Here is a 122334-nt window from a genome sequence, read left to right on the forward strand (position 1 = left end):
GTCATCCTGCAGAAGAAGATTATGGTAATTTTCCTCCCCCCTTATGCATAATTTTCAGACTCGGCTGCAGCAGAGGCTGTGTGGAGAGATTGGGTGATGGGAATGTCATCTGCGATTCGATTATCTCCTCCTGCCTTGCCTTTTCTCTTTTTTTTTTTCCTTGTGAAACCTTCATCAAAATACGTAGATCTAATTAGGACAATTACAGCGCGAGGACAGCTGAGAACCCACCCAGGCCCTCTCTGCACCAAGATGAGTGTTGGCTGCTTGGAAGCCAGCAGCTGGGGGGGTCCTGTGTGGCACTGCCTGGGGTTGGTGGTGATATTGGGGTCCCACTGCCAGGCAGGTGGCTTTGGGTTTGTTCTTACAGCTGTGCCATCAGCATCTGCTGGTGACAGATCTATGTCATGAGCTGCAGGGTCTCAGCACCTCACTGACACATTGCAGGGGGAGCTGCCCCCAGCTGCACATGGGGCAAAGTGTGCCCACCTCTGGGGGTGCTGCTCTATGAGGAGGGGTCGCCCATCAGCCTTCAGCTCCATGTCCCTCATTGTTATTCTGTCCCTGCTCGGTGGCAGCCGGCAGGATGGGAGCGGAGTGACAGCAGTGACAGGTAATGCCTGCCACAGGGATGGCAGTGGGATGGTGGGGAGGGGACACAGGACAGCACCCACAGGGCTCTGTGTGCCCATGATAGGACGTGTGAGAGCTCTGATGGTGATGTCTCCTGCTGTGACTGGAGCACACACCCCTTGTGCTGGGTGTGCATATCTCTGCACTGTGCCGTCAGCTCTGTGGCACTGGGAATGCTCAGCACACATCACCCCAAAGTGGACAGGAGGTTCCTCAACCAGGACTGCTCCCTTCTGTGCTGACCACGCACCACTTCTGGTGTGTAGGAGCACACAGGAGGTGCTCAGGTGCTTGCTTGTACAACCTTAGCCCCTGGACAGCAAGCAGATAGGTGTGGGTTGTGGCAGAGCACTCTGTTGCCCTGCCAGAGCACTGCTTGCCCTGCAGTCTGGTGGGGATGGGGGCTGGCGGTCAGACAGAGCTGCTGCACGGGCAATTAAGGGAAGTGCAAATTGTCAGACCCTGTGATTAACACTGCCTCCAAATCCGCATGAATATTAAAAGCCGACATTGCCCAGGCTCCCTGCACAATGAATTCTGTATGAATCTTAAGATAAATCGTTTGGATAACTTAGCGGCAGCTGTACTCCCTCGCCACCAACTGCCTCCAAAAATCATTTCAAGTCAGGCGAGAGGAGCGAGAACAGAGGCCAGATGAATGCGGGTAATTATGATTCCAGGCTCAGCAGTGCTGGGATCAAGGCTGGGCAGCACGGGGCGCCCAGGGCTCTCCGGAGGCGAAGGCAAAGGCTTCATGTGTTCAGTTTGTTCCCACGAATGCTGACAAGCCCCTCTGCTTGCTGTGCACTGTCGTACTTGGCCAGGGGGGACATTTCCTTTGCATCCATATAGCTGCAGCCTGGAGGGAAGGGAGTTGCCTTCTTTGGGACAGAGGGAACAACACAGTGGAGGGATGTGGCACAGCAGCTCCATCCCATCCCTGGCTGTGCAGTGCACATTCCCCAGTCTCAGAGCAGACCTTGTGAGCTCCTCGTTGGCATGCAGCTGCTGTGCTCCTGGTCACAATGCAGTGTAGGAGCCATGTTGTCATCCTTGGGGCAAAGGTCCCCATCGCTTCCTCTGTGGCCATAAATCAGCCTGGACACAGAGAGGCCATGGGGAGTGAGAAGGTCTGGCAGTGGTACAGCAGCTGGGGGACGAGCAGCTCTGTGTCACCGCTGTTAGAGGTGCTGTTTCCATCCCCATTGGAGACATTGCAAATATTCCTATGTCTCCATTCCACCAACCCCACCAAGCTGCACTCCCAGCATAATCCATGTTATGAATGAGAAAGCAATGCGAGCTGCCTGTGAGAGCATCAGCCAAGGTGTGCACTGTGTGCTGCTGCTTCCTCCTCACCCTCCTCCTTGGTCTGCCTGTGTGTGCTGTCCCCCACCTATGGCTCATTGCAATGCTGCCCTAAGAGCAGCCAACCCGACCCCGTGCTGCCAAAAGGCAGCAGGATAAATCAGCAAATCAGGTGCACGCGGCACGAGGATATTAAAGCGGAGAGGAGCAGATTGAATCATGGCCATTAGCAGATTAAATCATTACGCTGTATCAGATTAACACGCAAATAATATGACGCTAACGCGGATCAGAAACACCAGCTTCGTGTTCACAATTTATTGCTGCCAGGAGGTGACGGCTGGTGGCTGCCACCAGCAGAGTGGGGATAGGGATGGGGATGGGGATAGGGATGGGGATGGGGATGGGGATGGGGATGGGGGAATGGGGATGGGGGATGGGGATGGGATTGGGATGGGGATGGGGATGGGGATGGGGATGGCAATGGGGATGGGGATGGGGATGGGGATGGGGATGGCACCCTGCCCTCTCCTTGCAGCTTCCAGGCCCCAGCATGGCCCTTTGGAGGCTGTATCTCCCAACCACAGCACCTCATGCAGTGCTTCTTATTTGGTAACCTCAATTAGCAGAAGCACCTAACCTGGGAGGAGCCAGCTACCCACAGCAGCAGCACTGCCCTTTGCAGTCGTGTTTTCTCCTTGACTGCATTGTTTCTGCTCCTGAAGCAGGAGAGGAGCCCCATAACTCTGCCCAGCTCCAGAGCTCTCCATGGCCATGCAAGGCAGTGAAGATGTGACAAGAAATGGTTGCAAACAAAGGGAAAATACCTTTCTTCAACAGCACCTTCCCCCAGGGCCCTTGGAGCTGGCAGCAGGGCAGACCCAAAGGCTGTGAGCAGATCTGAGCCCTCCTCACCTGCACTCCCGATGGTCTCGAAGGGGTTAACCCACACCCTGCAGCCTTCATGCGCTCTTTCTGCCAGCAAAGCTTTTTCTTCCCTAAATTCCTGCTTGCCCAGGAAGGCAAGACGAAGCCTGAGCTGCTGCAACAACACCCGGGAACAAGTATTATTATGTGGTGTGACAATGTTTGATGAATTCATATGCGCCTAGGGGAAGGGACTAAGTAGGTGAATAAAGTGAGAATATTCTCTGTGACAATCAATACCCCTTCAATTGAACCGTCTCCACAGATGTGACATTTTGATTTTTCTTCTTTGGACGTACTAACTGGATTTATGTCCTCTTAAAGTGGAAACAGCGGGGAGTGAAGTGCCGGCAGCGGATGGTGCGGTGGGGGCAGAGCAGGGGATGGAGGTGGGGGATGGAATGGCATGGAATCACTGGGGGAATGGATCAGGGCAGTGGGGTCAGGGTGATGGGTTGGGTGCATGGAACTGGGTAGGTGGGCTGAGGTGATGGATCCAGGGCAGTGGGCTGGGTGATGGGTTGGGGTGATGAGTTATGTGGGTTGGGGTGATGGATTCAAGTTAACAAGTTGGGATGATGGGTTGGGAGGGTATTTTGGATGCGCTGGAATGATGGATCCAGAATGATGAGTTGGGGTGGTGAAGCAGGGGTAATGGACTTGGGCAATGTAGGTAGGGTGATGGGTTGGCATGGTTAGGTTGGCAGAGCCTGCCACAATGAGACCTGCAGACAAATCCATGCCAGGACTAGCAGGCACCTGGGGCACATCTGAGGGTTGTAGAAGGTGAAAGGGAGAGATGCAGTGGGGCAAAAGGATCAGCAGAGACCAGAAGTGGGGTACCATGGAGGCACCTTCTACCCCCATCCTGTGACTGCCCTCCCCATGGGTCCCCCCATCCTGCAGCTCATCCAACGTGCCCGAGCTGCAGCACCCACCGGTAGCACCTGCTTGGCTCCGGGATTCCCATCACATCCCTGGCCCCACAGCTAATGACTCATCCCCGGCACGGCCATTTGTTTGTGCTGGTTTCAGACAGACTAATGTTTTTAATGGCACATAATCATTTTTCAGAAGTCATTTGATGCTACTAATCATCACTGTGATATGCCACGACGGGATGCGTAATGACATGCTGAACAGGAAAAATGGCACTCGGATCTCTGGTTCTTCCCGGTGTAATCTATATTTTACCACATCTCTCTGCCTAATGATACTTAGAGCTGTTAATAAACGACTTCTTGGGCATTTTCTCTCTCTGTCTCCCTTTTTTTTTTCCCTTCTGTGGGTGATAAAATAGTTTTGGATTAAAAGGTAGGAATGGGAAAGGGAAGTGGCGGCTCATGGGTGTGGGCAGTGAGCGGTGCTGGGTTCACCATGCAGGGGGTTCACAGCACGTTGCTTTTCCTGCTTGTAACTTTTTTTCAGCCTCTTTGTTAAATGAACAAGTGTTAAAGGAAAAAAAGAGAGAGGGAAAAAAAAAAAAGAAGTTAAAACATTTTTAATGAAATTTGATCACCGCAGTAAGAGGATCCTCCTGGCCGCGTGCCCAACGTCTTCAGGATGAATTAACGCTCACTTCCTCCAATGCTCCGACTCATTTTATTGCTTAATTAAAGGGATGGTGGCAATTTTTGTAAAATATACTTTTTTTTCTTTAAACTTCTCCTTTCCTCGGGCTGCTAAAAGCTGAGGAAGGGAATGAGCTCATGCCCTCAGCTCCTGCACCTTGCTTTGCCTGCTCCCTTGACAGCAGGAGGACAGAACCCAGGCTTGAGGAGGAAGCAGAGTTTGGGGATGGAGATGTGCAGCCCCTGAGTCCTTTCCATGCAGCCTTGGGTGCATGGCTGTGGGTTGCAATCTGCATGCAGCCCCCAGACCTTTCCCCTCCATGGGCCAGCTGCAAACTTGGCTGTGCTATTCTTGTAAGCACCGGGTTGCACTCTTAGTCCAGATATGTGAGGAAAGAAAATGCTCTGGGTTTTACCTCTTTAATCTGTCTGCCATTACCTGCTGGGTTCCTTGAGAGAATGCTAACCAGCCATGCAGCCTCTTGCTGGGAGGGCCAGTGGTTGCACAGTATGGCATGGCACAATGTAGCACTGCACAGCATGGCACAACAAGGCACAGCATGGCATGGCGCAACACAGCAGCTCTGTATGCAAACACCCCTCCCATCACCTCCAAGCAGCAGCGGGTTTGAGAGTGTGGAACTGCATCTTGCAATGGGAGCCCAGTTCAGAAGGGTCTCATTAGTGCCTCTGTCATTAACCAATGCTCATGCAGGTGGTTTGCTTCTCTGGAAATTCAGAATTAAATGACTCATCATTATCTTATTAATGAAGGTGGGGGCTAGAGGTGAGATGGAGGCACAAGTGGAGACAAGCTGGAGGGACCAAGTACCATCCACACTCCCTCACCTCCCCACATTCCCAGGGATCAGCCCAGCAAAGATCTCAGTGCTGCCAACACTCCCACCATCATCGCTGTGCTCAGCCATCCCGTGCAGTGCTTCACTGGGGAAAGCTCTGTGCAAACTGAACTCTTTTAGTTTGGTTCCTGCATCTGAAGATAAAGGGATGTGGCTGATGCGAGGGGATGTCACCGTCACTGCATCATCTCAACACAGCAAAGCAAGGGGTGAGGAAAGTGTTCCATGCAATCATCTGCCGCTGCTGCCCCTTCCTTTTGTCCATCACCTTATCATCCTCTTTTCTGCATGGTGCTGCTTAATGCACGAATTGAGGTTTGCGAAGCTATTGTACACAATGACTTCTAATGTCTTGTGAAAGTAAATGGAGGACGAGACCCAGAGAAAGCTGCCAATTACTTAAAGAATATAGACACGGCAATGCCATTAATGTAATGGCAAAGAACAATTCCGGAGCTGCTCGTGCCGTGCTGCTCAATACCACAATTAATGTTGCAGAGTTGACTTGAGCTCCAGCCTCCTCGAGACAGGCTCGTGCCATTAACCTTCCCCGAGTCAAGGTGTTCCAGCTCTAATATTCAGCTTAATTAATCTCCAAGGTAATATGACAATAGCCACTTCCTGAGGCCAACGTGCCTCGGCGTGGAGCAGCGTGGAGAGGGGAGGAGAGTGGCTGGGAGAGAGTAGTGTGTGTGGGGGGGGTTTGCATGTGGCTGCACGTGTGTGCACGGGTATGCACATGGCTGCATGTGTGTGTGGGGGTTTGTATGTGGTCACACGCACGCATGCAAACACATGCAAATGTTTGCACACACCTTTGCAAGCTGGAGCGCAAGGAGGGATGACGCAGAGCCTCTGCAGAGGGACCTTTGCACGACGAGTCACGTCATCTCAGATCAGAGCAGTGCACAGGACTGAGTGGATAAAGGTGCTAATAAGACAAAGCACTAATTAATCGCAGTCCCACTCACAGAGGAGCCCTCGCCGAGTGCCGGCTGTCAGGCTGAGTGGCAGCAGTGATGCCGGCAGCTCTGCAGGTGCCGTGGCAGAGTGCAGCCTGCAAGGAGTCTGTACGTGAGCTCGCAAACAAAACCAGGGGCTGAGGCTGGCAAAGCCAAACCCCTCTGACCCAAAGCTGCAGCAGCTGCGCAGCCGTCCTGGTTGGGACCACTGTGCTCCTGGCATTGCTGCTGCAGCTGGAGCTGGGAGCATGCCCTGCACAGGGGAAGTGCAGAGCTGGGACGTCCTGTACTGCAAGTGGTGCAATGCTGAGATCCTTTTCTTCTTCTTTTTTGCCCCCTCTCCAAATCAGTAAATCAATTTGACAGTGGCAGGAGAACGGCCCTTTACAGCTCATGCGATCTGTGTGGAGTCAGACGGTCCCTTCTATCCATCACCCTTAATTAATTAGAATGTAATTACTTATGGATTCTTCTCCCATTATTCACAGCCCCCAGCACCAGAATAACGTTTTCCTGTCCCTCTGGAGCTCCTGCTCTGCAGCAGCTTGCTGTGGGGCACTGAGCTGTCCCCAGGGCACATCGATCCCTGCTCTGTGGATGGTGGAGCAGGTGGCAAACTCACAGCTCTGCTGCCATCACTGCTGCTGCACGGTGCTGGGGCTGTGCTTAGGTTGGTTTAGCTGGTGGGATGGGGGCGGGGATGGAGTGGGTATAGGATGGGAATGGGGTGGGGGATGGGGATAGGAATGGGGGTGGGAATGGGGATGGGATGGAGAGAGGGTGGGGATGTGGATGGGATGGAGATGGGGATGGGATGGGGGTAGGAATGGGGATGGGATGGAGATGAGGATGGGGATGGGATGGGGATGGGGATGGGATGGGAATGGGGATGGGATGGGGAGGGGGATGCAATTTGGTGAAAGTCCCCTGTGCCATCATCTTGCTTCTACCCACTTCTTCCTCCCTCATATGCAACTTGGCGACACAATTGTTGTCACTGGTAATTAGCTGTGTGTCCCCAGAGCCCCGCAGCAAAACAAACCCAGCCTGAAGCCCCAGCAGTGCCCAGCGTGCCAGGATTTTCCTGGAATCCAGGAGCTGAGATGAGAGCAGTGCCAGCTGCCAGCACCCCTCTCCCAGCTCCCACAGCTCGGGGCAGGGCGTGGCCTTTCTGCTGGCAGTGCCGGCTCAGCTTATGGCCACACGTCCTTCCAGTGGCCTCACCATCTGCTGCAAACGTGTGGGCACAGAGCGAGGGTCACTCGTGCTAATGCTGGAAGGAGGTGACAGCAGCTTTAATGTCATCTGAAGAGCTTTAGTGCAGGAGCGGGTGCTGCAGCTTTGCCCTCAGCATCACCGCAGTCACATAGGTAACAGGTGTGCAGGGCTGGCACCCCGCAGCATCCAACAGGATCTGCCTTCCCAACAAAGATGCTCTGAGTTGTGTTTTCCCTTTTATCCCATCTCCTGCTCCCAGCTCACCGTCCTGGGCTGCCCTGTGCAATGGGATGAGCACAGGAGCTGGGTGCTGCTCTTCTATGGTGGCTGTGCAGAAGGATGTAATCATGCCTCTGCAGCTCTGTGCCCACCTCTCCACAGGGAAAACACTGATTCTCCAGGCTTTGTTCAAAAATGTATTTCCCATTGTTAGAAATTTCGACATAGAATCTATTCAGTTCTGTTTTTCTTTTTGTAACTGTTTGTAGCTGTGTTGTGATTACCAGTACAGGAGATCTGTGCTCCCCTGGGGGAGAAGAGGCAGGAGGGGGTCCCTGAGCTACTGCAGGGATGGGGATGGGATGGGATTGGAGTGGGATGGAGATGGGGATGGGATGGGATGGGGGTGGGATGGAATGGGGATAGTGATGAGAATAGAATGGGGTTGGGATGGGTTTGGGGATGATATGAAAATAGAGATGGGGATGGGGATGACCACAGTCATGGGGATGGGGTTGGAGATGGGATGGGGAGTCAAATGAGAACAGGGATGGGGAGAGGGACAGGGATGGGGCTAAGGAGGACATGGATGGGGGACATAGTGCCCTCACCTCCTGCTGTGCTCCCATAGGAGCCTCCCCCTGGCACGAGTGACCTGAACTCAGCCTGGTGATGCAAAGGACGATGCAGTAACTCCAGTGAAAAGCCATAATAAATCATAGTGACACAATTACACAGGGCCATGCCACGTCTCAGCAGCCACCTAATTAAAAAGTGGACTAAAACAAGGGAAGAAAATAACTTAATTCGGGCTCTATTTGCCTTGCTAATGCGGTGGCAGTTTTCTGCGCTGGATGAGTGTTTATAAAATCTTAATTAGGTTCCATGTGTGGAAGAGAGAGTGATACAGGGCCGTATTAATGCACTGGATCCTGGTAGGATGCTGTGGCTCTACCCACATCCTGAGCTGGGTGTTGTTTGGTGGGGAGAGTGGAATAGGGAATGAGATGGGGAATAAGAATGGGAAATAACTGCAGGTGGATGGCTGCAAGCTTCCCATTGGCTCCCCCCCCTTCTTCTTCTTTTTTTTCCTCAGTTCTTTTTAATCAAAACTTCAAATTGGACTCAAAGCAGCTATTTATAAACCTGTCAGGGGAGGCTGGCATTTCACTATCAAATTTCAATTGAATGGTTGCTAACAGCTCTTTGAGACACAAAGTGAGTGGGAGGACTGGGGCTGCTGAATGCCCCCAGCCCCTTCCCATGGGCGCACACTTGACTCCATGCACATGAAGGGCTGTGAGACCCTCTGGGTTTGCCTGTTATCTCAGCCATTAATGGATGCCTCACTCAGGATTGGATCTGGTGGGCTGGAGGGACCTGACTCTTCCTCTCACTGAGGTTCATGGCTGGGATATATGGAAGGATAGACATGGGTCACCACTGAGGTGGGGAAGGGACCCTGACTCCCATCCCTGCTGGCCACCCCAAACAGCAGAGATGGCGGAGGTGTCCTGTCCAGCCCTACGTGAGGAAATGATTTAGACAGTTGTATTAAAATGCAAATTTCTGCCTGGCTTGCTAGTTTATCATCTGACTTGTTATACAATTTGCCAGTTATAGAAGAAAAATTACCATAATGGGCCCCTGGGGAATGGTTGTAAAAAGGATACCAAACATTACTTATCATCCCATTCCGCTACAATTATCTGATGCTTTTCTTCTTTCCCCCCCAACCCCAAGGAAAATTAAAGCATCAATAGGAGCTGGGAGATGCTGGGAGCCAATGCAGCGGTGTCGGTGTGCTGCCCTGGATGCCCCTCCTGGTATCTCACCGTGTGCCCAAATCAGGCTCCTTAATTGTGCAGGGAAATGGAGGTTAAATGCTTCCAGACCTTCTCAAAGGGTGATCGCAGGGAGCAGAGCAGGACAGAGGTGGGGGAGCTGGGCTGTGCTTCTTCAGCAGCAGAACAAGAAACTCTTTAATGTGGCTCTGTCTAAAGGGAATTAAAGACTCCTCGTTTGTTCCACTTTAGAGCTGGCCTCTGAACTCCATTTTGCTGGAAGTGCTTTGACATCTCTGGGGCACCTTTGGAAGGATGAGTGCTGGAGACAACAGCCTGTGCTGATGCTCCTGCTGCAGGGCTGGGCACCTCCCTGCATCACCCCATGGTGCTGCAGACAGCCCTGATACAACCAGCTATAGCCCCAAGTCTCCTCCAGCTCCCAGTTCAGTGCAATGTCAATGCCTGGTGCGGGCAGGTAGCTGCTTTTCAGATGGCTGCCCCTCCATGAGCAGCTCTTGGATTGATTTGTGCCAACCTCAGCCCTGTGCCATGAGCTCCTCTGAGCTCTCTGTGCCAGTTTAGGGATCCATGTTGTGTTGTGAGAATGAATTATGGTCTGTTCTCTGTAAAGGGAGGGGGGCAACACAGTGCCCATCATCTCCATGAAGCAATGAGTGGCAGGTGATGGGTGTCTGGTGATAGGTGACAGCTCTGTTATAAGCAAACTGTGCACCAACCTGGGCACCTCCCCAGCAAGACAACTGGATCAGACCCATTGCAGGGAGGAGGAGGAGTGTGGGGAGGAAGGGAAGATGAAACAAAAGGACATTGGGGCTGGAGGTTGCCCTGAGGGCTGCTCTTGGCTCAGTGCTGCTGTGCTCATGCCAGCACAGGGCTGTGAGTGACACTGCCCAGTGACACAATAAACACAGGCTAAACATCCTGGGAGTAATGAGCCTCTGAGTCCAAATTTTATAGACTAATTACATCTCTGTTTATTACACTTTTAAGTAGAAGTCTGTTGCAAGCTCTGGGGAGGCTCTGGCTTAAAAATAAATACTTTGTCTTCCCATAATTCACCTCTTACAATGGGGTCAGGCTGGATGTATTGCTCTGGACATTGGGGGCAGATGGGAGAGAGAGTGTCCCCATGCCAGGACCCAGCCCCAAACCATCATGGCCACATGTCACTGTCCTGGCATGACCTGGCCATGGTGGGACTCAGGGAGGCCACCAAACAGCATCCATAGCACTGCAGTGAGCAGAGGGCAAGGAGAGGTCACCACGTCCCTGGGTCTGTGGCTACCCCTGAGGAGCAGTTCTGCAGCCAGTGCCTTCCAGACACGGCTCCAAAGGAAAGGTCCGCGCAGGAGGAGTATTTTTAGCTTTCTCATTAACAGAGTGCTTTCAAATTAGCCTTCTATTAACCTCAAAGTAAAATGAAAGCACAAGAAAGAAAGCATCTTTTTATTTTTTTCCTTCTCTTTTCCCTTGCAGGGCTGAAGCCTCCTGCAGAATACCAAGGGTTTGGTGATGAACGTCACTGATGTTTTCCCTGCAGCCTTCACAAAGTGCAATGCTGAACTCCTGGGGAGCAGCGGGGCTGGCACTGGTGGCCCTTATGCTGCAACTTGGGGTGCATGGAGCCACAATCCCTTGTCTCCCAGCACGGGGCAGAAAGGGACACAACGGAGACATACAGTACTGGGGAGACCCATGTGGTTCTCCATCCCCAGCCCCATGCCAAGCTACCACCCATTAACGGGGCACAGCCATGTGTGCAGACCCCCCCAACACCCCTCCCACACACACACATAAGGGGGGATTGCCGAGAAAGCAGAAATCCTGACGACATCAAAGTGAAATGGCAAAGACTGAAGGAAAAATAATAGTCGGGGTGGAGGAGGAGGGATGGGGGAGAGGCAGGAGAAGAAAGGGAAATATCCGCGCACAGCCCTGCAGATGGGAAGCGCTGCTCCGAGGTGTCCGCGGGCGACCTGCCAAAGCAATTGATTTCATCTGCAGGCAGAGAGGCTCTTTCTTTCTTTCTTTCCTCTTTTTTTTTTTTTTTTTCATTTCACACCAATTTTCACGGCCGGTGTTAGATAAAAATGGCAGAGGTGCGGGGATGAGAGAGCGGCACGGAGCGGGGGGAGAGGGAGATGACAAAAAGAGATTGAATGGTGACGTTGGAGGGAAGGAGGAGGGGGGGGGTGTGGGGTTGGGGACGTGCCTGGGGACATGGCCATACCACCCATCACGACCCAATGGGTGGGTGATGAGCACCCAAAGCATGGGGCACATCGGGAACCCGCTCTCCACTCACCCAGGACATGAAAATGAGAGAAAGCCCCAGATTTGGGTGGTATTCAGGAGGTACAGCAGGGTCACCCCTCCTCTATGGGTACTGAGCCATAGAGCGGAGAAAAATAGCCGCTGACATCAAGGTTATGCAGTCCTGTGCTGCCAGGGTGGATTATTTCCTGCAATCCATCACCAGCCCGGATCCTATTGCATTTCTCCTTTTGCTCTTTTTCTTCCTTTCGTTCTTTCTTTGCTCTCTCTCTCTCTCTCTCTCCCCTACTCTTATTTATTTATTTATTTGTTTTTGAATGGAAAACGCTTTTAGCAACCTTAATAGCCGCCGAGAGCCGCTGTAAAGCTGGCACCGAAATCTATCATTTTTATTTGGCTGTGTCTGATAATAAGTAAGCTCGGGCCGTAAATCCCACGACCTTGAGAATTAAATAATAACACCAATAATAATAATAATAATAACGAAATCCCACGTAACTTCCCATCCAGAGCAGCTCCTTCTGCTCCAGCAGGTGGGAAGGGTTGTGCTGTTCTGGCAATGAGGGAACGCTCCCATGGAAACACTGCAGCCGATGGCCCCGCTGCTCCTCCTTGGGTCTATGGTGTGTCAGTACTGAGATGCTGCCACCCCACATCCCAATGGCCTCCGAGTGTGTGGGGTGGGGATGGCACTCCTAGACCCCAAGCTGGCCCCATAGAGGGCCGTCCCCATGAGCTGTCAGTGCAGGGACGCAGGTGCCACATCTGGGCGAGGATTTGCCGTCAGCCGTTGGCTGCTGAGACATTTCAATCTGGAATTGTTCTGCGTTGACATTTCCCAAAGAAAAATTTCTGACTTTCTGTCACACAATGGCATTTTTCTTTTACAGCCAATATATCAAAACGGTAACAAAAGCCCAGCATGGAAGTCAAAACATTTTCTTCTCGTGGAGTGAAATGCGTTGGGTTCGTTCCAAGACATGCCTCGTTTCTGCCCCAAATTCCCCTCCCTTCTCCTATGGCTCATGGCTCGTATTGTTCATGGCTGATGGTCCCTATGGCTCGTAGAGCTCATGGCTTGTGGTCCAGGGGCCATGCTGGCCATGCTGCTGTTTGGACAGACCCCATTTGCAGCCTCGTTGCACTCAGTAGGGAAATAGCTGGGCCAGCGGCTGGAGCCAAGCCTGACAGTGCGAATAATAAGGGGGAAAGTCAACCTCTCACTTTAACACAGGAATAATTCGGTTAGATCCAATCTAACCATCAGCAGATCTTATTAAATGCAGCAGCAGCTGCCGCTGGCCATCGGAGTGCCCACGCTGTGGCTGTGGCTGTGCACCTCCCTGGATGGAACCCAGGAGCAGCAGGGATATGTGTGCCCACCCCAGTATTTCTGCAGATGGGAGAGCAGCTGCTCTGGGCCTGAGCTCCCCCAGACCCAGAGTCTAGAACATGGAGGGGCACAGAGCCCACACCAATGCCTGACCCCCAACCCTGAGCACCTCATGGAACCATATGGGGCTGCCAGGCTCCAAAATCCCCCATCTCCCTGGTGTGTGTGTGTGGGAAGGGGTCTGAACACCTTGAAGAGCAGAAGGATTTGTGCAGGTTTGGGATCCCCCAGCAGAACCACCAGAAGTCTCCATTAATAATTCACAGCTTCTAACGAGCATCTCACACCCAAGGCATTGCAATTAGAACTCAGCCCTGGGATGGAGGCATCGTCCCCGCCGTGGCCCGGTGTCACCCCATTCACCCAGCCCGGCCGGGAGCACACATTGGCCTCTGCTGGGACCTCAGCTTAATTAATCTTCTGCTGAGCTCAGGAGTGGTAATGGTCCCAGAGGAAGCAGGCGAGATGATTGTGCTGGAGTGAGACAAAAGAGAACAGTTAGACTGTGACAGCTGATATTAAAATGACTACAACTCACTTCATACCCCGAGTCAATGCGTTCTACTCCTTATAAATAATGGGTTACTCCAGGTTAACTGTCTGTTGCTGCATTGCAATTGTTGATATTTAATTAGCTCTAAAATTAAAGCGTTCTTTTATTGCCCTGCCATTAGAACTAGTTTGTTTCTAATTGATTGAGATTAAAGTGTCTCCTCTGGATCCTGGCTGGGGAGGGCAGGGGATGGGGGAAGGTGGGGGCAGGGGATGGCAGCGGTGCAGGGCTGGGAGTGCTGGAGCTGTAGTGGGCTCTGAGGATCACAGCCCCTTCCCTACCTGTCCCCAGGTTCCTGGGGCTGGATCCTCTCTCTGTGCTTGTATAGAGCCCTCATTGCAATCAGCAGCTGATTCAGGAGCAGGGGCAGTTGGGTTGGCTGTGTGCTGGGACAGAACTGCTTCCCATCTCTCAGTAACTGTTAAAGGTATCACCCACCTGATCGCCCTGAGATGAATGTAATAGCCCAAGGTGGATGTCATGAGATGATAAAATAAAGCACATCTCACTCCGAGCTTAAACGGCTCTTTAAGAAGCTGATGCATAATTTAACCAGAGCAATTAACAGCTGATGGCTTGTAGGAGCGTAGAGCAGGCATAGAGGTGGAAGGGATTCACGGGTGGCCATGGGGTGTGCTTGTCCCCACTTCCATGGGGTGACTCCTGCTGTCCCCATGGCACCTCCCTCCCCACATCCCAGATCTCTCAGAGCACAGCTGGGAGCAGGCAAGGACTCAACTGTGCCTTCAGCCCATTCTGCCCGAGGGAGAAGTGACACGGCATCACACCCATGGGAGATTTAGTGCTGCTGTCAGCGGTGACATAGAACCCTACAGTGACACAGAGCCCCGCTGCCATCACTGCAAGAGTTGTGTGCAGCCCCACTACTGATTTGTGGCTGTCAGGAGCACATGATGGTGCTGAGGCTTTGGATAGGGCTAATGTGGGCCAGGAGGAGTGAGGAGCTGGGATGGGTGTTGCCCATACAGCTCCATGGTGAGAGCTGGCCATGCCTGAGGAGTGCACCTCTGGATGCCAGTGCTGTGGGTACCAATGTGAGCATCTAGGTAGGGATGTGCTGCCCTGTGCTGCCCTGTGCTGCTGTGGTTGTGGTGCCCAGCTCCTGCCCTGCAGAAATATACCCGGCTCAGCAGAAAAGTGGAGACTGCCTGGCAAAGGAAGCAAATGGGATGAAACCTGTGCAAAATGGGAAAGCTGCCGGATCCACTAAATGAATGAACTAATCAGAGGAATGCATTTGCATACATCTGAATAAATGACGACGTTAAGGCCAGGCCAGGTTCATAGCAACCTCCTCACCTCGAGAAATGTGAAGGGGAACAGACACGACAGAAGAGGAGATATTGCCTGGATCGGTGCTGCTTTGTTTCCATGGCCCACAGCTCAGGGGGCTGCACGTCGTGTGCATCCCAAAACGCCGTGCACTGGGATGCTGCCCCTTTGCAGAGCAGTGAGCAATCAGCGTGACATTTAGGTAAATGCTACAGCTATTTGTAAGTGCTCGTTTCCGTGGGTGCCCCATCCATTACATGACAGCTATTTGCTTAACATCCTGATGTGCATTCCTCGCTTTGCAGATAAGCACCGTTGCAGGGGGAGGATCGGGGCTGTGCTTGGCAGGGGATTGCAGAGTGGTGGCATGAGTTGCCCTGCTTACTCCAATGGGGTAAAACCCAGCAAGTGAAGACCTGGGTGTGAGACCTGGTGTGCAGAGAGGCATGAGATGCAGAGCTGCACTTTAATTTAGCTAAAAGACCTTTGGAAAGCCAAGTTCTGCCCATAGACACAGCCCCGTGAGAATTAATGATGCAATATACATAAGTTCTGGCTGTACCAGATGAGTACTTGGCTTTAATGTAATGGTGCCCTTGCCCCTCGCCCTTGGGGAGCTCTGTGTGTCCCTCAGCTTCCTGCTGCTGCTTCCACTATGTGCACCAGGACCAAGGCAAAACCCCACAGTGCTGTTTGTATGCCAGAGCACTCGGGGAGTTGGCGACAGGACAGCAGTGATTTACATACTGAATAATGGAGAAGAGCAGGAGAAATAACAAATCATACATTTACAGGCGTGATCCTGACTCTTTGGATGGTTCCCTGGGTACACCAGGCACATCCCCAGTGCTGCAATTCAGGGCAGTTCCCACAGCCAGAGGAGCTCTCTTGAGCTCCAAACCCCATGATATCCCTTTGGCCATGTGCACCAGTGGTGGGCACAAGAGCATTGCAGGACACTGCACAGCACACCATGCTCCTAAACACTGCAAATTACTGCTCCTGAATGGCTCTTGCTGTCAGAAAGCCTCTTGCTGAGGCATCTTTTCATGCTCCTTGCCTCCTAAACAACTTGATGGCGCTTGACTGTAATCCTAAAATGTTTTAATGATGGTTTATTTTCCAAGCAGGACATGCAGTAGTAAGGGCTGCTTTTCCTTGCCGTGATTGCCTGGCTCAGGCTCAGTGCAGGAGGAGACAGAGGGGTCCCTGGGGTGCAGGGAGGGTGTGGGGTCCCTTTGTTGGTGGTGCTGCCCACTTGCTCCCTGTGTAGCAGTGGGGCCCTGCAGGGACAGCAAGGTCTGTATGGGCACTGCATGCTTTGCACTCTGTCTTGCTGGGGATGGCTGAATCTGTGGGGTTTGGATTTGTGCTGTGACCCCACAGATGTCCTCACGGTACCTCCGGTGTTGGGTCCTGTGGTGCTGAGCGAAGCGATGCTGTCGGCTCTGCTGCTGGAAGCCCTGCGTGCCCTTCCCCGGAGCTGTGCTGTGTCATTAATATCTCTGTCACAGGGCAAGTTGCAGTCGAGATAATATTGATACAGCCATTAGAGTGCACGGAGAACAAGAGTAAGGCGTGCTGCGGGGGGTGCAGGGCTGGGAGCTGCTGGTGTGCAGCTGCCATCAATGACAACCGGACCAGGAGTGTCCTGCTGTCTGCCCCATGGACCCTGCAGCCATGTGCTCTCTCCCCTGGGACTGGCACACAGTGTTGATCCCCCATCTCCCACCTCAAAACAGAGGACGTGCCCCCCTGGCATCGCACCTCCCGCTACTGCTCCCGTGCTACCTGCACCACTGGGAGCCCTGAAAATAACACACAACTGCTTAAGGATGTGAGCTCCGTATTAAATCTCGGTGAAAAGGAGCAATTATGCTGTCAGAGGAGGTGATATAATTTGGGAGAGCTCGTTGCTCAGCTGTAATTTTTTCCCACTGTTGGCTGTGGCGTGCAAAGCTCTGGCACAGGCAGCTTCAGGGCACCCCAGGGCCAGCTCTGCCCCCAGGCAGGGCATGTTTCTGTCCATTGTGAGCACCTCATGCAAGCTGTGGGCTGCCCACTGCTGCTGGTGCTCCATACCTGGGGAGTTCAGTGCTGTACTGCAGCAGCATCCCAGTATGGTACTGGTGTGGGTACTGGTGCAGCTGTGGGTACCACAGTGGGGTACAGAGGGTTAATGCTTCCATTGCTGGGGAAGTGTAGTTAAATGCTAACTTGTCATTTTTTTTTAATGAAGTACCGGAGCCGCAGATTTATAATTGCTAATGAGCCAGAATAATAATTAGTTGTTTTTTAATAAGGCCGATGATCACTTGGAGGGAGAAGAAGAGCCGGGCACTGCTTTGGCCTAATTTTTCTTGCATTATGGTGCAGTGTATCCAACTCCCCATGCTGGCCTTGTCCTCACAGCTCAGCTCTGCGCCTGGACCTCTCCCCATTACCCTGGCTGGTGTCCCCCCTCATTGCCCTTTGAATGCCATGGTGGCTGCACAGGGAGGTGACAGTCCTTCTCCATCATGAATACTGGGGTGCTGAGGTCACCTCCTGATGGCACTGCTCAAGAACATGGTGGCATGTGGGGATGAGCCATGAGGCAGCTGCATGGGGGGCATGGGGAAGGCATGGCTGGGATTGATAATTAATTGGGATAGCTGATTAGGTAATTGCAGTTGATTAGCTTTGATTAGAATAAGCCCAGGCCAAGACTCAGGGAGCCAAGCTCCCCATCAACCCCACTGCAGAGCCCTGATGTGGCCCAGGACCCCCATCTGTCCCAACTTGACTGCATACATTTCTCATTGCTGCAGAAGGGGTGGGGGGGAAGAGCTGCCAGTGATGGCCTCCAAGGAGTCATCAAGCAGGCGGTGGGGAGCAGGAGAGCTCTGTGATATTGTTTCAAAGAATTTACCAAATAAATAAATAAATACATACAGCACGCACAGAAAGCGGAGATGGAAGCGACTAAACTCAGCAGGGTGTCTCCATGCCCTTGATTTTTCTATTGAACAAAGTCATTAAGGCATTGCAGGTAATCTTCAGCTCCCCGAGAGCATCCCCCTGTTCCAGCACGGCCCCAAAATGGTCTCGGTGGTGTTTCTGCCTCTGGGTGCTGCTGGATTTGCTGGGAGAAGTCAGTTCACTTCAGTAGGTGATGCTGCAAAATGCTTTTAGGATCGATGGAAATGGCTGCTCTCCTGCTGGGCTGTGTCACCCCACTGTCCCCTGAGCCACCCTCCACCTTGTCCCCTTATTTTGCTCTTTGCCATTTCACCCTGGGACCCACTGGGCACAAAAATGCTGTGGGGTCACCACCCCATCCACACACATCCCCGTCACCCATCCCAATAAGCAGCAACCCACCCCGCTCCAGACAGCCCCATTAAAACAGCATATGCTGTTATTTCTCAAAGGCATCATTAAATTTAATTGTCAGTGACTGAGCCAGAGGTGGTGGGGAATGGCACAAATGTTGTTGGGGTGAGAGGTGCTGGGGGCACAGCACTGAGACCCCTGTATCATCTCACCCTGTTTGTGGTCCTGCTGTGCTGCTGCTGTTCACGCTGCCCTGGTTTCTCCTACTTCACCAGAGCTGAAGCCTGACCTTTTTTAATATTCCAGGCTGCGATTTCGGGGCCGGGAGCAACTTGGGGAGGGAAAGGTAGGAAAGGGTGAGGTGGAGGGGAAAAAGCAGCACAGCCCCCCAGCAGCGCTGGGCCTTCAATAATCAATGAGGGCTGAGCAGGGGCACGGGGAGCTCTGGGATGTGGTCTGTGCTCAAGTGGGGGAGAACAGGGAACTGGCATCTGCAGCCCTTGGAAATCCAGGGTTTTCCTGCAGGAAAGAGCTTTGTGTGGTGCTGGATGGGCACAAGAAGCCAGGCCTGGAGCTGAAGGGCAGAGATGGGTGGCTGCCCATAGAAAAATAAATGTGAGCTGTCATGTGCTCAGTATTGGGAGTGAGAGCAGGGCCGGGCAGACTCAGCCTGGTTTGAAATTACAGCCCTGTGCCGCGCCACAGACGAGGTCCTGATAATTGCGCTTTCTTTTCTTCCTTTCTTTCCCTTTTCCCCTGCTGAGCTGCAATAATTGGGTGCTGTCGCCCGAGCTCATCCGCTGCCGGCTGCCTGAAAGGAGTTCTGCAATTAGCGAGTGTCACCCTGTAATAAAGGCTTTAATATCCCCCGTCACGGCTCACGCTGCAGCTGCTCAACCTTGTCCTGCACTGCAAAGCCTTGAGAAGCTCTTGCATGGCACATGCATCCCATCTTGTCCCACTCCATCCCATCCCATCCCATCCCATCCCAACCTGTCCCATTCAATCTGATCCATCCCATCCCCATCCCATCCATCCTATCTTATCCATCCCATCCCATCCCATCCCATCCCATCCCATCCCATCCCATCCCATCCCATCCCATCCCATCATCTTATCTCATTCCCATCCCATCCATCCATCCATCCATCCATCCATCCATCCATCCATCCATCCATCCATCCCATTTGTCTCATCCACTCATCCATCCCATCCCAACTGTTCTGCCCAGAGTTAACATAACAGCCCATGTAGATCTGGTACCTCCCTGGGAGAGAGAGCCCTATGGGTCCCATGCTGACCCACTTTCCCCAGTCTCCACCAGTGTTTCAAAGCCATTCCCCTCCTTGGAGCCCTGCATGGGGCTGGGGTTCCCAGGGTGCTTTAGAACAAATGCTCACAATAAGGTAATTATAGGGAAGATAATAAACGTGTCAGTCCTCCAAGAAGTATTTTTACCGGGAGCAAAGGGGGAGCCCTGCCGCTGCATTGCATTACCATACATATTAATTAACTGGGTGAAAAGCTCCCCAACTCTGTGCCACATGCATTATTTATGAGCATCTCGAGGTGCTGGTAACTTACAGGCTTTCCTTCTGCCCCTGCACAACCCCTCACTGCCCAAGCCCTTGGCTGAGGCTCATCACATCTTCCTGTTTATTTCTGATGAGAGCAATGACCGTGTCTGCACGGCACATCCCAGCCCTGCGTGCTCACAACCACATCCAGCTGGACCCAGCTGTCCCTCTAGGGGATGCCACGTATCCCCTCCAGCCATTGGAGTCCATTGGGATCCATTGGGGTCTGGTTTTCCGCCACCCTGGGTCTCCCCAGCACGATGGCTGTGCCCAGCCCCATTGGCTGTGTGACTCTTCTATGTGGAACGAGATTTAAAGCAGCGCAGCAAATAGGTGATAGAAAAACCAAACTCTATTAAAAACCCATTTTCTGCAGGTGAATGGGTCCCCAGCAGGGCAGGGGATGGGGAATTACCGTGGTGTGCAGGGAGTGTGCATCTCATTGCACTTGGAGTATGGGATGGGGGCTGAGGACAGGGCATTGACCCCAGGTTGGTTCCTTACCCCCCGCACCCTAATCCCCACCCTGGGCTCTGGGCACCTCCATGCATGGGGTGAGCTCAGCACACACAGCTCCAGCCCTGGTCCTGGCAGCTCAGAGCTATGCAGTGGGGAAGAGAAATTGGATGCCACTTTATAAATCACTGTCTCCCTTTAAAGATGGAGTTTTAACCTTCCCGGCTTCTGCCTGGGGATTTATTAGCAGTTTCATTTCCTGCAGTAATAACTCATTGCACTCACTGGAGTAGGCAACGGGGGGTGGGAGGGGAGGGAGGAGGGGGTCCTCTTCCAGCTGTGCCATGCCCAGGTCTGGCACTTCCCTGCTCGTGGGATGGGTTCCCTTGTCTGGGGTGCAGGGACCATGGGATGGACACCCTTAACCCCACTCTTGGGTGCTCCTCCCCAGGACCCCATCCTACAGTGATGATGGGGATAGGAATAGGGATGGGGATAGGAATGGGGATGGGAATAGGGTGGGAATAGAGATGGGGACGGAGTTAGGAATGGGGATGAAATAGGGATGGGGATGGAATGGAGATGGGAATGGAGATGGGTATGGTTATGGGTATGAAGATGGGGGTGGAAATGAGGTTGGGTTCAGGGACGGCAGTGGCTTTGCTCATTCAGACTGCGAAACTCCTCATGTCCCCAAGGTCCTTGGCACTGCCTGCTCTCCTTCCCACACAAACCTGACAACTGAGGGATTTTCATTCCCCAAAGGATTTCCTTAATTAGGAGCCTTCATAAATCACCATCTCACACACACTCACAGGCACTTATCGCCATCTCTTCAAAGGCTCTGCCCACCCACCCTGCCACGGCGTTGTGGGTGGGTGCAGGTGCTGTGGCAGCATGGGGGCACTTCAGTGGGGATGGGGCACATAGGCTTTGTCCATCCATTCCCAGGTGGGGGTCCCTCTCCTCTCCATGATGCTGAGCGAGATGAAGGAAGGCCAGGGTGTGTTTCTGCCCCCTCAAGTACTATTCCCCATAATTAGGTCTGCATTAAGACGATTAAGAAGAACTTCACTGATGAGTTTTATAATCCCTCCTGAAAGGGAAATGAGCCTCTGGTTCCCTCCTCACTGTCCTGCCCTGTCTCCCACGATGACCCTGCACCGCTGTTCTCCTGGCACCTCCAGGCTTTGCTCATTTCTCACTTGGCTCTGGAGCTGCTGTTGCACACAGAGGACAGCACCGGTGCTTCCTGAGGGCACAGAGGTTGCTCTGAGTGTTTCACAGCTGCCTCTGGGGTTGGGATGCTCTGGTGGCAGTGTCATCAGGCAGCATGGAGCTGCTGGATCCACAACAGCAGTGATCACAGCTCAGGCTTCCCAAAGCCTGTTGAGCGCATGGTTGGGAAGGAATTGATCCCTGCCGTTTCATTTATTAGATGGTGTAATGCCACGGAAACCGTTTCCACAATATCCCAAACTGAATCATTTATTCTTGACAAAAATCCAATAAAGAGCTCAGTCCTCCTCCATAGGCAGATAAAGCCCAGATTAACGGGGCTGCTTAGATCAGAAAAAAAAAAGAATAAGGAGGAAAAGCTGGGAAAATGAAGGTGGGATGTAGAGGAGACTTCCTCCTCATTCTCTCTTTCCCAAGGCTGCTGCAGCTCAGGATTTTATTACAAAAAGCCACCTAAATATTACAGGCTAATCCGTAAATCCCAGCCTAGTAAAATATGTGATGGATTCTGTAAATTGTGCCCTTTACAAATCTGATTGAACTCCTTTTTTTTTTCTTTCTGGTTTGCTTTTCTTCTCCTTCCTCTCTCTCCTCCTTTCCACAAGGAGCATGAAGCCTTTTGGTGCTATTGTCCTGGCTCTGCTGGGGTGAGATGGGGATGAGAAGGAGATGGGATGGAGATTGACTGGGGTGGATGGGATGGGATGGATGGGATGCAATGAGATGGATGGAGATTGAATGATATGGATGGAGATGGGATGGATGGGGATGGGATGAGATGAAATCGGATAGGATGGATTGAATGGGGTGCATGAAGATGGAATAAGATGGGATAGGATGGGATGAGGAGCTCTCCGACAGCCATGGGGCTGCAGCCAGCTGCCTGCATTGTAATTGCTGCTCTCCCCATCCTTCCTCTTAGGCTGCTGGCAACTGGCTGAGCAGAGAAAGGAAGGAGGCTGCAAGCACTGAGACACATAGTTGAGCCCCCCCTTCCTCAGCACAGTTTGATTTTAGGGCCTCCTGCCTTCCCTGAGCTGCCCTGGGTGTTTTGGGGTCTGTGGAACACAGAGATGTGTTGATGTGCCCATGGGGATGGGGGTCACCTGGGTTCTTCTGGGTGCAGCCCATCATCCCTCCTGCAGATCCTTCTCTAACAGAGCACATTTCTGTGCAGGAGGAGGACAAACTCAGGCACATCTTTCCTTCCTCCAGCATTATTTCCTGTTCTTTTATTAAAGCAAGATGTTGCTGGCAGATCTCATGCTCTCTTCCCTGTTTTTCCATCAAATAACTCTGCAGAGGGACATCTGGCAGCAGCTAATGAATGGGATATTCCTGCCTGTGGCAGCAGAGATACTGGTTTCCCTGCAGTGGTTGGGGGCAACCAGTAAATGCCACATGTCCCCATGGTGACTGTCACTCTGTGGTGACACAGACAGCAGTGAGGATGGGGTCCTGCTGGTGTTGCACCCTGCATAGCAAACCAGAGAAGGAAAGAGGAGGATCAGCTGCCACGTCTTCAATTGGATTTAGTTCCTCTCCAAGCTGCTTTTCCTTTTGGTTTACTCACAGCACTGCTGCTGGTGGGGAGCCAGGATCGGAACAGCGGCACTGAGCCCAGCTCAGGTCTCTGCCAAAGAGCTCAGACTCCGTAGAGGTGACCAAGCAGCCACAGTTTTAGGGGAAAGCCTTCCCCCAGAATTGTGCCTTGTCAATAAGCCAGTGGGATGAGCTCACTCTTCCAATCCAGGATGCTGTAACTGCCCTCAAAGGAATAAGGGCTGTACGAGTGGGCAAAGAAGGGCAGCTGAGCTCCTGATGATGGGGATGGTGGGCCAAGACTGTGTCTCAGCTTCCCCAGCACCCCCTGGCACTGTGACCAGGAGAGACATCCCAGCCCTTCCTTCCACCCCCTGCACCCAACCATGGGCTTTACTCATGCTTTGAGCCAGTGCTGGGGGATGCTCTGCTGGTAACTATGACAACTGCTAGTTTCCTCTCTCCGTGCCCTTGTCGGTCACCTTGAGGTGTCACCATGTCCTGGTCACCAGCTGGCTGCCCCACATGCCCCTGTGCAGCCGTGCAGGGCTGTGGCAGCCATGGGGCAGTGCCGGGACCACTGCTGGCCCCAAGCACATCCTGATGTGGGCAGCACCCGGACGGGGCTGGGAGTCTACAAGAGGAGCTGGAGCTTCACACCAGGCGCCCGCAGCCACATCTGCAAGCATTTAAGCAGGAAGCCCGGGCCAGGTCCTGCCAGAAATAGCTCTTGGTGTGAGCTCCTGTGCCAGCAAGTGATGTCATTTGCTTTTATTTCCCTCCCGTCTGCTCCTTCCCGTTGGAGACACGATACACTTGTCAGCCTCGTGCCGTGCCGGAGCCTTTGCTGCCTGTGCTGACGCAGCCTTGGATATGATGCTGGCACCTCAAGCAGACACGAGGCTGCTCATGTCTCTGCTCACTGCCAGGACCTGCCCTGCTCCTCCTGCAGCGTGGGTGAAATGGGGGAAATCCTGGCTGATGGCTGCTTATGGGCTATGGAGCCTCAGAGGGGAAATCCTGGGGTCCATTCACCCTGTATGGAGCCCTGTAGGAAGGGAACCCATGGGAAGGGGTCATGCACACAGCATGGGCACTGCAGGGCTTGTTCTGGGAGCAGCTGGGTGGATCATGGTGCCATCCTGCAGCCCTGCTGCTCTTTGCACTGGGTTGACTTGGCCACTGCTGTGCAAGCACTGACACAGCCTGGGCATGCAGCCGCTCACAGGCAGGATGCAGCCAGCTGGCTGCAGCCCCTCGGAGCACTCCAGAACAAGCACATGCCTCCAGAGCAATGTCTCCACGCAGCCTCTCAGGACTTATCCCCATCCGTGCTGTTGCATCCCCGCCAGCTGCAGGCTGCCAGCCAGGGCGTCCCATGGCCACAGACTGGCGTCTCCATCAGGCTGGGGGTCACAGGGCTGCGGATGTCCTGAGCAATCTCCTCTAGAAAACACAGCTTGTTGTGCTTTGTGCTTGGGGATGGGCCAAGCTCCATCGCAAACGATGAACATCCTCACTGTCAGCTGTTGCATCCATCCTGCTGCAGTAGTTTCACATGGCTACAGGTCATGGTTCCAGCTGGATGCCTCTGTCAATGTTTGCCACCAGTGCAGGGTGGGCAGGGCAGTGCAGGCAGCCATGGCAGGTCTGGCTGGCACAGCCCAAGCACGGTGCTGGTGTCTGCCTGCACAGCTGCTCCCGCTCAGAAACGATGCTCGGAGTGGAGATTTGCTGCCATTTCATGGAAAAAAAAGGGTGGAGCGAAATGAATCATGCCCGTACAGCTGAGCTGGGCAGAGCTGACTGTCTCTTCTTTTCCCAGATTCCTATTTCCACTGCTCAACGCTTCCAGCCCCGGCAGAGTGGAGCTGCCTGGAGGTGCTGCCCATCCATGCCTGCAGCAGCTCAGTGTCAGCCCTGTCCCCAAGCACAGGATGTCACAGAGGCCTCAGTGCCAACCTGACGGTGGGACACGGTCAGCCTCACACAGTGCTGTGTCAGAGGGGGGATCTCTGGGTGTCCAGTGTTAAACCTGAGGCATTCTGGCTGTGCATAGCTCTCCTCTCCATCCATTACAGGAACACACGGCACCGCATCCTGAAATAATTGCACAATTAAGGGCTAATTACTGCAATTAGATGATCAGTGCTCCCGCAAGCATGTGCCAGACCTGTGCCCAGAGCCACGTTCCCCCAGCTCTTGCTGTGCCTGGCATAGAGGGATGAGCTCAGCACCACAAAGTGCTCTCAGATCCATGGGGACTCCAAGAGGGGCACAGGGCTGGGCATGTGGGTCTGCTGACCCCTTGTAGCCAGCTTGGCCAATGCACCCCTCCTTTTCCCCACCCCTGTCCCTCTCTGTGTCCTGCAGGAGCTGCAGGTGGCTGTGGGATGGGTGCACACCAGCAGCACAGAGGATGTTCACTGTTCAGCCCTGGAAACAAGGCTATCCGTTTCAATTAGAGCAAGCAGGGAAGCTTCTATTAAGTGCTTAGTTATTATGGTAATGGATCTACTCTGCATGCATGGGGGAGGCTTCGCACCCTCCCGCCAGTGTCCAATTTTTTATCTCTAATTTCTCCCCTGGGTCTTCTCCCATCCGTGACATGAAAGATGAGGACCTTGGTGGCTCCAGCAGTGCAATGCCCCTCCCTCATCCAGGGATGGGCACCCATGCCCTAGGGCTGTACTCATGTAGGGGCTCTGCTCAGTGGGATGGGGACCCTCGGTGAGGATGCACCTTGCAGTGCAGGTCTGTTACATGGGCCCATGAGCTCCCCCATAGGCACCAGTGTCTGCCAACAGCGGGGTGCTGGGGGGAGGGTTGCCACAGAGCCGTGGAGTCCTTTCATCTGCTTCCACGTGCTGTCACGATGGGTGTTTAATTGGGATGTGTAGTGCAGTACTTGTGCTGCTGCGCTTTGTGGGGAAGCCGGACGGGTGACGGGATGTTTTCCCCATAATTGGCTTATTTGCTTTCCTTTGTAACTGTCTTGTTGATACAGGAATCGCTTATGATGACACGGCTGTGGGCGTGCAGCTGCATCAACCCCCCCACACACTTTGCCCATACCCAAATCTGCTGCACCTCCAGCACAGGGCATGGTGTGTTCAGACATCCCCAGTACAGGGCAGTGAGCTGCAGTGACAGTGATGCACGTGGAACCCATCCTCCACCACCACCATCCCCGTGCCACAATGGGAGCACTGGGGACAGCGTGTCCCGTGCTAGCAATCACGCTCAGCTCTGCTGTCATCGCTGCTGCCTGAGCCCCGGCAATGCTTATGAATAAGTGAAATGAGAGCAAAGCGTCTGCCTAATGGAATGATGACAAATGTGTACTGAAACCGAAGGGAAAAGGGAACAATTTGAGTAATTCAATTATTTAGCAGAAGCTTGTCAATGGTATGCACAATGGGGAGCAAAGCCAGTGCAGCACCAAGTGCCAAAGGGGAAGGTAATGTGGTATCCTGGGGCACCCCATGGGACACTGGGGACAGGAAGAAAGGGGATGCCCTGGGGTGGGGACATGCAGGATATCCATGGCTGCATGGGAACAGCAAGAGCAGCATGGGGACAGCACTGGGGACCATGCAGGGGGGCAGGAGGGATTCATTTGCACCTTGCCTGGGTTAGCATGGCCAGGGCAGCCTTACTAGGAAGGTGCAAATAGATTCAGCAGGAGTGCACTGTGTGCTGCAAAACCCCCTTTTTGCTCAGCAGAATTGCAGGTGGCTGAACGCAGCCAGGGGTCTGATCCTGCTACACCAGGCCCTGCACACTGCAGTGCTCATGGATGCTACTCCTGTGATGCAGAGAAATAGATACAGACCAGGTGAAGCAGGAGGTTGATGTCACACAGATCAGCACCAGAGTTTGGGGAGGGGGATGTGCACTGAAAAATGACTTCAGCTGGTCCACATCTTCAATACCCGATGACCTGTGTCCCCATGTCCAGGCTGCAGCCGCAGCACAGGGACAAGGGCTGCCTGGCCACTATAAGGACCACTTCTGAATGTAGCAGCAAGCTGAAGCTTGGATGGGTCCATTCCTCCCTTTAGGAAGTGCAGCAGTGATGGGACCCTCCATCTCCATCCCACACCGCATCCACAGCTCAGCTCCTGTCCCCTCCCTTGTGCACCCAGCAGTGACAAAAGCTGGCAGGGGACGAGAGCGTGTCATTGTGGGCAGGCAGCTGGCAAGGGACACAGCTCTGGCAGCCAGCTCTGTGCACGCCCGGCTGCTCGCTGTGCTGCCTGGGGACCGCTCGCTCCCTGCTCACATATGTTGTGAGGACACTGGGTTTGTTCCCCTCCAACCTCCCTTGGCCATGAGCCATTGGCACTCTTGGTTTTGAGTCATGGCACCGAGATACTCTGGCAGCACAGTGGAGGGGATATGCAACAGAGCATTCAGGGGACCCAAGGTGATCCCTATGTGGATACTGGGGGACATACCCCCCACCCTGACTGTACCAGCAGGCAATGAACTCTGAATGAAGACAGTGAATGTGAGCACTGCACAGGTGGCCAGGCAGCACATACTGTGACAGCCGGTCACCTTCACACAGGACAAGTAGTGCTGGAGAAACTGGGTCTCCATCCTCATGTTGTAAGGACTGAGAGAGAGGCTCCCAAGCATCCTCATCTCAGCTCATCAGAGGGCTGTGCTGTGGTGTTGTTTATGCCCAAGCAGCCCATAGCTCTTGTGGATGCACAGATTACGCAGCCGCTCACAGCCCCGGCCAGCAGCTGGGTTTCCTCTCCATGATTCAAGGCCCAGACTGCATGCAACTGCTTGCCAGAAAGGCAGAGCCCTGTTGTGGGCACCCATGCCAGCAGCCCCTGCCAAAGCAGCAGTGAGAATTCCCCGCTAATCTGTAGGGCCATGTTCAGCAGGAGCCATTTAGATGTTGGCATCTCCTGTGCCTGCTGCTTTCTGCTGCCTGTGCTGAGGGAGCTGCGCTTAGTGGAGCCTCCGAACAAGCTCTGTTAGTGCTGGTTTCTGGGGGAGCTTTTGTAAGGATGGAAGAAACAGAGCTGCCCTGTGGGTTGGGTACCAGCTCTGAGCCCCTCAGTGACACCTCACCCCTCCCTGTGTCCCCACACAGCTCGGCAGGTTGGGACCATTTGGAGAGCAGACAAACACCAGCATCAATCAGCGCCGGGAGCGGGCGCACAGCTGGATGATTTAAGTGACCGGTCACCGCTGTAACCGATGATGAGCTGCGAGTCGGGGAGAGAGAAATAAGGAAGCAACACAGCCTGGCGTCTGTTTGCATAAACTATCTTATCCACACAGAGGATACGGCACCGGGGGAGGTGATAAATCCCCCTCTCCGTGGCTGTGTGCGGAGATTAGATGGCTTTTGAAGAAAAGCAGTGCCTCAGCCATGAGTTACAGGCAGGGAGAGCTTGTGTAGACAGCAGGAGGGGGTCTGGGTGGCTGTGCTGGGGCTGTAGGACCCAAGGGATGTGGGGTCCTGTGTCTGTAACACTGCACAGAGCTGGTCAGGGTGGCACTGCCTGGCAGTCTGCAGCCCCTACCTGCACCTCCTTCCATCTTCCTTAGCTCACAATTGCGAGCAGGCTGCAGCCCAAGCTCAGGAATGAGAAGGAAAGATGAGCCAGCCTCCCCGAGCCTGGTGGAGCTGGGTATTTCATTACCTGCACACCTGTTCCTGAGTGCCATATGGGCAGAGGTAAATAGACGGTAATTGTTTATCCAGAAGCGATTCTGCGTTGCAGTGAGAGCCATCTCCAAAGAAGTCACCTTCCACAGCAATGCTGAGGCTGGAGCCCAGGTGTGGGCAATGGATGGGGTCCCCCCCTGCTTCCCCACCCCTCTCCTTCCTTCTGCATCTGGGTGACACCAGCACAGCCCCAGCTGTGCACCCTCCTGCAGTGCCACAGGGTGCATGCAGGGTGCCCCATCTCCATAACTGAATCACAGCAGAGCCATCTCCTCCCTGGGGGGAGGGTGTGCAGCAGCATCCATGTGCTCCCCATCGTGCCTGGGCCAGGCCTTGGTTTGCAAAGAGCAATTGCTCCAAGCCCAGTGTGGGGAGGAAGGGGAGTGTCCTAGCAGCAGGAGCCCCACACTCAGCTCCCAGCATGACAGGGAGGCTGTGGCATTTTCAGGGACAATTAATAGTTGGCAAAATAGAGGTGTTTGCTCGCACCCAAATGGTCTCCAGGCAGTCGGGGCCGCATGCTGCAGGGGGGTGCTGCGGGCTGCAGAGATGAATGGCTCTCCCCCACCGCTCTGAGTTTACATTTCTCTCCTCCGTTCTCCCTCAGTTGTATAAAATTTCCCCCTTTTCTCACTGAAGCGCGTGAGCTGCTCTCTGTCCCCGGGCCCTGATGCTCACGTAGCCGAGCACAGCGGATGATTTACACAGAGATGATGGACGACCTGCTCGCTCATCTGAGTTTGTGCCTAACACCGGAGCTGTGATTTCCCTGCAGGGAGAAACGATGGCTCTGAGGAGGGGAGCACCCTCCCAGCTGAGCGCTGCCTGTTTCATTGTGTTGCAGGAGGAGAGGCAGCAGCACGTCCTGGCACTGCTTGCATGCTGGATGTTCCTCTTCTCCCTTTAAATGAGGTTTTTAAACAGCTTCCTGAATCGATCCCCAGCCTCCCATTTCCTGCCTCTGCCTTGGGTTAATGGCAGTGAACGGGTCCCCAGGCCCTCAGCAGAGCACAGGCTTTGCCCTTAGTTGTGCCCCCATGTGAGTGTGTGGGGGGGCATAGTGTGTGTGTGTGTGAGTGTGAGCAGTGTGTGTGCACACAGAGCTCCTGCACACACGTGTGCCAGGCGCACAGTGCATGTGTCTGAGCATCCATATTTCGGAGCGTGCACGCTCGCTCCCTCTCTCTAGATGGGTGTGCATAGCTTTATGACATCCGAAATGGAAAAGACAATTGGATGTCAAAACCTATCTGAGGAGCCCATTTATACCCACCGACTTTTATGGGATTCCCGCTGATTGATGCAGGCCCCATAAAACTTCCCGCAGCAGCTCCCACCCCTCGCAGCCAGCTCTGCCTCCCCGTGCAGCATTGCGGGGATGGGATGGGGTGGGATGGGGAGCCCTCCCTGGCTGTGTGGCTGCTTCCCAGCTCCTGATAAGGGATGCGGCGCATGTGCGGCCGTGGCAGGGGCTCGCCCGCCGCCATCCATCATGCTGTCAAAGCATCAATCAGGCGGCGGCTAGCGCTGCATGCAGCCCCCTCCGCGGAGAGAACGGTGCTCAGTTCGGAGCCACTTTCGTCTCCTTGCAGAGGTGAATCTCACACAGCTGACACTCTCCAATTGACAACCCCACATGCTATCCAGGAGACCATGGAGCTCTTGCCCCATGCTTGTGCTGCAGGGTGAGGTCCCCATTCAATCCCCATGCCTCCACGCTGTGTGTTATGGGGTTGAAGCAATGGTGAGGCTGGTGGTGTGTGTGCGGGAGGGATGGGGAAGCTCTCGCCTAGGGCTTGCCAGCATCAATCACTGCAGCTGCTCTCGCGTAATGGGCACCAGGCAGATTGGGGAAGGCACTCCATCTCCATGTCGGCGCAGTTTGTCATCATCAAACTCCGGCAGCAGGGAGAGCAGCCTGGCCAGCGGGGAACAGGAGGGGAACGTGGAACTCTACATCCCTGCAGCACGGCTGGTCCACAGACTTTGTGTAGCACCGAGTTGTCCCCTCACCCTGGGACAGCTGAGAGACGTGGCACTCAGCCCCATTTGTGTGCAAGAGCATCTGGCAAGTTTCTTTTTAATAACCAGTGTGTGGCTGCAGAGATGCCCATTATCTGTGCACAGACACACAGCACACGGGATCGGTGTCTGTCCCTGGGGCAAGCACAGCCGTGGGGCTGATGCAGGTCTCCGTGTGCCACCAGGAATCATACACACTGTGCAACCCATGCATAAATTGGTGCAGAGCCCAGCACACTCTGCTATGGGGATGGGCCATGGAGCAGGGTGGTGACAGATATCCGTGGAGCCGCTGGCACTCATCAGAGCCACTGGGGCAGCTGCTGCCCGGCAGCTCTCCTTCCCATGGCTGAGCACGATGACCTTTCCCTGTGTTTCACGGCTCAGCCCCAGCCACTGTGCAGGGAGGGGCTGGAGGGGGATGCAGCCCAACTCCTTCTCTCCTGCCCTCCCAGCCCTGTGCTCCACAGCCCTCACCAGGCACCTATTAATATTTATACCTCCTGGTGTATGGCAAGAGCTTGGACACAATCAGGGCACTGTGATCACTGCACAGGGGCAGTCAGAGGGCGGCTGCTGGGACTCCAAGGAAGGACAGCAGCAGAGTGAAAGGCAGAGCCTGATCTTTGAGCTCCGCGGAGGGGATGGAGGACAGCATCAGCACTCCCGAGATTCGGGTTGAAGAGGCACAGTTCAGCCTTTCAGGAGCAAAGAAGGAGGTTACCCAACCACCCTGCGCAGCTCCTGCATTGCCAATGTACCGCCACCATGCTGCCATTGCATTGCTGTTGCATTGCTGTTGCAGCAAGTCCCCCAGCCCCCCCCCAACCATCCTTTGGAGCCCTGATGCCTGCAGAGCCCTTCAGCAAGTGCTGCAGGAAGGGCAGACGGTGGCATTGTCACCTCGCAGGGCAACGTGTTCCCACCCCCTTGTATAAAAAGCAACGCTCCTGTAATAAAGAATTTAATAACCTGCTGTGCCTGTGTGGATAGAAAACTCATTTGTTTAATAGGCAGCAGTTTGGCTTTGTCATGTTCATTTAGTTTTTAATGACGCACAGTTGTGCCAATATTGATTTTAGCTTATAGGGACTCCAAAAATTTACTATCTGGAATTATCTGAAATGTAGCCGTTGGAGCTGGCAGCCAACAAGACGGATCGCTCCCCCGCCTCACTGCCGGCACAGCTGCACCAGCAGCACATGATGGGCTCCTGTGAGCATCCCCCTGTTTAGCCCGCCGTGTTAAGGGATGTGGGGCAGCACTGGGCTGTAGCTCGTGGCCCCACGAGCCAGGAAACTGAAGCAGGGGATGCCCTGTGGGAAGCTATTTCTATTTCCTTTGCCCATTTTTAATGAGTCAGCAGTGGGTGCGCCAGCCCAGCCCTGCGCGGGTGACAATTGACAGCAAATTGTATCGACAGGCTCTCATTGAACGGAATTACTTGGCAGGAACCAGCTGGGATCTGTTTCCAGACTGTCTACGTGTATCTCCATGCCCGGCCCCAGGGGAATGGGGACAGTGCTCAGGGTGCAGCCCCCTGCAGACCCCCAGCCCCCACCCCACTCTATGGGGACAGGGCAGCACCCAGCCTGGAGCCTGCTGGGCACAGGGACAGGGCTGTGCAGAGACCCCCTGCCCTGTGGTGAGTGGAGAAATCCACTTTGAGGTTTTGCTGCTGCTAACGGGATTGATTGAGGGATGGATAGTTGTGTCTCCCTGAAATGCCTCTGGGGCTTTGTGGGCACGAAGCACAGGATGAATGGGCTGAGGTTTGGGGTGAGTTGGCTCTGGTAGAGCCACATAACTCCATCCTCACCTCCCACTTGTGCCCGCTGCCCTTTGCCGGTTCAGCAGTGCAGCGGCACCAGCGACTCGTGCTCAGCATTATTCATTATGCAAGCCTGTAAATATATTATTTACTATTCATACTATTATTATTCATTATTTATCACTTAATCCTGTAGTGCTGGAAATCAGTGCAGCACCTGAAGTGCCCAGAAAGCACTCAGAAGGCACACACCACACACCAGGTAATGGAGAGCCAGCAGCAGTGTGACCCACATTGCATCTGCACAGCACTGCCCTGATGGCCAAGGGGAGCAGCTGTCTGCTTTGGGGGGTTCCTCTGCTGTTCTTTAGCTCCACTCAGACACCCTTCATGCAGGGATAGCAGCACCCAGCAAACTCCAAACCCTTGTATACAGTCACACTGTGGGTCAGGTTCCCCCTCATAGCAACCAGGGCAGGTGTGTCACATCCACTGGATGATGAAAAAGAGCTAAATGAGACTGACCCAAGCCAGCTGAGTGAGGTGCATTGTGCTGCAGTGCTGTAGCTCTCTGAGATGTCTGTAGGGTTTAGGATTGTCAGCTCCATGGGGCTGGGAACCTGCAGAAAGCATGGGGAGCTGCTGGATCCTGCATGGATAGAGAGGAGCAGCTGAGCAAATCCCAGCAGGTAGGAATGGTATTGGTCTCTTTCTTTTCTGCTTACATTGCTTTTGTGGTTTGGAGCAACCAGAGCTGTGGTGGGTCTGTGCTCACCTCAGTGTGATGCAGCTGGAGCAAAGGCAAGGAAGGCTGTGAGAAGTTTGAGGGCTTTGATATGTGCTTTCCAAAGCAAACTGGTGTCCCACCAGGCTCTTTGCTTTTAGGTATAGAATGCCCAGTGCAGGTGTGGGGAACTGAGGTGTACAGTCACCTCTACAGCCTTAACTTTTGGATGCTGATAGTTGGAGGAGAGCACTGGGGCTGGCTTGCAGCACGTCCTGCTCTCTGTTATGGAGAAGGATTTGGGAAAGTGGCCTTTAAATGTTAAGCAACCACGTTAAAATGAGCCAAATCCCTGTTTTAAATCTTTAATGCTCTGCTATAAAAGTCAGCTGTGTGGTTGGGGCTGCTGGCAGCGCACGGTGCTGGGCGTTGTTTCCCCTGTACCTTCACCCTGTCTGCCCCACAGCCCATCCTGGCAGCTTCTCTTAATGTTCTGAAGGCTGCAGGAACAGCAGAGCTCAGCTTTGGGATGATGGAGGAGTGGTTGGTGTGTCCAACCTCAGCAGTAGCTTTGGGGTGGGGAGTCAGCCCCACACAGCCCATGTGCAGGGTGCTTGTTAGCGCTAATAGCAGGGTCTCGTAGCTGAGGCTTTGGGATGTTGGCATGAATGTATGTTTAGAAATGCTTCTGGTAGCTGCTCCAGAGGAGGAGCTGGAGAAGGGCTGAGCTACGTGGAGCTGCACGAGCAGCATTTCCCTGCTTCGCTCATGTCTTGCAGCAGCCCCAGCCACCAAGCTGTGCTCCTGGGCAGGCTGCTGCTCACATGTGGGCACAGGGGCTGGCTGGCACTGATGCCTCTGTTCTCATCTTCTGTGTGTTAAGGATGGATGGCATGAGCTAGATCCTGCTTGGGAGCAGAAGTCCTGTTGTCACTGCTGGGAAGATGCCCTTGCTTTGCCCTCTGCCCACACTGAGTGTGGGGATGCACGGATCAGTCTCACTTTAGGTCTGAAGGAAGATCTTAATTGGCTGAGATGCCCCAGGCAGCCGATGCTGGAGGAGAGCTCCTGGCTGGGTGGGGGAGCTTGCCGTTCCTTCTACCGGTGTTTTATTTTGAAGTCATCAAATATTAAAGACATTCCTGTTCCCAGCTGCTTTGGATGCCCCTTTCACAGCATCCAGGGACAGCGTGCAGCCCTGCTCGATGCCCTTGGATGCAAGGTAACAGGAGGCAGCTCCAGTCCTGCTGCAAGCAGAACATCTGCTGCATGCAGCCCCGTGCTGGGCCAGCAGTGCATCCTGCAGCATGGGGGGTGCCGGTTACCCACCCCATTGCCTGACTATCTGTGGGGCAAGGACCTGCCCCCAGCCTGTGGGCAGCATCACCTTGAAATGACCCTTCTAGGAGAGCAGATGCTTCTGGAAAACATTGGAATAAGGGGAGGAAAAAAAATAAAATGATACAACCAAAAGACAAATCCCAATTTGAATTACGAACAGAAAGGAATTGGGGAGCCTTGCTGCAGCCAGTCAGTTGTCCTTGCTGTGAAGTGCACACCTTATTGCTAGTCTGGCTATGTCTGGCTACAGCTTCTGCCAGTGGGAGCTTGTTATACCTCTATCTGCGAGACTGCAGAGCCTCCATTATCCAATTTCTGTTCACCGCGCCGGTGCCGACAGCCTGTGGTTACATCTGCTGCTCTCCCATCTAATGCAGAAAGGGGCTGAGGGGCTCCCAGCTCCTTCCCATGATGTGTGGGGATGGGGGGTGGCACAGAGCTCTCCCACTCAGGGAATGGTGGTGGGAGCCACAGCCTTGTGCAAGGAGACACCGAGGGGAGCTCTGGGCTGTTGTCCTGTAGCCTTTGGGTAGTGCTGACTCCTGGCTCCTGACATCCAAGCAGAAGACTTTTTACATTTCAAATAGAGCCTTGATCTTTTTTTGGATCTTGCCTTGGTTTCAAACAAGAGTTTTTAATTCAATCCCGGCGACGTATTTTTGGTTTGACTTTGATGCGCCCTCTTCAAGCAGGAGGCAAAATAACAGCTTTCAATTCTACAAATAGGCCTGAGGCCGCCTTCTGCTGCCTGCGGGGCTGTGTGGGGCCAAGTGCTCATTAACAGCCTTGGAGCAGCAGCCGGTGGGCGTTGGGGGCTGGAGCCCCCCACCCTGGGAGCAGCAGGAGGGGATCAGGGGGGTGTGGGAGGGGGGAGCTCAGAGCATCCCCCCACCATGTGCACTTGGAGACCTGTGCCTTTTCACCCCTTCCAGAACCATCTTGGAGAGGCAAAAGTCGCACGGCACAGCTGGTGTGTGTGCATGCCTCATCGTAATTACAAGTGACACTGCCCCAAATCGTGGCTCAGAAGCTGGGATTCTTGGTAGGCTGTGGGGGATTGGGCTGACTGATGTGAGATGGAGAGATAGATGGGGCAGGTGTGACCCGGAGCTTGGTGCCTTCCCTGCTGTGTTCCTGGCTTTTCCCATCACCCCTGGGAGCAGTGATGGGGCTGTGAGCAGGAACTTGCTGCTGCTTGGGTAGATTTGGGCAGAGGAGAGCTGGCACGGAGTAGGCAGGGCTGGGTTGGAGCTCTGCTGTGAGATGAGAGCTATTGAATCCTGCCTGTGTGGCTGTGAGGAGCTGGGTACCTCTGCAAGCAGGTAATAAAGGGCTCACACCTTGGCAAGATTAATTGCAACAACCATAAATCAGTGCTGGCAGCAGGGGCAGGTGCTGAATTTATGGCCCTGGAGACAGGAATTCCTGTTCTGCATGGAACAAAGCCCTGATCCCGCAGGGGGTTGGGAGAGTGCTGAGCACTTTGTGGCTGTTCCCCATTGCAACACATGAGTGCCGTGGGATTGGGGTCTGAGCCCACCATGGGGGGCTTCCTCTCTGCTCACTGCAGCCCATGTTGTCAGGGAACACCACCCTGAGAGGTGAGCTGGGCTCACAGCCTCCCACAGCACATCGATCCCCACTGGCTTGGTTGAGAATGCCAGCCACGGAGCTGATTAATGCTGGGGTGGGCAAGTGCTGGCTTATTGTTCAGCATCTCCTCAAGAGGTCGATGGGAAATTTGGCAGTAGCTCTCCAAATCTGCAACGTGAGCACAGGCATTGGCCCTCTGAGCACCGTGTGTGATTTACACGTGAGCATATATTGCACGGGGGGGGAAATATACTCCTGGTGCCCAGGAACTAACATCACTGTATTGATGTTTGCGTGAGAACGCTCCCTCAATTCCCTGCCCTGGTTTGACCCTTTGGTGCTGGGCTTTAGGCTAATCTGCTCATGCTTTTGCCCTGATCCTTGCAGGCCTCTTGGCTCAAAGGTGTTGTGTGTGCTCGTGGGTCTGATTCAGCATCCAGGTGTTCCCTCTGGCTGGACAGTTTAGGTCTGTTGGTGTCAGAGCTGCTCTCCTCCAGCAAATGCAAGGCACTGCGCTGACTCTGAAGGATGTGTGATCGTGGTCTGATCCTGCTGGGGGATCTGGGCTTGATAAATTGCAGGATTGGGCCTGAGGAGGTGATACGCGATTTGGGAGGCACTGCTGGCTCATCTCTTTGGCTGGAGATCTTGTTTTTCCAGAACCTCGCACCGTTTGCAGTGATAACCTGGTGGCAGCGAGTTCTGCCTGTGAGCTTCTCTATAGACTTGCTGCGTCCCCTCTCTAAGATGAGGTGCAGACGCTGAGTGCCATCAGTGCGGCTGGGGACGGTGAGGAGGGGGTCGCGTGGTGATCCAAAGCTGCACAGAGGGCAGCCGCTGCCCTCCGCCCCTCCCCCGGGGGGGGCTGCGGTGTCTGGGGTCGGGGGGGGGAGGGTGGTGGTCCAACCCGCTCCGTAGGAATCGTGGGCGGCCGAGGGGACGTGCCCGCCGCGCCCTCTCCCCCCGCATCTCCGTGCGCCCCCGTCCGCGGCCGCTGGGTAGCGCTCGGAGCCGCGCCGACTCCCCGCCTCCCCGGCTCGGGCTGCCCCCGGCTCCGCCGAGCTCCGCCGCCGCAGCTCAGGAGGAGCAGGGAGGAGGAGGAGGAGGAGGAGGGAGGCAGCCGGTCGGAGCGCCGAGTGGGGACGCACCGCACGCGGCTCCGAGCGGGACCCCGCGCCGCTGCGCGTCACAGCCGCACTTTCTCCTTTTGCTCCCCCCTCTCATCCCACCCCGTCTCCCGGAGCCGCCGGGGGGAGGATGTCCCCAGGCAGAAGCTGAGCTCCGGGGAGGGGCCGCCTCCCCGCCCCCGGACCCCAAACTTTTTTTCTGCGGCTCCCCATGGTGCCCAGGCGGGCAGGAGGGGCCGGGGGCGGACAACGCTGCGCTTCCTTTCCCCTTCCCTGAGGCGGAGGGCAGCTCGTGGGGAGGGGTTCGGCTGCCGGCCCCGAGCTGAATCGTCAGGGGTCCCTGCTCTGCACGTCTCTGGGGGAGTTGGACACGGCGGAGAGCTGTCTGCGGTTCCCCCCGACCCCATCGGGAGCTCTGCGCATCGCATCCGCCTCCCTCCGAGCAGCGCTGCCGCGGAGGTCCCTGCGCCGGGGGACCGGAGAGCAGAGAGCGCTGGAGCCGCTGCCGCTCGGATTATAAAGTCAGGGAAGTTGCCCCCGTGTCGGCGGAGTCATGGCCCGGCCCGGGAGTTGGGGGCTGCTGTGCGCCGTGATGCTCGCCCTGGCCGGCCCCCCGGGAGCCGGCGCCCAAGGTAAGTGGGTATGAGGGGGACCTGGTGCGGGGAGCGGCTTCTTCAGCCTCCAGCTCCTGCTTCGATGCTGGCGGTGAACCACGAGCGGGTGGGGGGCATTCCCTGTGCCGTCCCCGACAGACGAACCCCGGGAGCTGGAGGACTCTGGGGGCTCTCACCTTATTCGGGATGGAGAAGTTTGGGTCGCAGCCCCAGAGTTCGGGGAGGGAGTGGAGGTGTTTAAGGAGACCCCCAGGTGCCCGGGGCCGAACGGCGCAGAGCGTAGCGCGGTGCCTGGGGGGGACTCAGCTCTGCGCTGCCTCCTGCTTCTCCTGCCCTGTAACAGTCTCCGTGCTGGGGATGGGAGGCAAAACGTTGCTTTGAGTGCGGGGTAGAAATGCGTCAGCCCTTTCCCGAGGACCGGACACACTCGAAGGTGAGGGCACAGATTTCACCCCCCTCCCTGGGGACCCCACTTGTGCGCGGCACGAGTTCTGGGAGCGGCTCTTGCAGTGATTCTGGTCCCACTGACCTCCAGCGGGTGGGGACGGGGTGGGGGTCTGCAGCCCTGAGTCCCTGTGGGTGCTCTGAGGCTTCATGTGCTGGGCAGTGTGAGTGCCTGTCTGCTCATCACCTCCGGGGCTCTGGCACAGCACAGTGTGCGTTTGGCTGCTTGGAGAGAGGCAGGAATAGTTCCTGCCCCTTTGGGGTGCAGAGATTCGCAGGGGGAGCCCTCCTTGGGCTGCTGTCCCCTTCCCAGCAGACAAGCATCCCTGCAGGGCTGTGAAGGAGGTGCTGTCTATAGCAGGGCTGCAGCACAATCTCCTCCATCCCTGCTGCTCGGACGGAGCACATCCAGGCTGCAAAATGGGGGGCACAGAGGGGTGCAGTGCTGTGCCTGGGGCTCCTCAACCCACGACATTTCTTGCCCTTGTTTGCGGCAGCGAGTGGAGCCACAAGTCCCCATGCACTCCTGTCCTCCTGCTCCCCCTGAGCCTCCCTTAGTTCTGCTATAATTTCTCAGTAATTAAGTTCAGAACATAACATCTAAAGCGGCAGTATATTATCCGGGCAGGCCCTGTGTGGGGAGCTGTGAAGGTCTCTTTGATTGATTCACTCCCTTGCCGAGTTTCTCTCCTCCTGCCTGGCGGCTCCAGCTCACAGTCCCCCCATGGTCCGTTTGTTCCCGGCTGTGGGATGATCTCCTGCTGTGCCCGACTCCTGTTTGTCCGTGGGGCTCTGGAGCAGAGGAGAAAGGGCTTTGCTCTGCTCTCCTGGTGCACGATCTGAGCTGTGCATCCTGCAGCATGCTGCGTGTCCTGGCGGGTGGTGTGACATTGCTGGGAGCTGGCGTGGCTGAGCGCAGGCAGTGATGGAGCAGCGTGGGGAGCATCGCCTGCCTGTCCCCTATGGCTGGCTCAGGGACACTGGGGCAGGGTCACCTCCTGCTGCACATGGGCTGACAGCAGTCATTGCTGCAACCCAAGTGGACATGGGTGGAGGAGCTGCCCCATGGGTACAGTGCCTGTTGTGGCCTTTATCTCAACCCTGCTGTGGTGGGTTCCCAACAGGGACACCCCCATATTGTTGGTAGAGCTGATGGCAGCCCCATAGCCAGGCCTGGAGCAGAAGCAGCAGTGTGCTTTGTGCCAGTGCTATTGATTCTAGCAACTGAAGGAAATGGGATCAATAGAGATGGAGGGAGGAGGGCTTGAGACCCTCCCGGCAGGACGCGGGCTCCCCAAGCACAGGATGAAACACTTTTAATACCTGCAGTTGCTAAAACAAAGACTTCAGCACCACTGGGGAGAGATGGGATGGAAGTTTAATTACAGCCTGCCTGCGCTGTGTAATTATTAATTACCCACGGCAAAAAATAACTTATTGATTAGGGGCCTCGTGCTAATTACCTGGAGGTGAATGCGCTGTGGGTTGGAGCTGTCGCAGTGCGACCCTCACACAACGATGAGACAACAGAGGGTTCCCCAGGAGCTGGGGGTGCTGTTCCCATTCCTTCCCCCCACACTTTGTTCTGCAGATTTTGTGCCCCCCAGAGGTACATTTTTCCCTCAGCTGGGGGCACAGCCCAGGAACTCCTGCACCAGCACAGTGCCCATAATGGGATTGAGGAGGCTGCATCCAGTCCCAGGAGGGATTTGGGAGGCTTAAGGTTCCAGACGGGATTTGGGGCAGGGGCCTGAGATGGGCAGCTTCAGTCAAAGAGGCTTATTAGGGGCTGGCGTGGGAGGTACAGAGCCTTCTGGCAGCCACGTGTGGTCTCTGGGCACGTCTGCATGTGCCGTGGAGCAGGGCTGGAGGGAGTGGGTCTCTGCCCCTTCCTTGGGGGTGTGACAAAGGTCAGTGTTTCCCTTGGCTTTGGGAAGGTGTCTTTATCCATGAAAGTATCCCCAGGGCTGGTGTCCATCATCAAGGCCTGGCAATGCTGGAGTGGCTTTTTCTACCTCTCCCTTCCCCGTGAATTCGGCTTCCAGCCTCGTGCAAAGCTCCGGCTCAGGAAGAAAAGTGGCTTTTAGGGGAGAGGAAAAGAGAGATTAAAATTTGATGCTCCTTTGGAAGCCATTAGTGGCCAGGCACAGCAATGAAATTTTGATGACCCGATAACCGTACGGGGGGGGGATGTGATCTGCTGTGCTCCGTCACCGTGTGTGTTGTGCTGGTGGTTTCCCCAGGACCACAGTGCTGGTGGGGCTGTGCCATCCTGTGCCCCTTGATATGGCACACACCAATGGGTGCCACTCCTGGGTGCCCTCCCTGAGCCCTGCTTCTTGTGCTGGGGTGGCAGCACCGAATGATGCTCATCCTTTGGTGATGGGGTGAGGCTGTGGTGGCACTTCTGCTCAATGGGAGCAAATGAAGGTGCTGGAGGAGAGAGGCAGATGAGCAGATGCAGTTTGCTCGTGTTATGCTGATAATTAAACCTGGGAGGAGGGAGGCAGCTTCACAGTGTATAGGTGTGATAAGGAATGACCCTGGGTCTGTCTTCATGAGTCTCTACAAGTGGTGTCCTTGTCCCATGCAGGGTGCTGTGCTTGTGGGGCTGCACAGTGCTGCTCCCATCTCCACTCCATCCCTGGGGCCACAAAGCCTGAGGTGCTGCTTTGTCCCAGCCTGGAGCTGATCCTTGATGTGGCTGATTTCTGCCTTGGGGTGAACTCTAACCCTGCTGTGTTACTGTAGGTCCTACATCAATGGTGGCTGGTGGTCACATTGTAGGAGCAAAAGCCCTCACTGTGCTGGGTCCCATCTGGGTGAGGGAGCAGCAGGTGCCCTTGCCCGAGAGCCCTCATTACCTTGTTTGTTAGCAGGTTGTGTGTCACTGGGTGAGAAATGGTCAGTGCTGGGCCAGTAATAAATATGCTGCTGTCAGAGTTGATGTGATCGCAGTAATGAAGGGTGAGCTGAGCCCTGTGGCGCAGGGCAGCATGGAAGGGTTGTGTGGTTACCTGCAGGGATCCAGCACACAACAGGGATGGGGGTGAAGGGGTGTCCTGTGGGGTGATGGATGGGTGTGGGTGTAGGGAAACATTGCATTTGCTCTGCCAGCAGCAGGAATATGCAGGCAGTGGCTCTGCCGTGCTGCTCATGCCTGGCATCCCATGCATGCCAGCAATGCCAGCTGCAAGGGCACAGCCCTGGGCACTGCTCAGTGAGCCAGAGCCCGCTGCTGGTAGCACATCTCCTGGTGATGCTTTGAGGTATCCCCCCACCCCGTTCCCTGTGTGTTTTTGGGGTGCATCTCTTCACTCCCAGCAATGCCTCTCCTTGCTGCCACCTCCCACAGCCCCTGCAGACCACCTGCCTATGGCCCCTCGCTTTGCCCCCAGCGCTGCAGGGTGTGGAATGCCTGTGCCTGGAACGCTCGGGTTGCTTGGGAACTGGGAAACCTGATCCCTGGGAACGGGGGCCGAGGGGCAGGGGGACATTCCGGGCTGCAGCTGGTCCCCGGACCCTTTGTCTCCCTGCTCCGATGGGGCTGGTTGTGTCCCCACTCTTGGCCCCCAGGAATGGAGAATTCAGGTGCTCGAGAGCTGTCCCTATGGATGCAGTGAGCAGTGGCCACCGGCTGCTTTGAGCTGTCACCTCCTGGCTGGTGGCCCTGGGCACTGTGACCAGCTGTCACCTTGTGCCAACAGCTGAGCGTCCCAACTGTGAGCGTGGACAGCACGGTGATGATTCCAGGAATGCCAGAATGCCTTTCCCGTGCCAAAATCACTTTCCTATCAACCTTCTGCTGTCATTGTCCCCATCGCCCATCTCCTCACACAGCAGCTGGGCTGAGAGTGCTGGGAGCTCCATCCTGCTGGATCCCTTTGGCAGCTGAAGGGAAACTGAGGCACGGGTTGTGGTGTGGGGTGCAGTGCCCCAGGGCTGCTGGCTGAGCCCAGTGTCCCCATGCCGTGCTGTTGTGGATGGGCTCTGCTGCCCAACACGTGCACACGTGAGCGGCTCCGTCGGCTCTCATCAATCACTGCCACCCTCACAGCGGTGCCGGGGCCCAGGGTGGATGGAAACCTTGTTGGGTTTGACCATTAACAGAAAGAAACCACAGAGCTAATTTTAGCCGTGTGAGCTAATTGCTTTGTGCGCCGCTGGGGGAAGGCGAAAACCTGCGAGTCCTCAGCTATCACCTTGAGCCTTCCTGGCTGCGTGCTGGTGGGGATGCCTGGCTCCTGATGTGGGGTCAGTTATGGGCATGTTGATTGCTGTGGGGATGCTTTTGTTAATGCAAGAAGTCAGGTGATGGGGGGCCTGGCAAGGTTCTGTCACCCCTGGTTTGCATGGGTGGGGGTCCTTGGGCCTCCTGGGGAGGGCATGGGATGCTTTGGTTGTCCCATGCAGACTGGGGAACTGGGGCCACATGGCAGAGTGCCCAGCACTCAGCAGCATTACCGTATCCATGACTCACAACAGGTTGATGAAGGCAAATGCTATTTATAGAACCTTTTAATTGATCGGGGTGTATGTGCCGACTCCTGGGCATGCAAATAGTTCCAGCCAGTGGGTGTTTCCTCTGAGTGAGTTTGGGGCCAAGGGCACTCTTGTTCATCTGCCCTACATCTATAGGGCTGGGTTGGCTGGAGGAGCCTGTCCCCTGCATCCCCTGCTCAATGCGTCTCCATTGTGTTCCTGGGGCCAGGTCCTGGTTTGCTGAATGTAAGAAACTGGGCTGAATCTAGGCCAAGTGCTTCCTGTTAATGGGGTTTTATAGTGTCATTGACTTCTCCTCATTTGTTGCCCTCCTTCCAGGAACTGCATCTCCCCAGCAGGGAATAATGGAGCACGGGGATGCTCTGGTGGCATCCTTGGGCTATGGGGGGACCCCGTTGTGTTTAATCTCTTCCTTTTCTTCACCTGGACTTTGACCACAGGGTCAGACTGAGGGTCCTGGGTGAAGGCAGGAGGGCACAGGTCCAGCTGGCTGCAGGGGATGGTGGTGGGATGGAGCGGGTGTGGGAATGCTGCCGGATGTGTGGCCGAGTGCTGGGCTGTGATGGATGGAGGGGGCTGGGGCAGCGGCAGGGATACAATAGCTCTGGTTTCAGCAACCCGCCTCCTGAATGCCTGAAAAACAGCTGATGGCCATGAAGGGGGATGAAATGGGATTAGCTGCTGTTTCCAAAGGGAGCGTGTCCTGCAGAGCCAGACAATGTGCCCGCTATCCCCTGCTGCGTGCCTTGGTGCTCCACCCTGGTGTAGGCTCCTCAGGGCTGGGGTGGGTGTACTCAATGTCTTTGGGGTATCCCCCACAGCACTGTGCCCCAATGGGGTGGATCAGGGTTGGGGTTCAGCCTGCCCATAGCATCCCAGGGGGATGATGCCCTGTGGACCAAGGGATCTCACACTGCCTGTTTTGGGATGGGAGGATGTGGGGCCATCCCATCCCAACATCAGTAATGCTCAGTCCCCACAATGGCAAAGCAAAGCTGGAGGTGTGAGGCCCTTTGTGGGGTGGGTAGCTGCACATCCCCATGGTGTGGGGCTGCAGGTGCCATGGGGCTGAGTGTGGGGATGTGGGGCACAGAGAGCACTGGGGGCAGAACCACACGGCCCCATCTGCAGCGCTGCCGGGGTGTGTGTGTGTGTTCAACACCGCGCTCGGTGGAGTGAACTGATGTTTATTTTGATAATGAGTTCTCAATGCACTCACAAACTAATAAAATCAACTCATTAGGGTGGTATGTTTAATTCAAAGCTGTGCTGTTGGGAGGGCCCTCCCCATCGCCTGCCAGGGAGCGAGGAGCACCCGGCCCCTTTCTGTACAGAGAGGAAGGTGGTGGGTGCCTTCATCTCCCTGTGTTCTCCCTTTTGCTGGCTTGCAAAGGGCTGGGGGGGGTTGGGGGATGATGGCAAAGGGCTGAGCTGTGCAGTGGAGAGTGGAAATAAGGCTCGCTTTGTGCACGGGGGAAATAAGCACTCCACCTGGGGCGGTGGCAGAGCTGCTCGCTTGGCTTCTCCCCATAAGCTGCACGTCAGGCTGGGATCGCTGGGCTGCCTGCTAAAGCCCCTCCGGCCAGGAGAGCCACAAGTGTGTAAATAAGTGCAATAAGCAGCATTCGCTTCCCTGCCCTGGAAATGCAGGGTGTGTGTGTGTGTGTGTGTTGGGGGGGATGGCTGGGCTGTGGCCGTTCCCAACCATCATCTTCAAATAAAGATGGGAAGCAAAGCTTTGGAAAAGCAAAGCTTTTTCCTAGGGGAGAAGAAGGAAAAAGTCTGTTTGCAGTCATGCTGCAGCTATTTGTGTTTAAAGTGAGCAATGCAATGACTAATTAATATTTCGGGCAGGAAAAAAAGATGGCCAGGCAACACCCTAATGCATCTGTGCCTGCCTGTTCCCCTCTATGCAGTGCCAATGGGGACAGAGATGGGCATGGGGCACTGTGGCTCTCACTGCTGTTGGTACAGACTTTGGGTGATGCTGTCCTGCTCACTGTGGGGCTCAGGGGGGGCCAGGAGCTGGCCCAGCGTTTTCCATCCTGTGGGGCTGGCGGCTGAATGACGTCAGTGCCCTGGGAAAGGCTGAGTGGGGTTTTTCTTGTGGTTTTCTGCCTTCTGTTTTTCTTTCCCCCGTCGTATTTTTTTCCACTTGGGAAACGCCACCTCGGTGTGAGTCTGGTGGTGAGACTGCAGAGTGTCTGTCTGTCTGTCTGGGTGGGTGTTTATAGGGCGAGGGCTGCACTGTGTATCCTATATGGCCAGGGGTGGGGGACACCCCTTGGGGCAGTGACACTGTATACACTGCAGAGCCCAGGGCTGTGGTTGCCCTCCAGGAACCACCAGAAGATGCACTCCTTGTGTCCTATGGGACTGAATCCAGCCCGCAGCCACACTGAGCTGTGTTAGGCTTATGTGCTGGCCATCCCACATGGGATGTGCCCATCCTTTCCCTTCTCACTGTTCTGGAGCTGCTCCTGGGGAGCCGGCCGTGCTGTGTTGAGTCACTCCCTGGGTGTCCGTGACTCACAGCACTGACCCAGATACGGAGGAGCTGTGCAATAGCAGAGTCAGGAGGATTTGTGGCCTCGCAAGGAGTTTGCTGGGGAAGGACTTTTGACTGCTTTGGAGAGGTCCTCAGCTAGGGACGGGGCTGTGCCATGCAACAGCAGTTCGTTGCCATCCAGCTCTGCACCAGCTTGAAACCCTGGGCTGAGGGGGCTGTGGTGTCTCCATCCTGAGCTCCATCACCTTGGGGACCATGGCTGCAGGATGGCCCCAACCTGCTGTAGTGTCAGATGCAGAGGACTGTGTGGCTAAAGCAGGGAAGGGACTCTTGGAGGTGACTCCTGTGCTGATGCAGGCTGACAGGGCAGCTGGATGGGAGTGCTGACGTGGCCCCTGTGCAGGGGGAAGGGGACACTGCCATCCAATGGAGACCAGCTTGGCTTTGCTATGTGCAGGGGGGCTGGCGCTGGTGTACTGCCCACACTGGGGCCAGGTGCACCAAATGTTTGATGCCATGTAATGGGCTCCGTGCTTTTGGGGCCAGGATGTGTAGATTTGGGGCTGGGATCAGGGCCAAGCAGTGGGGTTTGTGCACATGGAGTCGAGCAGCATTTTGGAGCACAGAGCTCTGTTTGTTACCCCCCCAGGCTCATGGGTTGGGAGCACACAACGGTGCCGTGTGTGTGTGTGCTGTGTTTGGGGTTCCCATGGGGGGAAATGTTGTTTTTTCCATCCAGAGCTGCCGGTCCGGGCGGGCAGAGGGTGGGTGTGTGAGGAGGGCAGGCAGGGACGGGCACACAGCCCTGCTCTGTTCCTGGCCGTGGGGCTGGATGACGTGCTGTGCTGCTCCCTGGGTAGGGCTCACAGCTCTGGGAACATTTGGGGCTTTACCTGAGCTACGTGTGCACTAAAATGCTGGGTCCCCATTGCTGCAGGGACACGGAGGGCTGTTCCCAGCTGCTGCCTGTGCACTGAGTATGGGATGCTGAGGGACAGTGCTGGCATTGGGCAGTGGGGTGGTGTGGGGTGGAGGGGATGTGGGCTGAGAGCTGCATGGGGCACAGAGAGGTGATCCTAAGGAGAGGTGTGGCTTTGTATCCAGCACTGCTGCTGGAAGAAGAGGGGTCCTCAGCAGGCAGTGTGATGCTGCAGGGTGTGCCATCCCTTGTCCCCATGTCCCTCGTCCCCAAGAAGCCGTGCCCTGTCCCCAGTGGGGCTCACGAGGCCATTGACTCCCTGCAGCCCACTGAGCCAGGCTGCGGAAGAGGAGCTTGTTATGGAGCCATCCTGCTTTTAATTAACAAATTAAAATCCTCGTTAACAATCCAGCCCCAGGGCTGTTGGAGGCTGGGAGAAGCTGGAGCGTTTGTTATGGAAACAGCAGTTAATTAACAAATAAATAAATAAATGTGGGCCTGGAGACAGATGCAGGAGGAGGGAGTTGGGGATGGCAGCGTGGTCAGGAGATCCCCATGGCATGGCTGGAGGTGGGCACCCATCCATCTGTCTGTCCTGGGGATGCCATGGCCTCTCTGGGCAGCACTGGAACTGCAAGAGTGAGGAGTTGTGTCCTGCCCCGTGCTGGCTGTGCCATAGTGGATCTGTCCCTGTGCTGTGCCAGTAGGTCAAGGCTTGGGGCACCACTGAGACCCCCACCATCACAGCCCCTCCCTGCCCTGGAAACCCATGTGTGCATCCCCAGGGGTGGCTGTGTGGCTCTGTGACCCCACTGCCTGCCTGTCCTGGGGCTCTGCAGGGATTTTGTGTCAGGAGAAGGGAGGTGGCAGAGCCTCCGGCCATCCCAAAGCATCACCTTTCCGAAGGCTTAATGGAAGGAAGCACTTTTAAAGCAAATCCTGCTGCCCATGTCACACGGCAGGAGCTCTGCTCTGCTCTGCGGCCGCTCCAGGTCTGCCTCGCACCTAATCCAGTTAACACACCTCTGCAATCCGCTTATGGCATGTACAAAACCCCAGAATCTCCTCTGAGGGGATGCTCTGCCAGCTCCTGGCTGGGCACGGGAGATGGCACTGGGATGGTTCCAGGTGTGGTGTGGTTTCAGTGTGCAGGGCTATGACAGGAGTATAGGTAGCTCTGAGTGAAGGGGTAGGGTTCCTAGGGGACACAGGGGATGTGGCCAGGGGGTGAGATTCTGACCTTCTCTCTTCTTGCTGCTGTTGGGGAGGGATGAGGCTGTGCAGTGTGCTGCATGCTTGCAGGACCTATAAGTGGCCGAGCCTCTGAGAAGCCATTTAGTGGCCGCGTCACCTCCCCCCATGTCCCCTTGCACCAGCAGAAGTTCCTGTGGCTCCTGCTGCAGCCAGACAGCACAGAGAGCTCCGAGCCCCTGCGCTCTCTAAATAATGCAGGGCGGTGATTGCCATCCACCAGGGCTGGGAGTAAACACAGTAAATGGCTGAGAAATGGAGCGTGCCTTTTGGGAGCCACCTTTGCGCTCCATTCGGCCACCCCCTCCCTCCCTGCATCCCACACAGGGGACAGGGATGTTGGGGGGGGGGGGAGGATGGAGCAGAGCTGCAGTTTCTGTTGGAGCATTGGAAATTGCATTTCACGGCCGAGCGGGCTGGGATACCAACTCCTGCACCGCACGCCGGGCGCTCGGAGAAGAGATAAGATTTGATTAAGAAGGCCGCTATTAATTTATGGCAAGTACACTCATGATAGCGGAGAGGTTGCTTTTAATTAATAGCCAGAAGGAGATTTATAAAGCTCTTGGTCTCAGCGGGGGGAGAAGGGGAGGGAGGGAAAATGCAGGAAAGGGAAAGGAACAAAGTGAGTCGCGAGGATTAATGGACACATCTGCAATTAGAAGGCGTTTTATTAGGAAAAAGGAACAAAAAAAGACTTTAAAAACACCCCAAGGAGCAGCACTGGGACTGAAACAGGTGGGGGTAGGAGGCTTTGGGCATGGGGTTGTAGGATGATGTGAACTAGCTGCTGCCTGGTGCTTTGGGGCACCCTTTGCTGGTGGCTTTTGGGACAAATCTTTGCTCACCAGGTGGGTGAGGTGAAGGCTGTGATGTGCTGGGGGTGGCACAAGGTCCATGTCCCCATGGGTGAGTGGTGCTCTGTGGGTGTGCATCCTTACTCCTGCACTGGAGCCTGGTGTGGACCCATTGCCCTGTCCTTAATCTGGTGAATCAGTGAGAAAGCTGACAGTGCAGGGTGGTGCTGGGGCACAGCGCAGTCAGGGTGCCCATTGTGTCCCCATCCCCTCCATCCTCAGCTCCATGGCACGGGCGCACCGAGCTCCACGTCTCCCCAGGTGCTGGCAGTGCTCGGCATTTCAATTCCATGTTTGCTTTTTATCAAGGGGAAGAGACCTCGTCTCAGGAATACTAATGCTCCCAGCAGCATGGGGAGTGCTGCTCATCTACCAGCACCTGCTGGCACTGTGTGGTCACCATCACCATCCCTGGAGGGGGCTGCAGTGGGAACACATCTTGGGTTGGGATGGGCTCCATAGTGCACCCTATGGGAGCAGTGGGTCAGGAGGCAGCTGATGGTAATGTAATGGCATAGACTAGTCCATGCGTTGTCCCATATATGTCACCCATGGGTGCTGTGCATTGGGTCAGTGGGGTGCATGGTGGTGTTAACCCCTTCCCTGCTACCTGGATCCAGCCCCCCTGTATCCCCCAGCCCCAGATGCAGAGCGGCTGCTGGGGGAGCTGCGCCGCCGATGCGTTACACAAATGAATAATAAAAACAAAGGAAAATTACCCTCTTTATTGAAACTCGTTTTATGAATAAAACAATTATTCTGGTAATTGAAAAAATGTGTCGTTAAATTAAATGCAGTGGTTCCTATTAAAATTTTAGTGGATTTCTTCTTCTCCGTTTCTTTTTCTTCCCCCCCCCCCCCCCCCCCCTCCTCCCTCCCCCCTCCCTCCCTCCCCTGCCTCCGCTGGCGGCTAAAGGCTGGTAATTATAGCAGAGGGTTTCGCTTTCTCTTTATTGTTTTTTAATCTCCTCGTGCTGTGTAGCACCGGTGATAGTCTGATGCAGAAGAGATTGAGCTCCATCTCCCCTTGCTTGGGGGGGAGTACTGAGGGACAGAGAGGGGGCTCTGTGTGGTGGCACTGCCAGGCAGAGATACCCCAGGAGGGATTGGGGAGCCCCAGGGCTTGGCTAATGTCAGGGCTGGTGGTGTCAACCCTGTGAAAGGGAATGGGGATGTGGCCCTTCCCACCCCCCTACTGTGGTTTTGGGGTGTACCTTTGGCTGTGTGATGAGCAGGGATGGGTTCAGGTGCGCCCAGCTGTGCCTTACCCTGATTAATGGTAATTAGCAGGAAGCAGGCACTGAGCTGATCAGCTTCTGATTAATGTGCTGGGGAGGGGAACAGCTTGGTGTCCCCGAGGGGCAGCGGGGTGGTGGCCCTGTGCTGAACCCAGGGATTGAGGGGGGGCTGTGGTGCCCTTGGGAGGGCTTCAGGCTGGGTTCCTCTGGGCTTTAACCTCTCGTCCCTTCCCATCAAGAGGGATTTGGAGCTGGCGGGGATGCTCAGATCCCAGCTCGTCCATTACTCACTGGTATTAGGATCCATTACTGCTCTTTTGGTGAAGCTGGGGGCCGGTGCCCTATATCTGCAAACCCTCCCTGTGTTAATGCACTGGCTGTGGGCTCAGACCCAGCTCCTGACGGTCATTATGTAAATAAAGTGCAGGGGCAAAGATTTTGATCCCATTAGGTTGGATTAGTGCCTTGCGAGAGCTTGGCATTAAAATGTCAGCGGCAGCGAAGGGAGAGAGCAAGAAGTAGTGAGCTGGGTCACCCCCCTTCCCCTTCCTGCCCTCCTTCCCTGTTACCAGCACTTGACATCCCATTATCCTGTCCATCACCACTGATGGTTCATGTGGAGACAGCACTGCTGGTCCCCCTCCTCTTTGCTGCAGGATGGGAAAGTGCAGTTAGGTGGAGATCTCAATGTGGAAGGGACTGAGAGGGACTGTGCTGGGCTGGCATGGCACAGCATGGCATGGCACGGTGTGGCACTTTGCTGGTGGTCCCAGGGAGCTGAGCACCACCAGCAGATGTGTGCAGATGTTCCTGGGGCCACCTCTCCCTCTTGCTGATGCCTGTGTTTGGAAAGCGATGAATTTCTACACCAACTAATTAGTCTCTAATTAGCGAGTGGTGTGTAAACAGTCACAACAGATGGGGGAGAGTAATGACCCTTCGGTTGCGGGGACGGGGGTGTTATACCCCAGCAGTGCTCCCACCATATCCAGGACCCAGCTGCCCCCAGCTCTGTGCTGGTGTTGAGGCTGTAGGTGCTCATGAGTCCCATGCTGGGACCTCACCTCAGTCCATGTATGGGAAATTTCCGCTCCTCCTGCTGTCCCCAGTCCCTGTGCCAGGGCACAGCGGGCACTATGGGCACAGATGCCCTTGTCATGCAACAGGCAGGTAATGCATGGCTGCTCTGGGGGGACGGGAGCTGCTCTGTCCGAGGCTGCGGCGTTGACCTTCGTGGGTGGATAACGATTGCATGATCAATAGTGGAATTAGGAGACGCCTCCTCCTCTGCACCGCTTTTCACCCTTTAATGCAGAACAGATGGCTCGGGTGCTTCAAAGCGAGAGGAGACTTAGCTGCTTAAAATCAAATTAGGATCTGTGCAAACAGCACGCCGGCCCTGGGGAAGGTGCATTGGGAACACTGGGCTCCACACCACCGTCACGTCAGGCATGGCACAGCACAGAGGTGGTGCTGCAAAGGGGGATGGGGAGGGTGTATATGGCAGCACAGCCCCACAGCTGGGTGGGGTGTGGAGCCTCTGAGTTCCTGCAGAGCCCAGCCCCATTGAGGGGAGGTGGGCTGAGCCCCACATCCCACTCCTGGCCACCCTGGGGCCAGTGATGCTGTGCTGCCAGCTCACGGTGTGCAATGCCTGGGTTGGAATGCAGCCTGCACACACAAGAAAGCAGAGCCCGGCCCCAAAGTAAAAACCCGAAGCTGTGATTGAAAGCGCACTTGAAAGCTGCTGGGGAATATGAATGTGTCTTTGAAGTAAAAGGGCCTCCATTTGTTAAGCAGAAAATGGAGCTGTGTGTTTCGATTTATAGTTTTACTTAGCAAATAAAACAGGAGACGAGTAAGTGTTTATGTCTTGCTCTGCTCCCAGCCCCTCCGCCCCATCCTCCTCCCCCCCCCCAGCCCTGAGTTAAAAGCTCCGTGCTTCTGAAGCGCTACAAAGGCAGTCAGGAATAAAGCAAAGAAAGCAGCTTAGACAAACCCTAGATGGGCTAAACTGGTGTCAGTACGCTTGGGAAATTGCTGGGCTGGGCAGTGGTCAGGTGCAGGGGTCTCTGGGCTGGGAGCTGCAATGGGGGGAGCACAGGGAGGGGGACAAACTGGGATCTCCCATATCTCAGTGCTGCTGTAATAGCCTGAGATGAAGAGGTTGGGGTCCTGCTGCTGCCCTGCTGTGGGGCAGCGTGCTGTGGGGCAGCTCTCACCTTCTCTCCCTTCTCTCTCCCTCCAGACGATGTGTCCCCATACTTTAAAACAGAGCCAGTTCGCAGCCAGGTCCACTTGGAGGGGAACCGCCTGGTGCTGACGTGCATGGCAGAGGGCAGCTGGCCCCTGGAGTTCAAGTGGCTGCACAACAGCCGGGAGCTGACCAAGTTCTCCCTGGAGTACAGGTGAGTGCCCACCTGAGGATGCTCTTGGTTGGGGGTGTGTGTGGGGACCATCCCATCCCTGTGCTGGGCCCCATCACTACTGCATTGGGGATGTGTTGGTGGCACAAGGGCAGCACGGAGGCAGGAGCAGCAGATTAGCATGCCGGGAGCTGCTTGCTCTGTTTGGAGAGCAAACGACAGCGGAGCTGTGGATTTAAGCAGGTCAACATCGAGAGGAGGCATTTGTACAGTGCAGGATTAACGCCGGGCACAGATCATGTTCCCACCTGCCCTATTCAGCCCCATGCAAAGATCGATCCCACTACCAGCCCTGCCACCAAAGCCCACATCAGATTCGCCTTGAAATTGTGCCGGGCACCTCTCGCCGTCTCTTCTGAGTGTATGTCATCCTCTCTGTTTTAATCAATAATTCAGCCCGAGACAAGCCATTCCCCATTTAAAGGCGTTGAATCCGAAGGCTTCGTGTTGCTGTAGCAACGCGGGGCTGCTCTGGGATGCCAGGAATGCAGACAATGTGGCTGGGTGATGTCCCCTCCCCAGCACTGGGTGCCACATTGGAGACGTTACTGTGTTTATTGTGTGTCCTGGAGACCCCAGGGGTGCCCCCACTGATTCCAGCAGCTGCAGCTCAGCGATGCCCCAGTACCTGGGCTGACCCCCATGGGTGCTCACCCTGATGCTGGGTGCCCACTGGCACTGTGGACAGGTCCCTTGTCCTTCACTCTGCTGAGCCCCATGATGGCAGCAGCCCCAGTGGGAGCAATGCGAGGTGTTATGGGGTTCAATGGGGTTGTGAGGTGGGGTGGTGGAGATGCAGACCACATGCATGGAGCTGCCCCAGCGTGTGCCCACATCCCCACATTGCCCTGGGGTGCCCCAGCCCTGCATCCCGCAGTCCCCTGCTCAAAGTGACTGCCATCCCTTGAGCCCTCTGCCTCCAGCTCCAGCTTCCAGCCAGAAAGGATTAAGGAAGGAAGCGAGAAAACAAGCAAACACACGAGGAAAACCCAAACAAACCGAGCTGCCGAGCTGCAGCTAATGAAGCAAATGGGCTCTATGCAAATCACTGCCTGGCTCTCACCCGCCTGTGCCGTGGTGGGGATGCAACCTGCCGGCATCGGCTTAACTCAGAGCGGCGTGCGCTGCCCGTCCGCGGCTCTGCGGGGATTTCATGTGTCGAGAGGAGACTTTGGATGCCTTGTCTGCAATTGAAGGCTGCCGGTGAGGAAGGCAAAGGACCAAAATTAGTTATGATGGGCATAAATTGAATTTTAATAGAGATGTAGGTGGCGCAGAGCCAGCCTGCTCAGGCAGTGGGAAGGTGGTAATTAAAAGTTAACGAGTTTAGAAACAGAGTAGTCCTTGGAGAGGGGAGAGCTGGGGCTGATGGCTGGGAGTGTGGAAGGGAAGCAGGGGCTGGGGGTACCTTGGTGGTGTGGGGTGCAGCCAAAACCTCACATGGGGCTGCCACATACCCACGTGTCTCAACTCTGTGGGCAGCAGGGACACCCCCAAGGCCCATAGCAGTTCACACTTTCTTGTCATCAAGGCCACTTGCCCAGGGAGCCATGCTTCCTCACCAGGTCAGTGTGTCATTGAGCCTTTGGCCTCAGCATCCTCCCTGCTCCTCCCTGCATCCCTTCCTGCAGCAGCACATCCCGGCTGCACCTCCAGTTGCTCCCAGCCTTGTGCCTTTTACGTGTTCTACCATTTTGCTCCATCTAGCCATTTTCCCAGTTGCTGGGGCTCGTAGCCCCTCTACTCCATGAGCTGCCCTTGTCAGTCTGCTTGCCTGGACAAGCTTGCTCCCATGTTATAAGGAGAGGAGTTGCTCTCTCCCAATTTGGCAGCGTGTTTCTATAGCAACTGCCCTTTCCTTCCCGCAGCAATTCAGCCGCCAGCTTGCAACGGGAGCGACTCGTTGGCGTGTGGCAAAGGGCAGGTGGGGAATGGGCTCTGCAGGTCCCTGGTGCTGGGCCAGCAAGGGACAAGGACATCCCTCTGCGTGCGGGTGGAGCTGCCCTGCTGAGGAGTATCCTGGGGGAGCACCAGGGATCTGGGTCCGGCCTGGCTTTGTGAATGCATGGAGCTGTTCCTCATTTGAGAGCATCCCTGGGGACCATGTGTGTGTGGAGCCATCCCCTTTTGGGAGCATCTCTGGGGACTGCAAGCAGGTGGGGGTTGTAGGGTGGTGGGGGTCGGGCTGGTTTTGTGTGTTCACAGAGCCGTCTCCTCGGGAGCATCTCTGGGGAGCACAGGCGAGAGGGGACCACAAGGTAGTGGGGAGTCTGCACACACACAGCCATCCCCCATGGGAACATCCTTGGGGGCTGTAGGAAGGCTGAGGATTCTCTTGGCTCCACATGCAGGCAGATCTGCATCCCCCTTGGGAGCACCCCCAGGGGACAATGCACATGCCCAGAGCTGTCACCTCCTTAGGAGCATTGCTGGGGACCAGAGACCAGCAGTTCCATCCCCACTTACATCCTCCATCCATGGGATGCGTGGGGATGGCTCTCCCATGGGACCCAATGCCTGGGCACCACGCAGTGTGTCCATCCCCCATGCTCTGCTTCCATGGCCTGGCACACCAGCACTGCACTCTCCAGGGCCATCTCTGTTTCACACCATTGCTCTGGTGCCAGGCTCTCCCATGAGCTCTCTCCAAAGCCTGACTTCTTCTCGTACCAGGAATCATAACATGCAAATCAGGCGGCTCGATGCCTTTAATGAAATCCTCCGAAGGAAAGCGTTTCTCTGGTGAATTGAGGATATTTATTTCTCACAGCAGAAATTTAACATGCAGATTAGTTAGGTCTGGTAATTCATCACATGAGATTGTCCTATTAAGGACTGCATCGAGTCCTGCTGCCTTTGGAAATTGCTTTACACATGGATTACCTCTGGACAGACTCCCATGCATGGAGAAGCATCTCCTATCTGCTCAGTCAGCCCTCTTTCCTCTCCCCACATCCTTCCATACCCACAAGGAGCCCAGCAACTCCGGAGCTGAGCCCAGAAAGAAACCTTTGCCAGGAACTCAGAGCCCAGGAAAGCAAAAATCCAGCTCTGACACATGCCAGCCTCAGCGCGGTGCTGCTCACCTCACTTCTCCAGCAAAATAACATCTGTACCATTGATCCTCCCAGCGCTCCCCATGGGCAAAGTGCAGCCCCACATCTCCTTGTTAGAATCACCCCCGAGTCCCCTCAGCTCAGCCCCCGTCTCCATCACCTCAGCCCTCAAAGATAGATCTGGGACCCCCCTACAAAGACACAGCCTGGGGGCATGCAAGGTGTCCCCCCCCCCATGATGTGATGCTGCCCACCAGGAGCATGTTGCTGGCTGCTGGGTGAGTTCTGTGCCAGCCCAGGTGTGAAGCACAACCTGGGGCACTAATTGCCATTCATTAATGTAATTAACAAGAGTTGATAAGTAGAGAGGGGGAGGATTCAGGCAGGCTAAGTGAGTGCTGTGTCCTGCTGTGTGTTGGGGCTGCTGTGCTTTGACACCGTGTGGCGCTTTGGAATGGGTAAGGGCAGATTTGGGGGGTGTTGCTGGTGCCCTTGGGATGCAAAAGCTCCCTATTAATTGGCTCAGGGTTCCAGCAGGGCCAATAGAAGCAGCGATTCATGGAGCCCTTGTAATTCCCTCACCTGAAGGAATCCCTTCTGGCATGCAGTGAGATGATGGCTCTAGCTGTGTGTGTCCAAACATAGCCCTCTCCGATTGGGAGCTAATTGAGATTCAATAACACGCTTAATGGGGGCTGATGAAATACTAGGGGGTGTATTTAAGCTGTATTGAGCAGGAACCCGGTGCAGGGTGAGGTGCTGGGGCACATGGCTCAGGCGCTGGGAGTCGTTAAACCTCTGCTAAGTGTGTTTAATGCTCACTTGACATTTCATTATCACACAGTAACTATTCAAATACATGTCCCCTCTAGAATTAATTAGTCGTTATACAGGATATTAATCAAAGGGGGCCGTGCCAGTGCACTTCTATCCAAAATCGGATCCAGCTGTTGCTGTTACTGTGCTGCATTGGAGGAACCGTGCAGATTTCTGTGTTCTTCTGGCTTTAAATTTGATGGATCAAATCCTTTGGCTGGTGCTTTTCCCGGCCCCTCTCCACCCCCTCAATCTAATAATAATTCTGCAGTGTCAGCCCCACGCTCCTCAGCAACCCTACAATAATAGAGGCGCAAGCATCAGCCAGGGCTGGGGCAGTGCTGTGCTGGAGTGTGGGGGTACTGTTAATGACCCTACAATAACAAGGCAGCGTGCTGGGGAGCAGAGCAGGAAGCATTTTGGGGCCCTTTGTCTGTGGTGTTGGTGCTGCCAGTGCCTTGCATTGGATGAGAGGGGCTGTGGCTTGTCTCTGTGCTGTGCTATATGGGCAGAGTGATGGGGAGGGGTCCCTGCACAGGCGCCCATGGGAAGTGGAGGGGGTGTCTTTGGGGTTACTTTTCCTTTGGGGTCATTCTCTCTGTGGTGTGTGGGTGTGATGTCTGTGTGTGATTGAAAGCAGCTGCTTCTTTGGGATTGGGATTAGGGTATTTGCAGCTCTCATTCTTGCTGGAGTCCCACAGGGGTTGGGAAGCTTCCATGGGCACAGCTGAGCTGCTGACAGGAATGGGGCAGGCACTTCTGGGTTGCATAGATGGATGGACAGGACGTGGTTTCCTATGTAAGCCCATGCATCTGCCCCATCCTTCTCCTGCTGCTGGCAGCTCTGTGGAGCTGTGATCCCCTGGCATGTGACTTCTGACTTCAGGGCCCCCGGTGTGAGCGTGGTACAGCCACATCCCGACTGAGCCTTGAGACTGTGGCTGTTTGCCATCTCGGCATGTTTTGACGCGTGGGTCATTTCTTGCTTTAGAAGTGCTTTTCCCCATGCACAATGCCTTGTCAACCTCCATCCTTAAAAGCAAAACAAACACTGAAACAGAGGCGTCAGCAGCCAGGGATGCTTTGGGAGTGGGGCAGGACCTCTGTCCCAGCCTGAACCCATGCAGTACATGCATGTAGGCAGAGCAACCAGGTCAGCTCAGCTTTTGGGTGCTGCAGCCCCCAGCTGGAACCACGGGGGCTTTGCACTGCACCCTTTGCCTCCCTGCTCCTTGAGCAGCACAAATTCAGTCCCTGTCCTCCTGTGGCCACGCTCACAGAAATTGCATGGGAGCGATGTGGGATGGAGGCTCTGCAGAAGCCAAGTGGCAGAGAACAAAGTCTCCGCTCACGTTGCTTAATAACTGCAGGCCAGACTGCGCCTGGTAATTGATTTCCTTTCTCTGGGCTATTTTCATCCGCTTAGGTGTGTGCAAAGCTGGTTGCTGTAATAGCTCCTCCAGCTCCAGCGGCACGGGGCCAGGGCTCTGCTAATTGGGCTTGTGGGGGCGAATCCTCCCCATGCCCATAGGGGGATGTGGTGCTGCAGAGGGGATGTGTCACACTGGGGGGTGCTCTGAGCATGATGGGGGTGTAGACGGAAGGCCTGGGGGTTCCATGCATGGGGTTCATGTGGGCATTGGCTGCTGTCTGTCTGTCTGTCTGTGTGGTTGGGAGTCGCTCTACGTGTGTGTGATTTATAGGCGAGGACAACACAAGGAGAGCGTGCCCATTATTTCTGGTGTCCGCATCCGTTCCTGACAGCTCCCTGGAATTGAAATATCTTATTTAAAGCCTGCGGGGATCGTTTTAAATATCAGCCGTGACACTCAAGGACTCGTTCCCAAAGGGCATCCTCCCTTCTGGGTAGGGACGGGCAGTCCCTGGCACACAGCACGCCCTTCATTGGGGCTGTGTGACCCCCCCGACCCCCAAATCTCCTTTTCATAAGAAGATGGGACCCCTCCAAATTCAGACCCTCCAAATCCGGCCCTGTTCATGCCCATATGGGTGGCAGTGTTGTGCTGCTCTGGGGCTACCACCATCACCATGCCTGGCAGTGGGGATGCAGTTCATCCCAGCTGTTTCACCCCTGAATGCTCACATCTTCCATTCCACACCCAGATCCCATAGGTGCTATCTGTGTATGCAAACCCAGCCCTGCTCCACAGTGCAGCTCCCCCAAAGCAGCCTGGGACTGAGCATCCACCCTGGCTCTGGGGCAGCCCCCATCCCAGCTCCCACACCAGGAGATCCCCAGCAGAGGGGACGTGTTCCTCGTGCCTTATGAAAGTTTAATTTACGCTCTGTTATCAAAAGAACAAACAAAGCTCTGCTGCAACAGCCCGCGGCGTTCTTTAATGCAAGATTGGATTTCGGGTGAGGAGGGCTGGTGCTTTCTTATTTATTCCCTCTCCACTTTATCTCCGAGCACTCCTTGTTTGGGAGGCAGCGATGCAGAGCTGTCCCCTGTGGGGCTGCTGTCTGTGAGGCTGGGGGAGATGCAGCCCGTTCTGGGGTGCATGGAGCAGATGGGGGTGTCCATGACAGGGAGTGGGAATGGCCCTTGGAGGTCTGGTGACAGTGGGGTGATGCTGGGCGGAGGCAGATGAGTGGAGATGTGGTTGTTCCCTTTATCTGCTTATCAGCTTGCAGGTCTGGTGGCTGATAAGAGCAGCCACGAGGGCAGTAGGACTGATAAGGTGGCTCAGCTGCAGAGTGCTGCTCAGACTCTGGGTGTGTATGGGGCTGGGGAGGGGCTTTGGGCAGCTGGGTTGCTCAGAACCCCCAGGACAGCCCCAGTGTCCAGCATCTGTGCCCTGATGAGGCTGTTGGAGCTGTGTGTGGGAGGGGGCGTCCCAGGCAAAGCGTCCCCAGGTTGGTTTTGTGGAGGAGGTGGCACCATCTGCAAGTCTAAGGCTACATCTCTGCCTTTGGTGGCTCCAAACCATTCAGATAGGAGGGGGATGGACCAGGAAGGAGCATGGCAGTGTGCTTGGCACCATGGCTGTGAGACCCCTGGGGGGAACTGGTTAGGACTAAGGGTGTTCCTGCAGCAAGTGTGGCCTTGCCTGCATGCCCAGAGGGGCACATTGCACACACACCTCCAGCATCTGCTTGTTGGGGAGGGGGTCAGCACTTGGCACAGCAAACACAGTGCTGGCCTGCGACCTGCAGCCTCTCCTGGGGGTTGTGTGCTGAGTGCTCCCCAATCCTTGTAGGTACATGATTACCTCACTGGACCGCACACATGCTGGGTTCTACCGCTGCATCGTCCGCAACAGGATGGGAGCCCTGCTGCAGCGCCAGACCGAGGTGCAAGTGGCCTGTAAGTGATAGCTATGGGATGGCAGCCCTGAGATGGGAGGGGTGGGACTGGGATGGGCTGCCCCTGGGTGGGGAGGTGGAGGGGATCAGTGTGGGGGTTATTGGGGTGCTGGGGATGGTGGCTCTGTGTCCCCTCTTTGCTGTCCCTTCCCTATGGGATGCCCCCAGTCTTGTCCTCATCAACCCCTTCCTGAGGAGCAATGACAAATCAGGGAGCTAATGGGAAATTAATAAGGCAGCTGCGCTGACAACTAATGATAATGGCAAAGTCATTAAAAAGAGATTCTTTACATGTTTTTAATTACAGCAATTAAGGGAAGTCAATAAAAATCCCCCCCACTTACCATTCTCAATGCACCCTGCTTCGCTTCTGCTTTTTCTCAGCTGTGCAGGGCAGTGATAGTACTACCATGTGTGTGGAGCCAGGGTTGTGCTTTGCTTCTCCCTGCAGGGATTGGTGAGCAATGCCAGGGCTGAGCCCTCCTCACTGCATCCTGTGGGTGATGGGGTTAATCAGCTCTGGGATAGCCCTTGGGATGGGAGAGCAGAGCCCAGCATGGCCCTATTGCATCTTTGTGGGGAGTCCATTTCTGTTCCCTGCTGGGGATGGATCCCTCTGGGTCCCCACGCTTCTGTTTCCCAATACTGCTCTCCTGTGCATTCCACAGACATGGGGAGCTTTGAGGACAGTGAGACAGAGCAGAGTGTGTCCCACGGGGAGGCAGCCGTCATCCGGGCACCCCGCATCGCCAGCTTTCCCCAGCCCCAGGTCACCTGGTTCCGTGATGGGCGCAAGATCTCCCCCAGCAGCCGCATGTGAGTACCCACCTGCATGCCCCAGTACCTCCCCAGTGTCCCTTCAGCATCTCCCCAGTACTGTCCCTGTATTTCCTTTGTGTCTTTCCTTTATTCTCCCTGGTATCTTCCCTGTATCTTCCCAACGCTCTCTCAGTACCTCCCCAATACAACCCCCTCAGAATACCCCAGTACCTCTCTGGTGTCCCCTCAATATTTCCTCAGTACTCTCTCAGTATCTTCTCTATGTCTTCCCACTACTTTCCCAGTGTCTCCCTGGTATCCTCCATGTGTCTTCCCAGTACCCCCCACTGTACCCCAATACCTCCCCAGTATCCCCCCAGTACTATCCCAGTATCTCTCCCTTGTATCTTCCCTGTACTCTGTCAGTACCCCCTATCCCAGTATCCCCCTGTTATACCCCAGTATCCCCCCAGCATCCAGAGATACTCCATTTCCCTCAGCTGCCACCGTCCTTGTTCAACCAGCAGTGAGGATGTTTAACAGATGTCTTGAGATTGTTGCACTAAAACCCAGGGAGGGACTTTGGCGACCGTTTGTCATCGGGGAAATAAATTCAACAACAAAAAAGAAGAAAATAGCCTTGGGGGGGAGAAGGGGGGACTCAGCACATGCCAGGGAAGCAGCTGATGTGTTGGAGCGGGCACGGTGTGTGTGTGTGGGGTGTCCCTATGGGGCCGCACGCTGAGCCCATCGCTGGCAGCGCGGCGTGCGGGAATTGAATTTGTAACCCACATTATGCAGGAATTGAACCGGTCTCTTTTCTATTTGCAAAGCAGGATTGAGGAGATAAAACTCCTTTATCTCATATTTAATGGTAAAATATATTCCTCCTCCCCCCCTCCCCTACTTTCCCCCCCCCCCCCCCCCCCCAAACCATTTTATGTTTCCAGCAGATTAGATCGTTCCGTAAGAATAAATAAATAAATAAAGTGGGCCCTATTAATCTGCACTATCCGCTGTGCATGGAAGGGTGGGTGGGCAGTGTGGGGCTCTGACTGTGGCTTCATTTATAGGGTCAGTAGCTGAGCTATGCTCCCCCACATGATGGGCGCGTATTTGGGGTTGGGATGGTCTGATCTCATCCATACCCATGAGGAGGGGGAATGAGGGTCCTGATACATCAGTTGCTTCCCCATTGTGTTCGGGATGGTCTGATCCCATCTCCCCCCAACAGGGTGGGGTGATGGGGGGGGCTCACATCCCTTATACCATGCTCACCCCACAGAGCCATCACGCTGGAGAACACCCTCGTCATCCTCTCCACAGTGGCCCCGGATGCGGGACGTTACTACGTGCAGGCAGTGAATGACAAGAATGGAGACAACAAGACCAGCCAGCCCATCACACTCACCGTGGCCAGTGAGTGCCCCGCTCCCCCGGCACCACCTGGCTGCCACCCACCTTTAATTTGCAGTAAATCTCTTTGGAGGCTCCGCTTCTGCTGACTTAATGGCTTGGCTGCCTCCAAATTTATTTAGGCACTTCGGGCCGTGCTGCAGATGGCAGTAAGTGCTAATTGTAGCAGCAGCACAGCACCTCTCCCTGTGCCATCCCAATCGCGGGATCCCTTAGGTGCTGGGATGGATGTGGGACAGGATGGTGCCATGTAGCCCCTTTGCTGCCCTGCTGTTGCCCCTATGCTGTCCAAAGACCACTCTTGTTCCGTGTTGCTTTAAATCAGCCTTGATCTATAGGATAACCATGTGCCCCTGTCCCCTGGGTCCTCTCTCTGGTTCCTGTCTGGGTGATGATCCCACCCTAAGGAACATGTCCTGAAGTGGCACTGGTCCTCTTGTCCCAGCTCCTGCTGTTCTCTCCATGTCTGTTATGCCTTTCCATGCAGGGCTGTGCTTGTCCCTCTTTCCCACCTGCCCCATTAATCAGCCACTCCGTACCTTGGCATCCCGGTGTGTAATAAACAACTTAGAGCCCATGTTTATGGATTCAGCTATATCAGCAGCTTTCACAGCGATCACATTTTTACAGCGTCTACATGAGGGTTTTTTATTGTTGCAATTATTTTGCTTTATATACTCCCTTCTCCTCTTTCTCTGCCAGTTGGTACCGCGCAGGAGCTGCTGTATGGGGTGGAGGCTGTGGGGTGCTATAGGATCCTATGGGAGGAGGGGGTGAATGGGGAGCTGAGAAACTCCCAGATGCCACAGTGAACAGGCCTGTGGTTCCTGTCCCCCCTCCCCATGGCATATGGAGGGGGGGGTGCTGATGGCTGTTGCTCTGACCTGCTTCTCCCCAGATGTGGGTGGCCCCGCTGATCCCATCGCACCCACCATCATTGTCCCACCCAGGAACACCAGTGTGGTGGCCGGGACCTCAGAGGTGACCATGGAGTGTGTGGCCAACGCCAGGTGAGAGGCGGCGGGGATGGGATGGGATGGGATGGGGCTGGGGGACCCTCATCAGCTCTGCAGACCCAGGGGTGAGGTGTGCCATGGGGTAGAAGGAGCTTATGGGGCTCAGGGGGGCTGGCTCATGGCATCCTCCTGCCCCCCCCAGGCCACTGATCAAGCTGCACATCATCTGGAAGAAGGATGGTGTGCCCATCTCCAGCGGCATCAGCGACTACAGCCGCCGGCTCACCATCCTCAACCCCACACTGGGTGACAGTGGCTACTATGAGTGCGAGGCTGTGCTGCGCAGCAGCAGTGTGCCTGCTGTGGCTGAGGGCGCCTACCTGTCCGTGCTGGGTGAGGCACTGCTGTGCATGCAATGAGTGGGGACGGGCTCAGCCCTAATGGAAGGGTGCGGAGGATCCCAGTGCTAACACTGCCTGTCTCTGTGTTTCCCTTTGCAGAGCCCCCACAGTTTGTCAAGGAGCCGGAGAGACACATCACAGCTGAGATGGAGAAGGTGGTGGCCATTCCATGCCAAGCCAAAGGTGAACTGCACTCTGTGCCCGTCCTGATCTTGTACCTACCGTGTCCCTATGCCTGACACCACCCTGTCCTTTCAGGTGTGCCACCTCCTGACATGGCCTGGTATAAGGACGCATCCCTCATCCATCCGGAGCAGCTGTCCCGCTTCCAACTGCTGGCAGATGGCAGCCTGCAGATCAGCGGGCTGCTCCCTGACGACACTGGCATGTTCCAGTGCTTTGCCCGCAATGCAGCCGGAGAGGTGCAGACCACCACGTACCTGGCTGTGACCAGTAGGTGTCAGCCCCCATCCCAGAGCCCAGGATGCCCTACATGGGATGAGACCCCACAGACAGGGACAGACTCCTGTGTGTCTTTTTGCTCCGTAGGCATCGCTCCCAACATCACGAGGGGTCCCCAGGACAGCACGGTGATCGATGGCATGTCTGTAATCCTCAACTGTGAGACCTCGGGGGCTCCACGCCCAGCCATCACCTGGCAGAAAGGTACAGGGGTTGGGGGCACGGTGCCTGCCCTGCCTGCGTGGTCCAGGGGGTCCTTGGCAAGTTCGTTGCACAGGGCTTGACCAAACTTTTGTCCTCCTGGTTTGGTCCCTGAGCATGTGGCCACCAGGCTTGGCTGATGGCAGTGGGTGACGGACCCCCTGTGTCCCCCAGGGGAGCGGATCCTGGCCAGCGGCTCAGTGCAGCTCCCACGTTTCACCCTGCTGGAGTCGGGCAGCCTCCTTGTCAGCCCTGCACACCTGGCTGATGCCGGCACCTACACCTGCCTGGCCACCAACTCCCGTGGTGTGGATGAAGCCTCTGCTGACCTGGTGGTCTGGGGTAAGGTGCCTGCATTGCAGATCAGACCCTGCTGGGTGTGGTGCGAGGGTTGGGCACTAGAATGTGGCTGTTGTGCATGGAGAGATGCTTAGACTTGCACCCACACGGCCACCTATGGCACTGTCCCCAGTCCTATTAGCCAGGTGTCTCAGCCCCTGCACCAGCGTCCTGCAGCCCCTCAGTGCTATTCCCTCATCCTTTCCCCCCACAGCACGGACACGCATCACTGACCCACCGCAGGACCAGAGTGTCATCAAGGGCACCAGGGCCTCCATGAGCTGCGGTGTCACCCACGACCCCAGTGTGGATGTCAGGTGGGGGCCGGGGCCCAGGGAGGGAGCTGGATGTGCTGTGTGCTGGAGCTCGGTGGTCCTGCAGTGCCACCTGGTGCCGTGTGTGCAGGGATCCCAGCACTGTGTCCCCCCTACTGGGGGGCTGCAGGGTGCCAGAACCACTCTGTGTTCCTGCTTGGTTGCAGGTACGTCTGGGAGAAGGATGGTGCACCACTGGGCACAGAGAGCGGCCCCCGACTGCGGCTGGATGAGACAGGCACCCTGCACATCTCCCAGACCTGGTCGGGGGATATTGGCACCTACACCTGCAAGGTGCTCTCAGCCGGTGGCAATGACTCACGCAGTGCCCACCTTCGTGTCCGGTGAGACCCCCATCCCACAGGTGCTGTGTGCCCTCCTGCGCCCCCAGCCCTAACCACCATGTCCCCCGCCCCGTCCAGGCAGCTCCCCCATGCCCCCGAGAGTCCTGTGGCCGTCCTGAGCCCCCTGGAGAAGCGGGCCATCAACCTGACCTGGGCCAAGCCCTTCGATGGCAACAGCCCCCTGCTGCGTTACCTCGTGGAGATCTCTGAGAACAGTAAGGGGCTGTGTCCACCCCCCAGACCCTGGGGTTGTCCCCTTGGTGGTGGCTCTGCTGTCCCCATCTGGTGATGTGGGCTGGAGGCTGGTCTCTGTCATCACACTGGGATGGGAAGGAGATGCTGCGTGGAGTTTGAGGACCACTGGACTGCTCAGCCCGTGGGCAGGGGATGCAGGAACCCTGCAGGTTGTATCCCCCACCTGCTCATCGCTTTCTCCCCACAGATGCACCCTGGACAGTGCTGCTGGCCAGTGTTGACCCTGAGCTGACATGGGTGGTGGTGCGGGGGTTGGTGCCTGCCCGTTCCTACCAATTCCGCCTGTGTGCTGTCAATGATGTGGGCAGGAGCCAGTTCAGCAAGGACACAGAGAGGTGAGCAGTGGTGGTGGTGGGGCATGTGTCTGTGGTTGGGCTGAGCGCTCATCCTCACCTGGTGCCCCTTAGAGTGTCCCTGCCCGAGGAACCTCCCTCTGCACCCCCCCAGAACGTCATCGCCAGCGGCCGCACCAACCAGTCCATCATGATCCAATGGCAGCCACCCCCTGAGAGCCACCAGAATGGTGTCCTCAAGGGCTACATCATCCGGTAGGCATCTGTGATGGAGCGTGGGCACTCCATCCCTGTCAGTGGGCACTCTCCCCACTGTCCTTGGGTGCAGTGCTAATGGCATCTGGTCCCCAGGTACTGCCTGGCTGGGCTGCCCGTGGGCTACCAGTTCAAGAACATTACCAATGCTGATGTCAACAACCTGCTCCTGGAGGATCTCATCATCTGGACCAACTATGAGATCGAGGTGGCGGCGTACAACAGTGCTGGCCTGGGGGTGTACAGCATGAAGGTGACAGAGTGGACGCTGCAAGGAGGTAAGCAGGGCTGGACGGGGCTTGGTGGTTGCACCAGTAGGGTTGGAGGTTGGTTGACCTTGCTGTGCCATGGGGGTGATGGGCTTCAGGTGGATGGGTGGGGGATACCAGGGGTGAGCACAGGGACCAGACATGGGCATGGCCCCAAGATCAGGCACTCCTGGTCCATGTGCTGAGGGAGGAGACCCAGCAGAACCAGAGCTGCTGCGAGCACTCCCTCCATCTTTCCAGTGCCCACTGTGCCCCCGGGCAACGTGCAGACCGAGGCCACCAACTCCACCACCATCCGCTTCACCTGGAACCCTCCCAGCCCCCAGTTCATCAATGGCATCAATCAGGGCTACAAGGTGAGGGATTACATGCAGATCTCCCCAAGAAGTGTGCAGCAGGAAGCACCTTGTCCAACCCACACAATGCAGTGTGATTCCTTCTTTCAGCCTCTCTCAGCCATTTTAATGGATTCCGGCCCAACTGTTAGGACAATATTTACTGAGATTTAACACTTGCGTGGTCTCGGAGTCTCTGTCATTAATTGCAATTTGCAATTAATTCAAATTTACGTTAATTAAATTGAATTGAAACATTAAACTTGTTTCTTAATCCACTCAAAAGAAGTTCAGGAATTTAATTGCCGCTGAATGAGATAACCAGAGCAAGTAGGATATTTAACATTCTTATTAAACGCCACTTAGTATTTTTGATTAGTATTTTTAGGGCCTAATTAGTATTTAATTAAGTTGCTATAGGCTATCTTGCACAATACCAATTAAATGCCCAAACATACCTCCTAAATGAAGGCAAGCGGGTGATTACGCACTGTTATCAATGGGAGTTAATCACCAAGTGTGCGTTCCATATCAGCTTATGAGGGTAAACACGTACCGGTTAGACAGCATCAAGTGCTCCCTGCATCATTAATTGATATTTAATCAACACTGAATAAATAAAGGGGGCTGGGGATGCTTGGAGGATGGCACTGGTGTAGTGGGGACCATGGTGCGTCTTCTTCCAGCGTGGAAGGATCCTTTCCAACATGGGATATTCTGTGATGCTATGATTCCTGCAGCTTATTGCCTGGGAGCCAGAGCATGAGGAAGAGGCGACGGTGGTGACAGTGAGGCCCAACTTCCAGGACAGTGTCCATGTGGGTTATGTGGTGGGGCTGAAGAAGTTCACCGAGTACTTGACGTCAGTGCTGTGCTTCACTACGCCGGGGGACGGCCCGCGCAGCCCGCCCCAGCTGGTGCGCACCCACGAGGACGGTACGGGGAGGCTCTGTGCACCCCAGGGTGGCAGTGAGCAGCCTGGTGATGTGGGGCTGGTCCTGCTGGTGCTGGGGAGGATATAGCATGGGGTGCCCATGAGCCCTGGGAAGCCCTGTGCATGGGGAACCTGCTCTGTGTGGGGTCCTGTGGGCTCCTGTGTGGCTGTGTGCTGAGCCTGGGTGTCTTTGGGCAGTGCCTGGTCCTGTGGGACACCTGAGCTTCAGTGAGATCTTGGACACATCCCTGAAGGTCAGCTGGCAGGAGCCCCTGGAGAAGAATGGCATTCTGACAGGTAGGGATGCTGAGCCCCAACCCTGCAGCATCTGTCTGCATCAACCTCACAGCATCTCCCCCAATCCCTGACCTCGCAGCAACTTGCCCTCCAACCCAGCAGCATTTCCCATGACCCTATTCCTGCAGCATCTCCCTGCACCCTGCTCAGCCCCATGGGGTTGGCATCTGGGAGCTGATGGCATGGGGTGTGCTTCAGGCTACCGGATCTCCTGGGAGGAATACAACCGCACCAACACACGGGTGACCCACTACCTGCCCAACGTCACACTGGAGTACCGTGTCACCGGCCTCACCGCCCTCACCACCTACACCATCGAGGTGGCTGCCATGACCTCCAAGGGCCAGGGCCAGGTTTCTTCCTCCACCATCTCCTCGGGAGTGCCACCAGGTGAGCGTGGTGTTATGGGAACCCCATGGGATGCAGCTGGTGCTGGGGGCGAGCAGCTGGTGCCACCCACCCTGCTCTGTCCCCACAGAGCTCCCAGGTGCCCCCACCAATTTGGGCATCTCCAACATCGGTCCCCGCTCCGTCACCCTCCAGTTTCGCCCGGGTTATGATGGCAAAACCTCCATCTCCCGCTGGCAGGTGGAGGCACAGGTATGGGATGGCTATGGGGTGGTGAAAGGGGTGCCAGGGGGCGGCTCACCCAACTGCTTTCCTGCAGGTGGGCCAGAATGGTGAGGCCGAAGAGTGGGGGCTCATCCACCAGCTGGCTAATGAGCCCGATGCTCGCTCCATGGAAGTGCCCAATCTAAATCCCTACACCTACTACAGGCAAGTGACCAGGGCTGTGCTGTCCTTCCCAGGGGACCGGAGCACTCTGCTCCCTGCTGTGACCATTCTCTCTCCTCTCAGTTTCCGCATGCGGCAGGTGAACATCGTGGGCACCAGCCCCCCCAGCCTACCCTCCCGGAGGATCCAGACCCTTCAGGCCCCCCCAGATGTGGCACCTGCTAATGTCACCTTGCGGACGGCCAGTGAGACCAGCCTGTGGCTGCGCTGGATGGTGAGGAGGGACCCTGAGGGTCTGCACCTGTGGGCACAGTGTCCATTGAGACAGCCCGGAGAGGCTGTGGGACATCAAGAATGATGGTGACTGTTTGTGCCAGCCCCTCCTGGAGCAGGAGTACAATGGGAACCCTGACTCGGTGGGCTACCGGATCCGCTACCTGCGCTCAGATGGGCGAGGGCGGGCAGTGGTGCACGTCATCCATGACCGTGTGGAGCGGGAGTACACCATCGAGGACCTGGAGGAGTGGACTGAGTACCGGGTGCAGGTCCAAGCCTTCAATGCCATCGGCTCGGGGCCCTGGAGCCACTTGGTGCTGGGACGCACGCGGGAGTCAGGTACCAGCAGCTCCCACCAGCCCAATGCTGACCTGCACTTGTTCCTAGTGCTGATCTTTCATTGCCATCCCCCCCAGTGCCCTCCTCTGGCCCCAGCAATGTGTCAGCACAGGCCACGTCCTCCAGCAGCATTCTGGTGCGATGGAGCGACATCCCCGAGGCGGACTGCAATGGCCTCATCCTGGGCTACAAGGTGAGCAGCTACACCAGCCCCAGTGCCTGTGCCCTGCCCAGGTTGTTCTGCATCTGAGAGCTTATGCTGCTCCACCCTGGGGGACCCGGGAAGCTCAGCTGTGTCACATGAGTTTGTTTCAGGTGATGTACAAGGAAAAGGATTCGGAAGCACGTGCCCAGTTCTGGCTGGCTGAGGGCAATGCCTCCCGCAGCGCCCAGCTGACAGGGCTGGGCAAGTTCATGCTGTATGAGATCCGTGTGCTGGCCTTCACCAGGATTGGGGATGGGGTGCCCAGCCGGCCCCCCATCCTCGAGAGGACTCTGGATGATGGTGAGTGTCAGTGCATAGATGGGCAGAAAGATCCCAAGGGGGGTGAGGGGTACCCAGGGTGCCTAAGGTCATGCCATCCCATCCCGTCTCTTCCTGTCTCTGCTCCCTGGAGCTTCTCTAACCTGGACACACAGGATGCCATTCCCAGAGGATGGGGATGGGTGCTATCTGCATAGGGCCAGGCAATCCGCAGTTATTCATGAGCTCCATGGTAAACCCCATCTCTCTTATTCCAGTACCTGGGCCTCCCGTGGGGATGCTGTTCCCTGAAGTGAGGACGACCTCTGTGCGGCTCATCTGGCAGCCACCTACAGCCCCCAACGGCATCATCCTGGGTAGGTGGGAGCTGTTGTGGCCATGCCATGATGCTCTGCAGATGCACACAGAGAGCCTGTAGGAGCCAGGAACAGTATAGGAGGGGCAGGGGCCAGCTCCATGCCACCACTGAGCATCTCAGAGCCTGTTGCACTCAAGGCAGCAAGCTCAGCTGTAAACAGCAGGGAGAGACCCCTTCACTGCAGGCTCAGAGCAGGGCAGGGATGGAGGGGGAGTCAAAGGGGAGTGCTGAGAGGCTCTCCTCCATAATACCACCCCCATCCCTGCAGCGTACCGGCTCACCCACCGCCTTAACACCACCTCGGCCAGCTCTGCTGTCAGCGAGGTGCTGGGCCCCAGCACACGGCAGTACACAGCCACCGGACTGCAGCCCGAGGCCACCTACCTCTTCCGCATCGCAGCACAGACCCGCAAGGGCTGGGGAGAGGCAGCCGAAGCCCTCGTGGTGACTACAGAGAAGAGAGGTATGGGGTGGTGGGGGGTCCAGCCTGTGGCTCAGCATCCCAGTGCTGTGCCTACAATGATCCCAGCCCTTTCCCTCCCCCAGATCGCCCACAGCCCCCCAGTAAGCCACTGGTGCGGCAGGAGGACGTGCGTGCCCGCAGTGTTCTTCTGTCCTGGGAGCCAGGCAGTGATGGGCTCTCCCCTGTTCGCTTCTACACGGTGCAGACCCGTGAGCTGCCCAGCGGTGAGTGGGCGCTGCACCCTGCATCCATCAGCCACAATGCCACAGCCTTCGTTGTGGACAGGTGAGGCACAGAATGATGCCAGGTCGTGGTGGGGTTGCTGAGAGATGGGCTCTGCTTTGGGGCACTTACCCAGTGCCTCAGTTTCCCTGCCTGATGGGAAGCACTTGCAGCAGGGCTGTAAAGCACTGTAGAAGGGATGGAGCCCAAGCAGTGCCTGCCAGCCTCACTGTCCCCATCCCGCTCTGTTCCCATTCAGGCTCAAGCCCTTCACATCCTACAAGTTCCGTGTGAAAGCAACGAATGATATCGGGGACAGCGAGTACAGCGAGGAGTCAGAGTCACTCACTACCCTGCAGGCAGGTCGGTGCCCGTGAGGGCTGGGGGTGGTGCTGTGCCTCCCTGCATGGCACTCATATGGTGTCCTGCATGTCCCTCAAGCCTTACTGCCTGTTTGTGCCCCACAGCCCCCGAGGAAGCCCCCACCATCCTCTCTGTCACCCCACACACCACCACGTCTGTGCTCATCCGCTGGCAGGTATTGTCCCCATGGAGGTGGCACTGAGGGGTGGCAGTGCTGTGCATCCCTCCATGGCTCTCCAAGGCTGGGCACTGGGTACAAGGCACCCTGCTGAGGCTGGGGACAGCCATCCCAGGGGCCACAGGCTCAGAGCAGCCCCTCTTCTTCCCCATTCCACAGCCCCCATCTGAGGATAAGATCAATGGGATCCTGCTGGGTTTCCGTCTCCGTTACCGTGAGCTGCTGTACGACAGCCTGCGTGGCTTCACCCTGCATAGCATTGGCAACCCCAGCGCCACGTGGGCTGAGCTCACCCGTGAGTGTTTGTGGCCCCACTAGGAGGCACGGGGACATGTGGGGCACAGTGGTGGTGGGTTGGGGGGCAGCAGGGCAATGTCCTGCATCATGTGCAGTGTTCAGTGCTGGGGACCATCCCAGAGCCAAGCTGTGATCTGTGGAGCTGTCACCTTTGTGCTACCAAGTCAGGCTGTCCTTAATACACTGTGCTGTGCTGGCTGAGTCCTGCTGTGCTCAGACCCCTCTGTGCCTGTCACACAAGTGTCCATAAGTGTGCAAGTAACACGGGTGTCTGTGTGATGTTCCTGCTGTGCGTGTGTCTGTGTGCTGCCATCCTCAGGCCCTGGAGGGAATGGGGTCACAACAGGGAACAACAGGGACATGAGGGATGAGGGTAGAGCCCAAGACTGCTTCCAGCAGCATTTGGTCCCCTTTGGGGTCCCTGATGCCCAGATCCTGCTTGTCCCACTCATGGGATGGGGGGACTGAAGGGCTCCTCAGTGCTGTGGCAGCCCTCAGAGGTGATGGGCTCCTTATGGGGTACCCTGGTTGGGAGACAGTGCTGGGAGGAGGACTAACCCTGCTTGCTTTCACTGCTCCGTGCCACCCAGCTGTCTACGCCGTGCACAACCTCAGCGAGGTGTCCCTCACCCAGTACGAACTGGACAGTAAGTCACTGCTCCCCACACTCCTCTGTGCCCCTGTACCCCCCCAAACTGCCACCCCCTGTGTCTCTCCCCTCTACCTGCTTACTCAGGGAGGTGAATCCTCATGTTCTGTGCCCAGGGGACAACTCTGCTTGTCTGCTGCTGCTGCCCCTTGGGAACACCCTCCTGTTTGGTGGGGAGGGGGGCTCTGTGGGGTCCCTTGGGGTGAGCAGAATGCCACCTTCACATCTCCTCTCTCCTCACAGACCTGAACAAGCACCGGCGCTATGAGATCCGCATGAGTGTGTACAATGCAGTGGGTGAGGGACCCCCCAGCCCCCCCCAGGAGGTCTTTGTGGGTGAAGCAGGTGAGTGCCAGAGAGGGCTGAAACATCCTGGTACTCCATTCTGCCCCGTGCCCCCCCTGCATCCCCTCTTTACAGCTCCAATGGGCCACTGCACATCAAGGGGGGCTTTCCCCCCACCTTGTCATAGCTGGGCTGTGACAATGCCCCCTCCTTCGGCACAGTGCCCACTGGAGCACCGCAGAACGTGGCTGTAAAGGCGGCCACTGCCACCCAGCTGGATGTCACCTGGGAGCCACCACCCGCTGAGACCCAGAACGGGGACATCCAGGGCTACAAGGTACCGGGCTCCATCACCTGAGAGTTAGCATTGAGCTGGAGCTGTGGGACACTGGGGCTATGGGGAGGATGTGGGGAGAGGCTGGCAGTGTGCTGGGTGCCCTGGGAAGGTGCTGGGGAGATGCTGTGTGAGTGTGGTCGGAGGATGCTGGGTTCCCAGGGAGATGCTGTGTGTGCTGATGGGGAAGGACATGCTGGATGGCTCTGCCCGTCTCTGGGCACCAGAGGGCGACTTCGGTCCTCGGATGCTCCCGGTTCCCGATGCGGGGTGCTGCTGGGGATCTGATAGGGTCACTGATAGGGATGCAGCCGGGCTGCCCTGCCCTACACTCTAGATCCGCATCCATCGTTATCCCTCCTTCCCAGCCCTGCCCTTTGAGATTCGGGCACAGCTCAGAGTTGATCTCAGCATGACTGATGTGCAATGCAGTGATGCTTGTCCCTGAGCCAGATACAAGCAGCGGTCTGTCTGATGCCTGGCATTGCCTGGAGCCATGCCAGAAGCATGCTGGAGCAGGGCTGGGTTTTTCCTCTGGCATACCCAGAGCTCTAACCACTCCAGGACGAGGGCTTAGAGCAGGGCTGTGCCAGCTGGCTGAGCACCACAAGGCTTTGGTGGGGAGGGGGAATGAATTGGCATCACTCACACCAAGCTGGGGTGTCAGTGCCACCTCTCCTCCTGCAGATCCACTTCTGGGAGGCGCAGCGGCAGAACGAGAGTGCACGAGTGAAGACACTCTTCCTGCCTGAGACTGGGGTGAAGCTGAAGAACCTGACGGGGTACACCTCCTACTGGGTCAGCATCGCTGCCTTTAATGCTGCTGGAGATGGACCCCGCAGCACCCCAGTTACGGCCCGGACACAGCAGGCAGGTGGGGCCATGGCACAGCTCCGCAGGGCAGTGCTGATGTGATACTGAGGGGTCCCCAGGAGCACTGAGCTGTCCTTGCCCCCCCACATTCCCTTACAGCCCCCAGCGCCCCTGGCTCCATCCGATTCAGTGAGCTGACCACCACATCAGTGAACGTGTCCTGGGAACCACCACCGCTGCCCAATGGCATCCTGGAGGGCTACAGGCTGGTCTATGAGCCCTGCATGCCCGTGGACGGTGAGGGCACAGCGGGGGCATCTGAGGGGACTCGGGGGGGTCCTGGCTCAGCGTCCATCCCTGCAGGTGTCAGTAAGATTGTGACGGTGGATGTGAAGGGAAACAGCCCGTTGTGGATGAAGGTGAAGGACCTGGCTGAGGGCATCACCTACCGGTTCCGGATCCGGGCTAAAACCTTCGCCTATGGACCAGATGTTGAAGCAAACATCACCACGGGGCCAGGGGAAGGTAGTGGGGGTCTTTGGGGGTGCTGGGGTGACAGAGGAGATATGGCTGGGGACAATTCCCTGGTGCTCACTCCCATGTGGGTCCCATGTGATTGTCCCCTCATGCCAACAGCTCTGCTCTGGCTCCCCAGGTTCCCCTGGCCCTCCTGGAGAGCCCTTCATCTCCCGCTATGGCTCAGCCATCACCATCCATTGGACGAGTGGAGACCCTGGCCAAGGACCCATCACAAGATACGTCATTGAGGCTCGGCCTTCAGGTACAGCAGCTCCACCAGTGGTGTTCTGGGCTTAGGGAAACCGAGGCAGGGAGCACCAGCTCTTTCTGGACACGCAGTGGGATGGGAAGGGGTGAGTGAGTCACCAAGCAGCTCAGATTTCACAGTCATAGAAGTCATGGTGTCCCCTCAGACAGGGAAATCGGACCAAGTGTCACTGAGGCCATCCTGAACTGGGAGGGCATGGACAAGAGTCCCCATCCTACAGCAGGGAGCTGCAGGCACAGCTGCTCTTTTGCCTCTATCCTGACACTAATGACTTCTCTGTGCTGCAGATCACAGCGCAGATGATCTGACCGATTGCTAATGGGGTCCAGTGCTGTGTGCTCCCCAGGGAGCTGCCTTGCCCTTGGCCCTGAGGAGGGTGGTGATAAATGAGCTCTGTGGGGTGCTACGGTGTGTTAATGATGCTGCAGAGAGCGAGCTTGGATCCAGATGGCAGAGGACATGCTCCCAGTGTGGGTGTATGGGGGGGGAATGGGAGAGGAGCTACAGAGGGGAGCACATTCCCTGCCTGGGTTGTAAGGGGAAATTAATTCCCCCTTCCATTCCCTTCTCTCCTCCAGATGAGGGACTCTGGGACATTCTCATCAAAGACATTCCCAAAGAAGTGACCTCCTACACCTTCAGCATGGACATCCTCAAGCAGGGGGTCAGCTACGACTTCCGTGTCATCGCTGTCAATGACTATGGCTATGGGACCCCCAGCACACCGTCCCCCTCTGTCTCAGGTAACCACAGGGGTACCCCCAAGGAATGCTGTCTCCTGTTGCTTATCCTCATTTCACAACCCTCCTGGGGTCCCTTTATCTATATCAGTTTGCCCACCCCTGCCAGTCCCTTTCTGATCCCCTCCCATGCTGTGCCCCAGCCCAGAAAGCCAACCCCTTCTATGAGGAGTGGTGGTTCCTGGTCGTTATTGCCTTGGTGGGGCTCATCTTCATCCTCCTGCTCGTCTTCGTGCTCATCATTCGTGGGCAGAGCAAGAAGTATGCCAAGAAGTCAGACTCAGGTGAGCACTGAGGTTCTGCTGTCTTGGGGTGGTGACAGTTGTGGGGACCTGCTGGGGACATCAGAAAGGATGACGTACCTGTGTGATGGGGAGGCTGGATGCTGGGCAATGGGGAATTGTTTGGGGGGGCTGCAGAGCCCTGCCCCATATCAGAGTCTCCAGGGCAGCCCTACTTGCTTCTGGGGGCTCTGAATGGGGTGGTGAGCACATAGAGCAGCACCCAGTCTGCCTCAGGGTGACTGCTCTGGGGCTCTTCTGATGTCCCAGGAAGATGCTGTGTGCTTCACGGGGAGTGCTGGGAGCTGAGGATTAAATAAACGGCTTGTCTTGCTGTCAGCTGTGGAGTCAGGGCAGCTCAGGGGCTTGGCGGAGGTCACTGGGATTAGTCAAACACAGCCCTGTTTTCTTAGCTGTATCAAGGGCTCAAATTGTGGGGAAAATCCAGACCTCCTCGTTAAGCAAACAACCGCTGAGCAGGAGGGAGCTGCAGGCAGTACAGCAGGGCAGAGTGCGAGCCAAAGCTTGGCACTGCTGGGGGCACAGGGCATCTCATGGGTGTCCCTGAACTGCACTGTCCCCAGTGTGGGCATGGGTTGGGGCAGGGGATGGGGCTGGACCACCCCATGCTGCTTCCCCGTTTGGAGAGCTCAGGGAGCCTGCAGGATGCTGAGTCCCTGTCCTGCAGGGAATGGCTCCAAGGCAAACGCCCTGACCCACGGTGAGATGGTGAGCCTGGATGAGAGCAGTTTCCCTGCCCTGGAGCTCAACAACCGGCGCCTTTCCGTCAAGAACTCCTTCTGCAGAAAGAATGGAATCTACACCCGGTAGGAGCCCACGCCGTGGGGCAGGAGGGAGCTGGTCAGACATTGTGCCCGTGGGCAGAGTCCTGGGGGGGCTCTTGGTGTGTTTGGGGGCATCTCGCTGTGTCCCTGAGCTGAGCACCTGCCTGTCTCCAAGGTCCCCACCGCGCCCCAGCCCCGGCAGCCTGCACTATTCGGATGAGGATGTGACCAAGTACAACGACCTGATCCCAGCTGAGAGCAGCAGCCTGACAGAGAAACCCTCCGAGGTCTCTGACTCCCAGGTACTCACTGCACTAATTGGGTTTGGATGTGGGGGCTCAGGGGCTGGGAGAAAGATGAGCATGGCTGGGAGCCCTCCTTGTACAAATCCCAGGGTGCGTTTTGGGGACAGCACTGCCTGTCCCATGCCCTTAAGTGGTGCTTCCCCACGGCCTCACGGCACAGATCCAGTGGGAAGCTGGCACAGCCCCTGACCTATGTGCAGGGGATGTGGCACTGCAGGGGATAGTGCGGGGTTGGGGACTGTCCTGCTGCCCGGTCACTGATGGCAACGGCCACAGCTCTGCCAACCCCGCAGAATGGCACTGTTGTGTCCTCGTGGAGCAGCGGGCAGCTGTGGCCGGGCAGTAGCACAGCCCCCAGGGAGCACTGAGCATCACCCCCCCCTGGGGCCCGATGCTGCAAAGCAGCAATAAAGGGGAGACTGAAGCTTTAGGGAGGGGGCCTAGTGGCACAGCCCTGTCCCCAGGCAGGGTCAGCCCCCTTTTTCCCCCACACTGATTCCTTTGGCGGATCCCAGCCCCATTCCCTTCTGCGGGGATCGAGTGTCTTTGAGGAGCTGTGAAGAGCAGCGAGAGCCGAAAGCTGGCGCGGTGCTGCTTCCCCGCCGCCCCTCAAAGGGCCCTTTGTGCGCTCCGAGGAGAAGCTGAATCCAATTACCGAGAGCAGGAGGCAGGCGGCCGCCCGCCAGCACCCCCGTCCCCACACCCCGGGGACAGCGGGGGCCCCAGGGCCACGCAGCCCTTTTGTGCGAGGTTTTATTTCACTTGAGCAGAAAGCAGAACCGCCCCTGCGGCGCTGCAGCCATTCCCATCCCCTCCATCTTTTGGGAAAGCTCATCTTTGATGGTCGTTTGTGGGTCCCTTCCAGCTTGGGGATACTCTGATTCTATGGTGATGGGTGGCTCTGCCCTACGTTCACCCTTTTCTCTGTCCTTTAGGGCAGTGACAGCGAGTACGAGGTGGACCAGGGCCACCAGAAAGCCCACTCCTTTGTCAACCACTACATCAGTGACCCCACCTACTACAACTCATGGCGACGGCAGCAGAAGGGCATCTCACGGGCACAAGCCTACAGCTACACTGAGAGCGACTCCGGGGAGCCCGACCACACACCCCTCTCCAACAGCACCTCCACACAGCAGGGCAGCCTCTTCCGGCCCAAAGCCAGCAGGACTCCCACCCCACAGACCCCCGGCAACCCCCCCAGTCAGCCTGGCACCCTGTACCGCCCTCCCAGCAGCCTGGCTCCCGGCTCCAGAGCCCCCATTGCTGGCTTTTCTTCTTTTGTTTGATATTTCAAGGGGAGCTGGAAGAAAACTACATGAAACAAAGGAGCCAAAAGAATAATAATAATACAAAAATATGAAGAAAAAAAAAAAAGAAAAAAAGAAAAAAAATTTTAAAAAAAAGTCCAAGAAATCAAGGAAATAAACAGCGAGGAGGAAAAGAGGAGGAAGATGTTGAGGGGCTGCTGAGGTTCAGGCTTTTTCCTTTTCTCAGCAGGACTTGGAGCAGGAAGCCAAGGGACAGTGCTGGGGCTGGGGGGCAGAACCTCGCTTCTCTTTTCAGTCGAAGCTTTCTGTGTTGTGGACTCCTTGGCTGGGGTGCAGGGCTGCAGAGGGGCCCTGGCTGTGCCACAGCCCAACCCGTGGGTCCCACAAGGAATGGGTAGTGATGCAGAGGAGACTGCATGGGGAGAGGGGCTCTGTTTGTGTAACCCTCAGAGGGGTGAAGCCCCCCCAGCCTGGAACCTCTGAGAAACGGGGCCAGCAGCCACATGAACAATGAATTGCACTCTGTGTTTGCCCCTGGCCCAGCACAGCCCCCCAGCAGAGCCCCCAGGGGTGCAAGTGGTGCTGATGTTCCCTATGATTTGCAACCTGGAGAGGACTCAGTGGGGTGATGCAGTGACTGTGGCCGCTCCTCTGCCTCTCTGGTAGCGTGGAGGTGTTTTTATTTTAATTCTGTTTTGTGCAGAGGCCTGGGAACCCAAGGGGCACACGGTGGTGGTGATGCCCAGGGTGCTCTGGGGCTGGAGAGGGGGGTGGTTTTGGTGCTCTCTGCATAGCAAACCTCCCCACCCCCCCTCCTTCCATTGCCTGTTGGTGAGCCAGGCACCAGCTGGTGGGGCTGCACCAAGAGAGATGCCAATAAACAGCCTGAGGATGACCCCGTCTCACCTGTCTGTCACCGCACTGCATTGGAGAAGGAGCTGGTAGGATGTGTTTATCCATCCTGCTGCACTGAAAGTCAACCCTATTACACAGCTCAGCACACAGCTCCCTGATTGGTGCTGCATTCTCCTTGGGACCTATGGGGCTGGTGGTCTCGGTGCTAGTGATGTTAGTGGCACATCTTGCCCACGCTGCCTCAGTTTCCCTGTGACACAGACAAGACGCAGCCAGCTACTCTGGGCTGACCTTGATGTGTTCCCCATTGTGCACTTGGCTGGGTTCTGCAGTCTGCCAAGGGCGAGCACTGTGCTTATCAGGGCTGGGTCAGCCAAGGGGGGCAGAGGGGAGAAACTGAAACACCAAACCTCTGCTGTACAGAACCTATATTTCTGGGCACAAGCTGATGCCTGTGTGGCTGGTGGGGGTGATTAGGGAGGTTTCTGGCCATGGCCAGCATGCACAAGGGCTCTGGGGCTGGGGGATTTGTGATGGCACCCAGGCTGCTTGCCTGGTGCTTCCCACACCCCACTGCAGCACTTGGGCTCAGGGGAAACCAGACGGTGCTCTCAGAAGCATCTCCTGCATGGCCAAGGCAGCACCATCAGCAGAGCTGGCAGGCACTGAGGTGTTGGCTGTGCTTGCTGGGGAGGAGGGGACTGGCTGCTGGGAACCCAGGCACATTTTTCTTGGCTTTTAAAAGTGCTTTACAATCCTTTTTTTTCACTCTGCTTTCAAAAGCTGCTGAGAAGAACTAAAAGGAGCCAGCGATGGGTTCAAAGAGGGTCAGAGCCATCCAGCCACCCGCTCCTGAGCCTCTGAGCATCCCCAACCCTACTGCCATCTCCTCAGGGCTGGATCCTGCCCCGGGGGCTCTGTAGGAGGACAGGAGTGGGGGCAGCTCTGATAGTGTTTCAGGTTCAGTGGGTGCCTGCTCTGCCCAGCCACAGCCCCACCAGCCCTCAGGTGCTGTCCCCAGCAGTGCTGTCTTGCTGGCAGCCAGCTGAGCTTAATTCCTTCTGACTGTGCTGTCTTACCCAGCACTGAGCTCTCATGACAGCATCAGGTGAGGCACGCAGCATTGGCAATGCAAGGCCTTCATGTGACATGAGTTAGCCTGGTAGCACTGATTTACCTGATAACAAGCCATGGGGGCTGCACATGGGCTGAGCCCCAGGATGGAACCTCCTCTTTTACAGCCACTCCAACCTGAAGAAGCACAGGCACAGTGCTTCGTGTCCTGCCTCAGTTTCCCCAATGCAAAGCAGGGAAAATGAGATTTCCCAACCAAACCGGCTATGAAAATGGCAGTGATGTGAACAGAGGGAGCAGCACAGCCTGTGGGGAACCTGCAGGAACCAGCAGCAGTGCAGGACACCCACACCAGTGCTGTTGGTTTGGTCTTAGTGCTCAGCCCCCAACTCTGGCATGCCAACCCCCACAGTGCTGCACGTTGCCCAGCCCTGCAGTGAGCAATAGGTTTATGGTTCTGGTTCATCCCACACCCACAGTGGGCAGCATTGGGATGAACCATTGAAGTGCCCAGGGCTGCCTGGTCTCAGATACATCCCTTTGGGTTGGTGCTGCTAAACCCATGCAGCTGCATTTTGGGGAATGGAGCCGCCCTGCACTTTGGGTTCTCCTCTCGTTGGTGACACCAGAAACCTTTGTGCCTCGGCACCATTGTGCCCCAGCAATGAGCTCCTGAGCACGTAGGGCCGCAGCATCTGGAGCCGTATCTCCCACTCGCCACCCCTTTATCCCCTATTCTTGCTGCATGCACAGAGGCGCCAGACGCTTCAGAATATGCAAGAAACGCCGCATTAGGCAGATTCGGGATAATCTTGTCTCTCCCGCCCCTTTTCTCCCACAAAGGTCTCGCCTTAATCTCCAGCCTTAACCCCCATCGCGTGGGGCTGCCGAGGGGATGGGGCTATAGGGCTATAGGGCTGCGGGGCTGGATGGGGACAGGATGGGGACAGCAGAGGGCGAGTGGGGGTGACACGATTGCGAGTGGAGCGGGGCCAACGGTGCTCCCCCGGGGCTGAGCCCATTGACTCCTGGCTGCTCAGTTCGGCTTTAATTCCCTTAATTAATTACAGCCTCCAGCCTCGGTTCCCGTGCTGGGGGTGCGGGCTGCCCCCGCCCACTGCTGGGCCTGGATGAAGGGAGAACGGATCTCCCGGCTGCCCCACGGGGGGGGGGGGGGGAGTCACAAGCGTGGATCCCTGCGCTCCATATAGGGGACCTCTCCCCAAGGTTGGGAGATCCCAATGGGGACCCCTAAAAATGCCGCACCCAGGACAAGGGTTATCCCCCCCCAGCCCCACTCGGGTTTGAATGGAGGGAGTGGGGCAGCCCCATGACGTTGTACGGCCTTATTGGCCCGGGCGGGGCGATGACATCATTGGAGCCCGGCGGTAGTGGAGGGGGTGCGGTTTCTCTTCGGCTCGGCTCGGTACGGCGAGGCTTCGCACCGGGAGACACAACCATGGGCCGGGCATGGGACCCGAGAGCGCAGGTACGAGGGGGGGTCGGGCTGCGCTCCATTACGGCTCAGCACGGCACGGCTCGGAACGACACGGCACGGGGGTGGGATGGCCGGGCCTTGGCTTTGCTATTGTCCGGGGGAGGGACGGGGCGCGGCGCGGCGGCATTGGGGCAAGCACTGAGCTCGGACCGTTCCTCTCCGATGGCTGTTGGGGGAGCTCCGGGCCGTGTGTTGCCGGCTTTGTCGTAGGGATAAAGCTCCGGTGGGCAGGGAGCCCCGCGGGTGGGGTTCGGTAATCGGGAATGGAGCTGGGCTGCGGGGCTGGCAGCGCCGTGGCCCCAACCTCCTCCCACCTCGAACCAGGGAACAGCCCCTGAACCAGGGGGTGGGTGGGATGCGGGACCGGGGGGTCCGGTGCCCCACCACTGCGGGTGGAGTCCCGGGGCTGTCCTGAGCCCTGTCCCTGCTCCAGGCCGGGTGTGTGAAGGAGTTAACAGGATGCAGCGCCTCCGGAGCTCTATTTGCCCAGCCTGGGGCACCGGTTCGCCCCACCCGAGCTGCGGGCTCCGGCCTCGGGGCTGTCCCGGCCCTGGCGCGTTGTCCTGCCCCGGTTCGCGGTGCCCAGGCTGGGCTCTGACCGCCCACCCCGTCGAAGTCCCGAACTCTGCGCCCTTCTCGGAAACGCCGATCCTTGGAGCAGCTCCAGCCGCACCTCTGGGCTCGCTGGGACGGGGCTAAAGCGGGTGCTGAGTCACAGAGCAGCTTGAAATCCCCCTTTAGCTCTGTTTCCTGCAGATGGGGATGGGTCAGGGTTTCCCGGCCGTCTCGTTCTACTCTCCTATAGCGCTCAGCACTCCCGGGGGACGCATTCTAGATATCCCGGGGCCTTTCTCAGCTCTGCAACGTGAGCACGGGGCTCAGAAGCCTGATACGGTGTGGGACGGTGCTGCCAAAGCCGAGCTGGGGGGTAGAAGCCGCTGGTGGGGAAAGGGATGCAGCCTGAGCTGCCCTGGCTTGACCCCAGCAGCCCCGGTGTCGGTATGGATGTTTCCAAGTGCCGATCTATAGGCTGTTAACGCAGGAGATGGGATCATTAGTTATGGGGGGGGGGGGGGAACTGAGGCAGGGAGAGGGGCAGGGAGCGACGGACCGATCTCGGGACACGCAGTAAACAAATCTGTTTTGGACGCGGCTCCCTCGGAGACCGTGGAGCGAATCCAGCTGAGGTTTAGCACAAGGGTATGTTCATGAGGTTGGGTGCTGGTGGGGGGGCAGCCATCCCCTCGGTGCCACGCTGTGGGGTGAGCTGTGAGCAGCCCGGCGGCGTTGTGCTGACCGCTGCCGTCTCTCCCTTTGTTCGCAGGGTTTTGTTTGAGCTCAGGCAGCGCGGGGCCCTCAGCCGGCCGGTGGGGTGCGGGCAGGTTGGGGTATCGGGGTGAGCCGTGGGAAGCCGGGCTGTTTATTTCCCGTCCACCCCAACGAAACCGCAGGAATTCGGAGCCTGGAGGAGGTCAGGAGGGCTGTTTAGCCCCGGTATCCTGTTAGACCCTGACCAGCCCGTTGTTGCCAGAGACTGAGCGGGGAGATAGATAACCCTTCCCCTCGGAAACGTCCCCTCCGTGGCTGCGAGCTGCTTCTCGGGCCCTAAGCAGGAGGTTTTTGCTCCCTTGCGTGTTATGGCGTGTCCTGCCCATAGCTCCTCGCTGAACTCTGGATGCAGCTTTTGGGCGTCAGCTCTCCCTGGGGGAACGCCGCTTTTTGGCACCGCCAGGCTGGCGCTTCCCCGGGTCAGCTCTGATTTACGCACAGATAGCTGCAGCCAGAGCCGAGCTGAGCCGTCCCTCTGACCCGGGCTCCGACGGCTGAAGCCTCCTCTGTGCATCCCCTGACTGAGTCGGCTGCGGAGCCAACAGACAGGACCAGACCTGTCACCTACAGCGGAGATCAGCGTTTACCGGGCGCCTCCTCGTCCCACGCGAACAGAACCGGCCGCCCCAAACCTGGCGGGGCTCATCGGGGTGTGATAACACGTCGGTCCCCTCGTGGGACCGGAGGTGGCAGGGCGTCATCTGAGAAGAGAAGCGTCTCCGGCAGCCGTCTGCCAAGCAGCGACATCAAAGGGCTGTGCGAGACGGCAGCCGGGGGCTGGGGGTGGGCAGCGTCCTCCCTGCCCCGGAGCTGTATTGGGGATGGACCGGTCCTGTGCTGCCCCTGCCCCAGCGCCCGGCAGGGTGGGGAGCATCCTCTGATCTCCGGGGCTGGAGGCTGCTGCCTGTGGCATGTGCACAACCTGGCTCGTTGGGATCCGGCTGGGCTGGATGGGATGGGCTCTCCCAGCCCGGGAGCGGGGTGAGCCAGAGGCAAAGTGTGTGGGAGTGTGGCTGGAGCGTTGTTTCCCTCGCATGCACCCATGTGCCATCCCTGTGCTTTCGCCTTGTGGTCCCCAGTGGGTGACTGGTGTGGAGTGGGGTGAGATGGGGCTGCAAGTGGCATTGGGGTGTGTGGTCACCGACACTAACCCTGTGTGGGGCTGGCTGGGATTTAGCTCTCCTCTGTGCTGTCTGCAGGATCTGGGTGTCCCTGAGCACCTATTTGCTGGGGAAGTCAGGGATAAGAGGCTCTGGCTGTTTCGAGCTCAAGGTCCCAAAGGGTTGAGAAGCAGGGATGAGGCAGAGTGCGAACCGCTGCTTTGCCTTCTTCCTGTTGCCTTTAAACCCTGCTTACAGGTCCCATCCTATCCCCATCTCCAAAGCCCTGCCTGGACTCGCTGCCACCCGTCATGCCCAGAAATGGGCAGCGCTGCCAGCCTTGTTGCACCGCTCAGGTTTCACAGCCGTGATCCCAGAGGCAGCAGAAGAGGCAGCTGTGGAACTGCTCTGGCCTGGTTTCCTTTGTGAAAGCATGCACAGCGTGAATGTCACAGGATCTGCTCCTTGCCCCGAGCGAGAGCAGGAGGAGAGAGGGCTCTGTGCCCCATTCCCTCAGTGGGATGGGGCTGGTGGAGGTGGATGCTCAAGGTTTGCCTTTATGTGAGGCTGGGGGTAAGGCCCTGAGGGAGATTTGGGCCATTATGAAATGGGTTTGGGGGCTGAAGCTTCGGGGTTGGAGGGGGGAGAGGGCTTGTTTGGAGGCTGATGGTGATGGAGGGCGGCTGGATAGGGAGGCTGTGCCAGTAACTCCTGGCGGCCCCTTCACTGCAGCTTGCAAAGTATCTTGCAAATGCTCAACTTGGCCCCGAAATCTAAATACAAGGGAGGGACAGTCCCCAGATGGCCTAAATCAGCCAGCACGGTTGCCTGGCCCAGCTGGGGAGCTTGCTGGGAGTGTTTGTTTTATGTAAAACCAAAGGCTGCAGGAATGCTGGCCTGAAAGGAGAGTGCACAGAGTGAAATGTCTGCACCATGCGCATGCAGGAGCTGCTGCTGGAAGTGGGGTGCTCTGGGGAGCTGATGGGCTGCACATGGGTGTGAGGAGGAGCCCATCCAGCTCTGGGTTTAGGGTGGCTGCAGTGTATGGGATGAGCTGGTGGGAAATGGAGCAGCTACACCATCCATGCCGCTGTGTCCCCTCCGGAGCCCCCATGGGTCACTATGTCCCTGCAGCTCTGGGGGCTGCTATGCAGTATGCTGGCTCTGAGCAGGAACTGCGTGAGTGGGGCAGGGAATGGGGACTTTGCACCCATGTGGGGTCAGAGTGCGCCCTACCCACATGGAACGAGCTCAGCTGCGTGGTGAGGGACAGACAGACATCTCAGGGCAGGTTTGGGGTATGTGTGTGGGAATGTGGCTGGGTTTTGTTGGGATCTTGCTGCTGTATCAACTTATGGGTTCGCTCCCCACTGGTCCCACAGAGCTGGGCATGGCTGGAGGACATAGGGAAGAGTTGTTGTCCCTTTCCCTGTGAGCGTCACTGTGCCGGCAATGCCGCGGTGCCCAAGTGGAGGAAGAGGGCGGCTGTGAGCTCTTCCTCTCTGGCTCTTCCTCACTCGGGGCCACCTGGGGCTTCCTGACGCCATGGGATGCAGAGATGTGGTCACTGTCCTTGTTCCCTCCTGTGTGGCCACTGGGGCTGGGCTGGATGGGGTCAGTGGTGGCACTGGGGATGGGGGTGGCCGTAATGGTGCCGGGTTGTGGGAAAGAGGAAGGGAGAGGTGCTTGGTCATCTCTGCTGTGAGCTGTAAGCCCTGAGTCACAGCAGTGATGGTGAGGTGGCCGTGTGGGGGAGTGGGGTGGGGGCACATGTAGGATCAGCACCAGGGCACAGCATGGATGGCTTTGTGGTACCCCCATGTCCCCATTCTGCCATGCATGCCACCAGGTGCTCAAGGCTGCAGAAGCTGTCCCTGCTCTGCTCCCCTCAGCCTGGAGGTGCCTCCCGGGGGCTCCTCACACACTTCCTGCCGTCTGTTTCCAATTCCTCCTGGCTGCTGCTCCTCCCAGCTTTCTTTCAATTAAAAAAAAAAAAAAAAAAGAAAATCCCAGGCATCCCCTCGGTGTGCGGCTCCTGGAGGTTCAGTGCTGCCGTGCCGCACTCCGGTGGGCTGCACAGGGAGGGGGGGGGCAGTGGGTATGTATCCCCAAAGCGTGGTGGTGTCACCCAAGGAGCTCTGCTGTAGATCTGGCTGCTGTGGGGCTCAGCTTTCCCTTCTGGGGCAGTGGGGTGATAGCGGTCCATGGTGCAGGATGAGATGTGGCGATGCTGTGATGGTTCCCCAGGTTTGCTATCCTGGATCTGCCTCCGAAGCAGCAATAAAGTGCAAGTGGTCAGGGAGGAGAAGGGACACCTGTGAGCCTTCAGCTCAGGGTCACCATGGGACAGGACAAGGGGACCACAGTGCCATGCTTGTTTCCATCAGGGACTTTCCTACTGCTCTTCCATGCCCAACTCTTGGTCTGCTTTGTGGATGGGGACTGGCACTGCTCATCTGAGGGGACAGAACAGGGTGTGGATAACTTGGTGGAGTCTGAGGCCCCAACCCCCCTTGCAATGGTCTGTGTGTAGGAGCTGATGCTTTTTCCTGGGGGATCAGAGTCATTTGTGGCCATGGTGTTGTATTTTGCAGCCTGGTAGTATGAGGGCTGGTGTCAGCAGGTCTGTGCCCATTGGTTTAGGTTGAGAGGTGGTAGCCTTATATTGCACCAGGGGGGTTCAGGTTGGATATTAGAAACAATTGCTTCTCAAAATGAGTGGTTGGGCCCTGGCACAGCTGTCCAGGGAATGACAGAGTCACCATCCCTGGAGGTGTTTCAGAACCATGGAGATGTGGCACTTGGGGACATGGTCGGTGGGTACAGTGGGGGTGGTTTAGGGGCTTAGAGGTCTTTGATTCTATGATTCCGTGGTGTCTCCATAACCTGACTGTGTCCCTCTCCTGTCCCCTTGCAGTGACCCACTGGTGATGCTGGGTGTGACCCTGTGTGTGGAGCAGCAGCCGTGAGCAGCAGCCGTGCACGCTGGGCCATGCTGCCCACCACCAGCACCATGCCCATCCTCAAGCAGCTCGTTTCCAACTCGGCACACTCCAAGCGACGCTCACGGGCCGACCTGACAGCAGAGATGATCAGTGCACCGCTGGGGGACTTCAGGCACACCATGCACGTGGGCCGGGCTGGGGATGCCTTTGGGGACACCTCGTTCCTCACCAGCAAAGCTGGAGAGCCAGAGGTAGGTGAGGAGCCAGGAGCCTCCAAGCCAGGGCTGCTGTCCCGCCGCTTCCGCAGCAGCAAACGCTCGCAGTCGGTGACGCGGGGTGACCGGCGGGACATGCTGGGCTCTCTGCGTGACTCCGCTCTCTTTGTGAAGAACGCCGTCTCCTTGCCGCAGCTCAATGAGAAGGAGGTGGACAGGAGCGCGGGGCAGCTGCCCAAGAGCCTCTCCTCCAGTCCTGTCAAGAAGATGCCGGAGGAGATGAGCCCCGAAGAGCAGCAGCGTCTCAATGGGGCGGCTGCTGGGCCGCTGAGCCCTGGCATGGATGAGCGCGACTTCGGGGACATCACGGAGCTGCCCGTTGTGGTGGCCAAAAGTGGGACGGGCATGAAACACGCCGAGTCCATCATGTCCTTCCACATCGACTTGGGGCCCTCCATGCTCGGCGATGTGCTGAGCATCATGGATAAGGAGCAGTGGGAGCAGGATGAAGACCTTGAGGTGGAGGAGAGCCGCGAGGAGGGGGATGTTGCTGTACCTGGTTCTCCAGTGGCCACACAGAGCCAGAGCCCATCCCGCAGCACCGGTGGCCCCAGGGACAGCAGTGCAGCATCCAGCTGTGCCTCGGGGCCGGGGGAGCGCAGCCCCCTCCCAGTAGGAGCACAGAGCCAGCGGGGCCCTCCAAAGCGCCCTGACAAGGAGTTCTCCTTTGCTGATGAAGATGATGATGAGATCAGGGTATAAGGGCAGGCGGTGAGCTGAGGGGACTGGTTCTTATTTGTGACTGTTTGGACATGGGGATGGCTGACCCAGTGCTGGGGCTGGCAGCACCAGGAACACTTTGCTCTTCTCCCACCCAGTTTGCCAGTGCCATCCCATGGTGACAGGACAGTGCTGCCCTGGGAAAGCTCCAGTGTGTCCTTGGACAAGAAATAGACTTGGTTCTTTCTGTTGGACTTTGGATGCTAGTGCTCTTTTTTCTTTTCCTTTTTTTCCCCTGCCCATGTAAAGCATTATAGGATCAAACAAAATGAGGCTTTGAGGTTTTAGTCCCTCTAGTAATACATATATATATTTTTTTTCCACCTTAAGGTTTTTACTGCTCTCCGATTTGTACTTAACTTTCTTTACTCTTTGCTTTTGTTGTTGTTTTTTTAACGGAGGGGACATTTCCCATGAGGAAGGACTTAAACTCAGAGCCCTGGGACAGCTGGCAGCTCTGGGTTTCTTAGGGACTTTCTGCAGTCTGAGAGCCTCTGCCTTCATGCTGCAGTGAGGACTCACTCCTCACACATCAGATGGATGCTCCATCCCAGCAGTGACACACTCCGTATGGTCCTGGCACCGATTGTGTTGGGGACACTAATAGGACCGTGGGTCTGTGCCCTGAGGGATGAATGCCTGGGACCCCCCGGTCCTGCATGCTGGTGGAAGCTGTTGTGGGGCTGTTCTGGTGCAGGCGGGTGGAAGAAAAGGGTTTTATACCATGTATGTAAAAATGTGAAGAATAAAGGAAATGTTAGTGACAGCAGTGGCTTGAGTTCCTATGGGGTGAGATGTGGGTGGCTGCCTTCTATATCAGATCCAGTGTGGGGATGGGGTTTTTCTATACTGCTTCCAGACCTGGTGCTGTTGCCTTCTCCCTGGCCCTGTGGCTGCTCTCTGGCTCAGTGTGAGGCTGTGCCAACCTGGCTGTATGTTGGCACCTGTGGCTGTGCTCTATCTGCCCATCAGAGCGGGGCTGCCTGCTGTGGGGGAAGCGGGTGAGCTCCTGCTGGCCGGATCTGGCTCTGGGCTGTGCCCTTCCGGCCAGCCCTGCTCCTGCCAAGGGGTGGCTTTGCCAAGTGGCCTCTCCTCCTGCAGCCTGCTTCCTTCAGCCAGGGAGAAGGGGAAGGTAGAAGGGCAGGACTGGCTGTTTGTTCCCAGTCCTATGGGCTGGGGGTGCCCTGTTCTGAGCCCTGGGGTGGGTGGATAGTGGGGTTGTGTCCAGCACAGCAGGTATTGCCATCCTATGTCAGGGTTTCTGCTGTTCCCTACCTGGTAGTGGGATGGGATAAGATGGGGAGAGCAGTCCAGGAACACTTCCTCATTCTCAAGCAGATGGCTTTACAAGGCTGGACCAGGAGGGAAGGATTTGGCTGCTCTATTATTTTCTAGCCCTGGGAGGGTCTGGGCTGGGTGCCCACCACCCTGTACAAGAGGTTGGGAGGGTGATGCTGGTGGGAGCAGGCGCTGAGCTGCGGTGGGGACACAATGGGGTCCTGTGCTGACACAATGCCCTGCGGTGTGGGACATTGGGCTATTGTTTGGGATGGGAGAACAACAGCAGCTGCAGCTGGCAGCCGGGCCAGTGGCTGCTCTGAGCTCACCGGGACGCCTCTGCCCTGCTCCCACCCTGCTCCATTGGGCTGAAACTGCTGCACTGGGCTCTGAGCATCCCTCCCTAAACCAATGGTGCTGGTCTCTGTGTCCTGAGAGGTCGCCAGGCTCCTTCTGTTCCTTATTGTTGCCCTGACATGAAGCAGCACACAGGGAAGGTCTATGGGGTTTGCACCCCTTCCTGGAGGGTGCTGTGGGGATGGGGAGCCCCAGGGCAGGTGCTGAGCAGTCCTGGCTCTGTCACAAAGCCATTCCCATTGCTGTGACGCCTGTCGGCTCCAGCCTCTGCTTGGCAGCACCGCACTGCTGCGAGCCGACAGGGCAGAAAGCACAGCAACTCACTGAGTGCAAATGGGACACAGCTCTGCTCAGCAGTATGGGACCACAGCCCCAGTGCAGGGCCAGCAGTGTGGGGTTAGGGCTAATGGGGAGCAATGCTGTGATGCCAGGGAGCATCAGACCAGTGCAGGATGTGACATTGCATGGGGTGCCTTCAGGACCAACTACTGGGTGCTGGTGGGTGCTCAGTGCAAGGCTGCAGCCCCGCTGGCAGTGCTCAGCAGGCGGGCAGCACTGCTCCAGTGCATTTATAGCTAGTGACAGAATGGGAGCAGGTCTCCATCCCTGATGTGTCAGGCCATGTCACTCCGGGCGCGTGATGGGGTTGTTCATGGCTGCAGGAACTGTATGATGGAAGAGGGACAGGGGTCTGCTTGGGGTGGCCCTGGGAGGCAGTGTGACACCAGGGTTGTGTCCCACTCATGCTACTACAGCCTCACACATGTGCAAGCCCCCAGCCTGGCAGTGAGGCCAAAGAGGCTCCTCATGGCTTGCAAGGAGTGAGCTGGCTGTGCCCACTGTGAGCCTGGGGATCACAGAATCACAGAATTATCAAGGTTGGAAAAGACCTAGAAGATCATCTAGTCCAACCATTACCAATACTTCCAGGCTAAATCATAACAGGGATGTGGCACTGCAAAGTGGGACTGGGGATGGTGCACCTCTGCATCACCATCAATGCTCAAAGCATTACAAGATGCAACAAGAGGTTCCATCCCTTGCAATCTGGGTATTTAATTGTGGCATGCAGATCACATTCAGCTGTGATGTTGGGCTCTCCCTGCTGAGCATACAGCCTGGGGTGAGAGTCAGCTCCTGCAGACCCCCCTGTGGGTCAGGCCACTGCCAGCTGCTCTCCCAGCACTAGCAGAGGAAACATATGTTGATGTAGGGAGGCATCACCAGGGATGGGGGTCTGAGCTGAGCTCCCCACAGCTGGGCTGCAGCACCAGGCAATCATGGCTGCAAATTGAGAGCAGATGTGGGCAGCTTCTCCCTCTAAATGGAGGGCAGTGGGCTCCTGCTTCAGTCAGCTTTGCTTTGCGGGGTGGGAGGAGGAGAGTTTCTGAGTGGTCTTGGGGATTAGTGACTGCAGAGTGATGGAGGAGCTGGTGGGGGCAGGATCAGATTTGATGTGGAGGCTGATATGGAGGAGGAGCTCAGCTCCTGCACTTCCCAGGTAAAGACAGTAAGTTGAGGGTCCTGTGCCATCCTTGGAGAGCAGCAGAGGTGCAGAAGGTGCTGGGGTTCTCCCTGCTTTGCTACCCCTGCTGTGGTGTTTCTGCTGGGCTGGCTTCAGGCTTTGCTTCTTTCTGGATGCACCCAGTGCAGCTCTGTGGGAAGAGTTGGGGGCACATTCCCTTGGAACCAGTGTCCCTTTGCAGTCCCTTGGGGACATCAGGAACTGGATGGTGCCTCTCTCTGCTCTGTTACCACACCATGATAATACTGTGTTTCTCCATATCTGTATGTCCTGCAACCTGCAAGATACAGGTTTGAAGCACAGAAGGCTGACTACTAAGAGCCTCTTGTTTTTCTCCCAGTGCCACGATCCTTTGGACTAGAGCTGTGAAAGAGCATGAAGAGGAGGGTCTGAATGCTCTGAAGTGAAGGTATGGGACACTCAGGCACTGCCAGTATGAGCTGGCTGCATTCTGGGGGTGATCCTACACAATGGAATGAAGTGGGTGGTGGTCTGCAAGCACAGCCTTCATGGAGCAGTGGCTGTGACTTCCTACATGAGCCCAACACAACTGTGATACCCAAGTGCTGCTCCCACTCCAAGCTCGGTAAGAGCAGCATGAGGCCCCTGCAGCCTGTCCCACCCAAGCCCCCTGTGCCCTCCGGGTCTGGCCTCAAGCAATCTCCTGATGCCACCTCCTGTCTGCGGGAAGAAATGCCACCAGTGCCTGTGGGAGGTTGCATGTCTCTGGGCACCTGTTTTCTCCACATTTCTGCTGTTTGGTTTAGGTGAGTCTTGTCCCAGCCTTCACCCCTCTCTGGTCCCACAGGTGAGTGCAGCAGTGAGGACTGTCCCTTTCCACATGTTGATGCTACAGCTGGCACCACGGGCTGTCCCTGGTATGACCGAGGATTCTGCAGGCATGGTGAGTGCCCAGATACTGGGATAGTGCCCCCCATCTACTGGTAATGGGGGGGTCTGCTCCCTGCTGCTGGCCCCAGCTCCTGCAAGGTGATGGAGCCAGAGCAGGGTGAGCTTTGGGGCTGTCTGGGGATGCTACTGGGTTCATGGCAGAGATACAGGCCAATACTGTGAATCAGTATTAGGTCCCTGCTAACAGGGTGCTCTTTTATGTGTGGCAGGACCCCTGTGCAGGTACAAGCACACACAGAGGGTGATATGTGCCAACTACCTCGTTGGCTTCTACCCTGATGGACCTAAATGCAAATTTATGCAGTAAGTGCCCCATATCTGCTCCCTGATTTCCCCACCCCAAAGGGAGCAGTGTCCTCAGAAGCTATGCATGGCTAGGACCTGTTGCCAGGGGGGAGTGGATGCAGAGATATCACCTGCAGAGCCCCTGCTGCATCAGCACCACTCAGTCCCTGCCAGTGCAGCCCAAGAACCGTGGCAATGGTTCCCCCTATGGTGCCCACCAGAGCCAGGCATCTGCTTCAAGGTGAGTGATGTTGGGGTTGGGAGGCTTGTAGCAATGGTCTTACCTCAGAGGAGTGAGAGAGGGACAGCATGAGCTGTGTGAGGGCTCTGAAAGTGGGTTTTAGCCTTGCCTGGGGCTGTCTGAAAGCAGTCCCAAGATGAGGTATGAACTGTCTGGGAAGGAGTGGAAGTGATAATGGGGAGGCTTCTTTGATTGTAAACACTTGGAACACAGTAGAATAGCTGTGGAAAGCAGTCTTGGAGGCAGGGGGTTGTTGTAGTAATAAGCCTCAGGCTGTTTCTTATAGGCACAAGCTGTGTCAGATGAGGTATAGCTCCATTAGTCCACTCACTTGGAAATGATGGGACAAGAACACGTGGTAAGACAGCACAGGGTTGATCTATCACAAAATTGATGCCTGCCTCTCCCTGTTCCCTGCCCAGTGCAGACAGAAAGGTCACTATGTTGGCAAGTGTGGGAAGCATCAAATGGAAATCCTGCTGAGGAAATGAGTGCTCTCACAGGGAAAGCAGAAGGAAGACACAGGGAGGTGTACAGCATGATGGAGCCAGACAGGCTTCTAGGACAGCTGCTGGACTAGAAAAGCCTGTTGGCTTTGCTCAGCACTTGCTCTTACAGCTATTTGCCCAAGCAGCAAAAGAGAAATCACGTCTTCCTTAATGGGACTCCTCGCTGTTCCCACAGCAGTCACTGCCTCTGTCCTCTCCTACACAGCTGGTATGTGGGTACACTTGGATTGGCACAGCAGGGAGATGGCATTAGTAGACTACCAGCCCACAGGTCTGAAGGAGGATGGGGAGGGTTGGGGGCTGTGCTGGTCACCTTGGAAGCAGGCAAGAAATCACCATGTTTAAGAATGCACAAGACCAAACAGGAAAGAAAAATTCATGAGGATTTTATTGCTGGTAAGATGGGAGTTCTTGGTGAAACACCTCTGACACAGTAATTCTGCACCTCACTTAGAATAAAGAGTTCACTTTTCCTTTGCCTTCTTTTGTGTCTGTAATGTGACCAACCCTTTTCCAGACACATTTGAGGATGGCAGGCTACAACTAGCACTCTCATAACTGTCCTCATTTGTCTGATGTCAGTTTGCCCTTTGGGCACAACAGCTAATCCAATGGATTTTCTTCCTCCAGAAATAGGGCACTGTGTTCTCAGTGCTGCTGCTTTAAAACATCCACAAAGATCCTTCCTGTGGCTGCTTCAGAGCCCAGGTAGACCCATAGGCAGTGTTTAAGGGAAGCAGGAGCCCCTTTGTAGAAGGGCTCCGCAGGGATCACCCTCCTTTCACAAGTTAACTACAAACATAATCTTATTGTGGAGAGAAGAAAGTAAAAGGTGCCCAGTGCTAGGTACAGCTCTGATAACTTAAGGCAATAGCTATTCTGGTTATTTATTAACCCCTCTCTATAATGATCCACCACATACTTTTCTAAGTATTACAGGAAATCTACTGCCTTCAGACCTGAGGAGCTGCCTTAACAGCTGCCTTAACACCTTCTCATCTTTCAATACTAAACACTGACTCACAGAGCAGTGACTGCAGGCTGGCAGCGATTCCCCCTCTATCTGCAGGAGGGTAGTTGAAAAGCATCCTTCCACTATCAACAACTTGAAGAGCCTGTCTCTGACAGGAAATGGGCCTCTGCTGTTTCACCAAGGATTCAAACCCTGTTGGTCCCAGGAGCTTGTGCTGACTCTGTCAAACATTTACCAGTCTTTTCCCAGGTGCTGTTGCAGCTTCTTCAGTGGTACTTACGCCAACGATTACACTCTAGCAAAGAAGGGAAATAAAAAGATAAAATAAATGTTAGCACAGTCTTGTGCTCAGGGACTATATAACAGAGTGCTTTGCCCAGCAGTGATGAGCAGGAGTCTGACTACAGCATTCATTGTTTATCTACTATAAAGCTGCACATGGGAGTGAGTCTTGGTGGAGAAACTACAGACACCAGTTAATCCTTTGTGTCATTTCTGAGTAAATCCAGGGAACAAGCTGGAATATCTCAAGCCATACACAGAGCAGAGGGCAAAGGGTGTTCCTGACTGTTCCTGGCTCTAGTTAGAGAGAAGCTGCAAATTGATAAGTGTTACCAGCACTTCTACTAAATTCCTCTGCTTTCTTAAATCATATTGCAATGCTGTCCCTTGAGCTCTGATACTGGTTTTACTGATAAAGTATTTAAATTACTTCTGAGCCTAAAATAACGTGACTATTAAATAATCATAGCAGCTTTTGCAAAAGGGGAATTATCTGAAATAAGACAGATACCAAGAAGGAAATCTTACTGATGTGCTGATAGTTCCAGCTGTAGCTGAGGACGCAGTATCCAGCGAGGAGCATGGAGATCCCAGCTGCTCCACCCCTCTTCACGTTGATGTATTTGTTGTAATAACTGCTCCAGACTGTTGGAATAGAAACACGAGGGTCAAACCACATACTGGTCAGGTGAAGTTGACTGATTGGTTTCCATGTGCCTTTCTAAAGCCAGATGGTCGGGTTGCTTGATTTACTTCTTTTACAGAGACCTAAACTGGCCCCTTGGACCAGGCTGCAGCAGCACATTAGCAGGTAAGAGCTAGAAACTTAGAGCTAGAAACTTTGCCTCACCTTTCTGCACTCCTCCAAGCAGTCCCCGAGGAGAGAAATCACAGGTTGTGAGCCACATGGGGAGCTCCCCCAGCCTTACATCCATCAGGTGCCTTTCTGAGAGAGGACCTGCAAAATGAGAAGTCAGAATGGTCAAAGGGAGGAAACTGAGGCCAGCGCATGCTGTGCTTGTGCTTCCTGCAATGAGCAGTGAGCATGCAGCTGGTAACTTATGTATCTGCAAGTGCTTTGACCTTGAGGCTGCTCAGTAAGGAAGAGTGAATTATTGTCCCTTCCACAAAGTAAGCTGGCTCTACTGGCCCCAGTGTGCAAGTCAAAAATGCACACCCTTGGTTTTCTAGGGTGAGAAGGTTGGATAGGTGATGTCCTTAGGCTTAGACCTGTTCAGATCTGATCCACACCACTTGCTGGAAAAGCCCGGCAGCTCAGCATTTCCTACCCCTCCTCTTCCATTTACGTTTTACACTTCAGCCTGGCAGTACAGATCTCAGCAGCAGACTTTTGTTTCTAACATTACCTTGATGTCCTTCTGAGAAATTGCCCTTTGGTGTCTTCATTGTGATCCCCACATCATCCTGAAAAGACTTCCCAGGAAACATGCTCAGACTGTGGTAATTAGAATGTAAGTCTGGAAACCACTCCAAACCCACAGCACCTGACTGTGTGCTTCTGCCAGAGGCCTGGGGGAGACAGATGGGTTGGCTTTTGGAGGTGTGGAGCAAGGAATGGTCCAGAGCCAGCCTGCTGTCCCTCCCTGCATTCAAGATGGGTTCGGAAACGACGGCCATCTGCTTCTTGTTCACACTGAGCATTTGCGTGTCGGTTAGGTCATTTTTGGATGTCCATTCTTTGTGACCTCTCCAATCCTCCCTTGCTGCCAGATGGGCGTGCAAAACAGCAATAGGGGCTTTGTATTCCACAGCAGATCCCGTGTACACCTGCTTCTCTTCCACCAGCCTTTTGTCTGTTCCCTCTTGCTGAGCGAGGTCAGGGGGGCTCCTTGTGCTCTCAGCTTCAGGGGGACCACGCAGCCCTCGTGTTTTAACACCATTTAAAGCAGTGTCTTTTCCTCCCTTTGAGCTGGGAGCTCTGTGGTCAGGTATAACAGTGTGTGCTGATTTTGGGGTGTTTCTTCCCTCTGGCCCGGTTGATTTTAACCCTTTATGACCTTCCTCGCGTTGTCTCCCAGCCTTGGGGCCGTTCCTGTCCCTCAGCACCTTGACACGGTGATTCTCTATCACTATTTTCACCCCATCCCGAAGTTTCTCAGGGACACCCTCCACCTCCTCGGGCAGCAGGTCGAGGCATTGAGCCACATCGCGGGCCTCGGCCTCCACCTCCACACGAGGCCGGACAGCGGCCTGCTGCTGCTTCTGTTGCTTCCTCCTCTTCCTTAATACCTCCTCACCCTTCACCTCCGCTGCCAACCCCTCCCACCGCCCGGTTGTCTCAGTTTCCCGGCCTGGTGCGGCCTTGCAGTGCGGGAGGTGAGAGCGGAGCCGCTTGAAGGGCCGCCGGCAATGCGGGCAGAGCTCAGTACCCAGCGGAGCGTCCGCCATGACGGGATCAATTTCTATCAGGCAACGCGGCGGACAACCCTAAGAGGAGGGGGCTTTAGGGGTGCATAATGCGCATGCGCGCAGCGATAGGGCGGGGCTAAAGGCCGCCTCGCGCATGCGCATAATAACAAAGGCGGGGATAAGGAGAGCAGTGCGCATGCGCGGGAGGTGGAGACGCCGGAAGCGGCGGTGGGAGTCGGACGGAGCTGTGTCTCCTCAGCGGCGTCGGGGCTGAACAGCGGCCTTCGGGCTGGGCCTGAAATGAGCTGCAGGCAGCCGCTACCCAGCGACAGGGGAGCCAGGCAGAGGTGGGAGTGAGGCCTGAGGGGGGAGGAGGGGGATAAAAGGGGGGTGAGAGAGCGAGGCCTGCAGGAGGAGGCAGGTCTCGGCCTGAGGCGGAGGCAGGCCTCGGAGGGTCTGTGTGGGGGATGGGGCCATGGACGGGGCCATGGGCAACCTGATCTATGGGGTTCTATGGGGTTCTATGGGGTCTATGGGGTTCTATGGGGTCTATGGGGTTCTATGGGGTTCTATGGGGTCTCCAGGGCAACCTGATCTAGTAAATGTGTATGTTTGGTGGCCCTGCCAGGCAGGGGGGTTGGAACTACATGATCCTTGAGGTCCCTTCCAACCCGGGTCATTGTGTGATTCTGGGAGCAGGGGGAGGGAGCTGGGCTGTGTGGGAGTGGAATGGCAGGCTGAGAATGGTGGTGGTGTGGGTAATGAGTGAGGTGGGAGCTGGAGGGTTGTGGTGGGTGTCAGGCCATCCCGAGGGAGGGAGAGGTGGGAGAGGCAGCTCCCGGTTTGCAGGCGTGGGCTGAGGCTGCTTCTGCTGCAGGTTTGCAGCCAAAAGGATTCAGTTATAAATATCTTGCCTGAGTCTGTTTTGACTCATTTGAATGTGTTTGTGTGTGTTCATCCTCGCTTATTGAAATAGTTTTCTCATAGCATTTGTATAGTGCTCAGAGCACTGAGGAGGTGGTAGACCTGTGTTTCAGTGCCTGACACTAACAGCCAGGTTTTGCTGACACTGAGAGACAGCGGTTCACAGGGATTCTAAGCTGCTGTTATTGCTAAGCTGCTATGGGGCAGCACTGATGTCATAAGAGGATGGCAAATAGATCCCAACAGGGGAAGGATTTATCATCTTGGATGTGCTTTCCACCACCTCAACAGCAAGCAAACCTTTGTTTTAGAATGCAAGGGGAAAAAAGAAGTTGAATAACATGATTTGATTTCAATTGCTGATTTGAGAGACTGAAGAGAGTCATCACGGGCTCCAATTGTAGACACTTGTGAACAAGATGAGAGTAACTGGGTAATTATTGGAAGTGTGGTCACTGCTACTTTATCCAGCTGCTCTTTTCAGCCTGTCAGATGTTTTCCAAAGTTTATTTAGATGTATCTGAGCACTGAGGGCAGTTGCAAGGTTGAGAACTGCCAAACAAACTTATTTAGGGGGATGCTTAACACTGATTTTAATGGCAAGTGTGAATCTCTGTCCCTTAAACTGGTACAGAACATTGACCTGACTGGTCGGTGAGGAGGAGGGTGATAGTTTTCTCCATAGAGAGCAGCTAAAAGGAGAAAATGATGTCCATAACAGAGGTCTAGATGTGTCTGTTATTAATTTAATGAGTTTTCCTGTTGTTTTTTCCCTGACAAATCACCTTTGAAAGGCAAAACCAGCAGTACAGCACTGTGCTGATAATGCTTTTTATTCTTCTTTTTCCCTGCACTTTCTTCAGGAAGAGGAGGCGCAATGGTAATGAAGATGACAGTCATATTCCACAGACCAAACGTAGTACCAGGAATACTGTCCTTCAGGACTCTTGGGACACTGAGGTGAGAGCCTTCTTGGGCAGATTCAGTTTCCTTTAACACTAAGTTTAATAGTTGGATTATTCTGTCTCATCCCTCACACAGCAGGTGTTGTAGCATGATGTCATTTGCAAGCATCTGAGATTAAAAGAAATAAGTAAAAAGATGCTGATTTCCACCTTGCCACCAGATTTCCTGAATCATCGCCTGTATTAATCATCTGTGGGTTCAATTTGTGTGTTTCTAATTAGCAATGTAGTTCTATTGCAGAGCATTCATGGATAAGAGGCTGTGGAGGCTGCCTGTTAGTTGGTGGCCCTGGAAGTTATGAAATGGATTTAAGACTTTAAAATAGCTTTTTATTTTAATGGAGCTCTCTCCCTCTGAAGACTGACTTTAATATGTAATTACAGGATATTATATCAAGCTACTAAGTATGCTTTGACTGCACACGTAGTGTGCTTTGTAGTTGAGCAGTGTATCTTTTATCACATAGGAATGCCTTCAATGCCTTGCTGGGTTGGAGTTGGTTTTGCTCCTTGGGTATAACGGGTAAGAAGCATTAATAGCTGCTTGCCACCTGACACGGAATCACTTGTCCAACAGGTTAAACACCTCTTCGTGTGTAGAGTAGTTAATGGCTAAACAAGCTTTGTGGCAGGAGGAGGAAGAATTTAGTGTGGAACAAGGGATTGAAATGGGAGTAATGAGTTTGAGAATATCAGGAAAGACCTTCATGGTGAGTGGCAGAAGCACTTTTGCTTGTCCTATGAGCACTTGATATTTGGCTGGGCCAAGCCACTAAAACACAGCAATGGGAGAACAGCCTTGTAGCAGACATGTAGGAGCAGATGCCCTTACCTCTGTCCTTAACTGCTGTTTTGTTTGGGGTGCCTGTGAGTGAACAGCATGGATATGAGCTGCCTGCCCTGCCGCTGGCAAAGTCAGAGCAGAGTTCAATTGCTGCAGCTAACATTAAGATCCTTGCTTCGTGCATGCACTTGCATTGAAGAAGTACGCTTTAACACATTAAAACCTGATGTGAAAGCAAGGAGATCATCTTCCTGCTGATGCTGGAATGGAGGAATGTGTGTGCTGGGCAGAGTTGTACAGAAATCAATGTTCCCTTTCTCAAGGGAACCAAATTCACTATGTTTTCTATCGATGAACAGAGCTTTTTTTTCCCCTTCTTCTCCCCTTGCTTGTTTTCTTGTGATGTTGAGTCACAGAACTGAGCATGCTCAGAGATTAAAGCTGGGAGATAAAATTAGTATTCAATGTTTCTTCGAGGACTTCCTGCACTAAGTGGAGGCATTTTAATGCTTGCAGTGTGAGTGCTTCCGATTGGTGTCACTTTGAAACTGTTGCCACTTTGTAGTGCTTGTACTTCAGTTTCCTGATGTGTCTTCTGCAAGGGGAGCTCTGGCTGATTCCAAGTCCCCAACAGCTGTAAGGGAGGAATAGGAAAGACAGTGTATTTCCATCTGAGGGCACACACAGCTGCTTTTTGTGTCATGTTGGCTAGAGCTCTGATTCCTCTTGCATTCCTTCATTTGAAATTTGGTTTTCCTTCTCACAGAGTGATTGCATTAAGAACATAACCTCAGTACAAAAACATGGTGGCCATAGTCTTCAAACAGAACCTGGCTCATGGCAGACCTTTCTGTGTCCTGTCTTGTTCTCTATAGCTGATGGCCAAGTGGTAGATGAAGGGAGGTTTTGGGTTTGTATTTTTTAGTGGCTGTTCACGTGTGGCTTATTTAATGGCGTCACTGTCCTTTACTTTCAGTCACACTGCTCCTATGAGCTGTGTGTAATGGGGAAGGTTATTGCTGTTTTCATCTGGGGTAGGCAGCATTTTTAACTTGAGCTGACTTACACAGGAAGGAAACAGAGATGTTCTTCAGCACCCATCAGCGCTGCTTCTTGGCAAAGTGTTGTAATGATGTGCAAGTTCCTTCTGTTCTCAGAACAAACCACTCCTACATTCCCAAGTGACAAATGCAGGAAACTTCTGCTTTGCAGTTCAATCCATAAACAGCAACTACGGTGGATGTTAGCAAAGCAGAGCATTGCCACTGCACTCCGTTTCCTGTTCATCCTGTCCTCTTTCTCCATTTAACCAGCAGGTCAGCTTTCTTGTCTACATTGGTACCTGCTGATTACTTTAGCAGAAGCTCTGCTGTCATCAACAAGCCTGTATGTCAGGTTAGGCAGAGCTGCAGTGGATCTGCTGATGAGCTGTTATGTGGGGAATTAGGGGAATGCAGCCCTGTGCTCTGCAGCCTGGGAATCACTGGGGAAAGCCCTTTGCTCTGGTTTTTTTCCCTGTGAAGGAAGGGAGCCTGTGTTGTTCCAGCAACTCTTTTCCTTCCTGAACCTAATTTCTTAGGATTCCTTTCTGTTAGCCTGACTGATGATGGGATTCCTCAGTTATTCCTGCTGGAGGTTGCTGACACAGAGCAGCAGTTGCTTCTCACAACTCGAAGTCTTTCTGTAGCATTGCAACTATGCCACTCTACAGATACTACCATGGTGAGGAAGGGCTGGTCTAAATTGTAATTAAAACCAGATTAATTCTTCATTAAATTCATCTTAGAGCTGCTCTTGAGTTTTAGCTGTTAGTGATTGAGACACAGCATCATAGATCAGCAGATTGATGCAGATAGAGTTTCCAGGCAAATATCTGGATAAGACTTGTGTTATGCTAAGGGGGGTTGTTGAGTTGGGTAAGCCATGGAATTGCCCTCTTGATACTTCAGGTGCTCATAAACTCTCACAGGACTTTCTCCTGCCCTTTTGCTTAAACCTTTGTTTCATTGTGTAGATGCCTGTCATTGCTGCCATGATGACTTTAAGGATTCTTTTTTTGTCTAATTGTAGTCCAAATGCGTAACAGAATGTGCACCACAGCCTGGGGAAATGGTAGGTCCATGACGTGGTTTGGGCTATAAAGGGGCTTCGTGCTAGTGAATTTTTGCATTAGAGAAATGGAAATAAAGAGTCTGACAAATCAGAGCCGCCAACAGCCTTAGATGTAGGAAGCACGTCCCAGGACACAGTCTATGCTTTAAAAGTATAGTCATGCATAAAATATAATCATTACTAACAGCTCTAAAACGTTTTTTGTTCTGATAAGATACAAAACTTTAGCAGTAAGCAATGCTAGGTTCTCATTTTGATTTTTTGCCTTGATTTTCAGAAAGTGGCTGTAACGAAAAGCAGTAAGGAACACAGACTAAAAGGAAACAAAGTGTCCTGTGCGGTGGGTTTCTCTCCAAGGCTGCTGTGACTCGTTCAGCATAACAGCACTGCATTTCAGTATTTGTGCTTCTATGCGAAATGAGATGGCCTAGCAAGTGCCATTTCACTGCTCCTCTCTGTCCTTCTGGTGTTCTCTCCCCCTCGAGTGTCAGTAGCAGTAGAAAGAGGAGCAGGATGCTCATGTAGTTACATCTGCCGCTTCCTTGAGAATGACTTCATGTATTTATTTTTGTTGTTTTCTCCTTGCAAGCTGAACCTAACAAACCAGCACTGGTGCAGCCTCACTACTACCATTGTCTTGCTTGATGTACTCTAACAGAACTGAAGCACAGAAGCTTTTTTAGTGCTTAGCAAAACCAGGAAATGTACATGGTTGGATTGTGAGGACCACTTGTGGAATCAGTGCCACGGGGCTTCCAGCTGGCATTGTGATCCAGCCCCAATTTGTACATGCCTTCCCAAGCCTCTCACAGATACAGTTTGCACTGTTAGATTTACCCTTAAGTGAGACTTGCTGGATGTGGTGCCAACTGTTAAATTGCAGTTGATTGCCTTAAATTTGTCTTCCTCTGCTGTCAGTGCCAAGCTCTGACTTCTGTGGTTTTAACTTAATGCTTACCAAAATGTTTTTTTAGCTGCTGTCATTTATAGTGGCTGCTTGTTTTGAATTCTCCTCTTGCAGGATGGCAAAGTAGTCACTAAATTTTAGCAGTGTTGTCCTGAACAGCGTATCATAGCATTGTAGAATGGCCTGGGTTGAAAAGGACCACAACGATCATCCAGTTTCAACTCCTCTGCTATGTGCAGGCTCACAAGCACCAGACCAGGCTGCCCAGATCCACATCCAGCCTGGCTTTGAAGTATTTCAGCTGTAGCTAATGGAGACCTTTCATTAGCAGCCCTTAAAATAATATAAACCAAACAGTTTCATGTCTTTAAAATGCTGAAAATGATGGCTAATGCTCTCGCAGTTATTACCACAAAGTGTGTTTATCCTAAATGCTGGCAAATGAACCTTGTCCTCCACGTGAGCTCAGTCATAAGTTCTCTCTCTTCTCTGTGTGGAAGCACTTGGTGGCTGTCATTCTTTCACTGCTGTGTCAAGTAAATTGCTATGGCAAACTAACAGCTAATACTGCAATCCCAGTACTCCACTGGGAGAAGAAGAGCTGTGTGCATGTCGAGGTGTTCAAAGACCTAAATTGGTCATCATGTTGCCTTTAACAGCCTGTGGCTTTCGATGCTTCAGATCACATTTGATGGAGAATAACTGACTTCTAGAAAAATGCTTTGCATGGTGCTTAACCTAAAACATCTGCTGAACCAGAAGTGATTAATATGAGGATGGTACAGCTTTTTCCCCATGCCCTGCCTGCCTTTACTGACGCGTGTGGCTTTGTAGGAACGTTCTTTATTTTCCAGTTCTCGGATGAATTCAGCAAACTTCACTAGTGCTAAAATGTGGGTCATGGGGGCAGAGCTGATGGGCTTTAAAGCACAAGGTTTGAACTGGAGGTCAGCGAAACTCTGGGTGAAAACTTGCTCATCCCTTCAGCTCTGTGATGCTTTTCATGTGTTGGCAATAACTGCAGCTATGAATGCCAAGAAATCACTTGGTTGTTTTTCTTTTGTCCGTCAGGCTGAATATGAGCCTGAAAATCTGGAAGGGAGGGACTTAATGCAAAGATTGCTTGCTTCATTGTGGACAGGAGAGGAAAATGTGTCATTCTGCTGTTAACATTCTCTTTGTCTCAGTCCTCCAGCAGCGATAGCGGCAGCAGCAGCAGCAGCTGTAGTAGCAGTAGCATCAACAGCCCTGACAGAGCGAGCGGCCCAGAATCCAGCCTGAACCCCATAGTTACGGGATCCAGCCCTGTCTCCTCTCAGTCCTTCCATGAGCAGTCTGCACTAAGTCAAGGTCCTTACTTCCACATCAACCAGATCCTGAAGGAGGCACACTTCCACAGCTTACAGAGCCGGGGACGCCCTCCTACATGATGAACCAGCAGTTCCTTGCCTTCTGTGAAGGGACAGCACTGTGTAGATTGGATATTTCAACTTTGTTAAAATGAAATTGCACAAAACGCCTGTTGCCTTTTCAGTCTATATTTGAAATGAAATAACAGGTTAACAGGAAATTGTTTACTTGTGGTTTGCTGCACTATTGCAATGCAAAGGGGGCTTTGAAGCAATTTTTATAGGATTCTTTTTGGGGTGGTTTTAAAGTACGTGTCAAGAGGAGACTGGGGAATCCACATCTGTGATATAGGATTGCATAACGTCCAATTCCAATTGACTGCCTAATCTGTTAGCAATTTGTTGCTCTATGTAAAATTCTTTCCAGCGTTCATCTTCAGTTTTATAAGTTTTTTTTTTTGGTTTTTTTTTCTAATTTCAATAAACCAGTACAAAATTTCTTTGGGAAAATAATTTTTTGGAGCATTTAGGGGTAATAAGACAGTAAATGTCGTCACAGGAATGCTGTAGGACTGTTGTAGCTGTAAGCTCTCCACCAGGTTTGGGGTGTGATGAGCCCTGTCTGCTTCATCTTCACTGTTGCAGTATTGAAAATAAGTTGTGAAACTGGAACCAGGAAAGCTTAGGCAGCTGTAGCCAAAATACCAGATGCCTGCTGGTTTTGTTTAGTGAGCAGACACATGGTATCTGCTGAGGAAAGCATAGAGTTGTAGCTGGGGAGGAGCTTTTGAAGGACGGAGGAATCTTACATTGCTCTAATACCTATTTCTAGCTGTGAAATGTTTTGTTTTCTGTTACATTGTATAGTTTTGTTTCTTTAACTTGACTTTAAGGCTAACAACTCCTAAGGAATAGAAAGTAAAAGAGTAGCTAGACCTCTGGTTCAGCAGCCAGAATGCAAGGACTGTCCTGACCTGTTCCTGGATCAAGTGGCATGTTACCAGCTGGCTGATAACAGAAAGTACTTCTCTTCTGATAACACCTGTGGAGGTAACGCCAGTCCCTGCTGCAGGGAGAGTGTTCTCAGTGAAGACAAATGCAGAGGCAAACTCTTTTATTGAATCACTTGGTCATGCCAGAAAGCCATCCCAGCTTGAAGAGAGAAGGTGCAGCTGTGTCTTCCTCCTCAGTTACAAGCTGCCTGAACAAGGAGCCAGGGCGCAAGGCCTCGTCTTCTGCTCTTGTGAGTGCAGGAGGTGGAACCTGTATTTAAATACAAGAGAGTCAGGAATGATTACAGCATACCTTTGACCAAACCCTCATCTATAGGAGCTGCAAGGGGGCACAGACTGCAGCAGAAGAGCTGTTTCCAGACAACCTAACTGGCTTTGCAGTGATACGCAGCAAAAGGTTGTTCTGAGAGGTGGATGCACAGCTTCTTCTTGTTAGCAACTATACAGAAGTCATTCAGTGCTCAAATGTAGTAAGTCTGCAGTAGGGAAAGGGCTGTTGTTGCTCAGAGCAATGGGGGAACAACAGTAAAAGTACAGCTGTTGCTTTTGTAGAGCTGCTCTTGAGCAATTGTGGACTTTAACCTCTCTAGAACTGTCCTATGATAAAAGGAACAAGTGATTCTGCAGAGAGGAGTGAATACAGAAAGTCCATGTACTCCATAGCCATTGCTGCCCCCATAGCAGGGGGATGGTGGAAGCAAGACAGACATCACTGCACACTTCTACACGCTACTACAGCTGAGGTGAAAGAGGTAAGGAATACATTTAGTGTTAAGCTTTAAGCTTTTTAAATAACCCTGATACTGTGTCTTTTTTTAGTACTTCTAAATCATAAAGAACGAGAATTGCAGAGGAAATGCCAGCATCTCAAGTAACACTCTGCTAATTTGATTATTAGATTGTTAATGGCTAAAGAAGATGGATCACTGCTTCCTGTAGCAGTAAAGTATCCCTTGGCTCTTTCAATCCTCAGCACAGGGAGCTCCACCTAAGCAAATGTTTTAGACTGGAGGAAACATGGCAGCGTGTTTGTCTGCTAGTAGAACAGCAGCGAGACAAGGCAGAGCCTTTGCAAGAGAAGCAAGCCACTCCATTCACACAGGCTGAAATACCCAGGCCAACTTCATCAGGAGTTAAAGGTCAGCATCGCACTGGAAGGGAGTTGAAATAATTAGATAATATCCTTTAATATTAATTGCAGCCATACTTAAATGAAATCCTTTTATGCATTGATCTCAAAACACCTCATCTGTGAAAATCTCTGTGTTTTCATGATGGTTATTGCCAATGTTTTACCATACAGCAAACAGGCCCCAAAAATATCCAGGGGACATCAGGTTCCTTTTGAGGGTCAAGGGAAAATCCAACCCATCTCATGTTGTGTTGCCGTAATGGTTCTCTCATTTTACAGAAAATAAAAATCAGGTTAAACATTAACTGCTTGGCTACTTTCTTTCCCTGCAAGCTCCAATGTTGGTGAGAGAATGAGCTCTGGCAAGAAGTTAAGACGGCTTTGTTATACCAACCTGAACTCTTTCTGTGTTCCTGGTAGCAGATTTAGCCTTTCGTGAACTTGACATGCTGAGTGGCAGAAGTCCAAACCTTAAAAGATGGAAGAAAGAAATGCAGTTGGTCACAGGGAACAGCAATACCAGACCTGTTTCCTGAAGAGATGCAGGAATGAATAGAAGAGCTGGGTAACTTACCTGATCTGGCTGGATGCTAAGGGTAAGATATTATGGAGCTCCTGGGAGCTGACAGCACCGCTCCTGCTTGCATACTGGTTCTCTGTCCCAGTCAGCAAGCCAAAGAGAACCTACAAGGCATGAAAGGGCTGTTTGCAATGAGGGCATCTGCAGTCGACCAGGTAACGTGCTGCTGCTGAGTCTGCTGGCATTTCATGTGGTTGGTTTAAAGTCTGACTATAAACTGTCCCCTTCTTTCCTTGTAACTCTTAATTGGTGCTGCTTCCTGTTACTATAGTTGAGTTCTAGGGCTGTTTCAGCACTACTTAACCCAATTAACATTGCACAGGCTTCAGCAAATCCTGTTAGATAAAGTTCTGCCAACTCCATGCATGATTATGTGCCATACAGCCAGCTCAGCAAGCTCCTCTTGTTGTCACCTGGTGTTAAATACCCTTCCCATTCCTGACTGCCAGTAGTTCTCTCTGGACATTAAGCAGTTTATAAAGCACTGCAGCTACCCTACAAATCATGTTTTGCAGCACTGCTTCCTAATGGATGCATTCCTTTTCATGCACTTACAGAGGTTCGCTGAACCAGGCGATTAAGGTTGCTGTTTAAGTGTGGTGTAAAAACATCCAAGTCAAATGGATCAATGTGTCCCTCCAGGAAGTCAGTCACCTTCTCAATCCTACAAGCAGAGCAGAGAAGGCCTGTATATCAGTATTTACATCCTAGAGACACAAAGATGGCTGCTGGGATGGCTTGCAAGTCTCTAACACTTAGAATTGCACTGCACCTGGAGTCATGCTTGATCCTGCTGGTTTTTGCTTCCTCACTCTTCGCTGTCAAGATGATATTCAGGTACCGCAGATCGTAGAGTAACTGCAGAGCTCTGTTCTGTGTCATGGGGAAGGTGCCTGCTTTCTGCCAAGAGGAAAAGGGCTCTTCACTCACACTGAAAATACCAGCCCCCCAAAAAACAACCAGCACAACCAAACCACTCTGAGCACACAGGCTGATGTCAGAATCCCTTTTTGCTTCATTTCCAAGGGACCAGAGCACAGAGACTGCTCAGTGATCCCCACATCCCATGCAAGCTGGAGTCAGGCCTGATCCTACTAACATACCTTGTCCTGCTTCTCCTCCATGAGCTTTTCATAGGCAGCAAGCACTTCTGCCATGCAGGCCTTCAGCAGCTCCTGCAAGGTGACCTTTGGCAGAGTGTGACCACCGACTCTGTTCACCTCTTGGCACAGGCTGAAGAGGAGGCACTGGACGTACCAGGATGGCTGTTGAACAAAACAGTGTTATTTTCATGTGGTCTGTAAGCGATTTTAGCTTTGTCAGCATCATAACATGGTTACAGTTCTTCCGAGCTCCCTGTACCTCTGTCGTTATGGGGTGAATGTCTCAAAGAGCAAATAACAGCAGCAGAGTGTCTGCCCTGTGCTCATAGTGCCAGGCAAACTGCATGGTAGGTCAGCAACCTTTGACAAAGCAGTGGCTTTGGAAAACATCACTTTTCTTTTCCCATCAGATCATTTCTCTGTGTTTATCAAGAGGATCTTTCTCATACCTGCATAGGCAGACGGATCTTTGATGTTACACTGTTTCCAGACTCAGCCTCCTCCTGAATTTCAATCTCATCCCAGTTGGTGGCTGCGGCCAACACAGAACCGGCTGTGTCTAGCAGCAAGGTTTGAGTAAAGCACTGAACCAGAGCCTAGAGTGCAAAACACAAAAGCATCGAGTCACAAAACTCTAGTGAGAGTAAACACGGACAGGCAGCCTTCTCCTGCAGAGAGCCGCTCCTCCCCCACCCAAGGCTCCCAAGTAATGCCTCCCAACTGGGTGCCATCTGTCAGCTAAGGAGCAGCAGCACCAATCGTGGGGAGCTGAGCCAGTGAAACCCCCACAGAAAGCAGCTGTGATGAGAGAAGCAGCTTCTTACTTTAGTGACAGCAGAGCTCCAGATCTGGTAAGCAGCCAAGCTCTGCTGCAGGAGTTCTGCCTTCACCTCCTGCCACTTGGCTTGCACAGGATTCACTTCTTGGACTTTCCCCTTCCCCAGCTTCTTGGTGGAGCGGGTTTCCTTCGGTGCTGTCTCTGCGCTGCCTGACTGGCCCAGGATACACTGCTTGAGGTGAGGACAGAGCTCGCTCAGGGACTGGCAGAGCCTGGCCATGAAAAGGACAGCATGGAGCCTGGTATTACTGGGAGCATCCGCCTGTGCACCCTGGAGCTCTTCACGCACACAGCCCAGCACATGGTGGATGCAGGCAATGCAGTGATCACGGAGCAGCCCTTCCACCATGCTGGTGTCAGCATAGCGGTCAAAGGCTGAGCGAGGCTGCAAGGTGGGAGTGAGCTCTTTGGTGGCTGAAGACTCTGCAGGAAGGTAGGACAGCAGGTCATCCAATCTGGCTTTCAGCTTCGAGTCCAGAGCTGAGCAGAAGCTCTGCACACATGGTGTGAGTGCCTGGGCCTTCATAGACAGGCCGCTCTTGGCAAACTGGCTGCGGTTTGCCACGTTGACCCAAGCAGCATCTGAAGGCAGATCTCCAGAGCTCTCTGACCACAGGAACTGGGCCACGTTGTGTTCAAACTGGATGTGCTTGCTCAAGGCAGAGGTGTTGGATTTGGCCTCAAGTTCCTGCAGGGCTAAGATGAGAAGCTGTTTGGAGCTGCTTGAGATGGATTCAAACCCTTCTTTAGTCAGTATCTAGAAAGGGAGGAAAAAAGCAGCTTTTACAGGTGCCTCCTCTAACACAGCACTTAAGACATGCACTTAGTGCTGCCAATAGAGACCAGTGGCATGTTGGAGACAAGAAGATGGGGAACAGACAAAGCTGCTGTGAAACACTGCAGCAGAATGCTCACCTCCAGCCTGTCCAGGAAGAGCTGCCGCAGCAAGTCCTCCCAAAAAGAAGCAGGCTTGTCCAAAAGGCGACGACACAACACATCCCAGTTCTGACTTATGGACTCGCTTGTGAGCAGCTCCCACACTGCATCACGAATCCCTGCAAGGCCTTTCAGGCTCTTCACGTAGACCAGCAGGTTGCTGACCCCTGCCCTGATATCCTCACTGCACCTGAAGGCAGAGTTTTACTTCAGACTTGCTCAGTAACAACTGGAACCCAGGAGAAAACATGCTACATCAAGGTGTGTGTGAGGGGTTCTTTATCTGTCAGTAGGAAACTCTACCTGCAAAAGCACCTGCAGGGCTCAGGGTACCTCTGGCTCAATGAATTAGCTTGCACCCTAAATCCCAGCAAGGAAGCCATGTGTCCTGCATTGGAAACCCAGGGCTTCTGTGGGCACTGAAGCCAGGTGCACCCTAGGAACACCCCCATTATGCTAACTGCCCCCATTATGAGTCTGGCAAGCAGGGGCACTGGGAAAGGTTGCTGGGGAAACATCCCATGGCCAATAAGCACACCATAGGGGGCTGCAGCTGATGCCAGGGACCAGCTGGCCAGCCCAGCAGCAGCTCTATGGGATAATGACACAAGATTGACACCAATGTATGAATAACGAGGCTGCTAAGGAGATGGAAGGGCTGTCCCCATCCACATGGTGGGAGGGAGGAGCTAAGGAGGGAGCTGAGCACTCTATAAAGGGTCTCTGTCTTCACTCAGTCTGGAGCAGTGAGGAAGAAGGAGATGCTGGACCAAGAGCCAAAAGAGAAAGGTAAGGGGTTTGGTTTTGTTTTGCTTTCTTTGTTTGCTGATGATTTTGGCAGTATAAAGCAGCTCTAGATAAATATTATGAAATCCTGAGCTAACCAGTGTGGTCTGCTGTAACTGAGTGCTACAGCCTGATAAGACTGTGCCCTGCTGTTCTGACTGCTTAACTGCAAGGGACAAGGGATACTGAGTAGCCAGCAGAGCTTTTCTACGTAGGGGCGTGTGGCTTTGTTTTGTCCTTAGCAAGGAGACCTTGTAGGGTCTGAAAGAGCCCTGCAGAGCAGGAGAGTGTCACACTTACATGGCAATCCACTTCTGCAGTGTGTCTCTGAGATAGTCCTGGCTGATGGGGTGTGCCAAGGTCCGCAGAGTTGGCTGGAACTCCACTACAGACTCTGGGAGGTACCTGAACCAGCTGCTCAGCTTCACCTCATCCTCCAGAACCCCACCTTTCCCTAGAAGCACATGGGATAGGGGAATCAGCTCAGCACAAGGGAGGTCTCCTGCCTGTAAACAGAGCTGCTGCTAGCTGGGTGCTCACCTGCTGGCTGTTGGCCTGTAGTGCTTTCCAGGGTGGAGAAGAGTAAGCCACAGGGTAGGGCTGGATCTGGTGGCACCCCTTCAGGCATCATGTAGAAGAGTGCATGAGCCTGGTACAGGGTAGTGGTCAGCAGCTCCATCAGTGAACACACCTGAGCTTTTATACCAGCACCTGCAAAAAAAGAAAAAGCCTTTCAATGGAGGCAGCCCCTCTATAACAGAAGTACGACGATGCTCTGTGGGTCTAGTGAAAGCCCCATGCATCACCTGCTTCCTGGTTAAAGATAAGCTTGGCTTTAGTCCCTTAGCCCTGTTAATTCAGCTGAAACCCCACTACTGGGAGATTTAAGCCACCCACTTTTCTGCTTGGATACTACAGGGCAAAAGGGCGAAGAAACAAAGCTGGTTACCCTAACTTTAAAAAGGAGGCAGCCCTGTTGTACTGACCGTGATGTGGCTGGTTGAGAAGCTGTTGGATTGCCAGTTTCCTGGCCAGAAGGAAGTCTGCAAGAGCCTGGCGTGGGGAGCTGTCCTCCAGGAGCATGATGGCACACAAGGCTTCTGCCACTGCCTGGTCTGACACGGTCTGGGACTTCAGCAGAGACTTGCTCTCCTGCAAGATTGTGGATCTGCCAAGGAAAGGAACCAGACAGTGACCAAGTGCTGGAGGGAGGAGGTCTGGCATTTGACAGAAACTGAAGTTTGGTTAGTAGTTTCTGCTCAGGATCTCTTAAGTACTGCAGAAATGTACTGTTACTTAATCATATAATGGCTTCAGTTGGCCATAAAGATCATCTAGTTGCAACCCCTGCTGTGGGCTGGCTGCACATGGCCTTGTATACCTCCAGGGATGGAATACCCACGGCTCTGGGCAGCAGTGCCAGGGCCTTGACAACCTCTGGGTAAAGAATTTAGTCCAGATGTCTAACCTGAATCTCCTTTTTAGTTCAGTGCCATTCTCCTTTGTCCTATCACTAACAGCCCATGTAAAATGTTCTCCCTTTAGCGTTCAGTGCTCGAGAAGAGCTTGTGATGCAGAAATGAGGTCTGTCCACTTTCAACACCCCCAGCTCCCCCAGCCTGGGGGATAATGTTGCATGTGGTGCCTCGCAGGACACAGCAGAGGGGGATAATCCCTGTCAACACAGCTCAGGATGCCGTTGGCCTTTGGGGCTGTTTCACACCCTTCTTTAACCCCCCAACACCACATCGCTGCTCTCAGCTCATCCCATTGCCCACCTGAAGTGGCTGGCGGCGGCCACTTGGCGCAGCAGGATGGGGAAACGAGCCAGAATGGGGCTGTAACGAGCCCGGGGAGCATCGAGCTGCATCAAACCGTGCAGGTGACGGCAGAGCAGGTAGAGGTGAGCGGCGGGCAGGTACCGCCCGGCTTCCATAGCGCTCCACGCCCGTTCGGGGATATCCAACAGCAGCTTCAGCTGTGAGGCAGCTCGATACAGCTTCTCGTGCAGCCGTGGCGGCTCCTGCGGTTGATAATTAATTAATTAACGCCATTAATTAATGTGAACATCCCCTCGCCCACCCGCTCGCTGCTCACCTGCGGAGCTGGGCTGGGTCTCGTCACCCCGCCTCGTTGTAGGCCCCGCACGGAGCCCAGCAGCCTCTCAGCGCTCAGCCTCATCTCCGAGATGGTGTCAGCCGCCTCGATCAGGTCTCGGTATCGTTCTCCCACCATCTGTCTCAGCTCTTCTCGCTTCTGTTCGATGCCGGCCCGCAGTTTCCGTTCCGCCTCACGCAGCTCGGCCGCTGTGTGAGCTTCGAACAGAGCCTCGGCCTCAGCGCCCCGCAACCCCACGGCCGCCATTACTGTGGTGCGGGACGGAAGTGATGTGGTGCCGCCATCTTGGAGTCGGGTAGGGCTACTTCCGGTAGCGTGCCGCCATCTTTGTGCCGGGCGGAGTGCCGCCATGTTGCTATGGTAGGAGAGATGCGGGGGGAACACCCGACCTGCGGGCCTTGGGTTCGGGTCCCGGTCCCGGTTCGGCTCCCTCCCTCCTGGCTTCTGGTTCAGGCCCAGCCTTATCCGCAGCGCTAAGACACGGAGCCGGGCCTCAACTCAGCCGCAATGCCCTGCGGGCACCGCTAGGGGGCGCCCTTAGTACGGCCGAGCCCTCTATGTGCTCTGCTTATGGGGTGGGATGCTGCCATGTACCCATTGAAAACAGCAAATCCCCCCTTTTTTTAGTTAAATGTTTGATTTGATGCTGTTTTGTGGGTGTTTTTCCCACTTTAAGTGTAGCTCCGACCTGAAATACGCGTGTTATCTCGTGTTTGCAGTCCCTGGATGCAACAAGGCGAGCTCAGAGCAATGCAGGTCCTACACAGGGCACTTATTGGCTTTCTTATTGCCTGTGTTCCTCTATGGGCATTTAATCTGTAGCAGAGTCAATGTTTAAACATTGCAGCACAACCCTCAGTGCTCCTATGGAGCACACACAGCCCTACCTGGTGCCACTGCCATCAGTGGGTTAAACCACCAGCAGTTGGTATTTTATAGGCTCTGATCCCTTCAGAAACACCACAGCCTGAATAGAAAACCTGCTGCCTTGGAGCTGTTCATAGGGAGTTTGTGTAACCCTCGTACCCGCAGCTCTTTGTGGTCACGCTTTGTCTGTGACCCATCTCGTTTTGTGGCCTGAGTTTGTGCTGCCTTGGAGCAATGGGGAGCTTTTAGGGCAGCCAGCTCTACCATAGGGACACTCTGAGCTGAGACCAACCCTGCTGGGGGAGCTACAGTGAGATGGGAGGGGGAACAGTGAGACTATGGAGGACACAAAGTGTGCTCTGCCCTTGGTAATACTCTGGGTTTGGTGCCTTTTCACCTCTTGGGAGGAGTCCCAGCCTCTTCTATACTAATTTTGCTCTTGCCCAGCTCGGGCACATGCACAGAAAGTCAGAAATGGTAGGAAAACTTGTTTACTTTCCTCCCACCCCCATCCACGTTTCCATCCCTGTGACACAGACAGCTGGGAGCCTTTGCTGCAGAAAGGCTCAATTCCGCACCGACACCGAGAGAAACCATATTGCCACCGTGAGAAAGGCTTCAGGCAGAAATGCTCTCCATCGTGTTCCAGTCACAATGTCTTACACCAGACCCACACGCACTACACAGAGCACAGATACACATACAGAGGGGTGTATGTACAGAACATGGCAGTGTGGCACGGCGCTGCTTGGAGAACCCCAGCTTGGCTATTAAGGGCTCAGCACTCAGCAGCAGCCTAAACTCTTTTCCCCTTGCCCTGCTCAAGTGCTGTTGCTGCCTGTGAGCACAGGAGCTGCTTCCACAATCCCTCCTGGCTCGTGCACACCACAGCCAGCCCCATAGGGATGACCCACAGGGCTGGGTCTGACTGCTCCTTGTGGGGTGCACAGCTAAACAGAGGGGTGCAGAGTATCTCTACAGCATCAGGGATAACCAAACCTTCCGCTGGCATATCTGCTATATATACATATGTACAATCACCCACCCCTTCCCTCCTGACCATGCAGTACAGTGTGGGGTACTTGGGCTTTTTGTCCCTTGTCTCCTTCTGGTCAGGGCACAGATCCAGACAGGTTCCCCTGATCCCAGCTGGAGTCATGTCCTTGTGTTTTGCTGTCCTGGTCCTGGAGCAATCAGCAGGATGAAATCTGACACGAGGAGTGTGCAGCTGGGGTTGCAGGCTGACAGGGAAGGGCAGATGTGTCCTCAGGCCAGAAAACAGCAGTTTGCTTTTCAGACGTAGCGATGGAAAGTTCGACTTTGAGGTCTGCTGCACTCTTTGCCTGTGCCTTAATGATGATCTCCCCTCTGTACAGCCGTGGCAGAGCTGGGACCAGGAGGATACAGGCTCTCCCTGAGAGGTTGGAAATCAGCTTGTTCATAGCAAGGGCTGAAACAACCCCAGGATGCAGCTCTCAGGCTATGCACCCCAGTACTCCCAGCACAAACATCATTGGCATTTCAGAGCCCCGGTGCCCTTATCTTGCAGTCCCAGGGGCTCAGCTCTTGCATCTTTCTGGTGCTGTTTTAGGGAGCTAGTGCTGTTAGTGTCCCCATTGTGCTCCCTGTTAGCCCCTTGGTGTGACCATGGGGCCATATGCTGCTTGGGGCTGCTCCAGCAAGGCTCTGCAGGCAATGGTCTGATGCTGGCTCCTACTCTTCTATCTGCTGAGCAGAAACAAGGGTACTGAGGGGATGGGGAGGGATGTGGGAACCAAGCCTGGCTCTGAGCAATAGGATGTATTCAGAGCCTGGGAGTCGTTGGATCCTCCATCAAGGATAAGGGACAGAGACTTGGGGAAGCCCTCCAGAGATAGAACAGTGCAGTTTGATAGGAAACTGTTATTTTAAAGAAGTCCAAGGCAGCTTTGGTGCTGATATCAGGAGCTGTAGAGATTCAACAAGAAGGCTGAAGAGCCAAACCCAGCCTCTCATTACCCAGCAGACTTTGGCTGCCAAGCACTGGATGGAACCAGCCACCGCAGCACCAGGAGCCAGCCTCTGTCCTAGGACACAACGTTCCTCATCTGTATGTGGGATCAAGTGATGGAATTGAGGGCAACCTGTTTCTCATGGGCTCGGGGTCACCACGCAGGTGCTGGCACACAGGATCGTACCACACCTGCAATTTGGGTTAAATCTGTTCCAGCCAGGGCAGGAGGGAGTTGTAATTAATCTTATTTATCTGGAAATAGTCTGCATGTGAAGTGGCAGCAGAGCTGCTCCGGCACTTGCAAGATCAACCTATTTGCTCTGAAATGAACTGGGAGAGATATCTCATTATGCTGCTGGCAACCCTGCGAGGCTTTTCTGAGCAGATCCAATATGAGGTCAAGTTCCCAGCTAAAATCAAGTGGCTGAGAAGGAAAACTTTGTTACTCGCAGCAGCAACAGCGCTGCTGTTTATTAGGTAGCAACGAGCCAGCCTGAAAGCAGCACACAGAGGAGTTGCCCCTAAATAGAAAGGGGAACACCCCATGCTTCCCTGCACTATGGGGAGGTGATGGCAGGAGCACTGCCAGCACTGCAGCACCTGCTGGGGGCTGCAAACATCGGGGTCTTAACCCTTTCCCTGCCTCCCTGACACCTCTCCTGCCCCAGGCTCTTCCCATACAAATAACTCTTCTCCCACCCACCAGATATTAAGCACCCGGAGCGCAGCTGATGCGTCGCTGCAGCCTTGACACTAAAGCCTTACACTGGCAGAGAGCTGCACCAGGCTGGCAATCACGCTCCGATATTTCATGGTAATGTGACAAGCTGCTCTTGTTTTAATTCCTGCGGCATCAATAGGCAGCCTGCGCTGCCGTCACCACTGCTCGTGTTGGATTTATACCCTTTAATGAAGCTGTCGTGGGGACACGCTCAGCAAGTGGCTGCCAGCAGCTCAGTGCTGAGCCCCCGCAGAGGTAAATGGTTAAAAGCAAATAAATGCTGACAGTGCCCTACTTTGCCCCAGTAACCCAAGCCCCATACCCAGAGGAGTGTTCTCGTGCTGGTATCTGAGTGAACTGTGCCAGGGAGCAGGCACTGAGCCCAGCACTGAGCTCCTGTGGGGTTCTGGGACTGGTGGGGGTGCTGGGGTTGCAAAGTAGGACAGGGGTGATGCACTAGGAGGGGGGCATCACTGCAAAACCCCAGGATAATAGGCATTATCTGCCTCGCACTTCCCCTCCTGCTCACACAGTGCTGCTGAGAAGGGAAACCACGGTGAAGGGTTTGAGTGCTGACCCTGAGGCACGTTGGGGCACAGCAGATCACTGCAAGACATTCTTGAACAGCTAAACTCAGCGGGCACTGCAGCAGCTGGGCTCTAATTGCTGTGTTTGGTGCATGTCAGCTCCAGGGGTTATGCCATGGGAGGGCACGTGGTGGGCTGAGGTTTACTGTGCTCCCAGTGGCTGGGCCAGACCCACCACCCCCTCACTACATGACCTGCACCCCAGGGTTCCCCTTACCCATGTTGGCTACAGGAGAGGCACTGGGGTCTGGATGCTCTTCTCTGTTCTTCCTCCTGGCTTTGTGCTGAAAGCCCCTGGGGGAAATGCTGTCCCCCCTCTGCATTTACCTGCAGGACTGGCACCCCAGCAGTGACAGGGGTGGCTCTCAGTGGTCACAGCCTTGCCGTTAGCAACAGGGTGTGCAGACATGAGCAGCTGCAGCCATCCCACAGAAGAGGCAGCCGAGGGATTCTTCTCCAGGCATCTCAGAGGCTCCTTCTTCAGCTCAGGCTCCTCTGCTCCATCCAGTCCTTTAGGCTCAGATGAGGGTCTGGGCCAAGTCCCATTGAGCTGTCAACCATTCTCTCCATCACCCCTTTTTCTTTTGTGACTTGCCTGGAGTGAGCAGGGAGGTGTTCTTGGTAAGCAGGAGATGTTCGCTCACTTCTCCAGCCCTGGTGATTCTCTGTACCACCACAGGGACAGGACAAGCCCACATCTCATGTGTCAATAGCAGGATGAGCACTGCTGTACTCCAAACCCCAATATTATACTGCTGGGTAAACATTTCCAAGGATTTCCTACTGGATCATACAGTGGCTGCTCAACCAGCCCAGCCAGGAGCAACCAGAGACTGATGTGAATGGATCCAGGAGGAGAAAAATGAAAAAGTGGGGAAATCCCGTAGGATCAGTTTCCCACTTTATAGGATCCCATAGGTCATAGGAGGGAGGAAGGCAGGGGCTCTCCTGCAGCAGGGAGGCTGTGGGGTTGGCAGAGGCAAAACAGGAGCATGGAGGGACTCGGAGATGTTGGAGAGGGCTGTGTCCTCGGGCAGCCTGCCTCTGTCCTGCCGTGCCTCCTCCATGCAGGACAGCTCTCTGCAAAGGAGGCTGTCAAACAGCAGCAGGGAGGCTTTGGGGTAGATGTAGCTGAGTAACTTACAAAGTCAGGCTGAACGTAACCCCTTGTCTCCCCAGGGAGGACGTGACTGCACAGCATGCTTGTGCTCACCAGGGAGCTCCCAGCATCTCTTGGCTCTGAGCTGGCACAGTTCTGCAGTAGTATAGGCAGTGTGTGCACCTGTAGTCTCAGCTCCTCCTGAGGCCACCCCCCACACACTCAGGTCCCAGCCCAGCCAGGCTGCCGTTCTCCATCCATCAGTTTGATGTGAGCACCGTTCTGGGGCAGAGCACCCAAAGCCAATTTCAGCCCTGTGGGTAAATACCAGGAGAACCAGCAGAGCTGTCCCAGTGATGTCCATTGCCCACAGTGGCACTTTGGTGTTTAAATGTGTGCTGCCACGTGGGGATTCCTACAGAATCTTTGTGTTCTGGTGAGGCAGTTCCTCTTGAACCATATCCTTCACAATGCTTGAAAGCCAACCCTCCAGCAGCTCGGGAACCAGCCCAGCTTAGGACAACCGGCCCATTGGGGTGTGCATCTCCAGCACTCCTGCCCGACTCTCTACATACCGGTGCCATTGGGAGCAAGTGGGGAGAGGAGAGTGAGTGAAGGACAACCCCACTGCCCCCTCAGATGCTCGTCTGCAGGTCACCATTGAGCAGGGTCCTTTGGGTTTCTGTGGTCTCGTTGAGCCTGGACTTGTCCTGCTTGCTGTCACTCCGGTCTGCTTCGTCCATGCCGCTGACCTTCACCAAGCAGAGGACGTTCTGAAAGCTCTTCTTGAAGTTTTCATCCAAAAAGGCATAAAGGATAGGATTGAGGCTGCTGTTGGTGTAACTGAGGACCACGACAAAGTCAAACATGCCCTTGAGGACGGGAGTGGGCACAATTAGGACAGAGACAGAGGAGACGTTGAAGATGTAGAAGGGGAGCCAGCAGAAGATAAAGACAGCGACCACGATGGAGACCATCCTGGTGACTTTCTTCTCAGACTTTTTCCTCTTGGAGGAGCCCACCCTGATGCCCGAGGACTTGACTTTGATAATGATGAACAAGTAGCAAAGGCAAATAATGGTGAGAGGCACCAGGAAGCCCAGGATGAAGGCGTAGATGATGAAGCCTGTGTACCACGCACCTGATTCTCCTGGCCAGATGATGGTGCAGCTACTCCTGCCATGATTCTGCTGCACCCCGGCATAAATCATGATGGGCATGATCACCAACAGGGAGACACCCCAAACGGCCACGTTGATCATTTTGGCTGTCCTGGGCCGTCTCCACTTGGCAGACTTAATGGGATGGACAACAGCCAGGTACCGGTCAACGCTCATAACCGTCAAGCAGAAGATGCTGGTGAACTGGTTGATCCCATCCACTGTCATGACAATCCTACAGATGGCTTTGCCAAAGGGCCAGTGTACCAACGCAACCTGCATGGCCAGGAAAGGCAGTCCCAGCATGAACAGCTCATCCGCAATGGCCAGGTTCAGGATGTAGATGTTGGTGATGGTCTTCATCTTGGCATAACGAAGGATGACGTATATCACCAGCGTGTTGCCGCACAGCCCTATGATGCAGACCACAAAGTAGATGAAGGTGAGGATGGCGTTGCTGGTTAGGTCAAAGTGATGCCCTGTGCTGTTCTGTGATGTGTTGGTGGGGGCTTCCACGGAGAAGTTGTCGAATGGGGAAGCCGGAGAGAACCAGAAGGTGGTGGCGTTGGGCAGCTCGTATTCCAGATCCATGGCTCTGCTGGTTGTGGGGTACAGGTGGCTCAGAGTAGCCGAGATGTCATCTCCCTGGGCTTTGGGGATGGAGGAGAAAATTCTAGAAATTGGAGAAAAAATGGAAATGAAGGGATTCCTGAAAAGGATTTGCCCATCCTGCAGCCGAGCTCTGTAGGAGAGATGCTCCATGGAGGGCTTTCCCCAGCCCACCTCTACCACCTCCCTTCTCCCTGCCAGGGCTCATGGAGCACAGAGGAGTCTGTCCTGGACACACCACAGCTCCTCCTGCCAACGGAGCCCCTACGACCCCCGAATCGCGTCTGATGAGTGAATCCTTTCTGGGTGCGACCGACACTCGGAGCAGTGACAGTAGGGGAAAACCTCCCCTTCCATCACGCAGCCGGCGAGGAGCCAGCGCCCAGCTTAGGAAAGGGAAACCCGAGCACTGCCGCTACCGTGGGAGATGCCGTGGAATCGTTCCCGTACCCCGCACACTCCCCGCCGAGCTCCGCACCGCAGTGTCCCCGCGGCTGTATCCCCCGGGGTCGGGTAGGGACAGCCGGGCGGTGCCGGTCCCGCTCCGCTCACCTGCTCCCACTGCCGTTCCCCTGCCCGGCCCGGCCCGGCGGGCACCGGGGAGGCGCCGGCAGCGCCCTCCGTTCCTCACCGCTCCGTTCCGATCAGCTCCGAGCTGCCCGCTCCGCTACCGGACCCAACGCACCGGCTGCGCCCCGCCCCGCATAGGGCGGCTCTGCGGGGCCGGGGCGGGGACAGCCCTGCCCGTGCTGATGCTCGGTGCCGTTCGGTCCGTCCCGGATCATTCGGTAATGAGCTGCCCGCGATGCCCCGCATGTTCTGCCCTGCTCTCCCGATGCTGCCCATGTTGCTCTGCCGTGCTCATCCGATGTTCGGATGAGGGGTGTGGGGGTGTGTGCTGGAGCTGCTGTGCAACGGTGGGATCAGAGACCCTGCAGCACCCCAGAGGGTGGGGGACTCGCCCAGCTCCGCAGGGCTTCCAGCAGAAGATTCTTCACTCTTGGCTCCAGCAATAGAATGCTCGGTTTCTCCTGGTGTCTCCAAGGTGTACAGGGAAGGAGGGATAAGGCACAGTGATGGCCACACCGTAACCTCGCTGGGGCTTGCACAACACTAAGGGGTGTGTGGAATTCTCAGTCTTTCTTGGGATGCTGGGACTATCTTTACCCAAGGATTTTGAAGGCAAAGCAAGGCAGGTCCGTGCTGGCTTAACACAGCCTGGGAGGGGTGGGAAGGTGGTGTGATGGTCACCCACAGCTTTGACATGAAAGCTGAGATTCATGCAATACAGGCGGCAGCTGCTACAGCCTGTCCTGCTGCAGTTACCCAGTAACGGTGACTGGAAGAGGAAGACCAAAACCAGAGAGCTTTGGGTGAGATAACCTCCGCTCTGGTTTGTTTGAGATCTCGAATGCAATTAAATAGTAACTATTCCTCCCCCCCCATCCATCTTTCCATCAGTTATCAGAGAGACAACAGAAAGCAGGAAATTAAGAGTGACTTGGAACAAAGAGCCAGGAGAGAGGCTGCTGATTACAGCAAGAGGGGCTGGGAGGTTCTCATTTGCACTTAGCCATTCACTTGTAGAGGTGGATCCAAAGACATAGGGTCTTGGAGCAAGAACAAGAACCATTATCAGCCTCATAAATCTTTTTGGAGGATGGAAAAATCTGCCCCTAGAATAAATGATGTGGATATTAATATCCCAGTAAAAGCAGGTAAGGAGAGAGGATGTGGAGGATGAGAGCTTGGCAGGTGCAATGGATTCTCCTTCCTCCCCATCTGATTAAAGCCTGGTCACCTCCGTCCCCAAGGCTCAGACCCTCTGCCTCACTGCTGTGCGCACTCAGCCACTGAGCTCACTTGGCTGAAACCAGATCTGATCACTGGAAAAGAAAAGAGAAAATAAATGAATGAAGGGGCAGCGTGCAGGAGGGCTGATCTGAACTGATAGCTGAGTGGTGAGGGGTCAGGGGACTGTGCTTGAGCCTTTTGAAGGTATATGTTTTTTCCAGCTTGATTAGATTTAACATGCAGTTTTGGCCTCGTGCAGGGTCTGATCTGTACCTCTGGGTGGTCCCTGGTTTGGAGAGATGCTGCTTTACCCCAGCAGCTGGTTTGGTGCTGGCAGATAAACTCCTCTTTGTCTTTTAGCTTGCCAAGTATCCACTCTGCTGAAAAGCCATTTACTGGCAGCCGTGGATTTGGGAGAAAAGCATGGCCCCTTCCCACACAGCTCTGACTTCCATACAACCTATGGGAGAGGGGCAGGGGGATTACGTGACCACAAAGCAGCTTTCAAAGTCCCTCTGAGTCTCTTGCCATCCATTCCCAGCTGTTCTTTGAGGGTCATGGAAAAAAAAACAGAGCTTGTGACCCCTGTTCTGGAAAACCAGTATTGCAAAGCTCTGGGGGTGTGGTTGCCAATGGAGGGAGAGGGTGAACCGACCTTCCTCCCCAATCAAGAGGGAGGGCAGGGGGCTCCCCTGGGTGTTGTGCTGGAGGGCAGGGGGCTTAGTGTGCCACTGCTCTGCCCTTCTGCCCATGTCTCCCATTATCTTTGTTCATAACATCTTAGGGATGTGGTTAGTGGGCGCAGTGGGGATGGATTGCTGGTTGGACTTGACAGTCTCAGAGGTCTTTTCCAACCTTAATGATTTATATGATGTAAGCCTGACCGTGCTCCTGCTGGATGCAGAGGCAGGACAGGTGGGGTCTGCAGAGGCATCAGTGGGTCTGGGGGCATGTAGGTCCCTCTACAGCCCCTGCACAAGGCTGTTCTCCTCCTCCTCCTCCTCCTGCTGCCTCCCACTCCTGCAGCCCTTCCTGCAGCCAGCTCCTCGCCTCCTGCCTCTCTCATTCTCCCACTGCCATTATTTGCCTCCATAATGAGTTTATTGATCTCTGCCAGTACCAGGACTGGGCTGTACTGAAAGATGCTGCTCACATCGGCCGTGAATCATAACGATAACCCCCAATGCTAATGAGCTTCTGGCAGCCACGGGCTGCAATCCCAGCTCCTGCCTGCGTCTCTCCCTGCTGTGCTCTGCACTCTGCAGGGCTGCATGCATTAAATTGGGGTTTAACAGTGCGTTTGACAATAGAGCTTCATGCTGCCACTCTGGTTGTTGGGGTCAGTGACACCATGTGCTGCATGAACCCCCTGTCTCAAACAACCCAGCTGTCCCAGCAGGATGCCTGCACTCGCTGACTGTACTCCCTCTGATTTGTACCGTGTCCTTTATGTCTTTCACAGTGAGCCTAAAGCTGGCAAGGAGACATAAAGCTGTCACTCAGTGCTCAGTGATGGATGAGTTGCCATCAGCTCTGGCTCATGCAATGGAGATGCCGTGCCCCTGTCTGGTTCTGCTTGGGGGGCAGCGCACTGTGGCCCATCCCCAGGGGAGAGGGCTGGAGCTCTCATTGCTTTGGCTTGACAGTAGATCCAGATTGGCTCCATGCACCACTGCGGACACTGATGGATGTGTGCTGTGCAGCAGCCAGGCCATGAGGACACACTGCTGGCAGGGCAGTAACGTGTGGATAGCAATGGGGACGCTGGGGGTCTGCCTGGACCATCACTGTGCTGCTGTCATAGTGATCCCCACCAGGAGCTTTGTTTGAATGAAGGGGTTTCAGTGCTGGCCCCAGTGCTTCCTGCTGCCCCTTAATGAAAGACATTGCACAGGACTTGCTGCCCCTCGTGTTGTTTCATATCACATCTCAGGGACTCTGGGTCTCACCTCCTGCCTACACCTACACATCACACACCGCCTGCACTGTCACAGTGGGGAGAGGTGATGTCCCCACTCCTCACCAGCACTGAGCTGCAGGAAACAGGCACAGACAGGTGGCAGGTGGGGTCAGCTCTGCTATTATAGGGCAGGGGACGTGGTGGTGTCTGTGCACGTCAATGGGGAAGGAAGGTGTGAGCTCATTTTATTGGTGCTTCTGCACAGAGTCTGACAGTTTTCATTGCCTGGGGTTCATCCCCTGCTTGTCTCCACACAGGGACAGCCCCAATGGTGTCCCTTGGCCCTGCCAGCT

General features: G+C 54.9%; 6 protein-coding genes, 1 long non-coding RNA gene and 1 pseudogene across 26 annotated transcripts; 5 read left to right on the forward strand and 3 right to left on the reverse strand.

The window, feature by feature from the left end:
• The first annotated feature begins 37317 nt into the window (after positions 1-37317).
• On the forward strand, positions 37318-78071 carry SDK2 (sidekick cell adhesion molecule 2). 6 transcript variants are annotated; one of them, XM_015880098.1, is made up of 45 exons: positions 37318-38053; positions 52005-52164; positions 59276-59382; positions 60050-60197; positions 61426-61559; positions 62455-62566; positions 62715-62905; positions 63013-63096; positions 63172-63366; positions 63463-63579; positions 63751-63918; positions 64130-64232; positions 64397-64573; positions 64652-64788; positions 65016-65163; positions 65236-65376; positions 65473-65654; positions 65886-66001; positions 66721-66916; positions 67113-67211; positions 67410-67601; positions 67690-67811; positions 67879-67988; positions 68070-68220; positions 68324-68561; positions 68639-68754; positions 68877-69066; positions 69303-69401; positions 69672-69866; positions 69950-70151; positions 70348-70451; positions 70556-70626; positions 70789-70924; positions 71517-71573; positions 71819-71920; positions 72082-72197; positions 72882-73068; positions 73167-73304; positions 73371-73532; positions 73663-73788; positions 74373-74537; positions 74678-74818; positions 75504-75642; positions 75776-75902; positions 76841-78071. In XM_015880098.1, the coding sequence occupies exons 1-45, from the start codon at positions 37975-37977 to the stop codon at positions 77192-77194; spliced, it is 6534 nt and encodes a 2177-aa protein (XP_015735584.1). In that variant the 5' UTR covers positions 37318-37974; the 3' UTR covers positions 77195-78071. The 6 variants fall into 6 exon arrangements, with proteins under 6 accessions (XP_015735584.1, XP_015735582.1, XP_015735583.1 ...); XM_015880096.1 differs by having other exon boundaries at positions 73167-73532; XM_032448266.1 differs by lacking the exon at positions 37318-38053 and adding an exon at positions 51760-51779 and having other exon boundaries at positions 73167-73532.
• Positions 78072-80287: 2216 nt separating this feature from the next.
• CDC42EP4 (CDC42 effector protein 4) lies at positions 80288-87741 on the forward strand. Of its 6 annotated transcripts, none has more exons than XM_015880118.1 (3): positions 80288-80594; positions 85950-86228; positions 86367-87741. In XM_015880118.1, the coding sequence occupies exons 2-3, from the start codon at positions 86025-86027 to the stop codon at positions 86952-86954; spliced, it is 792 nt and encodes a 263-aa protein (XP_015735604.1). In that variant the 5' UTR covers positions 80288-80594; positions 85950-86024; the 3' UTR covers positions 86955-87741. The 6 variants fall into 6 exon arrangements, with proteins under 6 accessions (XP_015735604.1, XP_015735605.1, XP_032304170.1 ...); XM_015880119.1 differs by having other exon boundaries at positions 86388-87741; XM_032448279.1 differs by having other exon boundaries at positions 85947-87741.
• Positions 87742-90075: 2334 nt separating this feature from the next.
• LOC107321972 lies at positions 90076-92070 on the forward strand (annotated as a pseudogene).
• A 375-nt stretch (positions 92071-92445) lies between these two features.
• Positions 92446-95794, reverse strand: C18H17orf80 (chromosome 18 C17orf80 homolog). The gene is made up of 4 exons (XM_015880183.2): positions 94702-95794; positions 94185-94292; positions 93863-93979; positions 92446-93347 (listed from the first exon to the last, which is right to left on the reverse strand). The coding sequence occupies exons 1-4, from the start codon at positions 95741-95743 to the stop codon at positions 93319-93321; spliced, it is 1296 nt and encodes a 431-aa protein (XP_015735669.1). The 5' UTR covers positions 95744-95794; the 3' UTR covers positions 92446-93318.
• Positions 95795-95871: 77 nt separating this feature from the next.
• FAM104A (family with sequence similarity 104 member A) lies at positions 95872-105195 on the forward strand. 6 transcript variants are annotated; one of them, XM_032448316.1, is made up of 5 exons: positions 95872-96051; positions 97492-97588; positions 100448-100489; positions 100767-100829; positions 102584-105195. In XM_032448316.1, exons 1-5 carry the CDS (start codon positions 96005-96007, stop codon positions 102824-102826), a joined length of 492 nt encoding a protein of 163 aa, XP_032304207.1. In that variant the 5' UTR covers positions 95872-96004; the 3' UTR covers positions 102827-105195. The 6 variants fall into 6 exon arrangements, with proteins under 6 accessions (XP_032304207.1, XP_015735352.1, XP_015735351.1 ...); XM_015879866.2 differs by lacking the exon at positions 100767-100829 and having other exon boundaries at positions 95873-96051; XM_015879865.2 differs by lacking the exon at positions 100448-100489 and having other exon boundaries at positions 95874-96051.
• On the reverse strand, positions 103843-111522 carry COG1 (component of oligomeric golgi complex 1). 3 transcript variants are annotated; one of them, XM_015879859.2, is made up of 15 exons: positions 111231-111522; positions 110912-111156; positions 110120-110301; positions 109674-109844; positions 109434-109587; positions 108327-108537; positions 107398-108168; positions 107023-107169; positions 106574-106735; positions 106243-106370; positions 106026-106134; positions 105465-105574; positions 105285-105360; positions 104871-104909; positions 103895-104008 (listed from the first exon to the last, which is right to left on the reverse strand). In XM_015879859.2, exons 1-14 carry the CDS (start codon positions 111495-111497, stop codon positions 104892-104894), a joined length of 2751 nt encoding a protein of 916 aa, XP_015735345.1. In that variant the 5' UTR covers positions 111498-111522; the 3' UTR covers positions 103895-104008; positions 104871-104891. The 3 variants fall into 3 exon arrangements, with proteins under 3 accessions (XP_015735344.1, XP_032304205.1, XP_015735345.1); XM_015879858.2 differs by lacking the exon at positions 104871-104909 and having other exon boundaries at positions 103843-104008; XM_032448314.1 differs by having other exon boundaries at positions 103843-104909.
• Positions 108543-116839, forward strand: LOC116654216. Its single transcript, XR_004309255.1, has 2 exons — positions 108543-109136; positions 110052-116839. It is a non-coding gene; the product is annotated as an uncharacterized LOC116654216 (long non-coding RNA).
• SSTR2 (somatostatin receptor 2) lies at positions 112550-118990 on the reverse strand. Of its 3 annotated transcripts, none has more exons than XR_001558835.2 (3): positions 118840-118990; positions 115747-118351; positions 112550-113843 (listed from the first exon to the last, which is right to left on the reverse strand). XR_001558835.2 is itself a non-coding variant. In XM_015879860.2 (2 exons), exon 2 carries the CDS (start codon positions 118267-118269, stop codon positions 117154-117156), a length of 1116 nt encoding a protein of 371 aa, XP_015735346.1. In that variant the 5' UTR covers positions 118270-118351; positions 118840-118990; the 3' UTR covers positions 112550-117153. The 3 variants fall into 3 exon arrangements, 1 of the variants encoding a protein (XP_015735346.1); XR_001558834.2 differs by having other exon boundaries at positions 115637-118351; XM_015879860.2 differs by having other exon boundaries at positions 112550-118351.
• Between the last annotated feature and the right edge of the window lie 3344 nt (positions 118991-122334).

Source organism: Coturnix japonica, chromosome 18 (assembly GCF_001577835.2).
Source record: "Coturnix japonica isolate 7356 chromosome 18, Coturnix japonica 2.1, whole genome shotgun sequence".
Lineage (NCBI taxonomy): Eukaryota > Metazoa > Chordata > Aves > Galliformes > Phasianidae > Coturnix > Coturnix japonica.

Bases quoted from the DNA above. Each gene is read 5' to 3' on its own strand.
- SDK2 (XM_015880096.1), top strand. From the start codon at position 37,975: ATGGCCCGGCCCGGGAGTTGGGGGCTGCTGTGCGCCGTGATGCTCGCC. The intron at 67,989-68,069 runs GCAAGTGACCAG...CTCTCCTCTCAG, and splicing joins AATCCCTACACCTACTACAG to TTTCCGCATGCGGCAGGTGA. The intron at 73,533-73,662 runs GTAGTGGGGGTC...CTGGCTCCCCAG, and splicing joins CACCACGGGGCCAGGGGAAG to GTTCCCCTGGCCCTCCTGGA.
- CDC42EP4 (XM_032448279.1), top strand. From the start codon at position 86,025: ATGCTGCCCACCACCAGCACCATGCCCATCCTCAAGCAGCTCGTTTCC.
- C18H17orf80 (XM_015880183.2), bottom strand. From the start codon at position 95,743: ATGGCGGACGCTCCGCTGGGTACTGAGCTCTGCCCGCATTGCCGGCGG. The intron at 93,980-94,184 runs GTGAGGCAAAGT...CTATTCCAACAG, and splicing joins GCTTGGAGGAGTGCAGAAAG to TCTGGAGCAGTTATTACAAC. The intron at 93,348-93,862 runs GTAAGATTTCCT...CTTCTTTGCTAG, and splicing joins CTGGAACTATCAGCACATCA to AGTGTAATCGTTGGCGTAAG.
- FAM104A (XM_032448316.1), top strand. From the start codon at position 96,005: ATGAGCTGCAGGCAGCCGCTACCCAGCGACAGGGGAGCCAGGCAGAG. The intron at 97,589-100,447 runs GTGAGAGCCTTC...GTCTAATTGTAG, and splicing joins AGGACTCTTGGGACACTGAG to TCCAAATGCGTAACAGAATG. The intron at 100,490-100,766 runs GTAGGTCCATGA...CTTGATTTTCAG, and splicing joins CACCACAGCCTGGGGAAATG to AAAGTGGCTGTAACGAAAAG.
- COG1 (XM_015879858.2), bottom strand. From the start codon at position 111,497: ATGGCGGCCGTGGGGTTGCGGGGCGCTGAGGCCGAGGCTCTGTTCGAA. The intron at 108,169-108,326 runs GTGAGCATTCTG...CTCCCTTTCTAG, and splicing joins TCTTCCTGGACAGGCTGGAG to ATACTGACTAAAGAAGGGTT. The intron at 107,170-107,397 runs GTAAGAAGCTGC...TTTGCACTCTAG, and splicing joins GGAGCTCTGCTGTCACTAAA to GCTCTGGTTCAGTGCTTTAC.
- SSTR2 (XM_015879860.2), bottom strand. From the start codon at position 118,269: ATGGATCTGGAATACGAGCTGCCCAACGCCACCACCTTCTGGTTCTCT.